The sequence below is a fragment of the Bos indicus x Bos taurus genome, chromosome 14 (genome assembly GCF_003369695.1).
Source record: "Bos indicus x Bos taurus breed Angus x Brahman F1 hybrid chromosome 14, Bos_hybrid_MaternalHap_v2.0, whole genome shotgun sequence".
In the NCBI taxonomy this organism is placed as follows: domain Eukaryota; kingdom Metazoa; phylum Chordata; class Mammalia; order Artiodactyla; family Bovidae; genus Bos; species Bos indicus x Bos taurus.
Genome location: NC_040089.1, coordinates 64,277,731 through 64,408,364, shown reverse-complemented (window position 1 = coordinate 64,408,364; position 130,634 = coordinate 64,277,731). Strand labels below are relative to the sequence as shown.

The following is a 130,634-nucleotide window of genomic DNA, read 5'->3' as shown; positions in this document are numbered from 1 at the left end:
AAGTTATTAGAATTAACAAATGACTTACAAATTTGTAGGATTCAAGATTAATCTACAAAAATCTATTGTATTTCTATACAAGCAACTTTGGAGATATTGCAGGTTTTGTTCCAGACCACTTCAATAAAGTGAGTATCACAATAAAGTGAGTTATATGAATTTTGGGTTTCCCAATGCATATGAAAGTTGTTGCTGTCCAGTTTCTCAGTCATGTCCAGCTCTTTGTGACCCCATGAACTGCAGCACATCAGGCTCCCCTGTCCTCACTATATCCCTGAGTTTGCTCAAAAGTTACATTTATAATATACTGTAGTCTAGTAAGTATGCAGTAGCATTATGTTTAAAAAAGTGTACATATCTTAATTAAAAAATACTTCATCCATATGTAAAATAGATAGCCAATGGGAATTTGCTACATGACTCAGGGAACTCAAACTGGGGCTTGGTAATAACCTAGAGGGGTGGTATGAGGAGGGAGGTGGGGGGAATGTTCAAGTGGGAGGGGACATGTGTATACCTATGGCTGATTCATGTTGATGTCTGGTAGAAACCAGTGCAATACTGTAAAGCAATTATCCTTCAATTAAAAATAAATTAAAAAAATACTTCATTGCAAAAAAAAAAAAATGCTAACCATTATCTGTCGCAAAACTTCAAAGTTGTAAAAACACCATATCTTCAAAGCACAACAAAGCAAAGTGCAATAAAACAAAGTATGTCTATATATTATTAAAGAATAACTAGAAATTGAGATTTAAAAAAAAATCACTCTAAAAAGCACTGTTTAAAGAAATTTTGAAAACTAAATAAATGGACAGATAAAATGTGCTGTTCATGGGTAAAAACAGTCAATATCAAGATACTAATTTCCCCCTAATTGACCTACAGATTCAATGGAATCACAATAAAAATCCCAGCAGACTTTTTGGTGGAAATCTAGAAATTCCATCATAAAAACAGTATCCAGATCACTAGGAAACAATAGATTATATATTAATAACAGCGATTGAGGCAAATTTTAAAAATTAAATAATCTCACAAGAAATTAGGACTGTAAGAAAGCTGAGCACCAAAGAATTGGTGCTTTTGAACTGTGGCGTTGGAGGAGGCTCTTGAGAGACCCTTGGACTGCAAGGAGATCCAACCAGTCCATCCTAAAGGAAATCAGTCCTGAATATTTTTTGGAAGGACTGATGCTGAAGCTGAAACTCCAATACTTTGGCCACCTGATGTGAAGAACTGACTCATTTGAAAAGACTCTGATGCTGGGAAAGCTAGAAGGCGGGAGGAGAAGGGGATGACAGAGGATGAGAGGGTTGGATGGCATCAGTGACTCAAGGGACATGAGGTTGGCGATGGACAGGGAGGCCTGGCGTGCTGCAGTCCATGGGGTTGCAAAGAGCGACATGACTGAGCGACCGAACTGAACTGAAGTATCGTTTAGGAGGAGGGGAAGACCTTACCCATGACTAGAGGCCTGAAATATATACTATTAGACATATTTTAAAATAGAGCTATCATATGGCAAATATATATATATATATATATATATATATGAGTAAAGAATGTATAAGAAGCCTCTGAGTTATCTTTACAACTTTTCTGTAACTTTGAAAATATTCCAGATAAAATTTCAGAAGAAAAATGCACAGCAAGAAAATTTAAAGTCAATAATCAAATACTAGCTTTGGAAAAAAAATGTAATAAAAATATAACTTAATAGCTACAATATGTAATATGTAGCTATTATGATAACTAATATATGTATCTTTATTGCAATAAAGATATCTTTCAAACTGACAATGAGAAAACAACTCAAAAAAAAGGCAAAAAACATTAAAGTCAATTTAGATAACCACAAATTTAATACCCGGAGAAGGCAATGGCACCCCAGTCCAGTACTCTTGCCTGGAAAATCCCATGGATGGAGGAGCCTGGAAGGCTGCAGTCCATGGGGTCGCTGAGGATCAGACACGACTGAGTGACTTCACTTTCACTTTTCACTTTGATGCACTGGAGAAGGAAATGGCAACCCACTCCAGTGTTCTTGTCTGGAGAATCCCAGGGACGGGGGAGCCTGGTGGGCTGCCGTCTATGGGGTCGCACAGAGTCGGACAGGACTGAAGTGAGTTAGCAGCAGCAGCAGCAGCAAATTTAATACCACTATTCCCCTCCCCTAGTAAAAAGAAGGCCACACAAGAAGATGTACAAATTCACTCATAGTCAGGGATATGAAAAACCAAGTAATAGATACTACTTTATACCAAATATCCTTGCAAAACCATGAAGCTCCTAATATCTGTTGTGAAATACAGCACAAAGGGGAGTCATGTATTGTTAGTGGGATTGGAAACTGTGACAGCCTTCTGGGGAAGGCAGTCTGATAATCCTATTAAAATTAAAAATACATATACCTTTAACATAGCTATTTGATTTCTATGAATCCATCTGCATATTCCAAAGTACCAGGAAACAAGGGCTTATAGATGAGGCTGATTTCTTGCAGAGAAACGAGAGACACACAGTGAATACCCATGAATATGAAGCCATCAGAAAGGAGGAGCTGGAGCTTTACCCCTTGACTTGGACTGATTTCTATAAGATACTGAGAAAAATCACAATAATCCATACATATATGTACTATATCAGATTATATAAATGTGGAGAAAGCTATGCTATCACACATAACTTGGTCATTGAAGTGGTGATGTGGAAGGTAATGTGGGAAGAGGGGCAGAGAAGAGAAAGAGAGAGAAAGGAAAAAGGGAAGAAGGGGAAAGAAAATCTTCTGTGCATATTTTATTTCAACTCTTTGGGACCCCATGTAGCCTGCCAGGCTTCTCTGCCCGTGTAATTTTCCAAACAAGAATACCGGAGTGGGTTACCATTTCCTTCTTCAACGGATCTCTCCAACCCAGGGATTGAACCTGAGGATCTTGCATCTTCAGCATTGGCAGGCAGACTCTACCACTAGTGCCACGTGGGAAACCCAAAAACTCTCAATAGCACTTGTCTCTAAAACATCAGTTCACACCTTACCTCTAAAGCAACACTGGTCTCTTTATTTAGCTCAATGTATTGCATTTTTCTTAAACAGAAGAACAAAAGGCCCCTGAAAATAAAAATGTCTGGGCTATACTGACCCTGGAGGCTCAATTGGTAAAGAGTCTGCCTGCAATGCGGGAGACCTGGGTTTGATCCCTGGGTTGGGAAGAGTCCCGGGAGAAGGGAATGGCAACCCACTCCAGTATTCTTGCCTGGAGAATTCCATGGACAGGGGAGCCTGATGGGCTACAGTTCATGGGGTCACAAAGAGTCGGACACGACTAAGTAACTTTTATACAGTTTATACTGACCCTGAGAAAAGATTTTCTAGATGCCATACATCCTGGAATATTTACGAATTAACCTATTTGGTGGGGGTGGTGGTTGTTCAGTTGCTAAACCGTGTCCAACTCTTTGCGACCCCATGGACTGCAGCACAACAGGCTTCCCTGTCTTTCAAAATCTCTCGGAGCTTGCTCAAACTCACGCCCATTGAGTCGGTGATGCCATCCAACCATCGCATCCTGTCACCCCCTTGTCCTCCTGCTCCCAATCTTTCCCAACATCAGGGTCTTTCATAATGAGTCGGCTCTTCTCATCAAGTGGCCAAAGTATTGGAGCTTGAGCTTCAGTATCAGTACTTCCAATGAGTATTTATGGTTGAGTTCCTTTAGCATTGACTGGTTTGATCTCCTTGCAGTCCAAGGGACTCTCAAGAGTGTTCTCCAGCACCACAATTTGAAAGCATCAATTCTTTGGCACTCAGCCTTCTCGATGGCCCAGCTCTCACATCCATGACAAGACTGCTGGAAAAACCATAGCTTTGACTATACAGACCTTTGTTGCCTTGAGAACCCCATGAACCTTTTTGGTTAACCTTGTTAAAAGTGACTGCCACTGTCTTGTTTCAAAATTTACTCTAGTGGTCAACTTCATGAAGTGAGCCACCAGCTCTGAGGTTTCGGTCCACACTCTCAGGCCTTTACTGCTGTTCTGTCCCGTTGTAGCAGCCTCAATGCCCTCTTCATAGATGGAGTACTTACTAAGTACACATAGGAAAAAGTAAAGACAGGATTCTTGCCCTCGAGAGCCTACAGTTTCTTTCTTTTAAAGGTTTCTGTTTCCTTAGTATCCTGAATTCAGAATGTGGAGGCACCTGGTACACATGGGGTTGTGAAATATCTAAGTTTTACCTTCTCCATGCAGGATAAAAGGTAGCAGAAACAGGTGCTCCAATATTATTAAGCAAGAAGTGGGAAGAAAAACAATAAAATCAGGACTATGTTGGCACCAGACAACTGCTAATCTCCATGCTCCAAGATTAGTAAACTCTCAAAGAGGAACGAACATGCCATGCCATGCTGCTGCTGCTGCTGCTGCTAAGTCTCTTCAGTCGTGTCTGACTCTGTGCGACACCATAGATGGCAGCCCACCAGGCTCCCCCGCCCCTGGGATTCTCCAGGCAAGAACACTGGAGTGGGTTGCCATTTCCTTCTCCAATGCATGAAAGTGAAAAGTCAAAGTGAAGTCGCTCAGTCGTGCCTAACTCTTCTCGACCCCATGGACTGCAGCCCACCAGGCTCCTCCATCCATGGGATTTTCCAGGCAAGAGTACTGGAATGGGGTGCCATTGCCTTCTCCAAGGAACTGCTTACTAACCCTAAAAACATACCATGGGTCTCCATGGTATTGAAAAACAACTCAGAAATTCCAGCCAGGTTTAATAGTAATTTCTACCAAACATTCATGGAAGACATAATTTCAGTCTTACATACTCTGATATTGAAGTTTATCCCAGGAGGTTAGTTTAATACTTGGAGTCAAATTTACTATGTTAAAAACATTAAAGGAATAAACCACAATTATATGATAGGTGGCTCTCCCCCAAAATAGCAGCCAATAACATATTTCCCAAGGTAAAAACTCTTGGCAACTAAGAATTTAATAAATTTGATAAATGATATCTATAATATCTATAATAGAGATATCTATATATCTATAAAATATATATCTATATATTTACAAACGTAACTGAAACATAAATATCATAATGGTTGAAATATTGAAGAGGTTCCCTTTGAGATGGCCAGAAAGAGAAATATATGATGTGATGATCAAAGAGAAAGATCTGAATCCTTGTTCTGCCACTTACCAGCTATGTAATTCTGGGCAAAGCATTTAATAACTCTGTATCTCAGTTTCCTCATCTGTAAAATGGGGATAATGAGCATCTCCTTCACAGGGTTGTTCCAAAGAGTAAGGAAGAATATTTTAGAAGTACATAGAAACTGTTTGACACTTTAAAGCACTGTAAAGTGTTTTTCAAATAAAAAAATTCCCAGATGATGATTGTGTCTAAAGAAATCTTAAAGACTTTAGAAATAAAAGAAGCAAAATTATTACATAAAAATTAGCTGTGGTTCTATACGCTACAGAAAGTCAATCCTAAAGGAAATCAGTCCTGGATATCCACTGGAAGGACTGATGCTGAAGCTGAAACTCCAATACTTTGGCCACCTGATGAGAAGAACCAACTCATTGGAAAAGACCCTGATGCTGGGAAAGATTGAAGGCAGGAGGAGAAGGGGATGACAGAGGCTGAGATGGTTGGATGGCATCACCGACGTGACGGACATGAGTTTGAGTAGGCTCTGGGAGTTGGTGATGGAAAGGGAAGCCTGGTGTGCTGCAGTCCATGGCGTTGCAGAGTTGGACATGACTGAGTGACTGAACTGAAACAAACAGAAAATGGTATCTAAAAAAATTAAGTACCCGGGGATAAGATTTAAGAAAAGATGTGAAAGATCTCTAGAGGGATAATTATAGATTCAGTGCAATCCCAAACAAAGCTGGTGGAATGCAACATGCTTATTCTAAAATGTTTACGGAAATGTAAAGTGCTAAAAACAGTCAAGACACTCTCCAAGGAAAACAAGGTGCCTAACATATTTCCAGATATCAAACAAATTCCAACACTGATGTCTAAATTGTCCGTTAACTCACCTGAGGAAAGATTTCTTTCTAGAATGCTCATCCAATAGGTCTGTCTTCATAGTCTGTCCCTCACTTTTTAAAAAATCTTTGCACCAGTGTCACCGAAGACTTCTTTCCAATTTGCCCTGTATAAAATGGCATACCCAATACTTCCAGTCACTTCTCCCCAACCTCGTATTTTCATAACATCCATTATCTGACAATATTTTAATGTGTGTGTATATGTTTACTATTTATGCCACTCTCCTGACTATAAGCTTGCTGAAATCAGAGAATCTGGTTATTTGGTATAATGCTGTATCTCCAGATTTACTTTCTTCATTGAATGAATGAATAAATTGAAGTCACAAACATTCTGACTGGCATAGGAAATGTAGTGACTCAATTTGAACTAAATGTATAAACTGCAAACTCCCCTTCACTATTTATCTGCTAAATGATGGCTACTGAAGTACTATAACTCTCCCCAGATTTAGAATACTATTTTGGGCTTCCAGAAACAACCAATATGTAAATAATGGCTTTATACTTAATTAAGGGAAATAAAAGAAACAAGTCCATTAAAAGAGCCATATAAAACGTAACTCTGAGAATCTTAACTGACTCTAAAATTGGCAAAATGATAGAAGTAGTTTAGGTATTTTGCTCATGTTATGTATGAATGAATAGTTCTGATGGTTTTCAACATGTATCTTATCCTTTGGTAATCTAAGTTTTTTAAAAATTTTCTAATTGAAATATAATCTACATACAATATTATGTTTCAGGTGTACTGTATAGTGATTTGACATTACATACACTACAAAATCATCACTATGATGAACCTAGTAACGACCTCTCTCCATAGTTACTGTAATAGTATTGACCATATTCTTTATGATGTATATTACATCTCTGGGGTTTATTTATTTTACAACTGGAAGTTTGTCTCTCTTAACCCTCATCACCTGTTTTGCCCAAAGCACCCTTCTTCCTCCAAATCTGGCAACCACCCATTTGCTCTCTGTATCGGTCTGTTTTCTTAGTTTTCACATACAAATGAGATCGTATTTGTCTTTGACTTATTTCACTTAATACTCTGTATATCAAGTTGTTGCAAATGGCACAATTTCATTTTTATGGCTAATATTCCATACACACACACAGACATCCAAGCACACACACACACACACACATATATAGGTATCTATACCCAAATATGCATGGACACATGTCCACATATCACCTCTTCTCTATCCATTTTCCTACTAATGGACACTTAGGTTGCTTCCACATCTTGGCTATTGTAAATAATGCTGCTATGAACACAGGGGTGCATACATCTGAAAAGGGTTTTTGGTTTCTTCAAAAATACCCAGAAGTGGAATTGCTGGATCATCTGGTAATTCCATTTCCAATTTTTTGAGGGGCCTCCATACTGTTTTCCATTGCGGTTCTACCAATTTATATTCTCACCAACAGTACAGGAAGGTTCCCTTTTATCCACATCCTTGCCAATACTTGTTTTCTGATAACAACCATTCTGATAGGTGTGAGGTGATATCTCCTTCTGTTTTTAATTTGCATTTCCTTAATTATTAGTGACATTGAGCATCTTTTCTTTTTGGCCATCTGTATGTCTTTTCTGGAAAAATGTTCATCCAGGTCCTCTGCCATTCTTTTAAATGGGATTTTTTATATTGGTAAGAAATCTGACTTGGTATTTGACATTCAGTAGGCTGCCTTTTCACATGGTAGATGATTTCGTTCACTGTGCAAAAGCGAGTGGGTTTGACCTGGGCTCCTTTAGAATTTCTCCCTCTGCTCTGGGACTTGGAGCATGTTGAGATTTTGCATGTGCCCTGTAGGAGCACCCCGTCCCACCCCGCCCCCCAGCTCTCAAAGGTAAGCCCAGTTTTTCAGAAAGGTAAGCTCAGTTTTTCAGAAAGGTAAGCTCAGTTTTTTAGCCAGTTTTTAAATCCCTGACCAGATGTCCTGGGCGCTTATCTTTCCAGTGCAGAACTCCCAGACTAGGAGCCCACCATGGGCTCAGACCCCCCCTCGCTCCTTGGGGAGACCTCTGCGTGTGTGATATTCTTCCCACTTGGGGTCAAGGACTTGGGGGTGTGAGTCTGGACTATACCAGTCTCTCCCCCTCCTATGCATCTTGTTGTGGCTCCTTCTTTGTATCTTTAGCTGTAGAGACTCTTTTCTGCTAGTCTTTAGGTGGTTGCCATAGGTAGTTACTCTGTAAACAGTTGTAATTGTGGTGTACCTGTGGGAGGAGGTGAGCTCGGAGTCTATCTTCTCCATCACCATGACGAACCTTTCCAAAATTTATATTTAACTAGAGAATATGCTATGGAAAATCTTTCATATTTATAAATTAACCTCATTTCTAGCAAAAGAATGAATTGTGTAAATTTAATATAAAAAGCTAATCTGTACATGTAAGAGAATTCAGATAAACTGGTAGCACAGACAATGACCAGTAGGGTATATGATCATAATCAGGGTATTCTCTCACTACGATGTGATCTTCCCCAAAGGCTTTGAAGAAAGCGAAGTATAAAGGGTCTTTAAAAGAGTCTAATGAATTAAGTGAAAAACTGAAAGTATTAGTCACTCAATCGTGTCCCACTCTTTATGACCCCATTGACTGTAGCCCACCAGGGTCCTCTATCCATGGAATTCTCCAGGCAAGAATACTGGAGGTGATGAGTTAAGGCCTGTCTTAATTCTGGAGTATTCTCTCATGCTATGGTAGCCCAAGGTTGAGCTCCACAGGAATCTGATTTGGTCCTTAATTAACCCAAGTTTGAAGGAACTTCTGAAGTCAATTGAAAGGTTTAGACCATTTTTAAAGTGAAACTGAGGTGGTACTGGTTGGGTACAACCAGGAGAGGGGACGGGGTGAGCGGCACACACAGGCCTCCTGACGCAGCACCGCTTTTGCCATATTCCTCCTAAGATCATTTAGCTTTCCATTTAATCTTTAGTTTTTTATGAAATGTCAAGAAGGCAGTCAACATATTCATACATATTACTTTCATGACGTATTAACTGTGTAACAGGAAAACAGAGGTTGTAATACAAAGTGTTTTGCTACAATTATTAGCTTGAATTTAACTGACTGTAGTTTCATAACCTAATGTTGCCAGAGTAGGATCTCTTACAAGTTAAGATCTTTTTACTTTTCAGATGAGGATTTATAATGCTTCTCTCTTCATAATTTAGTAACAGACCTATTTACTTTCCAACCAATCTACTTAAAAAAAAATTAAATTCTGTAGTGAAGAAAGCAGCTTCTTTCTGAAGGAAGGCGGGTCTTTGACATGAAGAAAGGATACTTTCAAACAGTGTTTGTTGAGAACTTCAGCAGATGCCTCTCTCTGGGCTGAGACTAGAATACTGAATCCTCTCAGTGGCTTGCAATATTTATGAACTTACCATACAGCAAATGAATGTTTCTGTTCTTATAAAAACGCCTGTGCACAAACCATACAGCAGCGATACATTAGTATTTACATTTATTTCATGTATGCAGTTTACACACTCACTACTGAACAAAATTGGAATGCAGACAAATATACAAATACCATAATAAGCATGATCAAATAAAATAACTGGCACTAGTGTTATAAGCATATTAATGGGCCTGGTGAGAAAAGTGATGAAAGAAGACTGCAGCCCATGGCATTTTTCCTTTTATCAAAAGAAAACGCTTAGTAGCACCATAATGGTAATACTTAATAGAAACATGTAAGATGGAATATTTTAACTGCTAATCACGGAGGTGAGCCTGTTTTATTTAAGTGAATTATACTGGAAGTTAACAGTATAGGCAATATTTTGGCCAACTTTTGTTTATGTCAGTTGAACATGTTCCATAAACAAAAGCAAAGGAAAATAAAGCCAGCCATACACGGCCCTCCTTAGTACTTGGTACCAACTCTGCGCCATGCTTTGATTTCATGATTGGAGAAGATATGTGCTAAAAACTGAGGTTATTATGTAAAGTTGTTCACTAAAGCCTGAGTGTGTCTTTGGTAGGCTAATACTTTTTCAGCATTGTTACTGTAATTATACTGATGTTTCTCTATCCTGTATTTTTCTACATAATCCAAGGTGACTAAGGAGGACATTATGGAAAACAATACAGCAAAACTCTCAAAACATGTAGGCCCTTAAAATCCAGTCTATTCCCAAGGCACCAAGGATCAACGGGGTGCAAAGTTCCCCTTTGGGAAAGGTGACTTTTTGTAATACTTATAAACTAATGGAATTTTATTTTGCAGCTTCGTATATCTTATTTGGTGCTGTCAGTATACTTAATTACCTACTTTTACACTTGTCTTCTAAGATGGCAACAATATACAAGCTAAATAGAGTACCAGGTATTTCTATTTCAAAGTTGTGCAAAACTGCCACAATCTTGCTCAAGGTGTCTAAGTATCCACATGGTAGCAAATGGGCTGCATTAAGCTGTATATATCCACATTGCATGTGAAGAAGAAATGAAATTTATGCCCAGTTATGAACAGAAATGTTACAAAGAATATCATATACTGAGAATAACCTGCAAGGTTCTTTAAATAGTATCCCTTAGTGGTTTCAATAAAATGTCACTAACCACTTATCCCTAAGCCTCAAGTTCTCTTCATAAGAATGCTGTAGAACTGCATTAGTACTTTATATTGATTATAAATTAAGCCAAATTTCTATCTAAATACACAAGTATGTGCTTCAAGCACTAATTTGTGGCAAACACACAAAACATAATTCTCTTAAGAATTATTGTCCTTACGATAATGCACTTTTAAAGCTTTCATTTCATAGTTTGGTAATTAAGATCCACATGAAACACAATGCTTTGCTGAACATAGAAAACGTATCTGCATTATGATTATGTAACCCGGCCTTTGCTGGCAACTTGAAACTTAAAAAACAGCCATCTGTAGTTCAACCAGCTCCAAACAAGGTTTTTCAAGTGGTAATTATTTTGCAGCATTTATAGGTCTATATATCAGTCTGAATTGCAACTTTTAATTCCATTGTCTGATGTGAGTGGTTGTTATTTGTTTCTTTTAGTGCACTGCCAAAATATAAATCAACACTGGGTTTTATTCCACTGTTACCATGTTCTTCGGCAATATGGTTCAACTGTGGAACTTCTGAACATGAAGCAGTTTGGGTAAGCACAGAAATGCTACACTGATGGGGGGAATTTTCCAGTCGGTCATTTTCTACCTCAGGAAGAATGTTAACAGTAGCAAAGCGGGCGTGATAATCAGTGGAACCATGACTACAAGAAGTTTTCATGCTTTCTAGGTCAGAACAACTAAACTCAGAAAAGTGACTAGAGTGGGAATCTGCTACGGACGGCATACTGTCACTGAGGGACGGAGCCTCAAATTCACTTGAGTTCGTGCTTTGTTGTTCTAACAACTGTGCATCCATGTCCTCTCGGGTCTCGTTTATCTTCATGTTACTCTTTTTCCTCAATTTACCACTTTTTGATTTCTTTCCTGCTGTTGCTTCTTTGGACCACTTGGTGGCGCTGGATTTACCTTCAGGCAAGCCACCGGACGAGCCCCCAGGATGGCTTCGGGTGGCACTGCCATCCTCCACACTGCTGCTTCCACTGTTGTGCCTGAACTTGGATGGCTTTGATTCAATATCTACCTGAACCTCCATACTGTTGCCTTCTCTGGAACAGAAGTGAAACAAATATAAATTTTTGACTTCCTCTTTTTTTATTTTTTATTAAATACAAATGTATCAAAGGGGGAGAGTTTCTGGGTGAAATGTTAAAAGACTGTATAAAAGCATCAGAACAAATTAATGCAGGATACATTCTACTAATGGAAAAAAGCTGCTTGAAATAAGAGAACTGTCTTTATAACAATGCTTCAAATAGGGGAAAAAAGAAAAAACCAAAAGCAACCATGCTCACTTCTTACACTGTTCCAGGTACTACGCTACCTTCTCCATTTTTTTTCCAGAACAGTTGTATTGAGAGAGAATTTGCATATCATAAATCCACCTGTTTAAAGTACACAATTCAGTGGTTTGTAGTATATTCACAGTTGTCCAGTCATCACCATGACCGAACTCAAGAACATTTTCATTGTCCGCCAAAGAAGCCCTGTACCATTAGCAGCCAGTTCCCATTCTCCCTGCCCCTCAACCCCGAGCAACCACTAATCTCCTTTCTGTCTCTATGGATCTGCCTGTTTTGGACATCTCTCACTACTTACATTTTTCAGAGAACCTAACAGAAGAGATAACAATTATTTACCATAATTCTGCTTAATGATAGGGATACAAATTAATCTAAAAATGCTTTTGACTTTACAACAACTTTTTCCTTACTTGTCCAGTGGGATATAGGAATTCAGAATGGATCCTGCCATTGCCTTGGTGCTGGCATTATCACTAACTGTCCCCAAGCTGACTGTGCCAGACTCTCCACTTAGGCTGTACCGTTCTTTCTGTACATCTGCTTGTACTTCCAACCTTAAAGAGAGGGGTATCAGAAAAAGACAAAAATTATACATAGTATCAGCACTACTATGAGAATGCTTATCTTCAAGTAACTGAGTAACAAGAAGCTAATTTAGAGACAACTATAAACATTATTTTTTTCAGCTTCCTTTTATTTGATTATTCAAATTCTACTGCAGTATACTGAAGAGTACCAGTTATCTGAATAAAATGGGAAAATTAGCTGTCTGCCAGGTAAGGTAGTTACAGAGTAACACAAATAGAATAGAAAGGATTTTAGAATGGATGCTTAAACATGCTCCATCATTCTCACTTAGGGTGTGGCACTCTGCTTCCCTGCTGCTGCTGTTGCTAAGTCACTTCAGTCGTGTCCGACTCTGTGCGACCCAAGACAGCAGCCCACCAGGCTCACCCGTCCCTGGGATTCTCCAGGGAAGAACACTGGAGTGGGTTGCCATTTCCTTCTCCAATGCGTTAAAGTGAAAAGTGAAAGTGAAGTCACTCAATTGTGTCCGACTCCTAGCGACCCCACGGACTGCAGCCTACCAGCAAAACACCAAATCTGAATACATTAAAACCCATTCTAAGATCAATGAATCAAAAAATTCTGGGGATCTGTATATTAAAAATGGTTCTAAATTTAACACCTGACTCTTAAAAAAATAATAATATACACCACTGTAACTTAAGAGTTTGTGTTTAAAAGCACAATACCTAAAAATAACTATAACTGATTTATCTTTTAATTCATGTATTTTCCCCTACATTTAAAAAACCCCTAAAGCTAATAAAAGTGAATTAAAGAGGAAATAAGAGAAGATAAAAATGCTTAACTTATCCTACCTATTATCTACATAGCTTTTGGTAAAAGACTTTGTGAGAATTAAATAACCATTAATACAGAAAAGGGCCCAGGCAGACTCTTGGACTCAGCCTGTGCACTCCCGACATCCTGACACCACTTGTCCCCTCAGGCTTCAGCCAGTGTCTCATTTCCCAACATCCAGCTGTGGCTGCCTCCCAAGAGATGTAAGTACAGGCTTAATCACTGCCTTTACAGTGTTCACCAGAGAAGGTCCAGCACTGACTCATAAAATCTGACAAGTGTAGTGAACAAAAAAATGGCATAATGTTATCCCTAAGATTTGGTTTTTACCTCATCAGATCTCCTCATTCACTGTTCACCACTAAATTTCATTTTCTGAAACCTTAAAACTTACTTGAAACCTTATTGTTTTCAACCCTGACACAGTAGGATTATATGTAATCATCGTGCTTTATGTTCAAAATTCTCATCTAATTAGTTTACAGTTAAAGCAAAACAATGCAGTTTTCTTACCTGTTGAAACAGTTTACCATGGCACTTCCTGACAGACTCCCTGTGATACTGGCTCCGGCGAGCGCCATGGTGCTGGCCGTCTCACTTAGGTTGTCCCGGATGGCTCCTATTCGATCCATGTGGCTCCCGCTTGCACTCAAACTGCCAGTCAAACCACCAACACTTCCCTCCCCTATGCTGGGGTTGTGTCTTGCTTCTGCTACTGAAGTTGTGTCTAAATGCAAATATTTCAAAGAAATTAGTGTGATTATTAATTTCCCTCTCCTTAAGAGTCTGTCGTGATTTTCAGATAGGATGCATTTTCATATAAAGTGTAAAACATACACAGGAATAGAAAAGATGTCTGGAGTCAGGGACATATAACTATGGGATAATAGTAAAGGGAAACACCTCACAGCGAAGCTGGATTAAGGACTGGGCCTCAGTTTTAAATGGTCACTACAGGCATATCTTGGAGGAACTGTGGGTCTGGTTGCAGACCATGGTAATAAAGCAAATATCACAATAAAGTGAATCATGAAGTTTTGGTCCTCCTAGAGCATATACAAGTTAAGTTTATACTATACTACAGTCAAGTGTGCAATAGCATTATGTCTAAAAATTGTGTATACCATTGATTTAAAAAATTCTTTATGGCTAAAAATTGCTAACCATCATCTGACAAGTCAGGATTGCCACAAACTTTCTTCAATTTGTAAAAATACGTAATGAGCTACAAAGTGCAATAAAATGAAGTATACCTGCAATTTAGATGAAAATCTAGAAGATTTAAAATTTCTATAAAGAACCTAATTGTTGAAAAATTTAGCTGACTTTGGAGGAAAATTATGTGATGGTTTTCAGTAAGGGTGTCTTGAGGTCAGTAAGAATGGGTCAAAAGTTGACTTCTGAATATATTCCATAGTTCCGATTGTAAGTTATTATGAGGTCTGATACCATTATATTTCAATCTTTCAGTACTTTTTCACATGCTTTATACTGGAGAATTTACCTATTTGCTCTAATATTTGAGCTCCTATTATATAACCCAACTCTGTTTCTAAGTGCTGGGACACAGTGAATCAGAGACAAACATCTTGCCCTCAAAAGACTTATGCTCCAATTGGGGAGAGCAATAAATACAATTACATGGTGACAAATGCTATGAGAAAAAATGAATCAGAATAAAGAGGAGTCAGTAAGGCAGAGAGTGATGAGGAGTGCATGCATCTCTGTGTGTGAGCCTGCATGCCTGTTTGCTGTTTTATATAGTGTAATGAGAGAAGCCCTCTCTGAAAAGGAAGTGAAGGAGTGAGCCATGAAATTATCTGGGGGAAGGGTAATCCAGGCAGAGGAAACTTCAAGTTTAAAAGCCTAGCGGTAGAAGTATGTTTGGCATCTCAGGATCAAGGACAGGAGGTATAAAATAGAGTGACAAGGGAAGAGTTCAAAGATGCAGCTCAGGAAAGACCACAGCTGGACTTATGGGCCATGGTAGCGGCTGTGGATTCCATTCCCTCACCTCTGGTACAGTCAGAAGCACTGAGAGAATTCTGAACATAAGTTAGATCTAACTAATGGATCACATAAAACGCTACTACTATAACACAGGCAAGAAGAGAGTAGTTTGTACTAGTGGAACAGAGATGGTGAGAAATGGTTGAATTATGGCTAAACACTGGAGGAACCAGCAGAATCTGCTGATGAAAAGGGGAGAGTAATCTTAAGTAAAGGTTTTAGCCAGCAATAGCAAGAATAAAGAGACTACTTAATAAGGTAAGGATGACTGAGAGGCCAACAAGTTTTAGAGTGAAGAGTTTGGTTATAGAGAAGTCAAGCTTGCAATTCTTGTTAAGACATTCAAGTGCAGATTAAAGAGAAGAGTTACATGTACAAACTGAAGTTCAGAGGACAGTTCTAGCCTAGATATAAATTTAAGAGTCATCTGTCTATATATATTATTTAATAGAGATTACCTAGGGAGTGAGTATAGATAAATCTGAGAATGAGCCCTGGGAAACTCCAAAATTCAGAGGTTAGGAAAGGAAAATGAATCAGCAAAAAAGACTGAGAAGTGGCCACAAGATAAGAGAAGACAAGTAGAGAAAATGTTTTAAGGAGGGCATGCTCTACCATGTCAAGTATACTGTCAGAGTAAGATGGAAATCAAGAACGGGCCACTATATTTGCTTCATGGAGGTACCTGGTGACTCTGCTTTGGTGGAGTGGTAGAGAGGAAATTTTGGACTGGTAGGGACCAAAATCTAATTGGAGTGAGTCCAAGAGAAAATGGGAGGTAGGAAATAGAACATTATCTTCACACACATGCAGATTACAGATAAACCTCAGCTTACTGCACTTAAAAGATATATATATATACACACTTACAAGTAAAATAAAGAAAGTGAAGTTGCTCAGTTGTGTCTGACTCTTTGCGACCCCATGGACTGTAGCCTACCAGGTTCCTCCGTCCATGGGATTTTCCAGGCAAGAAAACTGGAGTGGGTTGCCATTTCCTTCTCCAGGGGATCTTCCCAACCCAGGCACTGAACCCTGGTCTCTTGCATTGAAGGCAGACGCTTCACTGTCTGAGCCCAGGGAAGTCAAAAAGTAAAAGGTTTGTGGCAACTCTGCTGTGAGCAAGTTGATCAGCGCCATTTCCCCAACATCATTTGCTCACCTGGTGTCTCTTGTCACATTTCAAACTTTTTCATTATTATTGTATTTGTTATGGTGATCAGTGATCAATGATCTCTGATGTTACTACTGTCATTGTTCTGGGGTGCCATGAACTGTGCCGATACATGACACATATATACTAACAACTGATAAATGTGTGTTCTGATAGCTCCACTGACGATGGGCTGTTCCCCCTTCTCTCTCCCTTCTCCTTGGCCTCCCTATTCCCTAAGACACAACAATATTGAAATTAGGTCAATTAAAAACCCTACAATGGCCCCTAAGTTTTTAAGTGAAAAGAACTGCACATCTTTTACTTTAAATCAAAAGCTAGAAGTGATTAAACTTAGTGAGGAATGTTCTTCGAACGTCAGAGCAGGCTGAAAGGCTAGGCCTCTTGTGCCATTTAGCTAAGCTGTGAACACAAAGGAAACAGTCTTGAAGGAAATTAAAAGTCCTACTCCAGTGAACACATGAATGATAAGAAAGCAAAATAGCCTTATCGCCAACATGGAGGAAGTTGTAGGAGTTCGGATAGAAGATCAAACCAGCCACCACATTCCCTTAAGCCAAAGCCTAACCCAGAGCAAGGCCCTGCCTTTAATTCTACAAAGACTGAGCGAGGTGAGGAAGCTGCAGAAGAAAAGTTTGAAGCTAGCAGTGTTGGTTCACAAGGTTTAAGGAAAGAAGCTGTCTCTGTAACATACAAGTGCAAAGTGAAGCAAAAGTTCTGATGTAGAAGCTGCAACAAGTTATCCAGAAGATTTAGCTAAGATACTTAAGGAAGGTGGCTATACTAAATAATAGATTTTTAATACAGAGGAAACATCTCCTATTGCAAGAAAATGCGATCTAGGACTCTCATAGCTAGAGAGAAGTCAATGCCTGGCTTCAAAGCTTCACAGAACAGGCTGACTCTCTTATTAGGGGCTAATGCAGCTGGTGACTTGAAGCTGAAGCTAGTCAGTGCTCATCTACCATTCCAAAAATCCTAGGGCCCTTAGGAATTAGGCTAAATCTACTCTGCTTGTGCTTTATAAATGAAACAACAAAGCCTAAATGACAGCACATCTATTTACAATATAACTTACTGAATATTTTAAGCCCACTATTGAGTCCTACTGCTCAGAAAAAAAAGGATTCCTTTCAAAATATTACTAGCTCACTGGCAATGCATCTGGTGACCCAAAGCTCTGATGGAGATATATGACAAGATTAATGTTTTCATGCCTGCCAACTCAACATCCATTCTGCAGCTCATGGATCAAGGGTTCATTTCAACTTTTAACACTTCATGATTTAAGAAATACATTCTCTAAGGCTATAGATGCCATTCATCAGAAACAACGATTCCTCTGATGAATCTGAATAAAGTAAATTGAAAACCTTCTGGAAAGGATTCACCATTCTAGATGCCATTAAGAACTTTTACAATCTGTGGCAAGTGATCAAAATATCAACATTAGGTGGAGTTGTAAAGAAATAACAAAGAAGTTGATTCCAACCCTTAGGAGTTAGACTTCAATGGAGAAAGTAACTGCAGATGTGGTGGAAACTGCAAGAGAACTATAACTGGGGCCTGAAGATGACTGAATTGCTGCAATCTCATGATAAAACTTTCATGAATGAGTAGTTGTTTCTTATGGATAAGCAAAGAAAGTGGTTTCCTGAGATGGAATCTACTTATGGTGAAGGTGCTATGAAAATTGCTGAAATGACAACAAAGGATGTAAATTATTACATAAACTTAGCTGATGAAGCAGTGGCAGGATTTGAGAGGACTGACTCCAATTCTGAAAGAAGTTTTTCTGTGGGTAAAATGCTATCAAACTGCACTGCATGTGAAATCATTTGGGAAGGGAAGAGGAAGAGGCAATCGCTACAAAGTTTATTGTTATCTTATTTTAAGAAATTGCCTCAGCTACCCCAATCTTCAGCAACCACCACCCTGATTAGTCAGCAACCAGCAACATCAAGGCAGGACCCTACACGGGCAAAGAATATGACTTGCTGAAGGCTCCCATGATGACTGAAATTTTTTTAGCAATAAAGTATATTTAAATTAAGATATATACACATTTTTAGACATAATGCTATTGCACATTTAATAGACTATAGTATAGTCTAAACATAACTTCTATATGCAGTGGGAAACCCCAAAATTCATGTCTTGCTTTAATGTGATGTTTGTTGCAGTGGTCTGGATCAGAACGTGTAACACCTCCAAGGTATGCCTGTACTTCCATGAAACAACTTCTTTAATAAGAACTGTTGGAATTTCTTTAAGAAAAACTTCCACACTTTAAAAAGTGTAACTTATACTCCTACTGGTAGTCTACGATGGCCTTTATATGATCCATTTGTTTAAAAATAATGCCTGTTTCTCTGAATAACATTAGGTTGAAGGTATTTTCTACTCATTGGGTATCTGCATTTATTCTTTTATGAACTGCAGTTCTCTTCTATCCTTTTATTACTGATTTGTAATGCTTTACACAAAATTAAAGATTAAAAGTCTAGACTTTCTAAGATACTAGATTTCTGTTGGAGGTTACAGGTACCCAGAACCATTCCACCCTCTTTCATCTGTGAATCTCTCCTCAGCAGCTCTTCTCTGATATTCTTCTGGGTGAATACTATTAGGACTAGTAAGAGAGCAAAGCATGTTACCTACAGCCTCCCACTTACACTATTACCACTAGTAAGTACATTTTCTTCCTTTGCTGAAAGGACTTACCTACAGCTGTATTTGTTCCACCAACATTTATATCATTTTCATCATCAAACTCAATTCTGACTCCTTTTCCATTGCCTGCTGAGACTCCACAACCTCCACTTCGACAGAGAGAAATTGGAACAACACCATAGACATAAGCTAACATAATAGGAACACCAATACCTAAAAAGGAATTAAATTGGTCATTACAAACCGAAAAATAAATCACAGAAACACACATTTTAGAAAGTTTTCTCAAGAGAAAGTATACAGGAGAAAAGTGTTAGGGTTCTGTAACTCTTGACCAAAGCAGATTCACCCAACTATTAAAGGATGCAAGCAGATTCAAAGCTTCTAGCCCATCAGGTGACACATATGAGGTTATATATATATAATCTTTCATGTGCCAGGGCTCTAAACTTTCTCTTGGTGGGGAACCATTAGTAATTTACCAACTATCCCTACGGCTAGCCTCTTAAGTTTATATTACTTGTAACCAATTTGGTTACTAAATGAGAGGCTTTCTATAGGTTCAGCTTACTGTCCCTAAATAAAAGTAACTCTCTAATCTTTAACAATAAGATGCTCTGGTTTTCAAATTTCTTCCACAAAATTTTAAATAAAATGTGAGGTAATAACTATTTTTAAGTATTTCTTACCTACAGTTACTGCAGCTACAACGGGAGACACGATTACGGACAATGTTACACCACCTGCTATGGCCAAATTCCGTTTGTGCTTTGAAACATCCTTGCCTTCGTATCGATTGTGAATCTTGAATTAAAAATAAAAATGGGGATGATGGATTAAAGAAAAACCATGTTACGTATTTAATTTAAATGAAATAGACCTAGATTTGCTGGAAGTGTAAAGTGATTTATCTTATAACTTCATAGTTAAGTGTCCAAATTCAAGGTAAATATATTATTGTTCTTAAATCATATTATCATTTGCTTTATTAATAATTTGTTTACATAAAACAGTTATTTAATAGGTTTTACTTTGTGTTTATTTTTAAACTGTCTTGAGTAAAAGTAGTCCTTATAATCTTATTCAGGAACAGGATAAATCATGTTTTGAACAAAGACAACATTAAGAACATTATTTTCAACATAGTTAGGAGCTGGATATTTGACCAATAGGATTACTTCTAACAAATGTATCATTCCACAGCCTTCTAAATAAGCATCCCTAAGTAAAAACTGGTTCCTGCAAGAGGTTTACACAGTCTTTGGAAAAAAGACCAAAAAAACCTGACCTTAAAAAGCAGTACTAATAAGTAAATATCACTAAAAAGAATGAATTTTTTCTCAGATTCCTTTTTATGAAGAAAAATATTATCAAATGACTCGAGATCCTGGACTCTTATTTACAGCTCAAAATAAGGGGTCAGATCAGATCAGATCAGTCACTCAGTCGTGTCCTACTCTTTGCGACCCCATGAATTGCAGCACGCCAGGCCTCCCTGTCCATCACCCACTCCCGGAGTTCACAGAGACAAAAAGAACAAATAATCCTGCCAGAGGACAGCAGTCCGATCTATTTGGCATCTCTACAGAGTATAGGTATTACTAAAAAACAGAACTTAGTATCACCATGAAAGTTGCTTGTGAGATATAGGAACTTCAGAAAATAGCTCAGTATCTTTGTTCTTGTGATTTCCAAGGGCTAAAACTAATAAAGTACATTCCCCCCTGTTTCAAGACAGATTCAAAACAGCCTCAAAAGTGTACAGTCTCTAAAGTAAAATACCTGACTTAAAAACAGTTTTACAGATGAAGCAAAACAACATAATCTATCATTATCATGTGGTTATTTTGAAGGCTGTAAAGTACAATGAATCTTGTGGGATGTTTTAAACAGTGAGAAAGCTGGGGTGGGGAGACAGGCAAAGCAGGCATGAACAAGGAACATTTCTATATTCTAGTCAGAATCCTGTTTTCCAGAACGGACTGTATGTTTCAAGGAATGGGCCTCTACACTTCCCGAACAGTCCATACAAGCAGAGATGGCAGTTTCCCAAGGCACCTTTCATTATTCTCCAGTATTCCTTGCCACTCCCATCCCTAGAAAACTTAGCACTGAAGCAGAAAAAAGCCAAAGCTAAAAACTGATGGAACAGATTTGCAAAAGCAGGCAGCTGAGTCTTCCAGAAAATTCCGCATCCTCAAGCACTAATGTTCAATTACAGTGATCATATCATCCTACTAACTTCTGGCTCAATTTTTTCTGTTTTACTATTTTGTGTCACATTTTCTATTTGTTATTGTAAAAAAAAAAAAAGCTCACTTTTAAGTACTTTATCAATTTTATAGGTTTTCCTGGGCTGGTTTGTATCCCTAAACACCACAGAGAACATGATTTCAATGGAAAACTAATGCATCAACTTGCAACCATTTGAGGACACATTTGAAAAAAGGGAACTTGTTACTGCACCTAAGACTGAACAATGAGGTAAATAATCTCTCCTCTATAAATTATTTGTAGGTATGTACAGTACAACAGTCTCTCTTCCCCTTCTACTTCAAAGTATCTGAATAGTTTTGTTTTTAGCAAAACCTTGCTTTGGACAACTCTATAAAAAAATTAAAATCTGTTATTATGTTTGGGACTTTAACAATTAAGTTTAGTTACTTAAAACCTTCTGAAATAAACATTTGGTCTGTAAATATCTCTGTTTGGCCTCAGTTTCAAGCTAATTAAAAAATAACATGTACTATTATTTCTAACTATAAATGTTGAACATTAAAAAAAAAAAAAATCTGGTTGTTCTATGAAAGAGGATCAGCCTTGTCTTGAGTTTTGTTCCAAAAGTCAGAACTAGAATCAAATGAAACAATTTAAAGGAAAATGGATTCTGACTCAACGTAAGAATTTTCAGTACAGCTCCCTGACAGCACGATGGGCTGTTGGTGTTTTCCCCACTACAGAGGTGCCCAAATGGCTAGCTTGAAATTTATCAGGGATCTTACATAAAGAATTTGGGCATCTGGGTTTAAATCCTAGGTCTGCTTCTTCCTGTGTAACTTAAGATAAATTACATAAATTTTTCAAAACTTCAATATTCTAACATACATTGAGGTCAAAATGAGTCAAAGTATATAAAACATCTACCACACAGTTAAAACTCAACAAATGTTAGTTCCCTTTTTAAAAATTCCTGTACTTTGTTCTGCTTGGTGCAGGGTTGGGATTAGATAATTTCTGAAGTTAGTTCTCAATTCTGAGATTCTACTAATTTAGGGAGCAGAAGACTTCTTAACCACTTCATACATTATCCTTTTAACCTTTCAATAAAAAATCATTTGCTTAGCTAATGAAGTATAATTCATTACTCAGGACAGTGGCAAATACTGGGCATTCAGACTTTCACAAAATGATTGTAATCTACAAAACTACGTATTTAGTAATAGCAATAAGAAAAAAAACTTTGAAGTTGGAAATAACTCAGGAATGGATTATTCTTTTGCCTTGAAGGCACAGATTATTTATCTATTAACTTCATAGACCTGAGTGTACAAGGACACACGGATGAGAAAAATGTCAGATGAGTAGACTTTAAAATTTTATGTGAAGTTTATAATGCAAATGTGCTGAAGTGTTCAGATTCAGATAATTTTCAAGTAAGTCTACTTTCATGCAGACATACAAGCTTGTCAAACACTGAAAATGTATTATCTTATGAAAAAATAGTAATTATTTGATATTTAAGATGCTAAAAATGACCTTTCAAAACAAACAAAAAACAAAACAAACACAAAGCAAAACCATTAATCTTAAATCTAAAGATTAAAAATGAGATAATGAATTAACAAGGAGTCAAACACTTTACCTTCCGGCCCACATACACAGGAATGCCAATGATCATGGCAGGGATAGCAATGCCAGCTATTAAGGCAATTCCTACCGGAGCACCAACAAGTGTGCCCAGCTGCCACAATATTTTCTTCTTTCGGCTCCAGGGTTTCTTCCCCCAAAAAGTACATCCTGATGGACTAAAGGAAAAAATTACAATGTAAAGTAACTGCTGCAAAACATCACAGTAACAACTGACTACAGTACATTCAGCAATGACTATAAAAATTCTCAAATTTAGGAATGAGGGGTTTTTCCCCTTTTTTTGAATTCTGGGTTTATTAAAAGCTAAAAAATCAAGGTAAGAACCACCATAAATTATATTAAATGGATACTAATAGCTGGGATTCAGGTTAAACATTCATTCCTTGTCTTCCATTGGCCTCAAAACCTTAGGTTTATCTTTGAAGAGTAAATCGATACAAAATATGTTTGTTTTATCCCTGTATTAAGACACAAAATTATCTGAACATATCATAAACTCACTCTGTGACCTAAATGAGGAAATTTATATATGAGAAAATCAAATGGAAATATTTGTGACCTAGCTAATTAGATATTAAATGCTAACTTTCTAGTTTAACAGAAACAAAGCCAGGAATTTCCTGGAGGCCCAATGGTTAGGACTTGGTGAGTTCACTGACCCAGGTTCAATTCCTGGTCGGGGAACTAGATTCCACAGGCTGTGTGGCATGGCCAAAACAAAACAAAACACAAAGCCAAACAAAAAAAAGAAAAAAATAAATTTCCGTTTCCTATTTTTGACTAGCTATTAATCTCAAATGACTGGCGTAATAATTGGCTTCCTGTTCAATTTAAGTAGCTAGAATAAAATAGATCTCTTTAAGTAATACTAAGGATAATGCTTTTTCAAAAAAAAAAAGTCCTTTGTCTTATAATATAAAATTATATTTAAATATAAGTAGCCCCTTCTATAAGCTTACCTTAGATAATGTAAATCTGAGATTTCTTTCATACACAACCAACAAAACTCACAACCACAGACAGCACATGTCATGTGATTACAGCTCCCATCATTCATCTTTATTATATAAGCAGCACATCGTGGACATGGTTTTATATCATCAGCTATTAGGAAAACAGACACGTTTAGTATATAAAACGTCTAAAAAAAACAATTTCTAGTAGATAACCAACTATATATAGCATTGCCAAAAAATCTTTATGTGTATAGTTTGTTAACTGATAGCTTTAGCCTGCTATTTTCAGTATATAAAGCACTTTTTTTCCCCCTCTCAAGAAAAGGAACACTTTTACATTAAATTTTCAAGTTGTAAACATTTTTCAAACAGCAGGAGAACAATGAGAACAAAGAATAGTAAAATAATAAAAAAAGAAATGAGAACCAAAGGCAGCTCTAGGCAAACTAAAACTCCAGTGGGAATTTCTTGCCTGGGAAATTCCATGGAAAGAGGAGCCTGGCTATGCGGTCACAGAGAGTCAGACATGACTGAGCAACTGAGCACACATGTAAGTAGCTAAAGGCTGTAACAGTAAGGCATGCCAGGATAGCTTTAGCTGATTCTACAGAGGACAGTTTAGGTATATTTGGCTCTTCCCGGAACTGCTTCTGAAACAATACCTACAAATTATTATTAATAATACCTTTGGAGTTCTACCCTAAAATCTTCAAGAAAGGAAATAAAACAAGTGAATCAGTGAACAAGCAAGAAAATCCATGTCCATTATATAAAATATCAAGTGTTGAATTTAAAGTTTATTTAATTTTAAATTCAACTTTAAATATTGAGCAACACTTCTTTTTCTAGTAGCATAAAGTACATGACTCTTTTAAAATATGCTGCTGGTAGGAATATAAATTATTTTCTTAATAAATTTCTGTATTTTCCAAGTTTTTTCCTTTAATAATCAATGAAAACAGTAAATATTTTTCTAAAAATGACTGAAGTTTCAATAAAAAGTGAAAATTCTATGAATGTACGATGGTCAGACTTTTTCTAATTTTTGAGATTTATGATGTATGTTTGCTCGTGTATAGATTTCCAGGCAACTTTAAATTTCTAGCCGAAGACAAAAGTTTCTTAGTGTACTCCCCACCAAGGTATGATTTTTGAATCCCTGATCCTGGAATTGGTAATATCGAGAAATAAAAATTGTATTTTGTAATACATGTAAGTGAAAAGGATCCAAAAAATACTATTTAAAATCTGTAACTGTGTGATATTAGTAAAAAAGAAATAATCTCTAAGGAATATTAGTATTTAAAATAATCGCTAAGCTTTGCATAAAACACCTTTATTTTAAACAACAGTTTTGGACCATCTTCAGCTATCAGTCATATAAATCATCTGTGACACTTCTTTTTTCCTTTCTATTTTTGGACAATAAAATCTTTACAACTCAATACCATTTTCTTCTACAGAAAAAAACGAGTGCTTCTGGGACAGAAATGCTAACACGTAAAACACAATTCAAAAGAGACCAGGGACTGAATATTTATTGCATTTTTGAATTAAAATAACAGGTGTTCTGTATGTGCCAAATATTTTACTAGAAGTTAGCTGTAAATACCTGCTGCTCCAGACTCTTGACTGTAACTAATGGATGAAGAACGTATAGTTCTCAGACGTAAACTCTGAGCCCTCTCCTGTCGAGCAGCATCACAGGTCTGATTGGGGTGCCAAATCTGCTTACAGTGGTAGCAAAACTCTGTTCCACAGCCTTCTCGCCCACAAGTTAATTTTGGACAGCTAGCACATCCAAACGCTATCACAGCATACCTGTTAAGAATAAGAAAAATGATTCAAAATGTAATGCAAAATAAGAGATGTTCATTAAGTAAAAAAATTATCCAATTTAAATGCTATTCTTGAAAAAGTTTTATATTTACGCATGAGCTAACAGTCATAAACTCATGAAACCTATCTTCCCATCAATATAAAAATGGGAAAAAATACACAGTTCACAAAAGACATAGAAATGGCTAAAAAATATTGCTCAAGTTTAACTTTCAACTTTTAACTAAGACACCAAACTGTATATATAGCCTATTCCTAATTTTATAAAAATTCTATTAAATTAGCATTGTTTGAACATAGAAAAGACTAAAAATACATCAAAAATCTCAACAGTAGCTTCCCTGGTATTAGGGTTTTTTCTTCTTTATATACTTATGAGGCCAATTCATACATTTTGTGCATTATCTTGTATTTACGCATAAATTCTCATATTTTTGTTTTTAAGATGCATGGCAGAAATAGTCTTTGGCACCAATTCCTTTCTCAATTCTCAATCAGGAAATGTGTATTTCTTTTTTTTGCTGCAGATAAAAGACTGAGAACAGCAGATTTGTGACTAATATCTCTTCTCTGAGTTACAATTTTTGGCACTTTAAGAATTTCTGACTTAAATAAATTCTGGGCACTCTTTAGATATTTATCCCAGAGAAGTGTAAAGTTACATTTATACAAAAGCCTATACACAAATGTTTACAGCAGCTCTGTAAACTCCAAACTGTATAGCTCCAAACTGGAAACAGCCCAGATGTCTTCAACAGATGATGGTTCAACAATCTATGATACATATATATAATGGGATAGTACTCAAAAACAAAAGTGTTGATACACTTAACAACTTGGATCAATCTCTGGGGTATTATGTTGAATCTAAAAAGTCAATCTCAAAAACTTATATACTTATGATTTCATTTATAAAACATTTTTGAAAGGACAAAATTTGAGAAATGGAAAACAGATCTGTGGTGGCCAGAAGTTAGAAATGGGGTGGGGGCAAGGAGTGGGCAAAAGCAAGGTGGATGTATTTAAAAAGAAGATCTTTCAATATGAGCGATCCTTTTGGGATGGAATTGTTCAATACTTTGACTATGGTGGTGGATACACAAACCTACAGGTGATATGATGATATATAACCAAATACATACACAAAAAGGAGTACAAGTAAAACTAAGGAAATCTAGACAAGAAGAGTGTATCAATATTGATATCCTGGTCGTGATGTTGCTTTATAGCTTTGTAAAATTATACCACTGAGGAAAACTGTTCAAAGGATATACAGAATATCTCTGTATTATTTCTTACAACTACACATAAGTACAATCAATTATCTACAGACCTTTCAATTAAAAAGTGTAGAGTTTGTGGTTCTCTTTGAAAGAAAACAAGTCATCTATGCATAAGAGGCTTTTGTAAATAGCAAACATTTTTGCCTAGAAATTTAGGGGAGTTTTCAGGGCATCTCTTGTTACTGGCAATAAAATTTAAATACTAGCTATAACAGAGATTTTTGTTGAATTTCAAGATAATCTATTAAATTATGCCAAATATTAAGAGTAAGGAAGCTTCTCTAATTTTGGACCTCTTGCCCCCTTAGAATCTCACCTTTAAACTTAAATTTTATATATTAAATTCTAATTTATTTCTGATAGGCCATTTTCTAATTACCATCATCTATCATAAACATGTTCAAACATGAATGAATTAAGGCAGTTTAAATCAGCACAGGGTAATCTAGGAAAATTTTGTTTCCCTGAGCTCTAAGATTTCCCTGAGGACTTATTCATTGCAGTCTCAATAAAAAGAAAACAATTCTTCAAAGACTCTTTATTTTCTCCCAAGTTATAACTTTAATCAGTCTTTCTAACAGTAGTAATTTTGGTGAAAAGAAAATGGTATTCTCTTCTAAATCTCTTCTCTACCCTAATTCTTCTTGAAAAAAGAAGAGAAGAGGAGGGACAGAATGGGGAGACCTGTATGTGTATGGCACAATGGTAAGACCAACTATTTTTTAAAGTCAATCACAATTTACACAAGCAGAACAAAACTTTAGACTATCAGACTCCACTTCTGCCACTTATTACTTGAATTAAGGTTACACATAAACTGCCTACAACTAAGTTTTCCCAAACATCTAATGAAGTGAAATCACTCAGTCGTGTCCGACTCTGCGATCCCATGGACTATAGCCTACCAGATTCCTCCATCCATGGGATTTTCCAGGCAAGAATACTGGAGTGGGTTGCCATTTCCTTCTCCAGGAGATCTTCCCAACCCAGGGATTGAACCCGGGTCTCCTGCATTGTAGGCAGACGTTTTAACGTCTGAGCCACCAGGGAAGTTCTTAAACATCTAGTAGGGATTCACTGAAGTTTGGCCTCCCTGGTGGCTAAATGGTAAAGAATCCGCCTGCAAATGCAGGAGACACCAGTTCGATCCTTGGGTTGGGAAGATTCCTCTAGAGAAGGATATGTCAACCCACACCAGTATTCTGGGAAATTCCCATGGACAGAGGAGCCTGGTGGGCTGTAGGCCATAGGGTCATAAAAGAGTCAGACACGACTTAGTGATTCAACAAACAGACAACAACAAAAGTCTGGCTTAGCCTCAGTATTCAGCCAAAAACAGCTTCAGCTTTGGCCTGACCTTTTAGGAGGCCAAATAAGCAAACGACTGCTTCAGTGACATTTCTAGTACCTCTGCATTTAGAGGATGAGATGGCTGGGGGGCATCACCGACTTGATGGACATAAGTTTGAGCAAGCTTCGGGAACTGGTGATGGACAGGGAAGCCTGGCATGCTGCAGTCCATGGGGTCACAGAGAGTCAGACAGGACTGAGCAACTGAACTGAATGACCACTATCATTTCTACATCAATATAAATAATGTATGTCATTTAAACATTAATATGTGAATATTCATTTTTAAATAAATGCTGAAAGCCTTTCTAAGACAACACAGTAGAAATCTAATTGCTTTAAATGATGAAATTTTACTGGACAACTTAAGTATATAAATGTACACTATGCGGCAAGAAGAAAATGTAAAATATTTAGTGATGATTGTGAAAGCCAAATTTAGATACAAACTTAAGAGCTTTCAAATTATTAAACAGGGAACAGATTTATAGGAAATATGAATGTCAAGATTGCTTTAACTAGATAAATTTAGGAAGAAAATATTCTTTCTGAGCAAACATATAAAACATATGAAGCAGTTTAGCAGAAATTGGGCTAAATCATAATTCTAACCTTTGTAGAGGCCATTCAGTATACCAGTATATCACTAAGCAGACCTTTTAAGAACTGACAATTTCTAACTAGTGATGTAGGCTATCTAGAGATAGCCTTTCAAGAAAAAGCCTTTTTTGGGAATTCTTCACATCATGATGAGGAGAATTAAAAGCAGAATGTCAATTTTGCCATTTCAAAATTTCACAAGTTCCAAAATCTAGCAAAATATCCATAAAAACATGCTATACCAAGGAAAGTGAGGACTCAAAAACATAGTTTCTTCTCAATAATCAAATTTCCAAACAGCTTTAGAAATTCCTTTAAGATGAAAATTTCTTATAGTTTTGAGTCTAGAGACTTAAGTTTGTTGAAAATGACTGCTCATAGATAGTGCTTATCTATTTAGAACATTTAAAAATATGCAGTAATTATCAGGAGAAAACTAACAGCTGACATGTTAGAGTAATAATCAGTCCTAGCATTATGATGTCAAACATTTAATATCTGATTGCTAATTTAAAAAAATTATTTCTTAGAATTTTATATTTATTCTTGTATTCCAGAAGTTCATCCCTTTATTACACTTTGACTGAGACGAGCATTGATTAAACATCTGGCCACTTGACTTTTGTGAAAACGCAGGTTTTGATGTATTTCAAAAATTAGGACATAATAACAAGAAAGAGTTACGGTATTTATATAAAACAACGTGTGTGTGGAGGGAGGGAGGGTAAGAAAGAGAGAAGAGAGAGGTGGGGGGGAGGAAAAGAAAGGAATAGTCACAGCACATCATATGTACTCAAATGTTAGAACGAAAGTACATCAAACTTGTTTCATGATACTCTGCAGTATTCTTTTAAATAGAAAAGCTAAGATATTCCTAGTGCATAGCTAAACATTTAAGTCCCATTCAATCTAAACAAATTACAAAGAAAAACGGGATTACCTCTAATAATACTAACCAAATATTTTAATGACTGTGAATTCTGATAACCATAAAAGTTAGGGTATTTTGTCTAGAAAGTTTTTCGTATGCTAATAATTAGTGTTTACTATGTAAGTGTTCCATCTTCATACATATTCAATCCTAATAGTAACTTAAGCACATTTTATCATTTTATTGTATAATATATCAAGGAATTAAATGTACCAAGCATTCACATATTTTGAAAGCAGAATGATAGGACTCCTGAAGATGATTTTCATTGTGTGGGAGCCCCGCTTTTTTTCCACTAGAAAATAACTCTCAAATTATAATGGAAGCAAATGGTAAAGTATTTGCTTTAAAGAAAATTTCCAATGCTCTAGTGCATTAGGTATTATTTGTGAAAATAACACACTCCACAGTTCATAGAAATAACTGAATAATATTAGTTAACCAACTAAAAGATCTCTAGCTTAAACAGTACCCAAACCATGGTTCAGAAGACAGTTCTATCTCCTTTTATGATTCCTTATTTAACTCAAGTCTTAACTTTCCATCTCTATTTTTCAGCTAAAGGTCTCCAGTTACTTGAAATGCTTAAACCTTTCTACTTGGCAGGGGTGGAGGGATAGGAAGAAAGTGGGGAGGAGGGATAGGAAGAAAGTGGGGAAGAGGGAAAGGAACTGAAACAGAAGAGTTTTTTCAGAAATATTTTCTATTTGTTGGATTACTAAAGGTGATGCATACTAAGAAAGAACTCAGTGGTAAGTTAGGACATATGGCACCCACTCCAGTACTCTTGCCTGGAAAATCCCATGGACGGAGGAGCCTGGTAGGCTGAAGTCCATGGGGTCGCGAAGAGTCGGACATGACTGAGCAACTTCACTTTCACTTTTCACTTTCATGCATTGGAGAAGGAAATGGCAACCCACTCCAGTGTTCTTGCCTGGAGAATCCCAGGGACGGGGGAGCCTGGTGGGCTGCCAACTATTGGACACGACTGAAGTGACTTAGCAGCAGTAGCAGCAGCAAGCAAAATTAAAGTCCTTTTTTTTTTTTTACTATAGAATTTGCTAAGATAATTTTTTCTTTATTTTTTGTTATTTTAATTTTCACAACGTGTGTTGGATTCTGTCATGCAACAATGGAAATTAGCCATAATGATACATATACACCCTCTTTCTTAAGCCTCCCTACCTTACCTCCACCCCATCCTCTAGGTCATCACAGAGCAACCGACTGGGCTTCCAGTGTTATACAGCAATTTCTCCCCAACTATCCCCTTTACACACCATAGTGTATATGTGTTGATGCTACTAACATACCAATCGTGTACATAAATAGTAAATGTTATTTTGTTAATTTATTTGACCAAGACATCTATTTCCTGGGAGTGTTTGACAATACTAGAGGTTCCATAAAAAAGCACCGAGGAAGCAGGAATACCAACTGGGGTTGTATATTCCACCTAGAGCAAATTCTTTATGAAGGGAACAAGAACAAACTATACCTAACATGAAATGTAATCCTAAGAAAGATATAATAATCTTAATAAATGTTTTAATTAAAAAATGAGGGGAAAGAAATTTTTATCCAGGAGTCCAAAGTAAGCACAAAGCCTTAATTAACAAAATCTTTAAAGAACAAAAAAATATAATGAGAAACACTGAAATCAGTTGGTCCAGTTAAGGAGAAAAGTCAGGTTTTACATTCAAATCAAAAAGCTCATGATTCCACTAGCAAGAAGTTATTATTCCGTGGAAAAGGAATGACTTAATTTATGTATTTGAGAGACAGTCTAGACAAAGCGAGGCTCATTTCCTGGTTCCTCCTTTCAGGATCTGCTTTCCTAGATAGGATGCTTTCTGTTCTGCTTTCCTGTACAAGCTGCAGGGAAGGTCTACTGTTGTCGAGAACTGCCCAGACTATTTGCAGAAGTCTGTCTAATTTCAGGGTGGAGTGTTACCAAGCCATTTAGTATGCTTATCTAAAGCTAACTTCTTTAGCTGACTAATTAGTAAGAGAAAGTTGATATGTCTCCTGTGTCTTATATATCAACTCAGTTCTTGTTTCTAAGGCACATGTATTTGTTTCCTCGGGAGAAAATCAAAGTTGGATCTGTTCTCTGTTATAAAATTTCTAAAAGGTTAGCTTACAAAAGCATTTCCAGCATGTCGAAAGTTGGGCAAGTTATGGCTAAAACCCGAAGAGGATGGGAATGAGAGTCATACAGACAGCATAAAATTCTAAAAATACATATTCTTTAGTTCCTAAGCCTATGGTGCAATGCTTTTTTATCCATCATTAACAGTTTCTTCCACCAGAGTAAGTTAGTATTTAGAGCCATTTAAATGTCAGAAAATCCATTCAAAGCTTCACAAACCTGATTACAATTGAGCACATTACTTTAAAATGGTTTATTAACTGTTCCTAAGATATACAATTTATATTAATGCATGTAGTCAGATTTGTTCATTCAATAACTCTTTTTATCGATCATAAGGTGAACCTGTGGTTATAAAGAAAAAATACTTTTATTTTTGTATTTGTCTTTCTGCTCACAAATATTAAACCACTTTTTATATTCTAGTATAATAAATGTTCCTGCATATTCAAAGCTTCCCAGTAAAGTCAGAAGCAGTCACAGGAGATGACATGGATAATGTGTGCTAATAGCAGGGTAGATTTAGCCAACTGAAACAAGTGATGACAGACACCAAAATGCCCATTTTTTGGCCATTTACCTAGACAATGTACAGTCTCCTAGGCAGAAGGTAATCGATATTTTTATCCAAGACAGATTTTATGCTTCTCCTCCTACATGTCCCTCACCACAATTCTTTTCCTCAGCCATGGCCATGGCCAGATTTTTCTCTGAGCTTGTACAGACTGGCATCTTCAAGAAGCAGTCCAGCTAACTTTACCCTGATTAAATCACCACAGAGGTTTGGCCTCCCAGATCCCTTCTCAACAGAGGTTTTCAGAAATACATACTGTCCTTTAAACAAGCTTAATCTTCTCTGGCCCTCAGAAGAGTAGAAAGAATTTTAAGTCAGAAACCCTCAGAGATCTCAAACAGAAACCAGATCAGGTTTTCTTTTCACTCTGAGCTAAGAATTATTTCTCAGTCTGTTAAATAAATCACAGGGTGAAGTAAAATTGGTGTCAGATACAGAAAATGGTCATTTTGATAAGTATGAAATGCAAGAGAAAAGACAAAATTTTACATCTAGCATTTCTGGAAAGAGTCTTTTAAGTATAATGTATTGAATACAATGAAAGGGATTAAAATACTACATGCCTAAGCATGCCTGTAGTCCTAACATATACTATGGGTTAAGCATTGCTATGAATAACTGCCAACAGCCAGATATTTATCAGTATCCCTTGTGCCAGATTTCAGCTATAAATGTAGTTTAAATAAAAAAATTTCCCTCTGTAAGTTCCAAGAGGGAAGAGATTTTCACCTTTTGTTCATTATTAAAAATGCCCAGTTCCTGGCACATAGGTACATTAAATAGTTGAATAACTATCTGATTTAAAATAAAAATAAAACTTCAGAAATGGAGATGAAGAATGATAAGTAAGAGTTATAAAAAGCTTACTGTGTGCTCGGGATTACTCTAGCAATAGTATTAAAACCCTTCTCAATTCTTAAAACAATGTGATATGAGATTCAAAATCAAGTCTGTCCACACTCATGCTAAGTACAACTATAACTTTTAACACTGCACGATCTCATGCAGTATTCCATGTTATCAAAGCATACATATAAATTTTGTCGCAAGGTGACATTTTCCACATAACACAACCAGAAAATCTACAACATAATAAAGTATACAAAATATGCTCTCAACAATCTAGTGTATCAGCATAAATCAAAAACAAATGGAAATAATCTCTGTGGCATTTTCTTTGTCTTTTGTGGGTAAGACTGACAACCACCAAAACCAAAAATTAATTTATAGCCAAATTAATCAAGGCTAATTCTTGTTCAACCTGTGTAACAAATCAAGTAGCTTTCATAATAAAACAATCTATTAAAGTGTTTCTATTAGTTTATATTAGTTTATATCTGAGTTAACATTCATGTCCTCTTCTCGAAAATACTTAAAATACTAAGCCATTTTACTTTTTACCAATGAAGTCTCAACAAGAAAATGTGCAAAATACTTAAAAGTATAAGATTATGAAAAAAATTTAAATTTATGGAGAAATGTCATACCTATCAAAGGATTTATAAAGAATAATAGAATGAATACCCTCTGCATCTACCACACAAGTTAAGAACAGTATCAATAGGGTGATCATTTAATTTGCAAACTAACTGGAACACCTGAAAAAGAAAGGTAATGCTATTAAAATGTACACCAGTACCATAATCATGAATTGGAACTACCTTGGGCAAACCAGAATCGATTGTTACCTTACTTAGCTGTGGCTTGAGAAGTTCCTTGATTATCCCTTGAAGTTCATATCCCTTCTTTTTCATCACAAGAGGTAACCATGAAACTAAATGTATTTTATCCACTTTACTGTTAATGAATATTTTTTGTTTGTTTCTTTGCTATTAAAAACATTCTTAAAGATGTCTCCTAAATAGATGTCTCCTGGCACAAAAGTTAAAGAGTTTCCCTATGGTCTTTAACTAGGAATGGATCTTCTAAGTTATAGGGTAAATGTGTGTTCAACTTTATTAATATAATAGTAGGTGAGCTAACCAATCACCCATATTTTCCTATAGTTAATTTTTTTCCTTTTATTTGTATAACTTACCTCTATAATCTGTTTTGACTTTGATTTATTATATGTTGTGACAATCTAATTTCTTCCCCTCAAATAGCTAATTTTCACAATTCTATATAGTGAATATCAATCCTTTCCTGTTGGTTTGGCATGCTTCCCCTCAAATAAGTTCTTACACAAGCAAAAATCTATGTCAGCCCTACTTACTGTGTTCTTTCAGGCTGCTAGTGTTGATTTATTATCTTCTATGATGACATGCTCCATCAACCCAGCACAAGGGAACACACCTATTTAGTGACCAGAAAGCTTACGCTCTTGGATTAATTCTCTCAGTCTCTCCTGGTCACAGGTTGTTACAGATAAGCATCCTTTTAATTTGTTACATCATTTTCTTTTCAAGTATTAAATGCTTAAAGGAACTTGTGAAGCACAACTTATCCTGGGGTTCCATGAAAGACAGTTAGAAAATCACACTTTCTCCAGATGAAATGCAATATACTTCTCCCTATTTGAACTCCTGCTATAGGGACATTTGCTATAATGACTTGGATAAGCCTTTTTTTTAACCTAAAATTTGCAACTGACTTGAAATCTACTCTACTGAATGTGCACACCTGCACAGTGAAAACTATTCTCCAGGGGTCCATAGGATCAAGAGTGATATAACCGCACCTAAACTGTTCTCTGCTTGTTCAAATTCTTTAAAGGCACTGTTCATTATCTCTATTTTCTTCCCATCTTTCTCTTGAGAATTTAACCCTTCACAGGTCCCAGAGCTTGCTTCTACCATAGACCTGGAAGTACAGCAACTTTGGCCCAGTTTAGATAGTATTTTTAATATATAATTTTGTGATTTATGTTACAGTATGAGCATCCTGCAGTATAGGAGATCATAATACAGATCTGATACTGCATAGTACCTCTGAGTCTTTCACACAGCTAATGAATTCATAAAATGTTAAATAATTAGATAATATTTTTAATGCTTTATGTTACCCAGAAATCCTTGGTGGATAAGTCAAGTGCTAGTGAGACCTGGGAAAACTGGTTGGAATTTGCACAGGCTATAAACATATTATTACTTTCTTATTTAAAATTACAGGATTCATAGACTAGATGCAACATGAAATTTGCTGATCAGTAAGCTTTATAATGAATTTTATTAGTCAGAGTCCTCAAACTGTCACTTGATAAAGTGATTTGATAAATCACATTCCAGTCTTGTCTCTGATGATACCCAAATAATCTTGGAAGTTCTGGGTTTTCCCAAACTCCTAACTATAATCTCTGGCTTACTAACGGAATGCTAAATCTCACCTAGTCTTCACGGCTTTCATTATTCTTGCAAAGCCTATGACTATTTCTTCCTAGTCCTGACAGCCATACTTGGTAAATGCTATTAACAGGGGCTGCTGTTAACGTAATAACCAAAGATACAAGCAAAATTATTTTAAATATTGGGAAAATATTTGTAGTTCACAAACTTGAGGCAAATGAAATATTATATAACCTCCAGATCTTGAGACTAATAAGTACTTACATATTCCTACAGGAAGACATCATACTGCGGCACACATTAAGAGGCCTTTCGAAAGGGTCAGTTAAATTTATACGAATAACTCCCCCACCAAAAGCAAACCAACAAAATGTCTGACCATTTATTATACCAAAGTAAAAATTCTCCAAGTGGATGGGGAAAATCAATATGACTAGATCCTGTGCCCTACCATCTTATCCTTTTCTTCTGAAAATAGCCTATGTGAATATATGATGGAAAGACGATATAAAAATGAACATCTAACACTGTACCTGACACACAGTATATACTCAGTCTATTTTTGCCTACTGAGTGAATTAACTACTTGGCATGTTAAGACTTTTCTTTTAAGTAACAGAAAACTCATATTTTATACACAGAGGAAAAAATTAACTCAAGAAAAATCAAACAAAACCTTCTTACCCACAGTCTGGAGCTGGACACCACCTACAATCAGGATCTGCAACAAGCCACCGTCTAAGCATAAATTCTTCATATTTTTCCATCAAGACATCATCACTTAGTATCAAGCGGATATCATGGGGATTAAACCGTTCAGTACATTCTGGGCAACTGATATTAACTCTACTTTCAGAAATTTCTATCCTTAGATATTGTCGTAAGCAATCCACACAAGATCTATGATGACAAGTCATTATCTCAGGAAATCTGTCTTTAGAATGCCGCAAAAGGCACAAGGGGCACTCTATAAAGTCTCCAACTTGTTTGCTGATGGAAGTTAGCCCATTGTCAGAGGAGGTATTTGTAGAGAAAATGGAGTTCTTATCAGTACACATTTCAGAATGTATACTCTCAATACTTGCAATTCCATCCACCCCGCCATTCAGCTCCCTTGATTTACGTTTGTTATCCTTTTTCCTCCGAAACAGAGAGCCTATTGAAATTCTTCTTTTTTTGGGTGCCTTTTTGACTGAAGGCAAGCTCACAGATGAAGCAGAAGACTGAAGATCTCGATCTGAACCCATCTGCCGATGTAAACTCATGTCTAAAATGCTCATTAGAATTGAGTCAGGGTCTGTGTTTACACACAGCCCTTCATTATATTTAAAGATAAAATCTATTTCTTGTTCTTGCATTCAGATTAAGTCATGATGTTAGAAAATCCTACTTGGTTCCTTCAGAGAATTCTTGAAAGAGTTCAATTTATAGAAGACTTATCACGGATGTTCTGAAAAACAGAAGAAAACAAAACAGCAAGATTATTTAATTGTATTCACCATGTGCATGTCTTTTTAATAAACTTACAAACTCTCTATGAAATGTCAAACAAGTATGTACTTTAATCAACGGTTTTTGGTTTTGATTTTTTTAAATAAGGCCAGTTTATGGTAGTGCTAGTGGTAAAGAATCTGCCTGCCAATGCAGGAGAGATAATGATATGCGTGTTCAAACCCTAGGTCGGGAAGATCCCCTGGAGAGAGCATGGCAACCCACGCCAGTATTTTTGCCTAGAGAATCCTATGGACAGAGGAGCCTGGCGGGCCACAGGCCATAGGGTCGCAAAGAGTCAGACTTAGCACATAGCACGTTAGCAGTGATCAGTCTACAAGAGATATAAAACCAATGCTGATATAACAAAGATATTATTTAATCTTAAGAATCTAATTTGAGTTGACCTTATTATTAAAATCTTGTATAAAACTTCTGATTTTAACATACTCAAACCTCAATGATTCCCACTGCCTTTAGGAGTTTTTTAAAAACTGACTATAAAATGTACATGCAAATATGAAGGGCTAAGAAGAGCTTATACAACTTTGAAGAACAGTGTGTATGTGGAGAGGGAGCAGATTCTCTTACACTGGCAGAAATAATGACTCATTATAAAGTTACAGTGATGAAGAAGACAGTGTGGTACAACACAAAGACGGGTATAAAGACCGATGGGGAACAAAACACAGGCCAGGAAAAAAGTCCCACTGATACCCACGAATCCCTGACTTGCTGTCAAAGGTGACCCTGCTGAGCATTGAGAATGGCCTTGTCAAAAACAAAACAAAAACAACATAGTACTGTTTTACTGGTTACCATCTGAGGAAAGGAACTTAACCTATAGGTAACCCTCTGCATAAAAATCAATTCAGATGGTTAATAGATCTAAATGTGAGAAGTAAAATCATAACACTTCTAGCAGTCGGTAGAAGAGACTATTTCAATGAAAAGATTTCTTAAATGAAACATACTAAAGTACCTGCCATAAAAGACTGTTAACTGCACTACAATAAAATCACAAGATAGTATTAAGGGAGTGGGAGAAGACATTTGCCACATAAAACTAATAAAGGGCCAGTAACCGGAATATATAAAGAATACAGAAATCAAGACAAAGCAGAAAAATAGAAAACGCACTTGAGAGACGCTCACAGGCTCTTCACAAAAGAATGTGAGAAAGTGTTCAACCTCACTTGTTGTAGACATCAAAGCCATAATGAAAGACACTGCACACCTGGCAGGATGGCTAAAATTTCAAAAGACATTTCCAAATGTTAGCAAAGATGTGGACTGCTGATAGGAGTGTAAAACGGCATAACTACTTTGGAAAACTGTTCAACAGTATCTACCAAATTTGGACATACGGAAATTCTATTACTACAATATGTAACAGTATCTATTACATACTGATACTCCTAGATATGAATGCACAAGAGAAATGAATGCATACATGCATCAAAACACTCACATAACACTATTTATGGCAACACTAGTTATAACAAGCCCAAACACTGGACACAACCCATATTTCTATCAACAGTAGAATGGATAAACTGTGGTATATTCATTCCACTCTAGTATACCAGAAAGCAATGAAAATGAACAAAATACTGCTACTCATAAAACAAATATCAATCTCTCATAAAAGGATGTGCGTGTATGTGCTGTGCTTAGTTGCTCAGTTCTGCCAACCCTTTGCAACCCCATGGGCCGTAGCCCACCACGCTCCTCGGTCCATGGGGACTCTCCAGGCAAGAATACCGGAGTGGGTTACCATGCCCTCCTCCAGGGGATCTTCCTGAACCAGGAATCAAACCGGGGCCTCCTGCATTGCAGGCAGATTCTTTACCAGCTGAGCTACCAAGGAAGCCTGTGTGTTGTATAATTCCATTTAAATAAAGTTCAAAAACAGGTAGAGTTAATCTCTAATACATGTCAGAAGTCAGAACTACAGCTACCTTTTGAGAAATGGCACATGTACAGTGGTTACAAAGGTATATTCACTTTGTGATAAATCACTGACCTACACTCATGGTTAATGCGTTTTTCTGGGTGATCTTTATATCAGAATTAAAGGTAAGAAAACCATTTCACTCAGGCAAACTTTATTCATGTCCAACAGTTTATACCTTCCCATCATCTGCTGCATATTTCCTTAATTCTGAGGGAAATACAGTGTAATGGTAGACTCAACTAAAATTTTCTGCGTATTTTCTTCTCTACAGTTATTAATTTCTCTTGCATCTCAAAATGCTTTCTGTACTCCAGGGTTCAATATACGTATCAAAGAACAGACTATCTTGGGGATCCTAAGAATTTATCACTTAAAACATTAAAACCAGTGGTCACCTGGAGAATTTTTCAAACACACTTTTATAAATTTGATACCCACATAATTTATTATCCACGTCAGAACCTAGTAAGAGTGAATGAAGGTGCTATTAAGACTCTTACTCCTTGGAAGGAAAGTTATGACCAACCTAGATAGCATATTCAAAAGCAGAGACATTACTTTGCCAACAAAGGTTCGTCTAGTCAAGGCTATGGTTTTTCCTGTGGTCATGTATGGATGTGAGAGTTGGACTGTGAAGAAGGCTGAGCACCGAAGAATTGATGCTTTTGAACTGTGGTGTTGGAGAAGACTCTTGAGAGTCCCTTGGATTGCAAGGAGATCCAACCAGTCCATTCTGAAGGAGATCAGCCCTGGGATTTCTTTGGAAGGAATGATGCTAAAGCTGAAACTCCAGTACTTTGGCCACCTCATGAGAAGAGATGACTCATTGGAAAAGACTCTGATGCTGGGAGGGATTGGGGGCAAGAGAAGGGGACGACAGAGGATGAGATGGCTGGATGGCATCACTGACTCGATGGACGTGAGTCTGAGTGAACTCTGGGAGTTGGTGATGGACAGGGAGGCCTGGCGTGCTGCAATTCATGGGGTCGCAAAGAGTCGGACACGACTGAGCGAGTGATCTGATCTGATCTGATTAATATTTAAAATAGGATGTGTGTGTGTTAAGCTGTGTCCATCTCTTTGGGACCTCACGGACTGTAGCTCGCCAGGCTCTTCTGTCCATGGAATTCTCCAGACAAGAATAGTGGAGTGGGTGGCCATTCCCTTCTCCAGGGGATCTTCCTGATCAAACCCAGGTCTCCTGCATCATGCACAGGTTCTTTACCATCTGAGCCACCAGGGAAGCTCTTAAAATAGAATAATGGGGACAAACTAGAACATATGGTGATCCCACTTAGGAAGCCTTTCCAAAACAGTGTGCAAATAAACAAATATGCCTTAAAGGAAAATAAAAAAACTTGAATACTAAAAAATTTAATATTTTTATATGGTAAAAAGTATAATAAAATAGGAAGACACGATAAATTAGTAATATATAACAATATTTTACATATAACAATGAACAACTTTCATGAGTATAGAAACAGCTTTTACACATTAGTAAGAAAAAGATGCACAACTCGGTGGTAAAATGAGCAAGGATATAGGAGGAAGAGTTTGGAGAAAAAAATACAAAAATCAGGAAGACAGGAAACAGTGTTCAACACACTGGAAATGAAAATTCAAACAGCAGACACCATCTCTGTACACAACAGGCTAACAAAGGTCGAAAGGGTGGGTGAGTGTGTACTGAAAGAAGCACCTCACAAACTGTTCAGAGGAGAGCAGGCAGCACAACTCTGGGGAACCAATTTAGCTGACTCATTGGAAAAGACCCTGATGCTGGGAAAGATTAAGGGCAGGAGGAAAAGGGGACGACAGAGGATGAGATGGCTGGATGGCATCACCAACTCGATGGACATGAGTTTGGGTGAACTCCGGGAGTTGGTGATGGACAGGGAGGCCTGGCGTGCTGCAGCTAATGCGGTCGCAAAGAGTCGGACACGATTGAGCGACTGAACTGAACTGAACTCGAAATGGAACTGTTCTCTGACCAGCAATCCTACGTGTAAAATCTATCCTTCAGAAATTATAAGGACACAAGTGTGCAAAGAAAGTGTACAAGGAAACTCACTGCAGCCAGGTGACAGAAGGAAATAAAACAAGGCAAACAAACCCCATACAAAACTTGGAAATAAGTGTCCAACAGGGAACTGGTAAAAATAAAAGAATCAACCACAATTTACAGGTAATAATAAGGAATAGATCTCTCTATATAACACTGAATGAGCAATAATAACTGCAAAACAGTAGTATGTATAATATGAAACTATTTGTGGAAAAAAAAAATGCACCCACAGAGGTTTACAGGTACCTACAGAATTTGTGGAAAAATATTAAACCATTAATAGCAGCTACGTTGGGAAGAATAATCTTTAGTATTCACTTTCTGCCTTCTGTGTAAATTACAATTGTATCATGAGCATCTACTACTTACAGGTTAAAAAAAAAACAACCCTAATTTAACCCCACAAACAACAACAAAAAAACATATTCCACTCTAGAATTAACCAATCAAATTGAGAATGTGGTCCAGAACTTGCATATTTTACAAATGTTCTCAGTAATTTAGTTGTACACACTGATCAAGAACCATTAACACTAAAAAGTCTGCTAAACTCCTGCACTTAAAAACAGAATTCTGTATGCTTGGTCTCCAAAACAAGGCTCCTTGTTTTTCATTACTTTAGGTACTAAAAATAAAAGTTCCATTAAAAAAATAGACAAGAAAAACTTCATGAAGGAACACTTCCAAACCCATTCTACGAGGCCACCATCACCCTGATACCAAAACCAGACAAAGACATCACAAAAAAAAGAAAAGTACAGGCCAGTATCACTGATGAACATAGATACAAAAATCCTCAACAAAATTCTTGCCAATAGAACCCAACAACACATTAAAAGGATCATACACCATGACCAAGTGAGGTTTATTCCAGGGATGCAAGGATTCTTCAACATATACAAATCAATCAATGTGATGTAACATATTAACAAATTGAAAGATAAAAATACGATAATCTCAATAGATGCAGAAATGTTCGACAAAGTTCAGCACCCATTTCTGATAAAAACTCTTCAAAAAACGGTCACAGAAGGAACCTACCTCAACATAATAAATAAAGACCATATATGACAAACACATAGCAAACATTTTCAACAATGAAAAACTTAAAACATTTCCTCTAAGATCTAGAACAAGACAAATACCAGATTAATAGTTGCAGGATTAGCTTTTTAAAAATAATATAGTCAGAGTTATTGATAGCTAACTTATTTATCAATAACTTTCAGTAAGTTATTGACAAACTCAACATTCTAAAAACTAAGATCATGGCATCTTGTCCCATCACTTCATGGCAAATAGATGGGGAAACAATGGAAACAGTGACAGATTTTATTTACTTGGGCTCCAAAATCACTGCAGACGGTGACTGCAGCCATGAAATTAAAAGATGCTTGCTCCTTGAATGAAAAGTTATGACAAACCTAGACAGCATATAAAAACCAGAGACATTATTTTACCGACAAAGGTCTGTATAGTTAAAGCTATAGTTTTTGCAGCAGTCATGTATGGATGTGAGAGTCAGATGATAAAGAAAACTGAGCGCCAAAGAATTGATGCTTTTGAATTATGGTACTGAGGAAGACCCTGGAAAGTCCCTTGGACAGTAAGATCAAACAAGTCAATCCTAAAGGAAATTGACCCTGAATATTCATTGGAAGGACTGATGCTGAAGCTGAAGCTCCAATACTTTGGCCACCTGATGCGAAGAGCCAACTCGCTGCAAAAGATCCTAATGCAGGGAAAGATTGAAGGCAAAAGGAGAAGGGGGCAACAGAGGATGAGATGGTTAGATAGCATCACTGACTCAATGAACATGCATTTGCGCAAACTCCAGCAAACAGTGGAGTACAAGGGAGCTAGGCGTGCTGCAGTCCATAGAGTCGGACACGACTTGGCAACTGAACACCAATAAGAAATAGGAATGGTCCACAACTGGTATTTCTACCACGTATGCCAAAGCCTTGTGGACCAAAGATGTAGTGTAAGTGCTGATAACTAGGTACTGACACATCAAAAATAATCTAATTTGGCGTAATGCTGTTTTTTATACTTCATAAAAATTATGGAAGTTAAACATTTCAGGTGAAGTATCTAATCAATAATTACAATATTGTTTTAAGTGAAAATGTGTTGCAGATTTTAAATGCTCAACTTATAAACACAGGATAGATAATGAGCAATTAGAAAGTTAAATCCATACAAAGAGCAGCCTATGTTTGAAAAGCTGTATATATTATTCAGGATCCTGGCCAAAACTCGAAGCATTTTCAAAGAGGTAAGTGAAGTGCTCATTTGCAAAGGTGTGGGTAGGGTTAAAGGAACCAACAGTGATGGCAAAGTACTCAGAAAGCCACTGCCACCCTTTGGAAAAAAGGGGCAGGGAGGGAGCTGTCCAATGGCAGTTGGAAGAATAAACATACAGCGTCTCTCTTCTGGAGATCTCTAATATCCACCAATGCCTCACACTGGCTAAACCCAACGAGAAACCAACCAAGGAAGCCAAGGGAGGCCGTCCTTAGAGTAAGTCAGCTTTCTATGGGGCACAGAGCAAGCAAGGGGAGGATGAGGAGTGGGTCTGGAGCAGCAAATAAAAATATTCAGTCTGGATGTATAAAGAAGAGAATTTGGGAGTCAAGACCTTGTCAGACACTGCTAGTTATAAAAATCTTAGATAATGTCCATTCCTGAGTCTGTGAGCTCCACTAAAAAATCTGTGATCTCCACTTATTTCAAATAGATGTTATGACAAGAAAGTGAAACTGTAACAGGCTAAAATTTGGCCTATCCTAAATGTTAGCTGAAATGAAATATAAGACAAGTTTTATGTTTCTAGTAGTACCTAATACAACTTGTAACTTATAGTAGGTGCCTAAGACACACTGGATAAATCAATCATGATGCACGACACACATACGTGGAAGTAAGGGAACTGAGGATTTGTTCATATCTTTGCTTTTGGCTTGTTACTGCTGTAAGGTTCTTTTTAAGTGATACAACCTTACTACATTCAGCTTTTTAAACTGTAAAAAACCACAAGTGCTACAGGATAGATAAGATCATGTTAAATATCTTGACATTATACAACTTCAAGAACTACAGATTTAAAACATTCAACCAATAAACATCTCCCAACCACCAACGTTTTAGGAGCATCTACTAAGCACCCACATGCCTAAATGATTTAAGACTGATGAAACATTATTTTGCAGAAAGTAGGCTGGGCAAAAAAAAAAAAAGGACAATAAAGAAATTATTTCCCAAGAGAAAATCCCACTCAACTCTGGAATATCTGTTTTTGCCTATTATTCAGCCAAAATTGGGTTTCTTCTATTACTTCTCACAAAAGTAAAAAAACAGAGAAAACCCAATAATTTTGTATTGATAAACACTAAAAGTATCCAGTTTCTGATTCTAATTTCTTTTACTGATGTCTGACACCCAGTTCAGCACCGCTGCTGCTGCTGCTGCTGCTGCTCAGTCGCTTCAGTCGTGTCCGACTCTGTGCAACCCCATAGACGGCAGCCCACCAGGCTCCCCCGTCCCTGGGATTCTCCAGGCAAGAGTACTGGAGTGGGGTGCCATCGCCTTCTCCATCAGCACCTCTAGAACATGGTAATAAAAACAGCATGCCAGAACACTAGCACTGTTGAAGAAAATAGAAAGAGGACTAAGTATAAAGTAGTTTTTGTTTGTTTGAAGTGAGAAGGGAACAGGTACAGAGATTCCCAGCACAGTTTCTATTGATCATTAATTCTGGTCACTACTGAAGCCCAAGCTATTTCATATTTAAGTGAGAGTCAAGAAAGGAGATAAAGAAGTAAGACCTTCTATTTTAGATTCTATTAAAAAACTATTTTATGTTACAAAAGCATAACAGGCCATTAAACTTCTTCAGCAATATATACTCATGTTGAGAGGTTGAGAGAAGATGATGAATAAAAGAAAAAAATTTAATGAATATTTATCTGATATTAAACATGGTTCTCACACGTTTATAAGTCACATTTCACTTTCTGTGAACTAACCACATGTTCATATTCTGCTGCTGGTATGAGGTTTTTTTATATAAAGGAACTCTACTATTATGTGTTAAATATATTAAAAAATTAAAAAAAAAACACCTGCATGGCAATTTTCCAATGTAGAAATGAAACTTTCGTGTGTGTGTGTGTGTGTGTTCAAATTCACATATTTTTCTCTTTATGACTTTTGGATTCTATATTCTTGGAACAATCCTGCTCACTCCAAGATTACATTTTTAAAATGCATTTATATTTCTTTCTGGTACTTTTCTATATTTTGTTTACTGCTTACATCATGTATCCATTTCAATTTATTTTCATGTTACAACTAAGTAGAGATCAAAGTCTGATTTTTTTCTAAATGGCTAGCCAGTTTTCTCAACACCAGTTACTGAATAATTATCTCCTTTCTACCTACCTCTGACCTAATTTGATAAGCTAGTTCTTAGTGTATAAATTTCTTGCTATCTAAGTGGTAGGGACTTCCAAAATACACTCTTGAAGTAAACAACCAAACTGTTTTGTTCCAATTTTTGCTGCCATCTAGGTGGTAGGGACTTCCAAAATACTTGCTGCTATCTACGTGGTAGCGACTCCAAAATACGCTCTTGAAATAAACAACCAAACTGTTTTGTTCCAATTTTTGCTCCCACCAATTGGAAAGGTGCTTATTTCCCTGGATTCTAATCAACATTCTATATTATTTCAATAGCTTTTTCTAAGTCGTGGGGAAAAAAAGTAAGCTACTTTCATTTCTATTTCTTTGGTTACTAAACAAATCGAACATTTGTTCACACTTATAGCCCTCTTTATTTTTTCAATGAATTATCTGTTCATATGCTTTTGACCATTTTTTACACTGGAATATTAATGGTCCTCTTCAATTTTAAAACTTTCATATTTATTTCCTCTTAATATTTGCCCTTTAATTCTGTGATTTTTAAAGTAAAAGGCTTTAAAATGTTTATTTAATCACATCTACCAGTTCTTCTGTAAATTCTTTCATTACTTTATATGCTTACAAAACATTTTCTGGGGATAAAATCTATTTATTGACACATTTACCATTTGTGGTACTTTTTATTCCTTCTTGTGGATCCAAGTTTCATCTGGTGTCTTGATATTATTTCCCTCCAGCCTGAAGAACTTCCTTAAACATTTCGTCATGTTGCAGATTTCCTATCAATGAATTCTCTCAAGTTGTTTATTTGAAAAATGTCCTATTTTACCTTCATTTTCATGAGTATTCTTTTCTGAATATAGAATTTCAGGTTGATAACTTTCTCCTTTCAGAACCTAAAATTGGTCATTCCATTTTCTTCTGATCACCAATCATTTCTGATTAAGTCACCATTCACTGATATTTTAATTCCTCTGTAGTAATGTGTGTGTTTTCTCTTTTGGCTGTATTAACATTTTCTTTCCATCTCTGATGTTCAGCAAGTTTGATCAAAATACACCTAGATGTTATTTTCTCTGTATTTATCATAGTTGGGGTTCATTGAACTTTTTCAATTTCAAGTTGATTTAATTTTTTGGCAATTATTTCTTTACATATTTTTTTTACTCTACTGTCTGTCTCTCTCTCTTCCTGCCAAGGCTCTGTTCATTTTTTGTGCTTTTAATCCATTCTTTGGATTTGCAAATTTTTATTGATCCACCTTCGAGTTCATCAACTTTTTTCTCTGCCTTCTCCAGTCTGTTGCTAAACCCATTCAGTAAAATTTTTACTTCAATTGTATTTTTCAGTTCTAGATTGTCCATTCTTCTATAGTTTCTATTTCTCTGTTGAAATTGCCCACCTATATTCAGTCATCATGATCATGCATCTCCCTTTAGGTCACTGAATATATTACAGTTGCTTTCAAGTCTGTTAATTCTGCTAATTTTAGGGCCCACTATCATTCTGGGGTCAATGGTCGTGACGTTACATCCCATTTTCCCAATTCTTCACATGTCTAGCAGTTGTCTATTACAAACTGGGTATTGTGGATATTATGCGGTAGAGAGATCTTCTCCTAAGAGTGAAAATTTTTAGTATACCCGGCAATTACATCTCTGGCTCATAAAGTCAAACTTGTGGAGGCTTGATTTTATGTTTTAAAATGTGTCTCTGAGCACAAATGTTTTACCAAGCTCTGTTAATTTGGTGGGAATCAAATACCAAATTGTCTCTCCTGACCCGAGTACCAGCTAAAATCTTTAGCCAGCTTTTCCAGTCTAACTGTTATTATTTTCCACTGAGCTCCATGGAATCTCTCTGAATAGTTTAGGGGTCACTAGCATATTTTAGGGGAGTTTTTCATAGATTTAAGGGCTATCCGACTGTAACTCCCTCCTTTCTGGGATTTACCCACTCAATTTCCAGCCATTCTGGCAGTCCCAAACTCTATCCCTTGATACCTTGAGCCAGTAAGACCAGTTTCTGCTTGATTTTCAGCTGTCCTGTGTTGCATTCAGAAAACGAAGATCATGGCATCCGGTCCCATCACTTCATGGGAAATAGATGGGGAAACAGTGGAAACAGTGTCAGACTTTATTTTTCTGGGCTCCAAAATCACTACAGATGGTGACTGCAGCCATGAAATTAAAAGATGCTTACTCCTTGGAAGGAAAGTTATGACCAACCTAGATAGCATATTCAAAAGCAGAGACATTACTTTGCCAACAAAGGTTCGTCTGGTCAAGGCTATGGTTTTTCCTGTGGTCATGTATGGATGTGAGAGTTGGACTGTGAAGAAGGCTGAGCACCGAAGAATTGATGCTTTTGAACTGTGGTGTTGGAGAAGACTTGAGAGTCCCTTGGACCGCAAGGAGATCCAACCAGTCCATTCTGAAGGAGATCAGCCCTGGGATTTCTTTGGAAGGAATGATGCTAAAGCTGAAACTCCAGTACTTTGGCCACCTCATGAGAAGAGTTGACTCACTGGAAAAGACTCTGATGCTGGGAGGAATTGGGGGCAGGAGGAGAAGGGGACGACAGAGGATGAGATGGCTGCATAGCATCACTGACTCGATGGACGTGAGTCTGAGTGAACTCTGGGAGTTGGTGATGGACAGGAAGGCCTGGCGTGCTGCAATTCATGGGGTCGCAAAGAGTTGGACACGACTGAGCGACTGATCTGATCTGATTTGTGTTGCATGATCTTTTCCTCAAGAGGAAAGTTGTATATATTTGAGGCAGGAGAAGCATTTGGCAGTTTTCCAAAGGATACCTTTACCTAAAGATCTAAGATACAATATTCTTGAATCTGTATATGATGCTATTATAGGAAATTTTGGCTCAAGTATACAATTCATTATTCTTTATCAGCATTAATTCATTTATTCTTTCAACAAGTATGTTCAGTGTTTATCTAATGTGCCAAATACTCTTCCGGGTGGTAGACACAGAATAGTGAACAAGAGAGACAAGGCCCCTGTTCTGTGGAACTTTCATTCTAGTGCATCCACACCAAGCACTGAACAAAGACATTTCAGCCTGTGTCTTCCCCAAACAGTAATACTAGACTTTGCAAGGATATAAAGTATAATAAAGTGCTTCCCTTTTTTCATAAGCATGATTTGGAAAGAAAAGATGATTTTATATGAGCATATATGATAGTCCCATAATCTAAACATTTTAGTCCCAAAATCTAAATATTTATCAATATCTATTTAAAGTTTTCTTTCTAAAAGACTGTATATATGTGCTTTTGACAGCATTCTATTTTTCACAATGACAGTAGTTTTTTAGCATCATAAATAGCAGACAATTTAAGTTGTACAAAGAGGGATCATTAGTTATCTGACCAAATTATCTAATACAGAGAAAATTAACTTAGCTAACTGAGCATGACTTCAGAAGCCAATATTGGTGAATAACAGTGGGGGATATCCTCTATACTTAACTAAATTTTTTGACCCTGCTCTTCCTCTAGAATTAAAAAGTTCCTAAGGCAATAGAAAAAGGAAATATTTATCTTCCATAGCATTTCCTATACAGAGTTGCAAACAATAACATATCAAATTTAACTATGCCTAGGTATAATTTAATGTAGTAGCTAACTATAAAAAACAGAATTAATCATCATAAGCCATCCTTTGATCAGACCACAACTGGAAGTAATGTACTAGTAATGATGTATCTGCATACAAGCTAATTTTGGCCCCAAGTAAATAGAGTTTTTGTACATCTGAACAAGTTCATTAAATTCTTTGGTTTTTCACATATGGTTTTCTCTTTACGGTGATACATCAGAAAGTTCATTATAATGAAGTTTCATATTGCTCAAAAAGGTCATTTAAATGTTTAAAGTTATCTTAAGTTATGTCATTCATCTTGCTGGTGTCAAATGTGAAATGTTATATTTTCCTCTAATAAATCTATTCCCCAATATAGCCGGAAATTCAGCCATAGCAGTAATGCAGGCTCTGGGTATCATTCTTGCTGTCCAAATAATATTGAAAAGGCAAACTCTCTTATAAAAACTCTGACTTATTAAACATCTCTTTATACAGTCTGTTAAAGTAAAAATATAATAGGCAGAATAATAATTTTTGGTGAAGGATAAAGATGCTTAAAAACACAGCTTATCCATGGATAGGCTTCATAGAAATCCATGAAATCTCTAAAACTACATACTAAATTATAAATAAAGGTATATTCCACTGACAGAACTCATAGATTTCAACAGATTCTCCAAAGAGTCTAAAGTATAACAAAAGGTTAACCACTACTGCTGAGATAGTGGAGTTTAATTTGCCAGTAAAAGTTAACATCAGATTCTGTAAATTGGGTCTGCTCTCACTAATTTACATTATTAGTACTATATTCATATCTATTCTAATTATTAGCTCAGTTAGAACACACTTCTATTCCTTTAAGATAAGTTGCAGTTCCAAAGAGTTAAGTTTGGGGAAAAGTTTAAAAAAAATAAACCACCTTCATCTATAAGACAAATGTCTCAGATTCATAATGCAAGAATAAATATAAGGTATGTACATGGCCTAGAGTAACCCACATTTAAAAAACAAAATCTAACAAATAAAGGCTGTTGTACATTCAAAGGACTGCTGCTGCTGCTGCTAAGTCGCTTCAGTCTTGTCCGACCCTGTGCGATCCCATAGATGGCAACCCATCAGGCTCCCCCGTCCCTGGGATTCTCCAGGCAAGAACACTGGAGTGGGTTGCCATTTCCTTCTCCAATGCATCAAAGTGAAAAGTATAAGTGAAGTTGCTCAGTCGTGTCTGACTCTTTGAGATCCCATAGACTGCAGCCTACCAGGCTCCTCCATCCATGGGATTTTCCAGGCAAGAGTACTGGAGTGGGGTGCCATTGCCTTCTCCATTCAAAAGACAGCTGTGTATAAAGATATTACAGAGCTATTATGTCATCTTCACTTAAAATGCACTGAAAATTTTTTTAAGTTCATCAATCCTCATAAGGTAAGTCAATAACACTACCTCTATCCTAAGAACCCAGATTTCTTATCTGTATATAATATGCTCGTGTTTCTGAGGACACATTCCAGTAATTAAAAGGCTTTTAGGCTGTATTTCTTTCTAGCACCATTGCTGACTGTTTTTCACTGGCCATCAAACATTTTACTTCTTTGTGCTGTTCCATTTTAAATAGAGATAGTGTTTAAGTAGAGATAGTGTTAGCCTGTTTCATTTTCCTTCCGTTTGCAGCTAGATGCAGTCATGTGTCCAGTTCTGGCCAATGTAACGTGAGGATGATGATGCATGCCACTTCCAGAACTAGTCCCTAAATCATCCTTTCAATCATCCTTTGAGCTCTCTCCCTTTCCTCGAAAGCTGGCTGAATGTAGTGATTCCAGTGGTTGACTCCAAACAGGTCTTTGGGGAGGGCTGAGTCACAAGATGGAAGGAATTGGGATACCTGAGTCACCCACATGGTTCTTTGTGTGAGTGAAAAATTAACTTTTATAGAATTCCACCATAAGATTTGGGGTTTTTTTTGTTTCAGACACAACTATCTTACCCAAGATGAGATAAAATGAGGGAATAACTTAAGAGTAGCTTGGAAGGAAAATTCTGAAAACAAATATAGGGTAATAATAGCTTGTTTTTATTCAGAGAGTAGAGCATGGGACTTTGGAGTCACAAAGTTTGGGTTCAGGTTCAGATTCTGACACTAGCTGTGTGACACTGTGTTAAATTACTAAGACAGTTTACTACACTGTAAAATAGGAATAACAAATAACCTACAGTCCACAGAATTATTACTAGGATTAAATAAAATATGTAAAGAATCTAGCACTAGTATGACATATTAATCACCTGACAAATATTAGCCATTATAAATATTTGAGAAGATGATACAAATGTAACTAAGGCACTTACTGGATAAAGCTATTTAAAAAAAGATTATCATGCTTAAGGTTAGAAATAAAATGAAACAAACTGTTGGCTCTGAAATGGCTTATCTAATGTAATCAGAATACTTAGCCACTTGCAAGTTTGGAATACATCATTACAGAACATGAATTTCTCCAAGATGAATATAGTTTTCACCCTTATGTTTATATAGTTGTAAACCTACAATAAGTGATCTAACATTAAAAATGGAATAAGTAAATTCAAATTAACTACTTTTATACATAGGGGAGGTGGAGGAAGCTCAACAGATGATTAACATAGGCACATCGTTTCCAGCAAGTTTTTTGGAAAGTGAATACTTATCAAGACTCAAATACACTACCTTAGGCTCTACCTCTAGATAATGTCTATGATCTCCTAGAAACATAAACTAAAAGTTCAGAATAAACTATTCCCGTATGCCACAAAACCTCCCCAAAAAGACAGTTTAAACTACTGCAGAAAGAAAAGGCATTATTCATTCCATTTTCCAATAAAAAATATTTAAAACATTTTGACTAGCTCCTTCCAGGAACTATTTAGAAGGGCAAACAACACAGCAATAAGGAAAAGGATGGAAAAGCATACCACAAAATGATGTGTGTGATGGAGTGCCCAGAGACATGAAAAAAAAATTTTTAACAGGTTAAAAAAAGACCAAGCTGTCAAAAAAAAAAAATCTTTTTGACTGGTTAAAATACTCACTGCTATACATCAACAGAAGGGAGATATTAACCTAGTTTGAGATATTAGTCAAGTTTGTGTACTTTTGAATTTCAACTTCCTTATTTGAAAGCTAAAGTGATTGGATAAGGTAATGTCTAAGGTCTCTTAGTTCTGAAAGACTGTGATTCTAATACACAAACACATACACAGCTGTAACACACACACATCATGCGTGCGTAGTCGTCCCCAACTCTTTGCAACGCTATGGACTGTAGCCCGCTGAGCCACGCGATTTCCCAGGCAAGAATACTGGAGTGGGTTGTCATTTCCTTCTCCAGGGGATCTTCCCAACCCAGGGATTGAACCCCCATCTCCACATCTCCTGCACTGGCAGGTGAATTGTTTACCACTGAGCCACCTGGGAAGCCCAATACATACATACGCTAGGGTTAAAAATGGACAATTAATAGTTTCTAAGATAATTTTTATTTCTGTTCTTTTAAAAATATTTCCAAATTCTCTAAAGTGTTGGTATACTCTTTGGTCTTAGTAAATCCAGTGGAATGAACTGCAAACTTAATTTTACCAGTTTCATCATTAATCTAAATAATTCTTAATTTGGACAATTACAAATATTAAGTATTTGGGCTAATTTTGTCCTAACCAATTTTTCTGTAAGTTACTTTAAAAAGTATTGATAACAGCAGTATCCTGCCTCTCCAACTGTGGAAATTGATTTGTCTCTTTCTCCTAAAGAACATGAGGAGTGGGGAAAGCAAAGACCTCTGGTTAGGGTAAATCATTATGTGTGTGTTTGTGTGTGTATTTAATTTTACAACATATGCACATGATGAGGTAGAGCACAGACTGGAAGAGCTATGTGGTAGAAGTCCTAAAAACTATCCTTAAAACTTTCTTCAAATTATAAAGTAATTCTCAGAAGCAATAGTATCTCTTGGGAAAAAAGAGGCACAATAAGCAAAATGTGTCTGTTTTGCTCCAGATACACCACATTTATAGCGCTTCCCTCTAAATATGTCCCCCCAAAATAAAATCAGAACTGAAATACAAATGAAATATTTATTAATTTTATAGGAGAAGAAAACAACTAAGGGAGTATTTTCAAAGAAAGCAGGAGAACCTAGATAAGAATTAAACAACAGGTAAACAATCATAAAGGTTTATCATTATTATGGCTTTCTCATTAAGAATTCAAAAGAAACAAAGTGGGTTTAACTATAATTATACAACCTAGTATTTAATTAGACATATTAGATATTTTAACTATAAATATTTTGCTATAGGAAACATCAACAAACCCCAATTTAAAAATCAGCAATCAAGAGACAGAGGGAATCTCAAATAAGTCATGGAGATTCAAAAAATGAAAAGGCTACAAACTGGAACTATTCCACAAATACTAGTCATGCACAGGTGAATCTGCTAGATACCCACGTGAGTTCCTCAAAACAACCTCATTTGATTGTGGAACCTATACTTCTAGTGACACTAATGTTCCAATCTAATGTTAAACTTTATAAGTGAGAAAACTGTAGTCTAGAGTTACTCAGTTGAATACATCATCACTAGCCATATGAGGCTATTTAAGTTTAAATTAATTTTAAAAAATATTAAACTCCAGTTCCTCAGTTATACTAGTCACATTTCAAACGCTCTATCGCCATATATGCCCTTCCGAGGTTGTGCTAGTGGTAAAGAACTCGCCTACCAGAGACATAAGAGATGCGGGTTCAGTCCCTGGGTTGCAAAGATCCCCAGAACGCGGGCACGGCAACCCAATCCTGTATACCTTCCTGGAGAATCGCATGGACAGAGGAGCCTGGCCAGCTGCAGTCCATAGGGTCGCAGAGAGTCAGACATGACTGAAGCGACGTAGCATGCTCACATAGCTGTATATGGCCACTGGCTACCATACTGGACAGTGCAGATCTAGAATATTTCCATCATTGCAGAGAGTTCTATTATACAGTGCTGGTCTAGCGATTACTTGACTTATCCATACAGCTAATGTGCCAGAACAAACTCTTAGCCCTCTTTCTACTATTTTACTTCCTTGACAAGGCCTTCATTAATCACCTGGTTTCTGACTGATCACGTTGGCCTTTTGTTAAGTTCTGCTTACAAACATCCATTTGCTTCCCACAGATAAATGAATTTTAAACTTTGCATGGAATTCAAAGTCTTCCACAATCTTACCTTAGTCTCTTACCATTCTGTGACATAAAAACACACTCTAGCTAACTGGTCTACTTGTTTTTTGTTGTTTTTTTTTTAATTTTATTTTTAAACTTTACATAATTGTATTAGTTTTGCCAAATATCAAAATGAATCCGCCACAGGTATACATGTGTTCCCCATCCTGAACCCTCCTCCCTCCTCCCTCCCCATACCATCCCTCTGGGTCGTCCCAGTGCACTAGCCCCAAGCATCCAGTATCGTGCATCGAACCTGGACTGGCTGGTCTACTTGTTAAATATGTTAATAAAACATAGTTTCACCTCCATGACACTTCCTATGTCTTTGTCTCTGCCTGAATACACTCCTCTGCCTTCTGTGCTCTGCTTCTCAGGCAGCACAGTGGTAAAGAAGCCCCCTGCCCCCTGCTGATGCAAAATATGCAGGTTCAATTCCTGGGTTGGGAAGATCTCCTGGGGTAGGAAATGGCAACCCAAGGGATTTTCTTGCCTGGAAAATTCCATGGGCAAAGGAGCTTGGCGGGCTACAGTCCATGGGGTCAGCAAAGAATAAGACACAACTGAGCACACACACACCCACACCGCACTGCTCTGCCTATTTAAACTCCTACTACTCTTTGAGGCCCAACTCTTATCTTATGTCCACAAATCATTCTAGATCAGTAATTACAGACAAACTACTAAAAATTATTTCATAGTTTTATATAGAAGTTTATAATTTTCTAAATATGTCACCTAAATATTTTACTGTCATTCTTTGTGAGAAATGTGGGGGGGAAATTAAGCAAAGTAAAGGTAATCAAGAGTGTATGTCAGAGGGGTGCTGATCACAATTTAAAAAATTTTTTTACTTTTGGTTGTGCTGAAATTCCGTTGCTGCATTTGGGCTTTCTCTAGTTGCAGTAAGCAGGAGCTACTCTCTAATTGCAGCATACAGGGTTCTCATTGCAGTGGCTTCTCTGGTTGTGAAGTGTGGGCTCAGGAGCTGTGGCACACAGGTTTGCCCTGAGGCACACAGGATCTTCCTGGAGCAGAGATCAAACCTGTGTCCCCTGCACTGGCAGGCAGATTCTTAACCACTGGACCACCTGGCAAGTGCCACATGACAATTTTTTTAAGGGTGATCAGAACTAACTGAGAAGATGACACTTAAATAAAGACTTGAGGGGAGTTAGCCATGAGGATGGAGAAGGCAGTGGCACCCACTCCAGTACCCGTGCCGCAAAATCCAAGGGCAGAGGAGCCTAGTGGGCTGCAGTCCATGGGGTTGCAAAGAGTCGGACTTGACTGGGCGACTTCACTTTCACTTTTCACTTTCACGCATCGGAGAAGGAAATGGCAACCCACTCCAGTGTTCTTGCCTGGAGAATCCCAGGGACGGGGGAGCCTGGTGGGAGGCCATCTATGGGGTTGCACAGAGTGGGACACAACTGAAGCGACTTAGCAGCAGCAGCCATGAGGAAATCTAGGAAAAGAGCATCCAAGGGAAAGGCAACAGCCACTGCAAAGACTTTAAGGTTGAATGTGCCTGATCTGTTCAAGGAATAGCCCAGAGGCCAGAATGAGGTCTAAGGGAAATGAGCAAGGAATATATGAGACAGGTCAGAATGTTATCAGCTCAGCTTGTGTAGGGCTTCACAGACCACTTTAAGAACTCTAAATTTTATTTCTGAGATGGGAAAACTTAGGAGGCTTAAGGGGCTTCTAAACAAGATAGTTTAGAATCTGGATATTAGTAATTTAAAAGGATAATTCTAGTGTTAAGAATAGAATTCAGTTCAGTTCCTCAGTCAAGTCCGACTCTTTGCGACCCCATGGACTGCAGCACGCCAGGCCTCCCTGTCCATCACCAACTCCCGGAGTTTACTCAAACACATGTCCATTGAGTCGGTGATGCCATCCAACCATCTCATCCTCTGTCGTCCCCTTCTCCACATGCCTTCAATCTTTCCCAGCATCAGGGTCTTTTCAAATGAGTCAGCTCTTTGCATCAGATGGCCAAAGTATTGGAGTTTCAGCTTCAACATCAGTCCTCCCAATGAACATTCAGGACTGATTTCCTTTAGGATAGACTGGTTGGATCTCCTTGCAGTCCAAGGGATTTTCAAGAGTCTTCTCCAACACCAAAGTTCAAAAGCATCAATTCTTTGGCGCTCAGCTTTCTTTATAGTCCAACTCTCACATCCATACATGACTACTGGAAAAACCAAGGCCCTGACTAGATGGACCTTTGTTGGCAAAGTAATGTCTCTGCTTTTTAATATGCTGTCTAGGTTGGTCTGCAAGGATATCCAACCAGTCCATCCTAAAGGAGACCAGTCCTGGGTGTTCACTGGACAGACTGATGCTGAGGCTGAAACTCCGATACTTTGGCCACCTCATGCGAAGAGCTGACTCATTGGGAAAGACCCTGATGGTGGGAGGAATTGGGGACAAGAGGAAAAGGGGACGACAGAGGATGAGATGGCTGGATAGCATCACTGACTCGATGCACATAAGTTTGGGTGAATTCTGGGAGTTGGTGATGGACAGGGAGGCCTGGCGTGCTGTGATTCATGGGGTCGCAAAGAGTCGGACACGACTGAGCAACTGAACTGAACTAGGTTGGTCACAACTTTTCTTCCAAGGAGTAAGTGTCTTTTAATTTCATGGCTGCAGTCACCATCTGCAGTGATTTTGGAGCTTCCCAAAATAAAATCTGCCACTGTTTCCACTGTTTCTTCATCTATTTGCCATGAAGTAATGGGACCGGATGCCATGATCTTTGTTTTCTGAATGTTGAGCTTTAAGCCAAGTTTTTCACTCTCCTCTTTCACTTTCATCAAGAAGCTCTTTAGTTCTTCTTCACTTTCTGCCATAAGGGTGGTGTCATCTGCATATCTGAGGTTATTGCTATGCAGCTTGTGCATCCTTCAGCCCAGTGTTTCTCATGATGTACTCTGCATATAAGTTAAATAAGCAGGGTGACAATATACAGCCTTGACGTACTCCTTTTCCTATTTGCAACCAGTCTGTTGTTCCATGTCCAGTTCTAACTGTTGCTTCCTGACCTGCATATAGGTTTCTCAAGAGGCAGGTCAAGTGGTCTGGTATTTCCATCTCTTTCAGAATTTTCCACAGTCTATTATGATTCACACAATCAAAGGCTTTGGCATAGTCAATAAAGCAGAAAGAATAGAACAAGAAGAGTTAAAGACAGTAACATGCAGAACAGTTTAAAGGCGGCTGCAATACCCTAGGAGAGAGATGATGATGGGCAAAAGGACATGTCTTGAAAGTAGAACTGATAGAACTGACACGGATTCCAAGTGGATTCTGGCCTGATTAACCAGAAGGCTGAAACTGCTGTCCACTGAAATGGAGAAGGCTGTGAAAAGAATAAGTTTTAGGGAGAAGCTAAGAGCAGGGGTTCCCTTTAAATCTTAGGGGAGAATGTGCATCCAAATACCCAAATGACAAGCACAGAATTCAGGAAAAAGTATGGCCTAGAGATAAAATTTTGAGAAAAGTTGTTACCTGGATGGTGTGTAAAATCACAAGTAGGGATGAACTCGCCAAAGCAGTAAATAAAGAAGGGTAAGGACTGAGCCCTGTGGCAGTCCATTCTTAAGCTACAGGGTTTACAGGAGGATCCAGTAAAGGAGACAGGGAAGGTAGAAGGAATCACACCTTCATAAGACAAAACCTGTTGGCCTATTCCATCAGTACTATGTTTTCACCCTTCCACTAAATATAAACTATATCTTAAAAAGTCAAGAGCAAGCCAACAGGGGCAAATCGGCAGGAGGAGTGAAGAATGACATGAGAGACAATAACAATGTATCTTATAGACTATAAACTATTTATTAGGCTTGTTCAGACTTGAGGGTATTAAAACACTTCCTCTGATATTTCTAAGAATGGACTAGCACTCCAAAGGAAGGGCTGTCTAATCTCTGATAGTCACAATAAATGATACAAAATAAAGATAAGCACAGATCTTTTTATTTTTGACTGTTTATCAGTTTCCTGTGACAAATTACCACAAAGCGGGTGACATAAGACAACAGAAATTTATGTTCTCACAGTTCTGGAGGCTAAAAGCCTCAAATCCAGCAGGGTTATAATCCCTTTTGGGGTGGCACAGAATTTGTTCTTCACCTCTTACAGCATCTGGTGATCACAAGTATCCCTTGACTTGGGGCCACATCACTCCAATTTCTCCTTCCACGGTCAAACTATCTCCCTCTCTTTTGTCTTGTCTGTAATTTCCCTCTGCTTTTCCCTTCTAAGGGCAACTTGTCATTGAATTTTGGACCCCTTGGATAGCTTGGACGATCTCCTCATCTCAAGATCCTTAATTACATCTGCAAAGACTTTTTTCAAATAAGGTGTCATTCATGGGTTTGAGAGGTTAGCATGTGAACCTATCTTTTTGAGGGCTACCACATAATCTACTGCATGATTCCAGAAATTATCAGTAAAGTGTGCTATGTTTATGCAAAAAGTTAAGGGATGTTCATCTATAATTTTAATAAATCATTATTTTTAATGAAAGCATATGGCTATCAGGAGATATCTATTCAGTTTGGCTATGTATTTGATTTAGCTATATTTGGCTATGCATAACTGCTTACCAGGTAACCACTGCAACCGCTAGTTTAGATAAAAGAATGAGTCATTGTGCAACACTGTACATATCCTGTGATGACAGAGTCATTTTCCCCATTTATATGCACATAATCAGTCCCCACCCTCTACCTCCAAAGGACTTATTTCATGATTTTAAGGATGCCTATATAAGAAGTGTTGGTTATTCATATAAACAAAAACTGAAGGATAAACTAGTTCAGGCAATATTTAAATAGATAAGAGGTTTAACATTTTGTTCTGGAGTAGACCTAGTCACCTCTCTTGACTCAATGTAAGAGCATTTTGTATCGATTTATCCACTGTAACTTACTCCAGTGTGGGAGGCACCAGGACCTCCACATATAGTAGCCTCATGGGTACTTCTTCCTTCTGTTTTTACACTGAGATCTGCTATGACAAGTTACTAGTAATGAAAAAGTCTCTTTTGTAACAATCTTGTCTGAGTAGTTACATGTTTCAGAGACATGGTGTGTGTGTGTGTGTGTGTATGCAGGCACATGCTCAGCTGCCCAGTCACATCAGGCTCTTTGCAACCCCATGGCCTGTAGCCCGCCAGGCTCCTCTGTCCATGGGATTTTGGAGTAGGTAGCCATTACCTTCTCCAGGGTATCTTCCCAATCCAGGGACTGAACTCACATCTCTTTCATTGGCAGGAGGATTCTTTACTAATTAGCTACCAGGGAACCTTCAAAGACATAATTTATACTAATAAAATCAAACATGATAGCATATTCTCCCTCATTTTATAAACAAGGAAAGTGAGGCAGAGTCACTTTGATAAAGTTGTACGAACTAAAGAAGTCAGGTATTCTGACTTTTCAGTTCAACTCAGTAATTTCAATTCAATGATACATGTGCTTCTGTATTTGGATTCAAAAGACATGTTAGAAAAAGACTATCAAAAAGACTAAGGAATTTCTGTGGAAAGAAACATTTCAAACAAAATATTCCTAGAGCTATGCTGTCTAGTGTAACCACAGAGTGGAGCAAAGACTTAGTATGAATAAAACAATGTAAAGTCATTCATTAATACATGCTGAGATGGTATTTTATATATGTTGTTTAAAATAATACATATTATGAAAATTAATTTCATCTGTTTCCTTTTACTTTTTTAATGTGACTAAAAGAAAATCTTTATGACTCATTATATTTCCATTAGATAGCCCTACTATAGGTATGATATAATTACATTATACATACTTTATTCAGTTAGCAGATACTTAATCCAACATCTATCACTGTCAGGCCTTATGCTAAGTGCTGAGACTTGAAGAATAAACAAAGATAATGGTCTCTACCATCAGAGTTTACATTATCTCTTACCTTCCACTACACACGTCATATGTATTATCTCACTTATGGTAATGCATAAGAATAACAGAACACCATTTGAGAAGCAAATGCCAATACCTGACTTAGAAATTACAAAATATGAATCATCTTACATTTATAGTACTGGTCATCTATTTTTGTGATATATTACTTACGTTATTATGTAAGTATTCAGGGGTCTCCAGAGAGGACAGAGGTTGAAAATGTTAAGTGTACATAATTTTAAGAGGCTGAGTTCAGATTTTTGGACCGAAGACCAAGTTTTAAAGTTTTCTTTCAGCTTCAACAAATCAGGCTGATTTCTGAGGATTTTGTGTCAAAATTCAATGCACAAATTTATTTGAGGACTTAAACAACTCTTTATTGGTTTTGTCCTACTAAAACTTTCACATAAAAAACTATCATATAGAAATTTTTAAAAAATTAACAAGTAGCATTTCTTGAGTACATGACTTTTAAAACAAAATATTAGGTAACATCAACAGGACAAAAATGTATAATGTTTTCTAGGCTAATAACTTTCAAGAAAATGTCACTAATAAACAAAATAATTGTTCAGGTTTTATTGACAGCTACAAAGAGCAAGCAAAAACTACTTTATCAAAAAGTGTTAATTTTTATTAATACTGAAAGTATTACAGATATATGATAGCTATTGAGAAACAAAGTTTCCAAGTTTGAAACACCCAAAATGATTTCACTGATGTTTTTGGTTGAGATCAACCATCACCTGAAACACAGATGTGTTTAGAAAAGGAATACTATCCCTCGGTTTTTAGCTGTGCAGGTGTGGTTATATATAGCTGCTTCAAGGTGATACAAAGCTACATATACAAACTGATACCTCATAACTTAAAAACTAAAAGGCCAAATAAAAATAATAATTACTCTGGACTGGAGAAAAAAAAATTACCTAAGGAAAATTTAGCTGATCTCCATAAGTAAAATAACATTTTGCTTTTAAAAAAGATCAAATCCAAACCTTTAAGCTAAAGTACTTCACACATGATCGTGAGTCCTTTCAGACCATCATTAAACTACTAGTGCTGGTTTGCCACGTACAATGCAAATACAATCAAATATAAAGTCAGCAATGCAACTTTTTTTTTTGGCCTTCAGTACAAAATGGCCTAATTTTTATATGGGCCTTAAATAATACAAGATCATAAAGCTTAGTAAGCAGGAAACCAGCCTGAGTTTGACAATCAATTGTCACTTGTCAGAAACATCAGAAAAACAAATAAGAATTCTCTAAGATTTCCTTTATAACCTGAGTAGAGAAGAAACGGAAGAAGGCAATTCAGATATAAATGCGACAAAATTTATCCCTAGCTTACTTTCTGCCTAGCACCTGACTAAGGATTTTTACATGTTATCACAATATTTGTTCCTTCTTCTCCTTGGAAAATTCAGGAAACTACATTTTCAATCCTCAGTGCCCTCCAAACTGAGGAGGGGTGGGGGAGGGGTGGGCAGGGATGATGAGAAACCAAAGAATTTCTGTGATAAGTGTTAAGTGCTTTAAAATCAGAACCTGCCATAATATACAAGAGATTCTTTCAAATGTTAAGTTTGTCTCAAATTACCTATATTTAATTCCATCTAACAACGCCATGCAAATATCTTTCAATCTGATCCCACTAAAGAGAGGCGACCCCACGTGTCTTAATCAACAACTACAAAAATATTACCTTACAACTTCCTCTATTTCAAATTTGTGATGTGCATTTATTTTCCACTAAAATGCTGAAGTAGCTTTATAAATAGACACTTAGCATCTTCACATATTAAGTAGGAGAAAAACATTGTTTCATTTAATCTAGTAAAAAGGCACCCAAAATTCTATAAATACCATTAAAATTGTAAAAATTCCAATACTGGTCTAAAGACAGTAAAATTGGGCTGTTCTTTATATAAACTCTAATGATCAGGTGAAGCACCATCCAAAAGAAACACCAATATTTCAAATAGCTACTATCTGAAGACTAAAAATTGAGTTGTGTTTCAACTCCTAAGATAATCTTACAGTTTTAAAATATAACCTTACTGGAATCCTCCTGGAAGTCACAGATACTGAAAAACTACTAACCCACTCCCGTATTCTTGCCTGGAGAATCCCCATGGACAGAGGTGCCTGGTGGGCTACAGTCCCTGGGGTCACAAAGAGTCCAACAGGACTGAGCGACTAAGCACACACACTAACATTAGCTGGCCAAATGTAATTTTTCCTCAGAAAGACCCTTTGTTAAGATATTAAAACAGTTCCTGAGGATATATGAAATATAAATTTGTTACATTGTATACAATAATAAAAAGAGAAATAAAGCTAACAAAAAGGGGTTTTGTTGTTGTTGTTATTGCTGTTGCATAATTTGGTTTATTTATTAAGTCCCAAGACTCTAAATCTTTACTATGGAATTGTAAGTAGCAGGCAACGAACGTCTGAAAAGAAATGTTAACAATAGATCATCGCCATTTTCTAAATAGAAATATTTACATTTTGATTCAGTTCTGACAGCTGGGTGTTAAGGAAGCATAAACTGGCAAATACGGTAAAAATGGCTTGACTTATAAACCGAAGTGGAAAGATGCTTATTAAGATGGTCAATGGCAAAACTGAAAATGAAACTTGGGCATACCATCAGACTTCACATAACAAAATGGGTCAAGGAATTCAGTTAAAATAAAAAATACATATGTATAAATAAAAACACAGTCATGTTCTTACCCCACCCCACCCCCCCAAAAAAGGAATGGAAAGGGAAAAATCAGGAACATTTTAAGGCAACCGATCAGAGGAAAGAACTGCTTTATTCCTCCACTGTTTACTAACATTTAACACGAGCATTTGCAGCCAACACCTGGGTTTGAAAACTGCAGCAGCATTTAAACGCTGTCCTTTCTAACGTCCACCCAACAGGACTTTCAGCAACGTTTTGAATAGTAAATATTAACCAGAATAAAGCATCGTTCGTGTATTTCTATCTTCAAGAGCTAATGGGGAAAAAAAATAAGATCTTTTTTTCTCCCATATATAGCCATTCTTTTCACTCTTTTATTTACTGCCCTTGTCGCGAGGTTAATGAACCCTAAACTTATTTTCCTCCCTATTAATGAAAGGGGGTGGGGAACGACAGAGGGGAATTCAAATGATAGGAAAAACTGGAAATTAAAAACAGTGGCATTACTTGCTGGATGAAGACGGAGAAGTCTCTCAAGGTTTAGCATGAAGGAGACAATCCTGGAAGACCCCCTCGTAAGACATACTTTACCCCAAGGCCACACCAGTTTTCGTCGGTTTAATTTCTGCTTTTGCAGGGGGTGGCCGTCCCCCGGATGAACGTTCCCCTGGGCATGCCTCTCTCTTTTCCCCGGGGGGGCCTCCAGCTGCACCGGCTGTGGGGGGTGGGGTGGGGGGCGTTGGCCCCGGCTCCGAATTTTGCAGCGAGGCCCGGAAATCGGTCCCGTTAAGAGCCGATTTCACCCATCAGGAATGCGCTCCGCCCCCGCCACCGCCTCCCCGCCGCTGCCGCCCTCCGCGTCGCCTGCTCCGGGGGGCCGGGGAAGTGCCTGAGGGGAGCGCCGCCTCCGCCCCCGTCACAACACCGCCGGGTCGGCCGCCGTCGCCCCAGACTGCCCGGGCCAGGAGGACAGGGCTCGCGGGGCGGATCCCAAGCCTCGCCTCCCGCCCGCGCGGCCGCCAGCGCCGGGGCCGAGCCAGGGGGACGCGCGGATCCAACGCGAGGCCTGAGCCCCTACTAGCCCGTCACCCTCCCCCGGCGCCGCCTGGGCTCCGCCGCGCAGAGTGCGAGAAGGGGCGCCTCTCCCGTGGGATTTCCGAGTCCATTTCCGTCCCGGGGAGCTGCCGGAGAGCCCCGCGTCGGAAACGGGAACCGCGCCCCTGCCCTCCGGCTCCCCGGTGCAGCCTTCCCCCATTCACCCCACCCCAGACCCGCCCGTACCTTCAACTCCTCGATAGGGCGCAGGGCTGCGGGCGAGCAGGCCCATCTCCCGGCGGCGGCGGCGGCCAGAGGAAACACGGAGGAGGGTTCCTCAGAGCCGCCCAGGCGCCTCTCAGCTGGGGCGGGGGGAACGCAGAGGAGGGGTCCCGACTGCCGCTTTCCCGAACTCCTCCTCCGCAGTTCTGTCTTGACGGCGGTTCCCGGGAATCAGCGCCGCAACTGCCATTCTCTCCCCCGGGCCCCGCTTCCCTCAGCCCCCGCTGTCTCCGCCCCCTCCTCCCACTCCTTCCTCCCGCCCCCTCCCCGCCCAGCCGCGCCTCGCCCCTCCCCGGAGCGCCGCCCGCGTGCCTTGCGTCATGGCGTCACGCCCACCCCGGCCCGTCGCTGGACGCGCGGGGACGCGGGCGTTCGCTGTCCCACGTTCGCCCGGTTAATCTCACGGGAGTGTCCCGCCTGCGGCTCGGGTGGCCGGGAGTGTGGCGCCCCCGCCACCTCCTGCTTGACCTCCGCCCGAGAGCGTCAGCGGCCCTTCCTGCCCCTCAGCCTGTAGGACTTCTCCCGGGCTGTGGGGCAGGTGTCTCAGGACGGGGGGGGTGGGAGGTGCCTAGAAGCCGCTCTCGAGGTGTAGGGAGGTGATGGGCTTGGAGACCTCCCGGTTTTCGGGGTTCCGCACGCCGTTATTCAGTCCTTCTGTTTTCTCGCGGTTCACCTGCTAGAGTGGCAAATCCTAGGGAGAGCAGGGAGGGGGTGCTGCAGCGAGCTGCTTCGCTCTGCTGGAGGAAACGTCCTCTCAGAGTTCCCCCACCTCACCTTCTTTTAATAGAGCGCAGGCACTGCTAAAAGCAGCGCTTTTTAGCCACAATTTAACACCCTGTGTGAGTTCGGAGAATATATACCACTTGCCTCTTTTTTTTTTTTTTCCCCCCACCTCTTTGTAATCACGAAGTAGCTTAAGTATTCAGAATCCATATTTCAGTCCTGTTTGATACCTTCTAAGTGACTTTAATCCACTTTTTCTATCCATCCCGTCCTAAGAGCCAGTCATACCCTCTTTGAATTTTTTAACCTCCACATGACTGGTTATCAGTTCTTCTTAGTTGAATAAACATTCAGGCCTTTCCTTCCTAGCTGATTTCAAGATTCAGTCACTCTTTGGAATACTGAGAAATAGGGATGTGGTTCATGCTGGACAGTGTGTCTTTTTGCCATCTGTTACTTAACTAAATATATCACCCTATCAATCTTTGTTTCAGTGTGCCTAATTAGACACAAAGGAGCAGTCGTCTTTCAGAGCGTACTTGGTATCTTTGGTAACCCAGTAAATGTTTACCAATTACAAAACTAAGCAATCTAAGCAGTTTAGGTCTAAGTATCTTTGACCACAGATCTTGAAGTAATCATGGGTATGTTCGTTTTCATTTATCCGATGTTTTAAAGCTGTTATATATTCCTTTCAGTGCTATTTGAAGGCTGCCAGCAATTTATTAAGTGGAATACTTTAAGCCTATAGGTAGTACAAGAAAAGTAAGTTAAATGGATTTATAGGATTGAAACCGCGGTATCTCAGGGTCTCCGAAGGGCTCTGGTGCTATATAGTTCTTTATGTCTCAGCGCAGAAAAGAGTTGAGAGGCAAAGTGATAGACAAGTGATTTATTAGAATAGAAAACCAATGAGGTTTAGAAGTGGCAGATGAGAAATGCTGTGCCCTGAGAACTTACTGGGCTACTTTTCATAATCAAAGGAAAACTGGGGAGGAGGAGAAGAGCTTCTTTGTCTTTCTTGAGTAGATGCTGTGCTTCCATCATCATCAACTCCTTGTTATTCAGGAGAGTTTTCTTATCCCTACATGATCAAGCTAGGTCCACAATTACTGTTTTTGTGTGTATAGAGAACATGTCCTGGGAATCATTAACTTACTGTGCTCACTGGGCAGTATGTGGGTCTCATGCCACCGTTGTTTGGTTGTTTGGACGCCTGTCTAGTGTTTCTGCTGCATGGTTTTGTTGCTAAGCAAGCCTGCTTGGTTTTGTGGTTCAGCAAACCTGCTTTCTTGAGTAATCATTAACTTACAAGGGTTTCCCATATTTTTTCTACTTACAGTCCCCTAAGTGGGATTAACCATTTAATCACCTACTTTGTCCTTTTACTCTATCCCTGTCAGAATGGTACCCACACATTATATAATTCTTCTTGTAATCATGTCAACATATTGAACAACATTTCAGAACAGATGGGGCATTGGCTTGGAAGGGAGTTTTGAGTATAGAGGCTCTGCAGAGTGGAAATGGTCTTGTGTTCTAATTGTCATAGTTTCCGGAGATGCCTTTTCCTACGTTTCTTGTTGTTTAGTTGCTCAGTCTCCAACTTTTACGATCTCATGGACTGTAGCATGCCAGGCTCCTCTGTCCATGGGATTTGCTGGGCAAGATTATTAGAGTGGGTTGCCATTTCTTCCTCTAGGGGATCTTCCCAACCCAGGGAGCAAACCCATGTCTCCTGCATCTTCTGCATTGCAGGTGGATTCTTTATTGCTGAGCCACCAGGGAAGCCCTGTTCTTCACTAGGAAAGTGTAAATCTATTAAACAATCTATTGAAAAGCTCCACTCAAATCCCCCAAAGCAGTTCAAATTTAGCCTGTCCAAGACATAATTTGTTATCTTTTTCTCAAAACTTGCCTCTATCTTTTACCCAGGACCATGCCAGAAATCTAGGATTCTTCGAGGCACCCTCTTTTTGATCAGTTGCAATTCATAATTAACCACCAAGTCCTGCTTATTGTGTGTTCTAAACAGCCCTGCACTCACACTCTCTTCTATATCCCCTTTCTGCATTTGGAGCAGTGGTTTCAACTTTGGCTGCATGTTAGAATCTCCTGCAGACTTTTTAAAAATCCTGATGTCCAGGATGCATCTACCAATTAAATCAGGAGTACTGAGGATGTCAGTAGTTTTTAAAACTCTCCAGGTGATTCCAATGCAGAACCAAGACTGAAATCCAGTGCTAGGGCTTCATAATTTCTCACTGGATTACTAAAGAAGTGTAATAATTAATTTTTGGCACTCTCCCTTCTTTACCTACTCTCTTCCAATTCATTCAGTATTAATTCAGTAAATACTTTCTGGGTGCCTAGTATATCATGCAGAGGGTTTTGCTATTATAGAAAGTAGGACTATAGCAATGAAAAAGGTCTTGTATCTGTTCTCATGGAACACATATTCTGGGGGCAGATTTGGGGAAGGTAGAATAAATAACAAAAAAGACATAAAAGGAAATAAATTTACCAGCATAATGTAGAAACCAGGGAGCTTGTTACTTCAGTTTGGGATATCAAACTCAAGTCCACTCCTCCGACATTTGAGCTGGTTTCTACAAGATAAGGAGGAAAACAAGGGGTGGGGAAGGCAGAACAGCAGATGCAAAGCTTCTAGCAAGACAAACTTGCCAAGTTCAAGGCAACTAGAGGCTTAAGCAGGCTTCCCTGGTGTCTCAGACAATATAGAATCCTCCCGCAATGCAGGAGATGTGGGTTTGATCCCTGGGTCAGGAAGATACCCTACAGAAGGGAATGACTGGCTACCAACTCCAGTATTCTTACCTGGAGAATCCCATGGGCAGAGGAGCCTGGCGGGCTATGGACCATGGCGTCGCAAAGAGTCGGACACAACTAAGAGACTAACACACCCACACACAGAGGCTAAAGTATAGTGAGAGGGAATAGGATGTAGGTTTAGAGAAGCAAGAACGAGTCAGATTATTAAGACCTTTTAAGGTCATGATAAGAATTCTAAATAGTTGGGGCAGTGTATGATGAAAAACAATAGATTAAGTGGAGTGACCCCCAATTTACCTTTGGAAAAGATCACTGTCCTTGTTTTTGTGGATTAGATTATAACAGAGCTAGAGTGGAAACAGGGAGAGCTCTTAGGAAGCTACTACTAGAATTCAGGAAAGAAGTCATAGTTCTTTGGACCAAGGTGGAGACAAAAAAGGATGGTTTTGGTATTTGTTTTAGAGGAAGAATTGGTAAGACTTGCTTGGAATGGAGTAAAAGTAGGGAATGAGAGAGAGCAGTGAGATAACAATAATAACTACTCTATATTGAATACATATTACATGACAGGCACTGTTTTAAGTGTTTTATAAGTATTAGGCCATTTAATTACAAGAGTCCCAAAAGGTAGGTGCTATTAATATACCATTAACAAATGAGGATTTAAGTCATTAGCCCAAAGTTACATAGCTGATAAATGGCAGAGCTGAAATTTGGACCATGCAGGCTGTCCAGCTCCAGAGCTCCTAACCTTCCCCCACCTCTACGCCAGCCCCCTCCATTGGTGACACAAAGTGAAAATTTCTTTAGCCACACAAAGCTGCTCGCACAAAACCTTTTTCCTTTCTCCCTCGGCTCCTTCTCTGTCTCTCTGACACTTGAGCGTCTACTTTTCTCTGCACTTGCTATCTATTCTGCCTAGAACACCCCCTCCCTTCTCTCCATCTGGCACAATATATCAACCATCACTGGTCCTTACAGGCTAAGCTGAGCACATCTTCTCTGGCTCCACAGCAACCCTTACATCTATAACTTTCTGTGTAAAGCACTCATTATTATTTGTAGGTCTTTTCCACTAAACTCTGAAGTCAGGTCTTTTCCACTGAACTCTGAAGTCAGAAAGTAGCTTATTTCCTGACACATAAGGAAGAGAGGAAGGAAGCAATCAAGGATGCCTAGCCATGCACACATGGCATGCCTTCCCTGGGCAGTGGGAGATACAAACACGGTTAAAGCATTGTCCCTGCTTTCGGGAAGCTTGTAAACTTGGCAAGGAAACAGACACATAGAAAATCGCTCTTAATACAAGGACCCAAAGAGTGATAAAAGCATGTAGGAGCACTGGACAGGACATTGGAGGGAAGAAGCTCAGCTTTAGCATCGTTTTACTGGGAAAAAAATGCAACCAGGAAGGGGATCCTGGGCGCTTTGTTCTCCATCATCATTTAATATGGCTTGGGGAGGCAGTCTTGGGACCTCACCCAGGAAGACTTGGAGATTCTTAGTTGACACAGTTGATTCACTGGAATATGCCACTTCCTGCCTCCTCACTCTCACCTGTCCTTTTGTGAATACATATATTGATTCCCAAATTGGTTCAGTTTCTTCCTGGTAGGGTCACAGAAATGTCTTCTTAGACAGTTCCCTTCTTTTATTCATCAATGAGGTTTTAGAGCCTTGGTTCTAGCTGCTTACCGAACGTCTATGACCCACCATGTGGGGCCCAGTGTGTAAGGCTGTGAAGAGAGTGCCAGGAACATAGACCACACTGTGCACACTGCCCTGTAGATGTGCTTCACAGTAGCCCTGCTAACGTACCCACCATCAAACGGTGAAAATAGTACCTACTCCACTGTGTTGTTCTCTAAGAGTCCCTTGGACTGCAAGGAGATCCAGCCAGTCCATCCTAAAGGAAATCAGTCCTGAATATTCATTGGAAGGACTCATGCTGAAGCTGAAAGTCCAATACCTTGGCCACCTGATGTGAAGAACTGACTCCTTGGAAAGCACCCTGATGCTGGGAAAGATTGAAGGCGGGAGGAGAAGGGGACAACAGAGGATGAGATGGTTGGATGGCGTCACCAACTTGATGGACATGAGTTTGAGAAAACTCCGGGAGTTGGTGATGGACAGGGAGGCCTGGCATGCTGCAGTCCATGGGATCACAAAGAGTCAGACATGACTGAGTGACTGAACCGAACTAAAATGAACTGAACCCCACTGTGTTGTTCTCAGGATTAAATGAGTAAATGCAGATACAGTACTTGGGCTTGGCACACAGTAAATCATCAGTAAGTGTTAGCTACTATTACTAGGTAAGGGGAAACTCACTAGAGTGGGAGATATTCCAGTTACGATTTTAAAACTGAGGTCATCTGTGTCCCAGGTTGGGTGGTTCTCTTAATTGTTAGGACCATATAGAGAATCCAGAAAGAGAGGGCCTTTTCTCTTCCAAGCTGAGAACCTAGGCCTCTCACTGGGAAAGTCCTTCAGGTGGCTGAAGGCTGAGTGGTTGTGATCCACCTGTCCCACTGCTCTGCCTCTTACGCCTGACCTTGCACAGGGGAACTGGCACTGTATTGTCCCCAGATCCCACCCAAGATACCCTTCCTTGTGGGAAGGCTAGACTCCCCAAAGGACTGTTCAATGTTTTTGTGGTGGTATTTCTCAAAGTCTCTGATGGTCAGAACCATCATTGCTAGAATCATCTGGGATGCTTACTAAGCTAGATTCCTGGGGGATCCTGGAATCTACTTCTTAACAAGCTCCCCAGATAATTCATATCACATGTTTGAGAACTATAGCTTACATGCTTCAGCCATCATGACAACATTCCAACTTCAAGCAGTTTTCTTCTGGTAGATCTCTTGTTGGGCCCTTCAGAAAGGACTGTATCTCTTTCCTTTTCGTGGTATCTCTTCAGTTACCTGAAACCTGATTCATTCTCCCTCCTACGCATTATCCAAATATGCCATTTCCTTTAACCTTTACTTGTTGGAGACTGAATTCTCAGGTCACCATCATCCATTGCTTACTTCAGTCTTTCTTGATTATCTTCCCCATTTGGCTGACTCTTAAGCAAGCTGACTGCGTGCTGGTGACCTGGACCATAATCCCTGAGTCCTCTATGACTCAAGCTGGTTAGACTCCATGTTGGACAGAATTAGTTTGGCTGACTAGGTCCATAGTGGTGGGCTGCAATGGGAGCAGGATGTCAGTGGATGATAGACGAGGACTTAGTGTAACTGTATATCCCAGTTGGCTCAGGACACTCCTGGCTGCTACCTGTGTGTGAGCTTCATTAATAGTACCACCTTTCACTCTTGAAGGGTTCTGGGTTAGGCAATGAATTATACGATCATCTTGGTGATAAGCCTCATGTCAAGACCATCGCTTGCATTGCTCTAGCCCCTGAATTGTGCCTAGACTACCAGCTTCCTACCTTCCCATCCTCCAGTCCCATGCCATAGTTCCTTTTCTTCCCTCCAATTACTTAATGAACTTACTTTGGTATCATGCTTTGGGCCTATATTAAGGGATTTATAAGAAAGCACCATGAAATTTGTTGCTATATTTACACTTACTGACAATCTCTGGAAAATGTTTTTCTTCAGTTTTAGCACCTGGAATAGTCATGTTTCCCTTGTTTATTATACCCATTTGTTATGTCTTCTGGATATCCAGTTGTGGGAACTGAAAGTATTTTGCTTGGCTGTGAGGAAGCTTGGAGCCATGTATGTGGCATCCTTCCAGTCTGTGTTTGAACAGGATACACTTTACATACTTAACTCACTTCTGATTTAAATCCTCTGTTTCCACTTCTTCACTGAATTTGGATCTAATTTTTCTGGTGTTATGTGTACCTGTAACCCAGCTTTTATCCTTTTTGAAACAAGGCAGGTATAAAAAGAAAAAATGTGTATGAACATATGCCCACAAACTGGTACTGATTGCTAGTTATATAACTGGAAGGAATTATTTGCAAATGTACACAAAGAATGTTTTTCTCACTTACAAAATATAATGTTAACAAGTGAATGGCACTTTAAGTAATGTTGAGTATAGCATTCTTCAACTACATTATTATCTAGAAAGTGAAAAGATACCAAACAAAAGCAAACAAGAGACTAGATTAGTTTTCAAGCTGAAATATTTTTAGCTATGACCCAGAACCTTATACCAAATAATGTAATGAAGAACGCTCACTGAGGAAACCATGTGGCCTAATTAGACAGCGATCAGGAGTGTTTTCCTTCACAGTGAAACCCTGCGCTCTGAGAGATGAAGAAAGGGAGAGGAGGAGGGGAGCTCAGGAAATCAGATTTGGGGATGTACAGTCCAGGTAATAATGATGACCGTAAGGAGGAGTCTGTGATCAGAAGCATGTAGCTTGTAACAGTCCCCAGACAACTGTTCTTTTTATTGGCCTTGATAATATTGCAGGGGTCTTGGGGGCTGGATCTTTGTGGTTTGCAGCTAATATAAAACCACATAAAGAAATTCACCTTAATGAAATGACTGAAGAATATGTTTTATAACTAGTTTAGTTTAGAGGTTGCGCTGAATTGATATGACTCAAAGCTAGCTGTTCTATGGATGGTATACTGAGTCACTTTTGAATTAACTGGGCATCTAATTAAATCTGCTTCTGAAAAATGTGTTATAGAGGTAATGTTCTATATGGTGATCCCTGCCTTTTTCCAGCATGAATATACCTATTTATGTTTTTTAAGATGAAATTTTTGAATGTTTAAAAATTGGAGTATAATTGCTTTACAGGGTTGTGTTAGTTTCTGCTGTACAACAACAGCTATATGTATACATATATCCCCTCCGTCTTGAGTGTTCCTCCTGCCCCTAACCTACCCATCTAGGTAATGACAGAGCACTGAGCTGAGCTCCCTGTGTCATACAGCAGCATCACACTAGCTATCTATCTGCTGGAATTATTTTTAAAATACAAAGAATTTTCAGAAAATAAGGTAACAAACTCATGTAGCTCCTGATAGAACAAATGTTACCATTTCCTCACATTTGTATCATTTTCTAAAGCAAAAGGAATGAGACACTATAGAGTTGAACTCTACTTTGTACCAACCCCTCACCCAAGGTAACTGTTATCCTGAAAGTTCTACTTTTCTGGTTCACATTCTTTATCCTTTTACTACAAAAATGCTTACTTCCAAATAACATATTTTGTTTTTTTCTTCCAAATGTAAGTTTTACTAAACAGATTTTTAACATAAATGGTATGTAAATTCATATCATTCTATAGCCTTTCTTTTCCTAAACAACATTGTTTTTAAGATCTATCCATGTTAATACATGAAAATCTGGTTTATTCATTTTAACTGCTATATAAATGAGCATTCTCTTACATATCTCTTTTTGCATGTGTGCAAGAGTTTCTCTGGGGTATATTAAGTATAAGCAGAATTACTGAAGATGCTTTTTTAAAAGTTTGAAAGTACTGTAACTCATCTTGTGGCCCCCGCCTCCATTTTGATTATATTTGTAGGTATTAATGGGTGAAAAAATACACATGTGCACTTGGATTCTCAGAGTCCTTCCAGCAAAAGGTCTAAAATTACTAGTACAGGCAGATAAATGCTCATGATCAAGGTTCCATTATATCTGTTTCCTCATTTCATAAACAGGGCAATGAATATCTCCTTAGAGTTTCTGGGAGCATTAAATGAAATAAAGCACTGTGCCTGGCACTTACTAATAGCTCAGTAAATATTCAGTTCAGTTCAGTCACTCAGTCATGTCCGACTCCTTGCTATCCCATGGACTGCAGCACACCAGGCCTCCCTGTCCATCACCAACTCCCAGAGCTTACTCAAACTCATGTCCATAGAGTCGGTGATGCCATCCAACCATCCCATTGTCTGTCGTCCCCTTCTCCTCCCACCTTCAATCTTTCCCAGCATCAGGGTTTTTTCCAGTGAGTCAGTTCTTCGCATCAGGTGGCCAAAGTATTGGAGTTTCAGCTTCAGCATGAGTCCTTCCAATGAATATTCAGGACTGATTTCCTTAAGGATGGACTGGTTAGATTTCCTTGTAGTCCAAGGGTCTTCTTCAACACTACAGTTCAAAAGCATCAATTCTTTGGCGCTCAGCTTTCTTTATAGTCTTATTTATAGTCTTTATAGTATTATTAATTATTTTAAGATGAGTGGATATTGGATTCAGTGGCTTTTATTTGAAGATAGTCTTTGTCACAGTCAAGTAGATTTGTAAGGAAGAAAGAAAATTTTATTACTCCCTGTAACACCATTTGGGGAAGTTTTAAGTTTTTCTTTTCCTTTCAAATTGGGCTTAGTATTTTTGGCAGAAAGTAAGAAGATACCAAACATTTACGCAGGGAGAAAGCACTGGGGAGAGGGAACCAAGGCTGAACTCAGCCTTGCTGGGAATAGACAGCTGTTTTGCAGGTGCCGTCTCTCACCCTTTTCTGCCATCCATGCTGCTCAATGGAATTGTCACCGCAGCTCCACGTATGCTCGCCAGGAAACTCGTCAGCAATTACCAAAAACAATTCTGTTTCTGGTATGGTCCAATTTTAAAAATCCCATCCACCTTTGCCAGGGGAATCCCATCAGAAATATGTTAGCAGAGGACATATTTAAACAGTTATTTCCTAGCAAATGTGGCTAGACTCCAAAATGGCTAATTGAAAATCTATGGGATGTAAAAAGATGGAAAAGAGATGACATGTCATACCTTGAATGCATCAGCTGATATTTAGGGCTAAAGGGGAGAATTAAACTTTGTTAACTTGCTGAAATTCATACTTGGGAGTTTGCAAAAAAATAAAATAATAATGGCAAGTTTGGAGCTAAAGAGACTGTGCCAGGCCGGCATTCCTGTCAATGATCAAAGAGAATAAGATTTTAAACTAGTTGGATAACTAAGCAAGGGAGAAAAATATCTGTAGTCTCAGGGCCAGAGATCTGTATTCAATTTCAAACTGTTTCTAAGGGGTTTTATATCCTGTGATAAAAGCAAAAATTTTAAACAATATATCTCAAGGACGTGAAGGGAAAACAATTGCTACAGTGCTGTGATTTTGAGATGGCTTTGTTCAAATAAAAATTGACACACACTTAAGTTGTATTATAATTTGCTTTTTACCAAGAACATGAGGGAGCCCAATACAGATTTTGTACAATGTTGGTTCCACACTTCACACAAGCTCTTTTAAATGATCTTCTCTGTGATTCAGCGTTGACTAGAAGAGAAATAATTTCATAGCAAGCACTTTGGAATTTAGAAAGAATACTTGAGACATACTATTTTTGGAAGTATAAATTTGCAGTACCATCAAATTTAAAGACTTGTATGACTAAAGTAGATGATCAATTGCAAAGAGGTATTTATTTTGTCTCCATCTTAATATTTACTGATTTATAGACCCAACAGAAAAACAAGTGTAGAGTTTTTGTTTTCCTTTTAAATGAACAATGGATTCCCTTGAAACACTACATTTTTAAGATTTAGGAAATCTGGAGGAGAATGGAAGTTCCTTTCATTCTCTTCTCCCACCTCACTCCTATCTAACAATGAGTCATTGTTTCTTTTAATTAGGCTTCTAATGTACCTTTGCATTGATATTCCATAAGTGAAGAATTTCCAACCTGAGATTCCTAAGTATATGAGTATATATATTTGCAAAACCAAAAAGAGAGAGACATGAACAAAATTGAAAACAAACAAAATTAAAAGAAACATAATATTTCAAGGAAGAGACGATAAAATTAATTCCAAAGATTCATCTTTTAAATAGAAAGTCCTAGAAAGGAAAATATGTTTGATACTGAAGGCAGAGAAATTAAACAACTGATGGGTTTGAGCAAAGGGTTTGATTCTGGGGCCTTCCAAAGAGGCAAATACACAATAATTTTGGATTTTTACTTTCTATATGGTACCTGCCAATTTGTCCCTCTGATCAGTCTTTGATCCTGGTGAAATGGTATCATTTCTAGGCCTTTTCCTTTAGTAAGTGGGCTCTGAACAAGATGCCTATACCTAGAAATTTTGTTCTGGTACTCTGCCCTCAGTAGCTTCACACATCCAGCCTGTCCCTTGGGTCTTCAACTTCAGTATCTACTTGCTCTTGGTCCCATCCTACCACACAGAAGATAGAACAGAACTCAATGAACTGACAGATTTTCCAATTACAGCTGTCAACCACAATATTGCAGAAAATATCTCAGAAGGTTTATGATGGAATGTTTATATGTGGAACCATTCACCTCAGAGTGGGACTTGAACCCACGTGCCAGACTCAAATCCAGTCAAAACCCACAGCCTTCTAACTGAGATCACACACCTCATTTCAGGACTTAATGAAGCTCAGGTTCTTGATGTCTTGTTGCAGAAAGAATTCAGTGAGAGACAAAGTGACAGGTAAGAAGTGGATTTATTTAGAGAGAAACACACTCCACCGACAGGATGTAGACCATCTCAGAAGATGAGAGTGGCCTCGAAATGTGGTGTAGTTAGCTTTTATGGGCTGGGTAACTTCATAGGCTGATGACGGAGAGAATTATTTCAACTATTTTGGGGAAGGGGTGGAGATGTCCAGGAATTGGGCCACCGCCCACTTTTTTGTCTTGATGGTTAGCCCTGGAACTGTCATGGTGCCTGTGGGTGTGTCGTTTAGCTTGCTGATGTGTTACTGAGGCTCAAGGTCTGGTAGAAGTCTGCCATCTTGGACTCATTTGATCCTAAATCAGTTTATGTCATGTCCTCCAGCTATGTCATTCTTTCAAAGGTGTCCTGCCCCCTTCCCTACTGTTTGTATTATTTGTATTATTAAATACAATATTCTATAAAATATTGTTTAATATTTATATTATTAAACACACATCCAAATTTTATATACATTGATAGACACATGAAATATGAATAGCTCATAATTTTAATAGACATAACAGATGCCAATGATGTCCTCCTTTCTCTCCTCCCTTTTTTATTCATTTACTTTAACAAACTGGGCTACAAGAATTTGGGCTATATGACACAATTCTTGTCTGAATATTCACAGGATTTAAAGTAAAAATTTGAGTTGGACCCTTAGCCTGTTACAAAGCTATATGTTATGAAGAGTCTCTTTGCCTAAAGAATGCAGAAGTATTTGTAATCTCATGACCTTGGCAATCTATTGCTGCTTTCAGTCTCTCTGTCGGCCTTTGACCCCATTTCCAGCCTGGCCTTCAGAGCCTTCACACACACACTGGGTCCTCTTATCCTCTCTCCATTTCACTCTCTTGGTCACACCAGTTCCTGTCTGCTTTTCTGTTCTTGCTTCTGAACTTCAGAGAAATGCAGATTCGATTCAAATGCATACCACCCAACCTCAGTTTAGCAACCCCTGTATTCATTTTTGGTTGATTCCTAACATAACTTTTTCCAGCATGCCCCACTCTTCTAACTGCCTAATGCCCACACTCTTTTATTCATTTCATTCAACGAAAGCTAACTGAGACTCAGTAATGTGCCACTCACTGTGCTAAGCGGCAGGCAATACAGGAGGGAGCAGAGCAGATTTTAGTCTAGGGAGGGGAAAAGGTAGCTTCCCGCCCTCCTTGCTCTACTGCAAACATCCAGGCCTTGAGTGAACCATTAACCCTCTCACCTTCCCTTTCTCTGTGCTCTCTCTCTGCCTCTTAGTCAAGTCTTTTTTACCTTCCCTCCTCTCTCAGGAAAAGAGCCAGTCTACATCCTTTCCCATGAATTCTTGATTTTATTCCCTTCTTCCCTCATCCAAGACCTTACTCTCTGTCATTCTCAATTGTTTTTACTCTGAAATAAACGATATTTCTCTTAAATCCTTTAAACAGTCTGTATTAAACAAAAATGCTGACTACTTTTGCTAATATCTTCAAACTCAGGGTTGGCAGAGTTTCTCTGAATGCTATCTCGTGTTTTACTTCTTTCTTTTGAAACTTGTGTTCTGTCCCAAGATAATCAGCATAGGAGCCAGGGGACTGACATTCTTGGATCTGGTCGAAAGTTTCTGGTGAATAGTTCCTCAGCAGATATGCCAGCGCTTCTTCTTGTTAAATGGTTCTGTTTGGATTCTCTTCCAGGTACTTTCTATTTCATCCTGAAAAAGTCCCACACATCAAAGCTTGGTTTTTCAGTTTTTAATCTTAGACTGGCTAGCAAATCTAAAGAAAAAATATTCTAATTTTGTGATCTACTAATTTTGGATTGGTAAGGAAGATTGTTTCAGTATCTAGGAATTAGAAATTTTCCTGTTAGCTTTAGTAATTACTTCTTATACACTATTTACTGCACTGATTCATGAAAACCTCTCTCCTATAGATGATGTCATCCATTAGTACTTTATTGTGGTCATAACCTGGAAAATCCTGAGTGTATGGTCCCTCAATTCCAGGGCCTTATTTTTCAGAAAGGTGTTAAAAACTTCCCCTTAGGAAAACATCTGGTTCCCCTTTTAAAAATAAGACGAAAAAGGCATCACACAAAACAAGTTTAGAAAGGTGATGAGAGCATCACTGATGGTTTTGCTTTACCATTGCTCTTCAAGCCAGCATTTCTTCTTCAGGGACACAGAATATGTGAGCCAGAAGCACAAATATATCTTTATTGCTGTTGATACAATCTGACAATGAGCTATGATAGAGACCTGTGGGAAAACGGAAATAAATCCCAGCAAACAGGTAGGCCCTTCAAATGTCTGAAGTGTGGGTCCTACACTGTAGTGAGAGTTTGAGACTTCAGACCTTCTTCTATAAGGGTGACTGCGTTGGGTCTTGAATGCATGCATTACAAGAGACAGGATGAAAGGGCAGCTGGTATCTAGTCCTGACACAAGGTACCCGCCTTCTCTTCTTTGGGTCAGAGAAGAAACTCCATTTTGTGACCACACCCTCAGTGTCACATTTTTTTTAGTTATCATACTTGGCACTTTCCCAGAGGCTCAAGTACTTAACATTTCCTGGTGCAGAAGCAGGCTCAAGCTGTTAGAAGGGCAGAATTGGGGCTAAGAGAGCGGTGAAGTGTGAAAGGCGCTCAGTAGTGTCTGACTCCTTGCAATCCCATGAACAATATATGGATACAGTCCATGGAATTCTCCAGGCAAGAATACTGGAGTGGGTAGCCTTTCCCTTCTCCAGGGGATCTTCCCGACCCAGGAATTGAACCCAGGTCTCTCACATTGCAAGTGGATTCTTTACCAGCTGAGTGAGAAAGCGGTGGAGGTGAATTAAAGCAGATGAGCTAGCCTCCATCCGGGAGAGGTCAGCGGTCAAAATCTTCATGTCTTAGGGACAAGGTGAATGTTAGATCACTTTGGAGTGTCTGTATGCAAAGGGTCTATACCGGGGCACCTGGGGTGATGTATAGGAGAAAGTTTCTAGATATTAGCATCTTAAGACAATAAGTCGCGTGCAAATATTAGATCAAGGAGGCCTTTCCAAATTCTGGAGCAGATGTATTTCTCCTTGAAAAGAGTCTTTTATGAATCAGATAAGGGATTCAAAAGGGAATCAGGAAGGCTTTAGTTCCAGTAAGGATTGGGGTGAGGCCAGGGGGCATCTAGGAATCAGGAATCAAAGGCTCCTTAGACAGTTTGGCTCTGGGGTAATGGTTAGTTAGGGCTCTGAGAATTCTGCTTTAAAGCACAGGCCAGATGTGAATAATTATAAATCCTTCTGGAGCTGACCTAGATGCTACTGTTTCATTGGCCATGTGGGAGAGAGGGTCAGCTTACTGGGATCAGTGTCTGCTCATCTAGAACAGCTGGCACAAAGCTGGCGGTGACTGATCTGAAACACAGGTCAAAGCTCATCATCTGATGCACACACACACACAAGCTATGAGTTAGAAAGACTGCCCACTTATTAATGATGTAACATATGACCAAAGCATCAGCAAAGAATAAAAGCCAGATTATTTAGGAATCAAGTATGAGAGCTGACCCATGAGTAAGCCAAAAGACCAGTTGGGTGAACTGAATGCCAGAGGGTTCTTCTATTGCAGCAAGATCTATAGGCCTCATACCATCTGGTTATAAAGTATCGCATTTTGGCAGGGAAATAACAGGATGGAGTCTAAAGAAACAACAAGAGATTGAAAAGAAAAAATTAGGAAGCTCCATTCTTCTGGCTAAAAAAAAAAAAAAAAAAATACTGCTTGCATAGTTATAAAAGGCCTGACTTGGCAACCATTCATGAGAAAAAAGACCTGGGGATTTCATTTGTAACAAGCTCAAAATGGGTGAGTTTGAATAGTGTTGCAAAAAAAAAGCCAATGAAATCTTAGGTTGTATTAACAAAGTATAGTGTCCAGATAAAGAGAGGCAATAAAGATAAAGAGAGACACATATAAATCATCATCAATCCAGTGAAAGACAATTAGGCTGTAGAAAAAGCTGGAAACCATGTTGCCTGATATGTGGTCAAAAGAACTAGTTGTGCTTGGCTGAAAGAGAAAAGACTGGGGTAGGAATGTGTCTCCCAATGATTAAAGGACTGTCCAGTGAAAAGAGTAGCCTTGAGGTTCATTAATCAGCGGGCAAACTGAAAACTAAATTTTAGCTCAAAGAAAAGCAGACACTTTAAAGAATCAAATCTGATGAAAACAAAATTGAATCCTTTCCACAATCATGAACCATCCATTATGAGTATGTTCAAGTAGAGTTCAAATGGTCTTGTAAGGAAGGGATCCTAATTTATGTGTAGAAGCTCCCAGAAGAGAAGTAAGGGAGCTGCCTTGGGCAGCCTCCATGATCCTTCCCAGCCCTTGGAATCCATAATTAGTTACCTACCATGAATACTTCCATCTGAACACTATCCCTTCCCATTTCTTCCAGAGTTTTCTCCCATAATTTCCCCCACCACATCTAGGATCTTGACTTTTCCCTCTCTCCAAAGATTTTTTCCAATTTTTATTTCTAAAGAATGGAACAATATTCATTTGATTTTTTGTTTTTGCCTAGAGTGGAATGGCCACCTGATGTGAAGAACTGACTCCTTGGAAAAGATCCTGATGCTGGGAAAAATTAAAGGCAGGAGGAGAAGGGGACAACAGAGGATGAGTTGGTTGGATGGCATCACCCATGCGATGGACGTGAGTTTGAGCAAGCTCCAGGAGTTGGTGAAGGACAGGGAAGCCTGGAATGCTGCAATCCATGGGATCATAGAGTCGGACATGACTGAGCAACTGAACTGAACTGAAGAATGGAGTGCTATTATTGATTTTACTTATTTAACATCTTTGTATTTGGAAACAGCATCCTGATTTCTTTGGAGGAGTTACCCCTCCCTCACTCTTAGTTCATAACATTAGAGCAGTGTTAACCCTTTAGTTCAGTTCAGTCACTCAGTCATGTCCAACTCTTTGCAACCCCACGGACTGCAGCACGCCAGGCTTCCCTGTCCATCACCAACTCCCGGAGCTTACTCAAACTCATGTCCATCGAGTTGGTGATGCCATCCAACCACCTCATCCTCTGTTGTCCCCTTCTTCTCCTGCCTTCAATCTTTCCCAGCATCAGGGTCTTCTCCAATGAGTCAGTTCTTTGCGTCAGGTGGCCAAAGTATTGGAGCTTCAGCTTCAGCATCAGTCCTTCCAATGAACATTCAGGACTGATTTCCTTTAGGACTGACTGGTTTGATCTCCTTAGGGGTGATCATATGACACTTGCCTGGTCTACTAGTATTTTGAACAGGATTATTTCAGGGATGGGTGAGTGATTCAAGCTGTCCAATAAATATCATTTCTAAGATTTTTAGTAGAATTCTTAGGAACTACTAGGGCCACTTACTTGTTAATTATAAAATTGGAGCTGTCAGAAGCCAGCATGTGTCAAGAGTCTACAAGAGAATGAAGCTAGCACAGAAATGTAGGGGTGGGGTGGGGGGGGGGGGGCGGAGTAGAGAACGAGAAAGAATATCCTGATGATATTGTCAAATCTCTGGACTTTCCAGTTACACAAGCCAATAAATTCCTGCTTTGGTTTAGATCTCTGTTTCTTGAAGCCAAAGTAGTCTGAACAACATGTCTGGGCTTTCAGTTTCTTTCTGACTTCTCTCATTCATTCTTTTCCCTCCACTGCGCAGTGTCTAGGACCCATGGCAATCTGGCCCCACCCACACCTCCAGCTTCCTCTCCATAGCTTTGACCCTGCTATAGACAAGAGCACTGGTATGGAAGGGGCAGGCTGGCTTTGGGCCACTCCTTCTGAAGTCTGATTCCCTTGCAACATTTTTGCAAGTTACCTTCTTTACACTCATAAATGCTTTTGTCTCTGAGTCTTTTTTTTACATGGATCTCTCTGATTCTGTCTATGGCTGCTTCAGTTTTCTATTCTTTAGAATCTTTTAGTCATCTAAGACACGTTTACAAAGCACCTACCATCTGGGCTAGATGGTGGTGATTCAACAGGGAAGTCAACATTGACAGCCACTATGAACTTGGGCTTACCATCCAGGGAGACTAACAGTACAGCTTTATTCAGATCACAACCTGGAGAGAATCCAAGCAGCTGCCCTTTTGAACCTTGATTTTACAAAATGTACAAAACCCATCATCATCCTCTTAACAGTCACATTTTCCCATTGTAGATATAGAACATACAGTTCAAAAGGAACAAAAGGATAAAGGGAAAATTCTCGGCCTCTGGCAGTTCCCTCATTTGCATATACAAGCAAATGAACACCTATGCTCCTCACCCCTTTTACAGAGTGGTAGTCTTTGTATCTTACTTTTTTTAAACAGTATATCCTGGAGAAATGCTATATCAGTACCCACAAAGGCACATTGTTCTTTTTAATGGATGCATAATATTCAACTGTACAAATACATCATGCACATCATGTATTACCTCTTGATGAAAGTGAAAGTGGAGAGTGAAAAAGTTGGCTTAAAGCTCAACATGCAGAAAACTAAGATCATTGCATCTGGTCCCATCACTTCATGGGAAATAGATGGGGGAACAGTGGAAACAGTGTCAGACTTTATTTTTGGGGGCTCCAAAATCACTGCAGATGGTGACTGTAGCCATGAAATTAAAAGACGCTTACTCCTTGGAAGGAAAGTTATGACCAACCTAGATAGCATATTCAAAAGCAGAGACATTACTTTGCCAACAAAGGTCCGTCTAGTCAAGGCTATGGTTTTTCCAGTAGTCATGTATGGATGTGAGAGTTGGACTGTGAAGAAAGCTGAGCGCTGAAGAATTGATGCTTTTGAACTGTGGTGTTGGAGAAGACTCTTGAGAGTCCCTTGGACTGCAAGGAGATCCAACCAGTCCATTCTAAAGGAGATCAGCCCTGGGTGTTCTTTGGAAGGAATGATGCTAAAGCTGAAACTCCAGTACTTTGGCCACCTCATGTGAAGAGCTGACTCATTGGAAAAGGCTCTGATGCTGGGAGGGATTGGGGGCAGGAGGAGAAGGGGACGACAGAGGATGAGATGGCTGGATGGCATCACTGACTCGATGGATGTGAGTCTGAGTGACTCTGGGAGTTGGAGATGGACAGGGAGGCCTGGCGTGCTGCAATTCATGGGGTTACAAAGGGTCAGACACGACTGAGCGACTGAACTGAACTGAACATATCTTAGGTTCTTTCCAATATTATGCTCCTACAACCAAATTTGCAATGATGATTTGGGTTTTATATTATTTCATGCATATTGTGAATCATCTGTAGGATAAATTCCAAAAGCGGAATTGTTGGGTCAAAGGACATGTCTCTTTTCCACATTGAAATCTATTGTCCAATTATCCCCCAAAGTGATCACATAAATTAGCAGTATATTAACAGTGGAAGAGTGCCTGTTGTCTAATATCCTCCATGACAAAGTCTGTTTATTAAACATTTTGGCCTTTGCAAATCTAAGTGAAAATGCAATCTCATTTTCATTCTAACTTGCATATTTTATTGTTAGGAAAGCTGGGTATCAGTTTGTGTTTAAAATCCACTTGTATTTCCTTTTCTAGAGCCATTTGTCATGTCCTTGCCCATTCTTCTGTTAGACTGTTGACCTATTGATTGGTATAAGCTCTTTGTATTTTTTGAAAGCAGACTGTTTTCTGCCATGTGTTGGATTTCTTTTTCTAGTTTGTTATCTAATCTTTCATCTTGTTTATTTATTTATTTGCTTTCTCTTATTTATATTTGACCAAGAACATTGAAACTTCACTCTTTTTCATCCTTAGGTATTTTGCTAATTCTAAAATTTGTTCCTTCTTACTGTTTCTAGATGGGAAAAGAGAAGGGACAAGCCATTCATATAAGCAGTTAATAGGCACATAAAAAGTTCAACTTCGCAAATTAAAAATACAAGTTAGATTTCATTTTTTTTACTCTAGCAAATTAGGAAAGATAATTAGAGTAAAAAATAGCATTGCTCTACTCTGTTGGCAGGAGTGCAAATTAGTTCAATACTTGGAAAAGCAAATTCTCAGCAAGTAAAAAAAATTTATTTTATTTTATTCATTAATGTCTTCTAGGAATTTGTCTTATGGATCTAACCACCAGGATGGACAGAATAATACATAGAGATATACTTCTACATAGCACTTTTTTTTTTTTGGCTGCATAGCACTTTTTTAACAGGGGAAGAATTGAAAAAAAAAAAAAAACTGAAATCTATTGCCCTACAGATAAATCACAGTACATCCATATTAATAGAGGCAACACAGCTACAATAATAAAAGTTTAAAGCTATTAATGATATAGAAAATTCTCACACATATTATATTAAAGATGGGATACAAAATTGCTTAGACAGTGAGATCACAACCACATAAAAGTATGTGAAAAACTGGAAAGAAATGCCAGAGAAGTTGTTACTTGTGTTTAGAGAGATTATGCATTTTTTCTCTTTACTTTTCTGTGATTTCTCAAATTATATAATGTGCATGTATTATATAATCTGACAAAGGTCAAAATAAGCACACACTGTAAAGCTATTATTAGGATTTACTCTTCATCAGTTTCTGTTATGGCCAATAGGCCTTCTGTTTTTGTTTTTTTATTTTTAATTTCCCACATTAGGATTACTGTAACCATCAATATTACTTAGTCTTGCTATCTCTGGTCTCCTCCAATATTCTGTCTGATTACTCAAAAACATTGCCTATCATTACTGAAGACCCCATTCCTGTTGGGACTGCATTCCTATTGCATAACATTTAAATTACTCAGCCTAGTACACCAGCCCTCCATAATTTGGCCTCACTCAGCTTGAGTCATCCAAGTGTATTTCCTACTACTCCCCAGGATATCCTGCACCTTCAATACAGTGGTCTCGTCACTGTTTGTGTTACCTCATGCCCTTTCTTTGACTTGTTCCTTCTGTTCTCTGTTCTGGCAACTGCCTTCCCCAGGCTCCCTTTATGCCAAGGTCTTATTCACTCTCATGAGGTTTTTTTCTCCTCCACGTTGACCTTCCCCTCAACCTTGGCTGAACTCTCAGAGCATGTCCCTTCAATCACAGCCACAAAGTATTTAATGCCTTGCAGTTCTGTGACTCTTTCTTTCTTTCACTGGCTGCACAGGGTCTCAGTTGTGGCACACGAATCTTCGATCTTCGTTGTGGCATGAGAGATCTTTAAGTGTGAACTCTTAGTTGCAGCATGTGGGATCCAATTCCCCAATCAGGGATCAAACCCATGCCCCCTGAATCGGAAGCATGGAGTCTTAGCCACTGAACTAACAGGGAAGTCCCTCGACCATTTCTTGAGTGCTAATAAAGACTTCCCAGCTGTGTCGAAAGCTCTGAGAAGGCAGTCAGTGCTAATCACAATCTTCTTGCCTCCTTTCCCTTTGTTTCCACACAGTGCTCAGCAGAGGGTTAAGGCCCGGCCAACTCCTGAGGAGGCTGCAATGATGAGCAGGTCACTGGGCAATGTTTTTCCTCCTTTCCTCTGTTCTTGCCCAGAAGGCTGTCTTCTGAGGAGGGCTTACCCAATGGCAGAAGCCAATCAGAAGAAGTCCTAGAGGTAAGATGGTTGGATGGCATCACCGACTTGATGGACATGAGTTTGAGTAAGCTCTGGGAGTTGGTGATGGACAGGGAAGACTGGCGTGCTGCAGTCCATGGGGTCGCAAAGAGTCAGACATGACTGAGTGACTGAACTGAACTGAACTGGTGGGGTTCCAACCCTAGCTACACTTTAGAAGGATTTGAGGAGCTGTAAAAATATGGCTGAGAAGGCTTCCTGGTGGTACAGTGGATAAGAGTCCCCCTGACAATGCAGGGAACATGGGTTCAATCCCTGGTCTGGAAAGATTCTGCAAGCTTGGGAACAACTAAGCCCTGCACCGCAATTGCTTAACTCTGAGTGCTCTAGGGTGCATGTTCTGCAACAAAAGACGCCACTGCAATGAGGAACCCATGCCCCACAAAGAACAGTAGCTTCCACTCGCTGCAACTAGAGAAAGCCTGCACAGAGCAAGGAATAAATAAATTCCAGTGCAGCCAAAAGTAAATAAGTAAAAAACCAAATATGGCTGCTTTCCCTCTTCCATCCCCTCCCCCAGCCCTGAGGATTAGAATTTAATTGGTCTAAGGTGGGACTAGCATTGATTTCTTTTCTAAAGCTCTCATGGTTGTGTTGAGTTCTACTTCTTTCAGGCCTCAGTCCTTTTGGCGTGCACCAATTCAGCACTTTCCTGTCTTATTTCCAGGCAGGAAGTCATCCTAGAACTGGCCAGAGACTCCAAAGAGACTGACTTTGGATAAATCCTTTGGCATCAGCGCTAGCCTTTGTTGTTTTTCAAAGGTGTTTACTTTCAAATTGTCAGCTGTCTGACTGGAGCCTGCTCTTAAGGGTGCCTTGCCTGGGTTGCCTTTCCGTCTAGGCACCAAGATAAGCTAATAGTGCTAGTCTGGATAGCAGACCAGCAATAGGGTTAAAATAAGCTCAGAACCACCCACCTTCCAAAAAAAAAAAAAACACTGTTGTTATAGAGTATAGTAAGTCAATTGAAGCAGTTTGTTTCGTGTGGAAATACAATACATAATTCGTGTGACAGAGCTAGAACGCAATGCCAAATAGAATACATATGTACAAAGAGAAAAATCTCAACTATTGTAAAAATCCTACTAATGTATCAATATATACTTCCTTTATTTATGTGATAGTAACAAGATAACAGCAGCAGTAATTAATTAATTTTGAACACCAACTATCCACCAGGTACACACACTAAAGGTTTTATTTGGATTATTTTGTTTAATCTCACAATTCTACAAGACAGATACTTTTATTACCCTCATTTTAGAGATGAGGCAATTGAGGAACTGAATTACTAAAGAATTTGCTAGCTGGGAAATGGCAGAGCCAGGATTAGAAAACTTTCCGAAGCTTTTGTTCTTAACTTTGTGGGACTAATTCTTATTTCAATGAAAAATAAGGTTGTTTTTTTTTTTTTTTCTCTTTTTTAAACCATCCAAGGTTTCTCAAATATCTGAATACACATTAAATACCTTCCGTTATTTTTACTTTCATGATTTTCCATGGAAATGCTTCCAAAATGTACTATACACATCACTTGATTCCTTAGCTAGAGGACACTGAACGCAATTTAACCTTTTCTTAAAGACTCCAAGCTACAGGACTTCCTTGTAGTTCAGATGGTAAAGAATTTACCTGCAATGCAGGACACCTGGGTTCAGTTCCTGGGTCAGGAAGATCCTCTGGAGAAGGAAATGGCAACTCACTCCAGTATTCTTGCCTGGAGAATCCCATGGACACAGGAACCCAGCAGCCTACAGTCTGCAGGGTCGCAAAGAGTCAGACATGACTGAGCGACTAATACTACTACTAAAGACTCCATGTGAGGGTCATAGACTCTGTCTAAGGAAGCTAGATGGAACCCTATTTCTCTCAGGCTTTTTAAGGTTTCCAGAGTTAGGTCACTCATACCCACTGGGCCGGACAATTACTGCAGCCACTTTTCCCTCAGCCCCAATACAGGTATCTGCTCATGGACCCTGCTGAGGTGTCAGCCCCAGACAGCTGTGCTCTGTTCTCTGCAGGCCTTGCAACTCTTCAGTCACTGCTGATGAAAGGGCACAACTCCCGTCCTAAAGCAGCCATGCTCTAGGCTGGCGAGCATCTACAAAATGAACCGATGGGAAAAGTTTAGCGAAAACTGGAGATTGTGGTTCAGGTTTCTACCTCTGGGGGATTTGAGCTGGGAATTACTGGGTAGTAGTGGGAGCTAAAAAGATGTACAGAGGGAGCCGATGGGGTAGAATAAGCCAAAGTTCCGAAGAAGCAAATGTGATGCTAAGCTGTGAGATAGAAAAGAGGAAGAGAACAGAAGTCACCCACTCCGACACCTTCAGCAGGAGGGGGACGGGCTATGCAAATGAGGGGAGAGGGCGTGGCGAAGGTAGCCGGGCTTGACAAAGATCTGGGTGACTGCCTAGTTCATGCCCCACCCTAGGACCTTTGAATTCTAAACGTGAAGCCTCCACGCCGGCCAAACAGAATGAGTCTGCAGGTCGCCATAGGTCAAGAGCTGGCAGTGTACAAATTCCAAAGAGGGGTTGAGAAAGTGGACTGGAGGAAAGCAGAGAAGCTGCGAGCCACTGCCAAGCGCAGCCAGAGGGGAGAACTGAGGCCGTAGATAATTGATCACAGAGGTGACGATGTGCGAACTCCGATGCTGAAGTCCTGGGGTAACCTTGGATTCTCCACGGAGTCTTGGTTCCAGTCTTCCTGAGGTCTGGCTTCGCTGCAGCGCCTGTTCTTCCAAAGGCTTGGTGATTTGGCCTTTGGTAGTTCCCACGAGGCCTGTAGGGTTGAGATTCTTGTTTTCTTCATTCCTTACAACTCCTTCCCCTAATATTAGATGTAACTTGAGCTGTTCCTCGGAACTAGAAGGGCCTGACGAAAACACGCTACACGCCCCAGATTGCTTTTTTAATTTTTTCTTCTTCTTTGGAATTATTGTTCTCCTATTTATAGTTTTTCTATTTCCTCCTTTGCTGCCGTCAACTGTCACTTTTTATTGCCCTAGTGTGCTTGCTTTTACTGGCCATTCTCTCTTGGTTATTAAGGCTACTGGTAGACTTGGAGGTGAGATTTGGATTGGTGGGATTAAAAGAAATTTAAAGTAAACATACAATTAAAGAAGGGTGAGTGTTATAGTAAGTGAATTATCTTAATAAAGCTGCTATAAGAAATTAAATAAGCAATCAAAGACTCTTGGTGTCCTGTAAGCTTTAGTCCATAGTATTTTAGAAATGTAATTTGACTGTTCAAGTGCCTTTCTTGTTTATCTTTTGACTTTGGGCTCTAGTCCAATCAGTGAAGGCTTAGTAAAGTGTCCCTTGATTCTCAGAAACCAAAACACACTGGAGACAGCACAAGAAAGGAAACGAGATTTATTTTAAGACATTATTCAGAACCCAGCTGAAGGAAGCATGGTCAGAGATCGCTCTCTCTCTCATTCTCCCCTCCTTCTAGCTACTTGGTTCCCTAACGTCCCTTCATCATTGTTTCACAGCTGTTCCATCTTCCTTTCTGCAGCTGAATTATTCTGCTTCTCTGTGAAGTTTTTAGTTTCTTTTCCTTCATAACACTGGCTTTGGGCTGCCATGCTGTCGATTTTGGCAACAATTCTTCATGACCTCGAGTCTTCAGTGCCAGCACCCTCCAATTCAGCCTTTCCATCTCTGAAAATATGATTGACTCACTTTGGGCCAAGAATCTGTCCCTGGCCAAATTAAGTGGTCAGAGAGCAGGGCAGGATGGCTCCTCTTCACAGAAGGCTCTTCTAATCTGCAGGCAACAGGGGAAAGTGACTGGCATTTTAGCCTGAGCACAATTTATATATTTCAAAACTCTGATAGGTGATGTGTTATTACATATTTACATTCCTCCTTCTTTGTTATTCTCCATTCAGTGCTTAGAGTCCTGTGAATAATAAACAAATTATTTATTAATGATGATGTTACCTATCAGAATGTCCCTGTAGCTCAAATGGTAAAGAACCTGCTTGTGATGCAGGAGACCAGGGTTCAATCCCTGGGTTGGGAAGTTCCTCTGAAGAAGGGAATGGCAATCCACTCCAGTATTCTTGCCTGGAGAATTCCATGGACAGAGAAGCCTGGCGGGCTACAGACTGTGGGGTCGCAAAGAATCGGACACAGCTGAGTGACTTAACACACAACACACATATTACCTATCACCATCTGGAGTTGGATGATCTAGCCTAGTTAAGAGTCACTATCTTGGTTTTCCTGCATGTATAAACACAAAATACATTAAAGGCAATTCTTTCCTTCAGTGCTTTCCTGTCATCTGTTATGATCCTAGTACTCTTTGTAAAACTTTAGTTCATGCTAAACCAAACATAATGAAAATTTAACTTTTAACAACATAGCTAAAATTATTATTGTTGATGTTTCAGTGAAAAACCACTTTAAACTCCACACTGCATCCACATGGACATGTTTTCCTGACCCAAAAGTAGGGATGATTTGACAGTTTGACTAAAATCACTACTTTTGAAACCATGTTTCCTTCTTTTCACAAAAGTATGAAGTGATTGCGAGTCAGTCATGGGTGGAAGAGTTTATTATTAGTTTTTCAAAAGATGCCAAGTGTTGCAGGAAATTTTTCTCTTAGACCAAGATGAGAACAATTTCATTTTAAAAACAATCAAATGCAAATTAAACGTTCCTCCAGTTTTAGTCTAGCATTTGAAATGCTACTAAATAGGTTTCAAACATTTTCTTATGCATGACTGAACTTAACACTCAAAATAACATTCTGAGGTTGGTAGTATCATTTTGCAACTGGAAAACAGGCTCAGGGAGGTTAGAGGACTTGTCCAAAATCACAGTACATTGTGCTCCAGATACGGACTGGTCATTTTACTCCAAATCTTGTGGGTTTTGAATGGCACTTTGCTCTTCCTTTATTTTCTCCCTAAGAATTTGGGGGGAGGGAGTTGGCATCAGTTAAGTGCTATTTCTGGGTTTCCCTGGTGGCTCAGTTGGTAAAGAATCTGCCTGCAACGCAGGAGACCCAAGTTTGATCCCTAGGTGGGGAAGATCCCCTGAAGAGGAAATGGCAACCCATTTTAGTATTCTTGCCTGGGAAATCCCACGGATAGAGGAGCCTGGTAGGGTTGCAAGAGTTGGACATGACTTAGCGACTAAGCCACCACCAAGTGCTATATCTAAGTGTTTCAAAATCCACTAATTCTCCATATAATGCAGATTTCTTTTTCTAATTAAGGCCTACGAACTTGATGACATAACAAAGTACCACCTAATTACTTATGATAAATGAAGCAATAGACTGAAGATTAATACCACCTATGACAATGTTTGATCCTGTCCCTCACAGTTGAAATCACATATGCTATTTCATTCAGTGAATCCTTTTCTAACCCTTTCTAATTTTGTCAGAGATGTAACCCTAATTCTTGAGATTAAAATAAAATATAATTCTCTAATGAAACCATTCTTAGAAGGAATAACTCTCAGTGCTATCGCAAGAAAAAATTAGTCCCAAGTGAGACTGTGACTATGTGGTTACGATATTAGCCTACTTAAAAGTAGAAAGGTTTTCAAGGAGATATACCCTTTTGCTATTTACGTTTACTCTTTCTTTCTTTTTTTTTTTTTTTTCTTTTTTGGCTGATCTTGGTCTTCGTTGCTGCTCAAGGGCTTTCTTTAGTTGTAATGAGGCAGGGCTACCTTTTGTCACAGTGCTCAGGCTTCTCATTGAGGTGGCTTCTCTTGTTGCAGAGGACAGGCTCTAGGCACGTGGGCTTCATGAGTTTCAGAGCATGGACTCAGCAGTTGTGGCACAGGGGCTTAGCTGCCCTGTGGCATGTAGGATCTTCCCAGACCAGGGATCAAACCCATGTCCCATGCATTGACAGGCAGATTCTTAACCACTGGACCACCAGGGAAATCCTTATATTTAAACTAATCCTACTAACTACCCGAAGTGTTATTCAATTATTAGGGTAGGCAAAACTTAGCAAACCTTGCTTAGCAGTTCAAGTTACTTAGCAGTTCAAATTGTTTAGTCCCTAAGTCACGTCCGACTCTTTGCCCCTTGGACTGTATAGCCTTCCAGGCTACTCTGTCGATGGGATTTCCCAGGCAAGAATACTGGAGTTGGTTGCCATTCCCTTCTCCGGGGGATAGATATAGGAAAATAATGCAAAAATTTAGCTTTTTTTTCTTTTGGCTGCACTGGGTTTTCGCTGCTGCATGAAGGTTTTCTCTAGTTGCAGCGAGTCGGGGTACACTTCATTGTGGTGCACGGGCTTCTCATTGCGGTGACTTCTCTTGTTGCAGGGCACGGGCTCTGGAGTTTGGGTTCAGTAGTTGTTGCATATGGGCTAGTGGGCTCCAGGGCATGTGGAATCTTCTCAGACCAGGGATGGAACTCGTATCCCCTGCATTGGCAGGCGGATTCCCAACCACTGGGCAACCAGGGAAGTCCCAGCAATTTAGCTTTTAAAAATGGTCTGTGATTCAGATTTTTCGTGAATTTAGATTTGTTTTTCCTTCTACTAAGTCTAAAATGAGCAAAATCTTGTGGTGTTAATTATTATCCAAAGGCAGATATTAGATTGGAATTTAGGTCCTCTGGGTGCACTGTTCACTAAATTTTATTGGTTAATACAACATTCAGTGCTTATAACAAGATTCTCAAGACTGTGCCAGGCAGAGGAATTCTAATAGATATGGTCTAAAGAGCACAAATAAGGAATAATCCACATGGAAAAAAATACTAAGAAACTGCCAACACGTAAGTTATTTCTATTTCTAATTCTTACTTCTTTATGTTGACTGTATTCCTATTCTCTTTGGTTAAAGGCACTTAGGATCACTTTGGGAAGAAAAATCACTGAGACATTTAGGAACATCTTAGGGGAAAGGGAAGCAAGTGTGATTGATAGAAAAAAATGAAAGCGTGAGAGTTGCAGTTCAGGACAGAGAGGAAGAGTCAGAGACAAACATTGAGGAACAGCAGCGTTAGACTTCTGTTAAAAGTAAAAGGATCAAGGTGGGTGTTAGGAAGAAATGAGAAAAGTTATTTAAAGAAGACCACGAGATTTGAGAACTGTGAATATAAAGAGAAGTAGATAGTCCCCTTTTCATGTATGAGTTCGCGAAAATGTGAATTAGAGTACGCTGCACGAATGCTAATTAATAGAATTATATATTTGAAGGGAGGATTTTATTTCTGTGTGTGTGTATATAATCTTTGATAATATGGCTCTATCATTTTACTCATATTCTCAATTTTGCATTTTTCCATCACAACTTGATAAAAATTAATCACTTGAAGTCTAAAAAGCATCAGAGGAGAATGAAGATTTGCTCCTTTCTGTCATAACTATACTAAGTTTATAAGACTAACACTTCTTATTCTTATCATCAATACTTTTATCTATATTTTATACTCTTTTAATAAAATAAAGGTAAAATACAGTGAACTGTTACATTTGTCCAAACAGTGTAAGGCAGACTGTGGCCTACCAGCCCACTTCCTTTTTCAACCTCAAATGTTCATTTAGCTGAAACACAGAGGATCCAAGTTCCACACATGGAGGAAACTTAGAAGCATCAGCCAATATATGACTGTGAATTGAAGTCAGGAAAGTCAAGTACATGGAAGACCTAACGTGGAAAGTATTTTTTCAGAAATATTTGCAACGTATTCAGATGTATATTAATGAGAAAAACAAGAGGTTAGGTAGAAGTATCTTTTTTTTTTTTTAGATAAAGGGAAAAGACAGTAGAAATTTAGCTGTCCTGAGAAGGTGAATGTTTTAGTAAAGGTTCAAAGGATTTTATGCATTTTGGTCATAATCTCCATCAGGGTAATTAGCACTTGCCTTGAACTTGGGGAAGTCCTGAGTGACCCCAGCCAAGTACTTTCCCTTCAGTGGGCTTCATTTTCCACACCTGATAAATAGGGAAATTATTCCTTACTGCATTGATGTAAAGATCTCTAGGAAAAATACCTGAAGCACTAGTGCAGTGACTGTCACTTGGGTACTTAACGGTAGTGAGTTTTTGTTTGATGGCTATTCTAAAGAATAATAACTTCTGATTCTCATAGACCACTCTTCACTGTTGTCATAGTTAGCAGAAGCCTACTCCATCTGGCGTTAGGGAGAAAACCACACCCACAGCAGCAGCAATCACACCATGGCTTAGACCTCCCAAGGCTGGCTAGGGGTAGTGTTTTACAAAGACAGGAATCCTGTGGTGACTTCTGGCAGCCATTTTACAATTTGTGAGAGTAACGGAGACGAGAGCAGAGACATTGGCCCAGATTCCTGATATTATTGTGCCATTTATTTAACTACTCACAGAGATGCCTAGTTCTAGATTTTTTGTTATGTCCCGTTATTGAAAGTCATTTGAGGGGGTAGATTTTACTTTTAACCAAATACACCCTAATGGCTATATAGAATATATAATTTGATCCCATAAACAAAACGCACAGAATAATCATTGGATTTGAAGTTTGCTCTTCAACTTCATCCCTAGTTCCTGCAGCCTTTCCTTCTTGCCCTAATCCATCAATCCCTCATGGACTCTTTTTCCATCTAAACTTCTCGCTCATTTCTCAGTGAACTCACCCTTTTTACACTGCCGAGTCCCTCTTGTGCTGGCCTTCATTGTTTGTACACTGTTGATTTGAGCAATGGAAGTAAGGAAAGTTGCCCAACTGTGCAACTGAAACAGCTACAATTTCAAGGTTTCCAGACTCACCTGGGTCCCAACACCATTTAACTTGATTTTCATTTGTTACTAGTTACTACTCTTTCCATTCTCCTTAGCATCTGTTCCAGATCTATTCTCCAACCTATTTTACACCCCTGTCTACCTCCTTTCATCAGATAATTTTGTGTCCCTTTGGAGGCCAGAAGTGTGAGACCATATAACTTCCCACCATCTCAAATACAAATTTTGTTTTAATTTTGTTTTCTGCTTTAGCATCAAGATAATCAGGAGAAAATGGTTCATATAAAACTTTGTTGCTTGTTCACAATTGTTTCTTAATATTCCTGACAGAACTTAAAAGCTTTTGCACAGCAAAGGAAATCAAACAAAACAAAAAAAACAATCCAAAGAATGGGAGAAAATATTGCAAATGAAGCAATTGACAAGGGATTAATCACCAAAATATACAAATAACTAATGTAGCTCAATATCAGAAAAACAAAGAACCGAATCAAAAAATGGTCAGACAATCTAACTAGACATTTCTCCAAAGAAGACATACAGATGGTCCAAAAGCACATGAAAATATGCTCAACTCAAATGTGTTATTAATGTAAATAAAACTATAATGAGGTATCACTTCACACCAGTCAGAATGGCCATCATCAAAAAGTCTACAAACAATAAATTCTGGAGAGGGTGTGGAGAAAAGGGAATCTTCCTACACTGTTGGCGGGAACATAAATCGTACAACTACTATGAAGAACAGTATGGAAGTTCCTTAAAAAACTAAAAATAGAACTGCCATATGACCTAGTAATCGCACTCTTGGGCATATATCCAGAGAAAACCATACTTCAGAAAGATACACATATCCCAATGTTCATTGCAGCACTATTTACAATAGCTAAGACATGAAGGCAACCTACATGTCCATCAACAGAGGAGTGGATAAAGAATGGAATATTACTGTGCCATTAAAAGAATGAAATAATGCCATTTGCAGCAATATGGATGGACCTAGAGATTATCATAGTAAGTGAAGTAAGACTGAGAAAGACAAGTATCATATGCTACCACTTATATGTGGAATATAAAAAATATACAAATGAACCTATTTACAAAACAAATAGATTTACAGACGTAGAAAACAAACTTATGGTTAGCAAAGGGGAAAGGAAGGGGAGATAAATTAGGAAGCTGGGATTAACATATATACATTATTATATACAAAATAGATAATCAACAAAGACCTACTGAATAGACCAGGGAACTCTACTCAATACTCTGTAATAATCTAGAAGGGAAAAGAATCTGAAAAAGAACAGATATATGTGCATGTATAATTAAATCACTTTATTGTATACCTGAAACTAATACAATGTTGTACATCAAATTTACTCCAATATAAAATAAATAAGTAAAAATTTAAAAATTAAACTAACCCAAACCCCCACAAACCAATAAATTTTGTTTTAATTTCTTTCTTTTCTGTTTTAGAGGAGAAGGAATTCATTTTTGTCTTCATAAACTCCTTTCCCAATCTCCTTCTACCTTTTTTGCAATCTTGTTATATTACTTAACTTCCAACAACCCCCTTCTCCAAATATGTTCAAATTTCCTCTCTTCTGGTTTCTTTCTTGAATTCAGATCAAAATGCAGAATAGGAAGATCCTGAGTTCACCTCCTCCCATGGACACACCAAAACTACAACTACATATAGAACAACTTTTTAAGAATGACCGGGAGTAAGCCAAACAGATATTCTACAACTAAAAATATAAAGAAAAAGCCACCATGAGATGGGTGGGAGGAGCAGAGATGTAGCCTAGTTAGAACCCATACTCCTAGTGTGGCAACTCCAAAATGGGAATGCTATCTCAACTATGGAGGTCCACCCTGAGGAGTGAGGGATTTGAGCACCACACTAGGCTCCCCAGCCCAGGGAACCTGCAGCAAGAATACGAGCCTGCATAATGTCTGGCTTTGAAAACCGGCGGGGCTTAAATCTGGGAGAGTTGAAGGGCTGGGTGAAACTGAGACTCTACCTCTTGAAGGGCACACACACAAACTCACCTGCTTCAAGTCCCAAGACAGAGGCAATAGCTTGAAAAGCATCTGTGTCATATGAGACAATCCACCAGTTAATATTAAGGAAGATACCAGAGGGATAGGGATCTGCTGGAACTTTCTTTGGGGGGTAGAAGCACTGGCAGGTGCTGCTCCTTTTTTTAAACTTTCCTTCCATCTAGCTAGTTTGGCAGGCACCATTTCAGTCACTCTTAACCAACCTAGCTAATGCTGTGCACCCCATCCCAGTGTTCCCCTGAGGACCTGTCCTGCCCAAACTGCCACCCTGCTGACCCCTCCAACATGACTCTCACCCTGCCTCACCTGATGGGCATCCCTAGCTGGCATCAGTGCCCCTCCAAAGTGGCTCCCACCCTGGGAGATGAGCCCCACTTCACCTGGTGGGCGGCCTTGGCTGACACTGGCAACCTCCCAAAGTGTCTCCTGCCTCAGCCCTGTACACTAGCATGCTCACAAAAGTTGAGGCTGGGCCTCACAGCCAGTCACACTGGGGGCCAGCCCCACCTACCAGTCCACATGCAGGATAGCAGCTGTGGCCCAAACACAACAGAAAGGCTCACACAGCCTATACAGGGGACATGCGCCAGTGGTCTCCACAGGACACCTTCTACATAAGGCCAACTCTTTCCAGTCTGGGAGATATAGATGATATACATGATACTTAGAAAAAAAAATAAATGCAGAGAGTTAGGCAAAATTAGGAAACAAAGAAATATCTTCCAAAAACAAAGAACAAGATAAAACTCTAGAAAAATAACTAAATGAAACAAAGATAAGCAGATAAAGATATCAGATAAATTTACCAGATAAAGGTATCAAATTAATAGCCATAAAAATGTTCATCAAACTCAAGAGAAGAATGGATAAACTCAGAACTTCAACAAAGAGATTGAATATATAAAAAAATCAGACTTGAAGAATACAGTAACTGAAATGAAAAATACATGAGAAGGAGTCAACAACATGCTAGAGGCTGGAAAAGAATGGATCAGAGATCTATAAGATAGGGTAGAGGGAATCACCTAACTGGAACAGCAAAAAGAAAGAAGAATTTTAAAAAGGAGGATAATTTAAGGGACCCCTGGGACAACATCAAGCATATTAATATTCTCATCAAGAAAGGGACAGAAACCCTATTTGAATAAATAATAGATAAAAACTTCTTTAACCTGGTGAAGGTGAGACATTCTAAGTCATGGAAACAGAGTCTCAAAAAAGAGGAAGCCAAAGAAACCCACACCAAGACACATTATAATTAAAATGTTAGATATGGAGAATCTTAAAATCTGCAAACTTACATGCAAGAGAACCCCCATAAGGTTGTAAGCTGATTTCTCAGCAGAAACTTTACAGGCCAGAAGGAACTGGTATGATATATTCAAAGCAATGAAAGGAAAAAACTTACAACTCTACCCAGCAAGGTTATCATTCAGGATTGAAGGAAAGATAAAGAGTTTCCCTGACAAGCAAAAGCTAAAGGAATTAATCATCACTAAACTAGCCTTACAGAAAATTTTAAAGACACTTCTTTAAATGAAAAAGAAAAGGCCACAAATAGATACAAGAAAATTATGAAAGAAAAAAATCTCATTGGTAAAGACAAATGAATAGTAAAAGTAGTGGATTTACCAACCACCTGTAAAGCCAGTAGAAAGGTTAAAATATAAAAGCAGTAAAATCATATATACCTAAAATAACTGTTACATGAAATAAAAAGATGTAAAATATGATGTCAAAAAACATAAAATGAAGGGAGTAAACACGTACTGCTTTTAGAGTGTGCTTGAACTTAAGTGACCATCCAATTAAAATAGACTGCTATGTACATAGATTGTTAAATATGAACCTTATGGTAACCACAAACCAAGAAACTATGGTAGACAGACACACACAAAAAAGAAAAGGATCCAAGCATTACACGAAAGAAAGTCGTCAAATCACAAGGGAAGACAAGAAGAGAAGAAGAAAGGAGCAAGGAAGAACTACCAAAACAACCAGAAAACAATGAACAAAATGGCAGTACGTACACACCTATCAATAATTACTTTAAATGTAAATAGAAAAAAATGCTCCAATCGAAAGACATAAATATGGTGGCTGAATAGATTAAACAAAAGAAAACAAAACATGTCTCGTATGTTTGCTACCTAAAAGAGACTCACTTCAGATCTAGAGACAGACAGACTGAATGTTGAGGGAAGGAAAACAATATTTCATGCAAATAGGAACTAAAAGAAAGCTGGGGTAGCAATACTTATATCAGACAAAATAGACTTTAAAATAAAGTCTGTAACAAAAAAAAAAAAAAAAAGAAGGGCATTGCATAATGATAGAGGGATCAATCCAACAAGTTGATATAATGCTTATAAGTATCAATGCACCCTATATAGGAACAACTAAATATTAAAGGGAGATATTGGTGTAATACAATAATGGTAGAGGACTTTTACACCTCACTTACATCAACGAATAGCTCATCCAGACAGAAAATCAAAAAGGAAACATTGGCCTTATGCGACACCTTAGATTAGATGACATTAATAGATATAGATATATATAAAAGGTTCCACTTCCAAACGGCAGAACACACATTTTCTTCAAGTACACATGGAACATTCTTCAGGACAGATCACATGTTAGGTCACAAAATAAGTCTTAATAAATTTAAGAAGAATTGAAGTCATATCAAGCATCTTTTTTGACCACAACAGTCTGAAACCAGAAGTCAGTCACAGGAAGAAAACTGGAAAAACAGAAACACGTGGAGATTAAACGACATGCTAGTAAACAACGATAGGCCAACGAATGAGTTGAAGAGGGCATGAAAAATACCTTGAGACATATTAAATGGAAATACAATATTCTAAAACCTTTCAGTGTAGCAAAAACAGTTTTAAGAGAGATGTTTATAGCAATACAGGCTGACCTCAGGAAATAAGAAAAATCTCAAATAAACAATCTAACCTTACAGCTGAAGGAAGTAGAAAAAGAACAAAGTGCAAAGTTAGTAGAAGGAAGGAAATAACAAAGATCAGAGTGGAAATAAATGAAATTGAGACTAAAATAACAATAGAAAAGACCAATGAAACTAATAGCTGGTTCTTTGATAAGATAAACAAAATGAATGTCTTTAGTCAAACTCACAAACAAAAAGACAGGGTCCAAATAAATACAATCAGAAATGAAAGAGAAATTACAACTGATACCACAGAAATACAAATGATAAGAAACTATTACAAATATTTATATACTAACACACTGGACAATCTAGAATAAATGAATAAATTCCAGGAAACATACAATCTTCCAATGCTAAACAGGAATAAATATTAGAAAATCTGAATAGATCAATCGCTACTAATGAAATTGAACACACAATCAAAACGCTCCCAACAAAGTAAAGTCCAGACCAAATAAATTCCACAGGTGAATGTCACAAAACACTTAAAGGCAAGTTAATACCTATCCTTCTCAAACTATTCCAAAAGGTAGAAACACTTGCAAAATCATCCTACAAGTCCAATAGGATAACAAAACCAGATAAAGACACTAAAACTAAGGAAGAGAAAAAGGAAAATTAAAGGCCAATATACCTTATGAAACCCACTCCAGCGTTCTTGGAGAATCCCAGGGACGGGGGAGCCTGGTGGGCTGCCATCTATGGGGTCGCACAGAGTCGGACATGACTGAAGCGACTTAGCAGCAGCAGCAGCATACCTTATGAACACAGATGAAAAATCCTCAACAAAATATTAACAAACCAAATTCAATAATAAGTAAAAGGATCATACACTGTGATCAATTTAGATTTATTTCGGGGATGCAAAGATAGTTCAATATTCACAAATCAGTCAATGGAATACACCACATTAACAAAATGGAAGATAAAAATCATAGAATCTTGTCAATAGATGAAGGAAAAGCATTTGACAAAATTCAGTAACCATTTCTGATAAAAACTCAACAAAGTGAACAGAATGAGAACATACCTCACCATAACAAAAGACCATATATCACAAGTCCTCAGTTAACACTATACTAAACAGTGAAAGGTGGAAAGTTTTTCCTCTTTCATCAGGTAGAAGACAGGGTCCCCACTCTCACCACTCTTATTCAGCATAGTACTAGAAGTCCTGACCAGAACAAGCAGGCAAAGAAAATAAGTCAAAGACATCTAAATTGGAAAAGAAAAAGCAAAACTGTCTTTGTTTGTAGATGATATAATCTTATATATAAGAAAACCCTAAAGACTCCACCAAAAAACAAACCAAAAAAAAACTATTAGACCTAATGAATGAATTCAGTAAAGTTTCGGGATACAAAATTTACACAGAGAAATCAGTTGCATTTCTATACTACACTAACAATAAACTCTCTGAAAAAGAAATAAACAATTCCATATACAGTTGTATCAAAAATAATAAAATACTTAGGAATAAATTTAACCAAAAAGATGAGATCTGTACATGGAAGACTATCAGTTTGATGAAAGAAATGGAAAAAGACACAAATAATTGGGAAAGTATCTCATGTGCGTGGTTTAGAAGAATTAATATTGTAAAAATGTTCACACTAACCAAAGCTATCCATAGATTTAATGGAACCGCTAACAAAATTCCAATGGCATTTTCCACAAAAATATTAAAAACAATACTAAAATTTGTATGGAACCATAGAAGACTTAATAGACCAAAGCTGGCCTGAGCAAGAAGAACACAGCTGGAGGAATTTTACACTTCCTGATTTCAAACTATACTGCAAACCAATAGTAATCATGGCCATACTGGCACAAAAATAGACTCATAGATCAACAGAACATACTGAGAGCCCAGAAATAAACCTGTACACATATGATCAACTAACATTTGACAAGACAGCCAGGAATATTCAATGGGGAAAGGATAGTCTCTTCAATAAATGGTGTTGGGAAAACAGGACAACCATATTCAGAAGGATGAAATTGAATTGTATCTTATATTACTCACAAAAATTAACTCAAAGTGGATTAAAAACTTAAACACAAAGCCTCCAACCATAAAACTCCTAGAAGAAAGCATAGGGCAATAACTTCTTGATAATGATCACAGCAAAAAGCTTCTAAATATGACACCAAAATTTGCACAAACTGGAAGCAAAAATTAATAAATGGGACTATATTAAACTAAAAAGCTCCCACACAGCAAAAGAAACGATCAGCAAAATGAAGAGGTAACTTACTGAATGGGAGAAAATACTTGCAAATCATGTATCTGATTAAGAGATTAATTTCCAAAATATAGAAAGAACTCATAACATTCAATAATAAAGCAAATAAAAACACAAACAATTCAATTAAAATATGGATGAGGGGCTGAAAAGACATCTTCCCAAAGAAGACATACAAATGGTCAACAGACACATGAAGAGGTGCTCAACAACACTAAACCAGGGAAATACCAATCAAAACCCCAGTAAGATATTTCCTCATACCTGTCAGAATGACTAGTATCAAAAAGACAACAAATAACAAGCATTGATGAGAATTAGGAAAAAAAGGAATCTTCATGCACTTTTAGTAGGGTTTAAATTGCTGTGGCCTCGGTGTATGCAAATATTTACAGCATTTTAATTTATAATTGCCTCAAACTGGAAGTAATCCAATATTCATCAACTAAGAAATAGATGGGACAAATTGTGGTATATCTTTACAATGGACCAATAACAGGAATAAAGAGGAATGAAGTACTAAAGCATGACGTGAGCCAGATATGAAAGGATCCTGATTTACTTGATATTCTGATTAAGTCAAAGTTAGTGGGACAGTAATCAGATCAGTAGTTCCTAAGGACTAGGGGTCGGGAGAGGGGACACAAGACAACTTTTTGAGGCGATGGAAATACTCTATACTATGACTGATACATGCTTGTATATTATTTGTCAAAACACATAGAGCTGTACACCTAATACAATAAACCTGAAAAAAAAATCATACCCTAAAAAACCCAAAACTACTCCTTTACCATGCTTCCTACCTTATTTATTTACTTATTTACCTGATTGTGAGGTTTCTTAGGGAAGGGACTTTTTCTATGTAGTTTGCATTCAGCTAATATTTATTCACTGTTTGCTATGTGCCAACATCCATTAACTGCAGGAGAACTGAAGTGAACCAGTTTATCTCTGCTCTCAATATATTGTCCTAGCGTTAGTTATAACCCGCTTCTACTCCTTTTCTAGCAAGCTTCACAGAAAGGGCATCTAAACTTCAAGCTCATATTTCTGAAAGATTCAACTACCAGGTACATATCTAGCTAGAAACTTTTGCTCATCTATAACAGAGATCCTCCCAAATAGTGGCTTAAACAAGACAGAAGTTTGGACATAGCCAGTCCAGGGCTAGTTGGAAGCTTCATGGTATCAACTGGGACCTGAATTTCTTTCTGCTCTGGCATCCTCTGTTTGAGGATTTTACTTGCAAGACACAAGGTGGTTTAAGCTGGCTGACAGGCCTCCAGCTATCATGTTTGTGTTGCAGGCATCGGGAAGGACAATGGAGGAAGACGAACACCTACCACCCTCTACCCCCGACGCCCGTGCTTAAGGAGACTTCTGGAAGTCCCACAGAGCCGTTCTGTGAGAATTTAGTCACAAAACCACAGCTACATACCACATATACATATATACTTCATATTCATATATATAGATTTCAGGCAGCACTATGTCTAGTTTAAAAAAGGAGGCTTTGGAAAAATGACCATTTGGCAACCAACATGGTGAAAATAGATCTGGACAAGAATAATCAGAGAGTCTAAATCCAGGGAGGGACATTTGCTGCACAGCGGAGCATTTATATGCTCATAAAGTATTTCCCCACAGATGGCTTATTGGTCACAAAGGGAGGTAGTAACTGTACAACGGAGTAACCAGACGACACCCTGACCGGGTGATCAAGACGAATAACAACCAACGAGGAGCAGGCGGACATCATGTGGCCTCCAGATGTGACTCTGTGAAGGCCATGACATTGTACTCATGCTAGTCCAGCTGGAAATGCATGGCTTGACTCTAACCACGAGCAAACATCAGACAAACCCAAACCAAGGAACCGTCCATAAAAGTACGGACCTTTTCAAAACTGCCAGTGTTACGAAAGGTAAGGAAAGGTGATAAATGTTTCCAAGATTAAAGGAGACTAAAGAGACAGTAACCAAATACAATAGGTGATCCTGGACTGGTTCCTGGGCTGGAGGAAAGCAAAATGCTCTAAAGGACATGATTGAGACATTTGACTAACCTGGTAGAGATACTGACATCAGAGAGAGAAAGAGCAAGATCTGAGGACTAGTCTTGAATCTATTTCCCCCTTTCTATCCTCAGAGGCATTGTCTTAGTTCAGTTTCTCAGCGGGTACCCCTATCCACTCAGCCTATCTCCTGAATCTTCCATGTAATATCACAAAGTCCACTGTCTTTCCCTTCCAGTCTGTCCTCCACATTGTCATCAGGGTGACTTTTTTAAAGCAGAAATCTGATTATGCCAAATTCCCTTGGTCCGTTTGGATTGCTGTAACAAAAATACCATAAGCTGGTTGGCTTTTGACTAACAAACATTTCTCATCATTTTGGAGGCTGGGAAGTCTAAGATCATAGCACTGGCAGATTTGCTATCTGGTAAGTGGCTCAGATGGTAAAGAATCTGCCTGCAATGCGGGAGACCTGGGTTCAATTCCTGGGTTGGGAAGATCCCCTGGAGAAGGGAAAGGCTACCCACTCCAGTATTCTTGCCTGGGAAATCCCATGGACAGAGGAGCCTGATGGGCCACAGTCCACGGGGTCACAAAGAGTCGGAAAAGACTGAGCGACTAACGCTTTCACTTTCAAGAGCTCATTGTCTCATTTTTTAATTTCTCGGTAGTCTCTGACTCTTTGTGACTCCAGGGACTATAGCCGGCCAGGCTCCTCTGTCCAAGAAATTCTCCAGGCAAGAATACTGGAGTGGGTTGCCATGCCCTCCTCCAGGGGATCTTCCTGACCTTGCATCTCCTGCTTTGGCGGGCGGATTCTTAACCACTGCATCACCTGGGAAGCCCAATTGTCTCTTTAAGGGCTGCCTTTTCCCTGTAACCTCACATAGAGGAAGTGGCAAGAGTGTTTTCTTGGCTTCTTTTGTAAGGGCACTGATCCTATTTATGGAGACTCAAACGACAGTGGCCTGATTATCTCCCAAAGGCTCCACCTCCATCATGTTGGGGGTTGGCACTTCAATCCATGGATTTGGAGAGGGCACAACAATTCAATCCCTGGCACTCCTGATGAGAGACCATCTGTGGCCTGATCCTAGCCACTTAACCATCATTCTCTACATGAACTCAGAGTTCCCTGTGGGGCATTTCCTGCACTCCCGTCACAAATGGTTTCTGTTCTTGAATGTTCCCTCCACTTTTCATGACATAATGCTGTGCATGAGATAATAAGGATAAGCAGGGGAGGTAATAAGCCAGCAAGATAAGGCGATATTTTAAAGCTTTTACCTAATTTGAAATACAGGCTGGACTATCATGTGAAATGCTCCCATTAAACATTTTTAAAGGAATTAATTTTTCAGAGAAATAAGTAAGTGTCTACTGTTTGTGCCAACTCAAAGGGAAGGGCAAATGAAGATGGGCTTGTTGGCTGACTTCCACCTTAGAATTTCCTGTGAGGCTATTAGATGCTGCCAGCTAAGGATCTCATTATCTTAGTCAGACTTATTCTGTCAACAGCCCTTTTTCTCTGTCACAGCTGGTACCGAGAGCCATATGTCATAAAACTCCCTCTACTCCCGAAGTTTGGAACTTTTGCTGGAACGAAAATGCATCACTGTTGTTGAATCAAGTGACTTATGGAGTTCCCCAAAGAACTGTCCTTTATGTCTTATAGTTTTGTAGTGAAAACTCATGGCTTTTCTTACCCATGTGACTTTCCCCCCATTTCCCATCTGTTTACTCCCTATAATTTTTCCAAAATGTTATTCCATCAATCTGTTCAGTAAAAAAAGCTTGCTTACCTCATTTGCTCTCAGGAATAAAAAAGCATCACAAGAATTGCATTTAGTGATGAGTTGATACCATTCTGTTTCTCTGGACTTGTCAGATAAGATCACCAGCAAATAAACACTTAGCTAGAATACAAGACAGAAGATCCAGTTATTATATATTAATGTCTATTCCATGGATCTCTATCTGTACCCAAACTCACATTTTTAAGGTATTAGTTTTAACCGTTGTCAAGCATCCCCTTGAAAGTCAAGTCTGTAATAATATAATGAACAGCGAGAGAGGATTGAGAGTATAATTGTTGACTGCTTGAATGAAGATTATTCATTCTGCACCATGTATTCTGTTAAGTGGAATTCTAATTTGTGACTGAGCAGCATGTTCATTTCCATATAGGAGAGATGGTCTACAGAGCTCTTAATAGCTTTGTATTTCAAAGGGATGCTGCTATATCATTTTATATCTAATCTATGAACTTGGCATGTCTATTTCTACTTTGCTCTATGAATTTAAAAAGTCACTTACCTCATATTCTTGGAGTAAGTGAAGTAATAGATTATTTGTGACAGCAGCAATTTCTAAGCTATGGATCCATTTAATATAAGTTATTAGACTCTAAAATCATCCAAGATTTACAATTAAATTCCAGGAAATTGATGGAGAAAATCTGAGTTACTGTCTTACCTTTCCAGAGAATATTACTGTTTCATCAATGTCCATGTAAGTTTCCAAAGAATTGCCAAAAATCTTACATGTTTAACACTCTTATATGCAATAGATTAGTGATAACTATTTTAATGGAACAGATAATAACTTCTCTATTCACCTCACAGGCTTATGAGAATCTTAAGAAATAATTTATAGGAAAAAATATAGAGAAGGGTTACTCTATTATTAAGTATATTTTATTAAAAATAACAATTTCTTAAGTTTCAGATATGATCAGTGAAACATAACTCTTGAGAAATCACCTAATATTATTTTGTAATAAAAAATAGACATATATTCTGCTCACAAACCAGAAAGAACAGCCTGGTCTCATTATTTATTGCCTGTGAAATCAACAGTGCTTGGAAACCTGTCTTGGGGTTAGGGTCCCAGGGCCTGTACTTGACTTGAATCATGCCTCCCCCTCTCCCTTATTGAAAATATCAACAGAAGTATCTTTTACTAAAAGCTTCACTCCCCCCACCCCATTCTCTAAAACAAGTCCACAGCCACGACAGCCTCCGGCAGGGGTGAAGTCCCAAGTCCAGGATAGCTGTGCTGGTTGTTTAAGGCTGGCATCCATTCTGATTGATCAGAAGCTGTCCTAGACATCCTGTGAGGTAGATGTCATTTATTATTATCATCATCATCTCTATTTTAAAATTAGGAAACTGAGAGGTTAAATAACATTCCTAGGGTCATATGGTTAATAAGTGGCTAGGGCCAGTATTTGAACTCAGACAGGCTGTCTTGTGACTCAGCTGGTGAAGAATCTGCCTGCAATGCGGGAGACCTGGGTTCCATCCTTGGGTTGGGAAGATTCCCCTTGAGAAGGGAAGGCTATCCACTTCAGTATCCTGGCCTGGAGAATTCCATGGACTGTATAGTCTATGGGGTTGCAAAGAGTCGGACACGACTGAGTGACTTTCACTTTCACTTCTCAGTCTGTCTCCAGGATCTGTGCTCTTAACCTTGACACTATTGATAAGCAGCTGCGTGCAAGGGTCTGTAGAAAAGGAGTCATATCTGGGATGTGTAGGGGAATCAGATGCATGGAGAGGGTACAAAAGGGAGGTGGCAGATCACAGAGGTGACTCTATCTGCCCTACCCCTAGAAAATGGCTGGATGGAACATCTGTAACTAAATATTTTACATTCAAGGAGCATTTGAACTGAATGGGAATTTGAGATAAAAGACAAATGCCTTCCTTTTACAGATGAAGAAAATGCAGTACCAAAAATACCTAGTTGCCTACGGTAACATGGCTCCTTCATTCAATTTAATCATTTAATCAGTCAAATACTGTGCTAGGTGCCCGAGAAATAAAGATAGCAGGTACCCTTGCCTTCAAGAAAGTTATACTTTCGTCAGAAAACCATGTACGAAAAACGAAAATTATGAAACAGCAAAAATACTATAAAAGAGACATAAGTGAAGTGTATGAGAACTCAGAGACTTTCCTTGGGGGTCTTTCCTTGAAGGCTTCCCAAAGGAGGCAGCCTTTGAGCTGAGTACTGAAAGATGTGTAGGAGTTTCCCACGTGGAGAATGAAAAGACGTGTATTCCAGGCAGTCCAGGCAATTGGTGCTAGACTGCAAACCCTGCATCCTCACTCAGTCCAGCCCTCGGCCTTCCATACTACCAGGGAAAGAAGTCCCCAGCCTTGGAAAGCATTCTTGACAGGACTGTTTCTAGATCACAGGAGAATACACGCCAGAAAAACACACACAATCGGTGGTAACTGAAGATTTCAAATCATTTGTCCTCTCCTAATCCAACATTTTCACATCTCTTACTAATGCTTTCATTATACCTTGTAACTATATGTAAATTACATATAGAAGATATTTTATCTGCTTTCTCCTTATTTTGAAATGGCAGAGAGATAATTTAACACTTCCATCTAAGAACCATCATTTATTTTGTTTTCTTCTTAGGATCTTATTTCTCTTCGGAGAGTAAGACCGGTCCCAGCTTTCAGCATTCAGTCTTCCTGCTCTTGAATAGCTGCAAAAATGTCTGTAAAATCCATAGACTTTGTTATTTTTTCATTAAATGATATTTTCTTCCAAGTATTTTTTTCCCTGCAAATTAAAGTAGTAACTATATTGGTTAGCTGTGTTCAGAGTATATGTGCTAAGGTTATGTGCTGGGTTTCCCTGGTGGCTCAGTGGTAAAGAATATGCCTGTCAATGCGGGAGACACAGATCCATTTCCTGGTCTAGGAAGATCCCACATGCCCCGGAGCAACTAAGTCCTTGCACCACAACCATTGAGTCTGTGCTCTAGAGCCTGGGAGCTGCGACTACTGAACCTACGTGCCACAAGTGTTGAAGCCCACACGCCCTAGAGTCCACGCTCCACAGCAAGCGAAGCCGCCGTGATGAGAAGCCACCGCGACTAGAGCGTAGGCTGCACTTGCTGCAACTAGAGAAAAGCCTGCACGGCCGTGAAGACCCAGCACAGCCAAAAATAAACACATAAATAAATTAGTTTTAAAAACAATTACATACTGAACAAGGGCTCCTGGAAAGAGGATGTATTGGGAGTAAAGTCCATCTTGAGACTTCTCAGCCTCAAGAAATGGAAGACCTTTCTGGTTATTCAAACATGGACTTGGTCTTCTGTGGAAAGTTAGGAGGATTTAGAATGCACAGTTCAACTTCGGGGTTTTGAAAGGATAATGATGCAGGGCTGGGTTCTAATCACACCATCAGATTAGCTGTGACCCCTATGGTAGACTAGGACTTGAATTCAGTCTGACTCCAGAACCCTTGCTTATGACCATCAACATGGGGTGACCCCACTGTACAACTCTGCTTTTAATAAAAAACGTACAAGTCCCATCATAGCACTGGGGCCTGAAGTTCCTGTGCCTGCAGTCTGTCACCCCCTGCAATATCCCCTCACCCCAAGACCCCACCAAGTAAAGAACCCTCCTTCTCTGGCAATCTAGGGTAATTCATTAAGGTAGGGGGAGGCGGGTGGAAGTGTTCACACTTGCCAGTTGGCAGCGTCCAGCTTGCTGCTTCTCTTCTGGTCCTGCTCCCTTCATCAGTGTTAACTGTCTGGGAATGTACTTGAAGGGGCCTCACTATGTTTCTTTTAATTTAAAAAATTTTTAATACCAGAAACATTTTGAATTAGGGTATAGCCAATGAACAATGCTGTGATAGTTTCAGGTGAACAGGAAGGGACTCAGCCGTGTACACATATACATTTATCCCTTCTCCTCTATTCCCCCCAAGCCCCCATCCAGGCTGGCACATAACACTGAGCAGAGTTCCATGTGCTATACAATAGGTTTTTTTTGGTTATCCATTTTAAATATAGCAGTCGGTACATGACCTTCCCAAAGTGAAGGGGCCTCACTATTGCCATAGGCAATGGTGTCCATCCAAAAAGTGTTATAGCAAGCAGCAGATACTTAGATAGCACTCACCATGTTCCGGGCACTGTTCTAAGGGCTTACATAACACTCCTTTGATACTTTAAGCAGACCTGTGAAGACGACAGTCTACTATCCCTCCATTTTATGCACTAGAAAGCTGAGGTACTGAAAGATTAAGTAACTTGCCCAATAAGGTAATAATGAAGCTGATCTGACTGCAGTGCCCATCATCTTAAGCCTGTTACTGTACTAATGTCCCAAGACCCACTCCTGATGCTTCTAACAGTTGAGGTGAAAGAAAGGCTCTGGGTTCCTTTTAGGAGTGATAAGAAGAGCCTGCTCTCACCTGGGGCTACACTCTCAACTCCAGGGAACCACCCGTGCTCAGATTATCTCAAACCCTTTAACATGAACAGTTATTTGGTTTTCTCGAGTAAATGTTTCCTAAAGAATATCCATAAGCATGGGCGATGGTTGTACACATGGGTAGTAAAATAATGCTAAAATTCTCCAAGCCAGGCTTCAACAGTACATGAACCGTGAACTTCCAGATGTTCCAGCTGGATTTAGAAAAGGCAGAGGAACCAGAGATCGATCAAATTGCAAACATCCGCTGGATCATTGAAAAAGCAAGAGAGTTCCAGAAAAACATCTATTTCTGCTTTATTGACTATGCCAAAGCCTTTGACTGTGTGGGTCACAATAAACTGTGGGAAATTCTTAAAGAGATGGGAATACCAAACCACCTGACCTGCCTTTTGAGAAATCTGTATACAGGTTGGGAAGCAACAGTTAGAACTGGACATGGAACAACAAACTGGTTCCAAATAGGAAAAGGAGTACGTCAAGGCTGTATATTGTCACCCTGCTTATTTAAACTTATATACAGAGTACATCATGAGAAACGCAGGGCTGGAGGAAGCACAAGCTGGAATCAAGATTGCTGGGAGAAATATCAATAACCTCAGATATGAAGATGACACCACTCTTATGGCAGAAAGTGAAGAAGAACTAAAGAGCCTCTTGATGAAAGTGAAAGAGGAAAGTGAAAAAGTTGGCTTAAAGCTCACCATTCAGAAAACTAAGATCATGGTATCTGGGCCCATCACTTCATGGCAAATAGATGGAGAAACAGTGAAAACAGTGACAGACTTTGCTTTTGGGGCTCCAAAATCACTGCAGATGGTGACTGCAGACATGAAATTGGAAGGTGCTTGCTCCTTGGAAGAAAAGCTATGACCAACCTAGACAGCATATTAAAAAGCAGAGGCATTACTTTGCCAACAAAGTTCTGTCCAGTCAAAGCTATAGTTTTTCCAGTGGTCATGTATGGATGTGAGAGCTGGACTATAAAAAAGGCTGAGCACCAAAGAATTGATGCTTTTGAACTGTGGCGTTGGAGAAGACTCTTGAGAGTCCCTTGGACGGCAAGGAGATCCAACCAGTCCATCCTTAAGGAAATTAGTCCTGAATACTCATTGGAAGGACTGATGCTGAAGCTGAAACTCCAATACTTTGGCCACCTGATGCAAAGAACTGACTCATCTGAGAAGACCCTGATGCTGGGAAAGATTGAAGATGGGAGGAAAAGGGGATGACAGAGGATGAAATGGTTGGATGGCATCACTGGCTCAATGGACATGGGCTTGAGTAAAGTCTTGGAGTTGATGATGGACAGGGAGGCCTGGCATCCTGTAGTTCATGGGGTTGCAAACAGTTAGACACAACTGAGTGACTGAACTGAAATGAATGGGTCAGTTTCTTACAGAGGAAGGTTGAAAGCAGACACAAATCTGTAATGATGCACCTACTTACTGCATACAAATTATTTTATGTTCATTTCCTCATTTCCCCCCTTTGCCAAAAAATATTTCGTGAGCACCTATTCTGTATTCAGGGATGTGGTGGTAAGTCAAACAGTCCAGCTTGCTGCCTTTGAACGTCATATTCTTACAGAGAGCAGTTTAGCTACTCGGAATCATGCCGCAACCATTTCCATATGAGAAGAGGTTCTACACTCCACATTCGAATAATGAATCGGCCCCATGTGGCTGTCCCCTGTGCAGTCCCACAGGGGCCTGTACTTAGAAGAAGGGTTTGTTTTAATGCTCTGCTGTCACTATTTTGGAATTTTTCGAATTAATGAACGATGGTCCTGGACTTTCAGTTTGCACTGGGCCCTGCACATTATATAGCCTGCCCTGATTGGCTCCTGTAGATCTCCTTGTTCATAAGACTTAAAACTGCCTGCAGTTTTAATGGCTGTTTTTCCATTCACATTTCAGAAATCTCTGTGCCAAGTTTTAATCAAAAATCAAACTCAGTGTCCCAAGATGATGGCCCCTGGGCTACTTCCTCCTTCCCCTTCTCACTCCAAGAACCACTGTGCGTTTGTTGTACATCACTTGGTTTCTGTAACTCTGACAACAAAAACTGGTTGAAAACATGAACTTGCACCAGATTATTGACTAATAAGAAAATAAGGTTACACTTAAGGAATTGCACCTCAGCCCAAACCTCTGACTTGATCTCTTTTTGGCTCCCCACTTGCAATCCACTTATTTTTCCTTCCTCCCATGTCTTAGATTGTGATGAGAGCAGTGAGCTCTTTGTCCTTTGGGGACCAAATGGGACCAAGGGGATGTGGCAGAACTGGGAAAAAGGAATCCCTGTGATCCTGCTTTTGGCTAGATTGTAATGTAGGCACTTGGACTCTAGATTCTTCCATGAAACTTGCTCTTCCTCACTGTTTATGATCCATTTGCTCTTTTTTTCTTAAAACTTGCTCTGTGGGAAAGAAGAAAAGAAATACAATCAAATTTTTTTTATCAAAATGCAAATGACTAGTTAATAAGATTTAATGTGTATCTCTTCTCACGATGTTTCAATTTTAACATAGTGCAAAACCTGTCTGACCATGCTCAAGGCTGAAGAGCTGATAGGATAATTCGACTTCAGTCAGGAGGACCCAGGGATGTGTGGGGAGGAGTGGGGAGATGAGAGAGGAAAAAGGAGAACTCTTCCCACCGCTCCTGACTCTCATCTAGGAGTAGTCCTGAAAGATCATTCCTTGCCCTGAATAAAATGGAATTGCTCTCAGCTTTTGAACATGGAGGCTATAGACCAGGTAGAAAAGGTAAACTGAAAACGAGGTCAAAGAAATAAGTGAATGTTTCCCATGGTAACTGGGGCATAAACATCTTTGTGAATTAGTATGGAAGGAGATCCATCCTGCTGGTGCCCCAGTTAACCTGCTTGTGATTGTCTGTCCTGACTCAGGCTGTTCTCCAAGTGGAAGAAAGTCTATCCAGGGACTTTTCTGATTCCTGATTGTCTATCCTCCTTCCCTACGAGCCTCCTTTGTTGTTGGCAGATAAACTATGTCTCAGTGTTGCTGTTGATATTTCGGCAGCTATGCCTACAATTCTGAATAAAAATCTAGCACAAAGGAATTGACAGTGATGGATCAATAGTCCAAAAATACACATTAGAGACACAGGCATCTTCAGGTAATTCAACAGTGTCAGATTGCTGGACAGAGTTCCTGGGAGCAAATGAACTGGAGTATCGTGACATTTTGTTGTTGTTACGAAAGTTTAGGTGAAAGGCAGCTGTAATGAGAGACTCTAAAAAAGAGGGGGCAAATGTCTTGGGGCTGAATTTATTCATTAAGCTTGGAGAGATCCTCTGGGAGAAGAGCTGGAGGGAGAGAAGGAAGCAGTAGATGGTCTGTGGGCCAAAATTTCTCCTTCAGGAGAAGTGTAACAGGGTGCACATGGTTTAGTAATCAAGAGGGGCTAAAAGTTATATGATTTACCTTTTAGGGTTACAAAATGGGGGGCAAATGTTAAAATGTGGATAGCATCAAACGACATATTCAAAATGACCCTGTCAAACCCTCATGCATTCTTTGGGGGCGTCTGAAGTTCTGGTTCTTGAATAGAACTACGGGCATGTTCCTTCTCTCTTGGGCAGAAGACGGGGGTTTGATGGCAGCAGGGACACCTGGAAGGTGTTCCAGAATTACAACAGAGCAGATGGGTGGGTTGTATATGGCGGAAAAAAGAAACGCTTCACTGGGGTTGGTGTGTTCACTAGGCAGGGACACTGAGGTGGGCGGCCGGCTATGAATTTTATGGGGGACACTGGGTCCCTAGACACCTAGCAGTAAAACAGACCCCATCTGTAAGACCTGGACTCTGGAGCCCCACTTGGAAGTAGGAGTCAATTTGGATTGAGTAGAAGTTTACAAAGGCTTCCCTGGTGACTCAGATGGTAAAGAATCCGTCTGCAATGCGGGAAACCTGGGTTCCATCCCTGGGTTGGGAAGATCCCCTGGAGGAAGGCAAGCCAACCCACTCTAGTATTCTTGCCTGGAGAATCTCCATGGACAGAGGAGCCTGGTGGGCTATAGAACAGGGGGTCGCAAAGAGTCAGACACAACTGAGTGACTAAGCACAGCACAGCACAAAAATTTACAAAACTGGAAAACCTTTGCATGAATACCTGGGGGAGAATCATCATCCCCAGTCTGCTGATACGAAAACCACATATTATATAATGTTTTAGTCTCTCTTTTTACTCTCAATCATCATAATAAATTCAAATCTAGCACCTAAGACAATGGATAAAAGCATACTTAGTGGAAATTTGTCACCTAGAAGATTTTTTTCTCAGAAATTTTAAAATCCAGTATGTAATTAACCCAAGTCACAAATCAAAAGTGTACTTCCCCCTTTTGTCAATAAGGACAGCCCACTGTGGGGATGCAGATGCAGAACTCTGCCCAGGAAGCAATTAGGACATGCCCAAGATATTTGGAAAGAACTGCCAGAATCAAGGGATTAAACTCCACATGAGGGATAAGGGAGAGAAAGAAAGAAGAGTCAGTACGGGGGAGAACAAGTAAGTTCTGATTTAGATGTGACAAGATCAAGGGATTGGTAGGCCATCCATTTTAAAGTATCTGGCAGGCATGGAAGGCTATCAGGACTGACGCTATGAATGGGGGTCACTTGCTTAGACACTGGTCACTGAAGCCATGGTGGATGAGGCCGTGCGGTGAGAGTGGGCAGGCTACGAGGTGAATGGCCATCAGGACATGGAAGACTGCCACAGACTCGAGGTGGAAGGAGAAAAAAAACGCAGACGAAGACTTCAGAAGGTGAATCTGAGAAGTCCAAGAAAAAGCACCCTGTTGTCATGTCTCTGAGGTGGAGAAAGAGAAATTGACCGAAAGCATTAAGTGACCAGTAGATGGGCAAGGAAGAAAGTTCTCAGACTTGGCCAGTTAAGTTCATGGCTGCCTTGGCAGGGTACAGCTGCATGAGAACGGAAGGCCGATTGAGGGTTGAGGCAGGTGACCGCAGTGAAGATCAGCCATGATCGTCTTTTGCAAAGTTTGATTTTAAATTCTAGTGCCAATCGGCAAGGATTAAAGGTCCGAGTCATCAACGTGGAATCAGGTTTAAAAGATGCTGTGGACTTTTTGAATGGCAGTAAGAGGTTCGTCAACATTTCTGGAGACCTCTGTCATTTTCCAAGCACTTTCTTATAGCGGCCCCTTATTTCATGCTCTCAAGAAGCCTCTGAAAGCATTTTCATTTTAAAGATGAGGACATTAGATCCAAAAAGCTGTCACAGCTGATTTTTGGCAGATCTGGGACTCAAAACCTGTCTCCTTGTCTCTATGTTCTAAGACGTCATTTTAATTCACAGTTAACGAGAAGTACATTAAACGACAAACTAGCGTTCTGGACTTCAGCGTTCCTCTTTTTGGCCGAAGTTGAGTGGGGTATGTGGTTGTGTGTTGGGGATAAATGTTCCATGTTTGTTTGGGTGAGGAGGATGAGTCAAAAGTCGGCTGGATCAGCACGGCTCAGCAATGTGAGACAAAGTGCATTTACTTTCTCTTGCTGTGATGTGTAGCTAGCAGAGCTGCTCTTGGCAGCACAGGTCTTTTCGTAGGTTAACTCGAATTTATTACCAGTTGTGCGCCAGAGTCCAGAGGGCTTGAGGATACAACAACCCAGCAAGCCTCTATCTATCTAGTTCCAGGACAGAGAGTGTAACAGAGTTATCATATAAATGTGCACGTTCGCCATGGTAGTTGCCAAACTGCTTAGAAGAAATGCCATTTAAAGGTTGCTTTTGAAATGTTTGGCACATAGTTTTTGTTCTAAATGAGAGGATTTTGGTTGAACAAAATTATCAAATAAATGAATGAGAAAGATAACTAGTGATGAATTCCTGGAATTAAGTGAGTTCAGTGGTAAGTTGAAGAAGAAAAAGCACAGAACGTGCATATGTGTACGTGTTGAGGGTGGTGCTGGGGAGATGGGGCTTAGTAGAAAAATGAAGACTTCTCCATGGATCTGGGCAGCTTGGACCAAGGCTCAGAGGTGGTGAAGGGTAGAACAGATGTCGGAAGGCATCAGAAATGCATCTCGCTGGAGATGAAGCCTGGGGTTTTGGATAAGAGAGATCTGGAAAAAAGCAATGGAAGAAGCTCAATCAGTAAGTAGCTTGTTGCCATATTTTCTTCTTTTCCATGTCCTTGAGAGAAGCTCACAGGCATACTGCTCTTGTTTATAATGTGAATTCTAACCAGGTACACCTCCAAGCCAGCTAGCCCTCTTCTGATGCACTGTCCTGGTAGTCTATGACACCTTGGCACAGGGTGAAAGTGATAATCTGTCCTTGTATGTAGGAAACTTTTAGGATAAGCAGCACCATCAATCTCTGAAAAGACTATACTTCATGCAGCCTATAAGGCACAAAACATTAGGTGTGTGACTCTTAGTCGAGCAGGACGCTTGAACTTAATTTTAAAACAAAAGAGCAAAGAGATGTCACCATTACTATAAAGCATGAACTGTTACTACCTTATTCTTTTGTGTCCCATTTAACAGATGATATGCCTTTAATTTTGTGAAGACAAAAAAAAAAAAAAGCTATTGAAATCTTCCTCCATTTCTCCTTTAGACTTCAATTTTCCCCACTAAATTAGCTAACTAAATAGAAGCAAAGGAAGAAGGTCCTTTTTTTTCTTCACATGATGAAATTCTAATGGCAGTTACACATCAGTGGTTATTGAAGATATTTATATTTTATCTTGATGCTAAATCTCTTTGTTTAGGCTACTAAATGTTTACAAGATGTGTAATTTATCATCTTCTCTGATTGCATCATTTTTCTTGATAAAAATTTAACTGGGCATACGGCAGAATGACAAACATCTATCAGCCCGGGAGGAAGGGGTTTTTGTCTGTAATGACTTGCTCTATTTTATAACCTCTCATATTTTGTCAAACCAGGCTTTGACTGTAGGCTGATTATTCTTGATTATATTATTTAGTCCTGCCAAATATACAGCTATATGGAGTTAAATATTAATTTCCTCTTACCCCGCAGTTCTTTGTTAGAATATATAGTAGTATTTGAATTGGATTCCAAACAACTGTGTTCTAGTAATGGACTCCATATATTCCAGAAAGCAGCATGGCGTAGTATGTATGGTGGTAAAATCATACATGGTGAGTTGGTTAAGAAATAGGGCTCTGGATTTAGATGGCCCGAGTTCTGACGCCAGTTCTGCCATTTACTACTGTGTGATATGAAGCGAGCCACAGTTTATCTGTGGGGGCTAAGAGTGCTTACCTTACAGGGTAATTGCAAGGATCAGATGAATTAATACATGGAGAATACTTAGAAAAATTCTGGTCCTTAATAAGCACTCAATACATATAAACCGTTATTGAAAAACCTAGTTTTACTTAATTGTGGCAGATCTACTACTTATGATTCTCTGAATATTTTTTTAGTAACATCTTTATGAGATACAAATCAATTCATGTACCATAAAATTCACCCTTTCTCTCATTTGGTGCTGTATCTGCAGGAACTGCTATTCATCATTGTCTTTACGTTTGGGCAGCTTTAAGCATAAGCTTTGCCATCAGGGAAGGAGGGAGTCATCTCAGTGGTACTGTGAAGAAGCTTCCCTGTTAGCCAAGAGAAGGATAATGCTTTGCTGACTTGAATATGCAAACATTTTCTTGCTTCCCTTTCATTGTCTCATTTTTGAGGATCCAATAGTTTTCTTGTTTGAGTCTAGAAAAGTACTGGTTTTAGAAAGTTTTGAAGTGAGATGTACAGAGAAGCCCATTTGACCAACCTGACTTAAGCAGAACCACTGTAATTGAGTTCAGATATGCCAAAAGGCTAAAAGTTTATGTCTTGCCTGCCTTCCAAAAAGCCTCTGCTGATGCAAATCAAGCTGTTCTTTCCATACAGCATTCATTTTTAGCTGGCCTAAAAAATTTTCCCTCCTCTGCTTCTTATAAATGTGGTTTCCAGTTATTCTGTGGTGATGCTCCAGTACTCGCTTGAATCCTTGCTAAACCCTCTGCTGTTTAAGATTGAGCACAGAATTTTCTTATTAGAATTAATATTTACCAAGGGTATAGTAGATGTTGAGTACTGAAAAAGGCACTTTGCAGACACTATCTCTGTTATTTACAACAACTGTGCAAAGGTGACATTATTGTTCCCGTTTTTCTGATAAGGAAGCTGCAGTTCCAAAATTCACTTGCCCAAGATAACTCAGCTTCAATGGGATGGACCTAGGATTCAAATCGATCTCTTTCACCCTCCATCTCTATCACACTCTTTCTGCTGAATTCTGATTCCTTACTTTATTCTACTACCGCAGTTTTTCTGTTTCCTTAACAGTTACTTTTCTGCCACTTTTATGCATCTCAAGCAAGATTTTTCCAATTCTTTAAGGATTGTGCTAAAAGCAGTCAGAGGCTGGTAAAAATGCTACATCTGTATCCCATAACAAAGACCATGTTGTCAAGATTCACGTCTTATTGCCTGTCATCTGTTATACTTTGAAACAAATTTGCAAGAAAACTCAGCCAGGTCTGAGGCTATTATTATTTTAATCTCTGCAGAAGATATACAACTGCCCAAACTGATTAAATTAAAATGTAATTTAGATTCAGAAAGTTGCATGTCTGAAGGAATAGAATGTACAATTTCCATATATGAGTTCTTAAGATTCTAGCTGTTCAAGGTACATTAGAGTGTCTGCAGCTATATGCGACCGAATTGTCTTTGTTCCCCAAAACAGGGAAGATTTATTCATTTCGGCATTAACTAATCTCGACCAAATATTCATTGCCCACTCAAATTTGTGTAACTTTTCAAAGAATTGAGTTACAAATGCCTTTTGTTTAGCCATGGAGGACATCGACTGAGTCTAATGTTAATAGTTTCCTCACGCAGTTACATTTAACAAGATACACAGTCCATTAGGCTCTTGTTTTAGGCCTTGAGCATAAAACGAAAAATTTTCAGCAATTAGTTTGGCAAAATTTTTGGCTCTTGAGATCCCTGAGGCAACCAATTAAGAATCAGTAATGACTGATGAGGTCATTTTCATTGTGTTCGTTCTAAACTCACCGCGCCAAGCCTCTCCTTCAGCAGTTTTCAGCTATTTCAATCTTCTTTTTAGGTTGCACAGTGCTTTCCAAAGAATGATCAGGAGGAAGTTAGTCCCCAGAAGGGTTCTGCAATAAGAAAGTTTCACCATCAAATAAGCTGGGGACATACTGCATTATATAGATTTTTGGGGGGATAGTTACAATATGTATAAGCAAAATGAAGGCTCTGAGAGGTTCTATAAACAAATGTTTTTATTTGCTTTAATCTAATTTTTCTGAGGGCTTCGCACATAGCTCAGTAGTAAAGAATTGGCCTGCCAATGAAGGAGACAAGGGTTCAGTCCCTGGGGCAGGAAGATATCTAGGAGAAGGAAATGGCAACCCACTCCAGTACTGTTGCCTGGAAAATCCCTTAGATGGAGGAGCCTGGCGGGCTATACAGTTCATGGGGTTGCACAAGAGTCAGATTCGACTTAGTGACTAAACAACAATTTTTCTGATATTTGTTGAACCAAAGACTACCCCTTTTGCCCTCCCCTCTGCAACACCCATTTAATCTCACAGTGAATTAGTCATCTTTTGTAAAACACAGACATTGGTTATTGCAAGGTCAAGGGGACAGATGACTCCTTTAACCTTTCCTGTGATGAGACAATTGGAAAGTTTGGAGGATGCAAATTCAGGCTTCAAGTGAGACGCATGGCAGAGTGCCTGACTCGGAGTCATTTTCTAAATGTTCACTGAATGAATAATTCCTTCTTTGGGAAAATGAACCTTACTTTTCAGATCAGGTTTAGATTTACAGAAAAGTTGTGAAGCCGGCACACAGAGCCCCCATAGACTCTGCACAGTTTTCTTCTGTATTAGCAGCTTCTGTTACTGTGATAGATTTGTCACCACCATTCAATATTAATATGCTATTAATCAAAGTTCATACTTTAATTGAATTTCTTTTGTTTTTACCCAATATCCTGTTTCCGTTCCAGGACCCCATCCATGACACGGTGATACATTTAGTTGTTGTGGCTTCTTAAGCTTCTCACGGCTGTGACAGTTTCTCGGACTAGCTTGTTGGTTTTTTTTTTGTTTTTTTTTTGTGACCTTGGCAGTTTGGAGAAGTGCTGATTAGAAAGGGTTTAATTTTCCTCTTCCCCCTTTTGCTATCTAATTGGTAGACATCAACCACTGGGGTGCCTGTTACAGGTTTTGCATAAACTTGTGAACAAACGCTGCTAAATGGGAGATGAAGGACCTCTGGGTCGGGAGAGCCAGAACACGAGCACACGCTGAATGGACCAGGGCATGGACAATGTTGCGAGCAGTGTGCTCGTCTTTTTGCTTGTATTGCCTTCTTTAAAAATAATTTTTATTGAGGTACAGTTGATTCATGATGCTGTGTTAGTTTCAGATATACTGCAAAGTGAATTAGTTTATATATATACTCTGATTCTTTTCCCGTATGGGCCATTACAGAGTATTGAGTGGTGTTCCCTATGCTATACAGTTGGTGCTTATTAGTTATCTATTTTATATACAGTAATAAGTATGTGTCAATCCCAAACTTCCAATGTATCCCTCCTTCCCTGCTTACTCCCTGGTAACTGGTGTTTTCTACACCTCTATTTCTGTTTTGTAGATAGGTTCATGTGTACCATTTTTTACATTCCACATTAAGTGATATCATATGATATTTGCCTTTCTTTGTCTGAGTTACTTCACTCATCATGACAACTTCTAGGTCTGTCTTGTTGCTGCAAATGGTATTATTCTATTCTTTTTAATGGCTGAATAACGTTCTATATGTACCACTCTTTCTTCATCCGTTCGTCTGTTGGTGGACATTTAGGTTGCTTCCGTGTCCTGGGTATGGTAACTAGTGCTGCGGTAAACACTGGAGCGCATGTATCTTCCTGCTTGTACTGCTTTGCTTTTCTGCTTTCTCTTTTTTATCTTCTTTTATTACTAGCAAGTTCCTTGAAGGTGAGAAAATGAGACTTTTTTGGCTTTCCACATCCCTCAGTGAATTCTATTTAGAGTAAATCTCTCTTCTGTATCAAGTACATACTTGCAAAAAAACAAAGCCCGCTGGGACTCGACTTTGGCAAACACTTGTGCTTTTAGAGTCTTTATCTCTGGTCTTTGTCTTACAAAGTAGACATGCCTTGCTATACTTATTCTGCTTTTTACCAATCCCTGTGTGTATGCTTGGGCTTTCCAGGTGGCACTACTGGTAAGGAACCCACCTGTCACTATAGGAAGATGTAAGAGACCTGGGTTCGATTCCTGGGTTGGGAAGATCCCCTGGAGGAGGGCACAGAAACCCACTCCAGTATTCTTGCCTGGAGAATCCCATTGACAGAGGAGCCTGATGGGCTACAGTTCATAGCATCGCAAAGAGTCGGACATGACTGAAGCGGCTTAGCATGCATGCACGCACATGTCTATGTCTAGAAATCTTGCCATGAGTTCTGTAGGCTCCAGGGATGAAACCAGATCTTCTTTTGTGTTACTATCACTGGGGTTTTTCTTTCTATCAATAAAATAAGAATTATGTTAATCAAGTGAATGTGTAGACTTTTTAATCCCTATTTTTAAAATGAACATCCTTGCCTTATTACTCCTTATAGACTTTTCCTGTTGATTATTATAATCTAACATTAAGGTTTTACTGCAGAAGTTGCTACTATTTCTTTGTGGGATTCAATGACTTCTGGTAGAGATACCTGAGTCCTTAGCTCATTTGCTGCAACAGCAAAATTTTACTAGGAGTTTTGAGTTTGTCTTTGTCAGCTGGTCAGTTCCTTAGTTGAATAAATACCAGATTATGTCAACAACAGTCTCTCAATTAATCATTTTCTCTAACTGATGTTATTGCCTCTTGCTGCCATCTTTTCAAAACTTGTTGAAGAAGAGATCATAGGATTGTGTCAATTGCAGAGAAAGTAGGGGAATTTACACCCATCTGTTAACCCTTCCCCTTTCCCTGGCTTTTTATGGATTTTCTCGTTTGGAACATATTTCTTATAAATCTGCTTACCCTTCCACTGCCCCCACTTCCCCTTCTTTATCTCTCTTTCTCTTTCTCATTTACATCTACCTTCTTTTTCTCCCCTCTGCGCTGAGCTCAGGTGTGATTCTGTCCAGTAAAATTAAAGTGTGAAGAGTGGTGTGCACTCTGTAAAGTTCTCAGGGAGTATTTGCAGTTTGTTAACGGGAAGGATTTCTGACCTGAGGCTGTATGGGGGATCGGGTGGAGACGGGAAAGGGGATGAGGTTTGGTAGGGTATTTCTGCTGCTGTTTGCTTATACCAGAGATGGGTAAACTTTTTTGAAAAAAAAAAAAAAAGGGAGCCAGATAGGAATATTTTAGGCTTTAGGGTACATACAGTCTTTGTTGCAACTACTCACCTCTGCTGTTGTAACAAGAAAACAGCTGTAGACAAAATGTAAGCAAATGAGCACGGCTGTGTCCAATAAAACTTTATGGACATTGAAGTTCAAACTTTATGTGATTTTCATAAAAGGATATTCTTTTAATCTTTTTTTCTCTTTTTAAAAAATTTTTCTGGCTGTGCCCGTGTGCCATGTGGGATCTTAGTTCCCCGCCCAGGGATTGAACCTACACCTCCTGTACTGGAAGTGTAGAATCTTAAACACTGGATCCCCAGGGAAATCCCCAAATTGTATCCTCTTAAAAAATGTTTTCAACCATTTAAAAATGTAAAAACCTTTGTCATTTAGTGGCCAAAAACAGAGGGAGGGATAAATTTGTCCTACAGATTCTAATTTGTCAACCCCTGGCTTATGTCAAGATTCCAAGATCCCCCTTATACTAGTCAACCAAACCAACCAACAACCAATCAATCACCAAATAAGCAAACAGCAACCAAACCATGCAACTGGGTTAAAGGAGGTAAGGGAAGATGTCTTATGGAGGAGCAAGCCATATGAGTAAGTTAGGGCGAGGGTGTTGCAGGCAGGGAGACTGAGCTGACCTGATGCCCTGTGCTTGCTAAAGCCAGAGGACAGGGTCAGCCAGGCCACCGATGCAGTGACATCAGCATTCTCCAGCATCTTCAGATTAAAGACAGCTACCATATACACACAGCACTCATAGGGCCCTGAGCCCTCTACTTGAAACTTCTGATGGACTCTTCACTCCCATGCAGGAGGTGTGGTTATCCCTCTGTAAGAGACACAGAGCTGTGGAACACCTTGCCAGAGTCACACAGGCGGTGACAGAGCCAGGATTCAAACCCTGGCCCGGTGGACCTGCAGCCTCCTTCCTTCCCTGACTCCATGCTGCCTCACCTAGGAGAGATCACAGAAAATCAAGGCAGTCTCTATGACTTCATCCTGCCAGAGCTTCCTCAAAGCAAAATAAGAGACAGCTTCTAAACACTCGCCCATGCTGGCTAGGATCAGCAAATGCTCTGAGCTGCTGACTTCCTCCATCTGCCACTTTAAGGGAGGAGGCAAAGAGATGTGACGGGAAAGAAGACCTAAGCTGGACTCCTGGTGCCACTGTTAGCTTCCTGAGCCCCGGTTTGCCTTATCTGAAAGGTGGGGAGTAAGAGAAACTGCATAGCAGGCTTGTAGGACTTTAATGAGACGATGCATGCAACCCACGGGCACAGCGCTTGTCACAGAGTAGGCACTAACTACATCAAGGCTGGGACTCTTGAAGCAGTCATTGTGTGCTCTTTCACTCCATAAGCATCTATGACATGCACCAGGTAAGCACTGGGATGGACAGATGAGTCAGATAGTTCCTGCCTCCAAGGAGCTGACAGTTGGTAGAACAACAGGCATATCAACAAATAAGCTTGACCACGTGCCTCAGGAATATGTGGGGCCCGAGTGAGAGCACAGAGGTAGGAGTATTTCCAAGTGAACAGGTGGAGGGGCACAGAATAGCCTTCAGAGAGGAGCTGGCAGAGTTTACATCCAGGCAACTCAAGCTGGCTGGTCCCATGCAATTCCTATGGCTGATCTCTACCAACAAAAATCTCGTCTCATGGAAACGATAAAAAAAAAAAACCCCACTTTTTCCTAAAAGCATTTAAGAAAATCTATGCAAATTTTTGAAAGCAAAACAGGAAGTCAATTAGCGGCAAAGAAAACATTCCTTCCTTCTCAAGTCTCTTGTGCTTGGAAGTTTCCTGCCAGGATGTTGACCAGAGAGAAACAGCCTGACCAAGAGTCATTTGTTCCTTTAAAAGAAGTTTCTTTAAACAGAAGCTGATTTCATTTTTTCCCCCCACATTCTCTGTGGCCTTGGGAAACACCTTCCTCAAAAATAGAAATATCCAAAAGAGATTGGGAGAAACGAATCCTTCTGGGTCTCAACTCTCCGTATGTGACATTGGCATACTGCCTTGGAGTCTGCAGAGCTTTTATATAGGCACATTATAGTGGGATGGGGCCAGGAGTTTGAGTTTGAATTCTGTCTGCACCATTTAATAGTGACCTTGGGGCTGTTGGGGGAAATAATAAGCTGACACACATAAGGTGATGACCAGGGTACCTGGCTCAAGAAATGTTAACACTTCATTATCATTTTGTCTCCCTTAGAATCCATCTGTTACAGCTCATGAGGCTAAGCACCGTCTTTTCCATTCCCCATGTAGTTCTGCACTCCCAGTTTCTCTGCCATCTTCTTAGTCCAACAGGTAACATTCTCCCTACCTGAACCTTCTTACCGCTATTTCTTTCCTGTGACCAGGTCTCACCTTCCAGCTCCATCTGTCTGACTGCTATTCATCCTTTGCATCTCAGCTCAAACTGCTTGCCCAAGGAAGACTCCCCTCCCCACCCCACCCTCAACCTCCCAGCCTAGGTTAGGTGCCCTGGCGAATGTGCCCATAAGTCCCAGAGGTTTTTCACTGTGACAATGTCACATTTACAGTTATTCACATCCAATTTCAAAGTAGAGCATAAGCTATGAGAGGCTGCTTACTCCAGGCATCTAGCTTGGTACCTGGAGTATAAATTGTATGCTACAGATTACCTGTTGACTGGGTAGAAGGCAGGCAGGTATTATTACCTCTCACAGAGGAAGAAACCAAGAAGCCAGAGAGTATAAAAGCAGACTCACGATCACACAGCTAGGCATCTCAGGAGCCAAGACTTGAATCCTAGCTTTCTGACTTGAAACCCAGCAGTGCTTCCAGGAGAGAGCCCCAAAGTCTTGTTCTAGAGTACCTGGACTCTCATTCATTTACTCTAAAAATGTGCAGAAATGTCAAAGGCTTGCTGTAATGCCACAGAAGTACTGGGGAGCTGGGCTTCTCTTTTGGTGAAAACCCTCTCTTTTTGGTCCCAAGCAGGGTCCTTTCTCAGCCCTTCCATTCTGACTGATAACACAAGTCCCAAGAATGGCTCTTGCTTACCTCTTCTTCCCAGGGTTCTGATGACTCTTCACCGTGAGCCCCTGTTTTGGCTTAGACTGACCTTCAGAATAGTGTCGAGGGATGAATCCCACCCCTCAGTTTCACCCTCTGCTGTTTTAGAGACAAGCATACAATGTCATTTTTATTTTTAAAGGCCACCACCCTGGTGGTTCAGACAGTAAAGAATCTACCTGCAATGTGGGAGACTGGGTTCGATCCATGGATCGAAAAGATTCCCTGGAAAAGGGAATGGCTACCCATTCCAGTATTCTTGCCTAGAAAATTCCATGGACAGAGGCTACACAGTCCATGGGGTCACAAAGGGTCAGACACGACTGAACCACTAACACTTTCACTGCACAGTAGAAATAGAGTTATATACATACATATATACACATACCCAAAGACAACTGCTGGTAAAACAAAAAACAAACTTCAAGAAATCTCAAAAGTCTCCAGGAGTAATTGTCCCTGACTTTCTCCCTTTCCTGTCTGTTGTCATTTGAGGGGACTATCCTGGATGCCCCCACCCCACCCACACGCTTAGTGGCTGATGGGGGAAGGCCAGGATCAGGCACGGTGCCTCCCAAGACTAAGTGCACAGAGGAAGATTTTGTAACGGAACTCAAAATAGGAAAGAAGAGAGACATTTAAAAAGTATAATAAAGTCCCAAATTAGGTTAACAGGGAGGACAGATAGACCTAGTGGGTGCTAACTGCAGAGATTAACCAGAAGATGATACTTTAGGAGTGCCCCCTGTGAAGAGGGGACCACAGGTGGAGATGGCCTAGCTAGAGAAATTGTAACACTGACGCCTTGATGGACTTCCTTCTCCCCAGAGAAGAGCTACAGATACTTCCTCCAGATCAAAGATAAGGAGTAAAGCCCAGGAAGGGTGGGGGAAGGGGAAAGGAAATACAGCCTTTCATGGATCTTTATTTTCATAACTTCCATCCCATCCTCTCAACTTAATTTTCTTGGGACATCTGGTACACCCTATTCCATCACTCTTTTATTCTTGACGGTGGACCTTCTTTTACATACCAGGTTACCATGCAAGATACCTGAATAATTCTGTCTGTGTGAAACAATAGGAGTCAATCCATTGGTTCAAGTGCCCTAGATCCAAGTTTCATTTTGTTTCAAAGCAACAAGCAAGTCCCTTCTCTCCGAAATCCCTCCTGTAGCATATAAGAAAAGTCAAATTAGGCCTATCTGACACAAAATTATTGAAGTTAGAACTAGACATGGAACAACAGACTGGTTCCAAATAGGAAAAGGAGTACGTCAAGGCTGTATATTGTCACCCTGTTGATTTAACTTATATGCAGAGTACATCATGAGAAATGCTGGACTGAAAGAAACACAAGCTGGAATCAAGATTGCTAGGAGAAATATCAATAACCTCAGATATGCAGATGACACCACCCTTATGGCAGAAAGTGAAGAGGAACTCAAAAGCCTCTTAATGAAAGTGAAAGTGGAGAGTGAAAAAGTTGGCTTAAAGCTCAACATTCAGAAAACAAAGATCATGGCATCCGGTCCCATCAATTCATAGGAAATAGATGGGGAAACAGTGGAAACAGTGTCAGACTTTATTTTTCTGGGCTCCAAAATCACTGCACATGGTGACTGCAGCCATGAAATTAAAAGACGCTTACTCCTTGGAGGGAAAGTTATGACCAACTTAGATAGCATATTCAAAAGCAGAGACATTACTTTGCCAACAAAGGTTCATCTAGTCAAGGCTATGGTTTTTCCTGTGGTCATGTATAGATGTGAGAGTTGGACTGTGAAGAAGGCTGAGCGCCGAAGAATTGATGCTTTTGAACTGTGGTGTTGGAGAAGACTCTTGAGAGTCCCTTGGACTGCAAGGAGATCCAACCAGTCCATTCTGAAGGAGATCAGTCCTGGGATTTCTTTGGAAGGAATGATGCTAAAGCTGAAACTCCAGTACTTTGGCCACCTCATGTGAAGAGTTGACTCATTGGAAAAGGCTCTGATGCTGGGAGGGATTGGGGGCAGGAGGAGAAGGGGACGACAGAGGATGAGATGGCTGGATGGCATCACTGACTCGATGGACGTGAGTCTGAGTGAACTCCGGGAGTTGGTGATGGACAGGGAGGCCTGGCGTGCTGCGATTCACGAGGTCGCAAAGAGTCGGACACGACTGAGCGACTGATCTGATCTGATCTGATCTGAAGGACAGAGGAGTGAGGGAGCTACACTCTTTCCCCTGATCGATGTTCGTCTGAATGTCTTTTGTCAGCTTGAACAGTAGGGTCACCTGGTGTAGCCCCCACCCCTGAAAAACCCGGCTCTATCCATGTGGACCAGTGATTGAAGGAGTGTTAAGTACACAACAACAAAGGAGGAAGCTAAACACCTTTCCTGTCAAGAGCAGAAACTATGCCTTAATCTTCTTTATATCCCCACAGCCTAGTGTGGGGCTTGGCATGAGACAATGCATCAATAAAGGTTTGCTGAATTGAAGAAAACTTTGGAAATAAGGAGACCTGGGAGCACTGTGATTCAGTGCAAGTTGAATGACAGCTGGCAATGGCCTTTAGGAACAGAAGAGAAGGAAAAACAACAGATTAGGAGAATGGATTGGAAGTGTGTGTTCACAAAAGGAGAAAGTGAGTTTTGGGAATTTATGGGAGCAGGAAATCAGGGAAGGACCACCACTTTCAATATCCAAGGCCATAAGCAGAGTAGTCTGACCTGAATGTGTGGACATGACTCTTCTTCCTGAGCCGCAGAATAGATGAGGTAAAGGACTGTTGGTTTGGCTGGGTAGAAGAATGTAATTAGTAAGGAAATCTGATATAAGCTATACATTTTGAACTGCAAAAATCTCTATCAGAGTATTTTAAGTCATGAGACTATGTACTTCTGGGGATGTTAAACCACCAAGTGTGTTTTAATCAGATGAGACATCATCAAAGAAGGATATCAAGAACGATGGAGAAAGCTATGTTAGAAACAGTGTGGTCTTTGGAAAAGAAAGTCTTTGACAAATTGCAAAGACAATGAAATGAATAAGGGGAGAAGATGAAGAAAAATTTTAACAGGGTGAATGAGAGATGATAGAACAGAATTTTAATTTTTATACTAGTGATGATTAGTTTGACTGCAAGTATCAGAAGACCCCCAAAGAGGGGCTGACACAAAATATGAGATTATTTTTGTCTCAAGTGACAGTCCGGTTCGGCCATCCACGGCCAGTGTGGAAGGCTCTTCAAAGTCCTCAAGGCCCCAGGCACTTCTTAGCCGCCCACTCTGTCATCCCCTAGAGCAGTCAACCTCCTCAAGGTCCAGGATGGCCACATCTGGGTCCTGGCAGAGGGACTGGAGAAAAGAACACAAACAGCAGATACTGGGTGTCTTTGTAAGGAAGACTTCCAGGTGCTGCCACATGGTACCTCTGCCCCCATCTCACCGGTCAGAACTTAGCCACAGGGCCACATCTAACAAGGGAAGCTGGGAAATAGGTGTGTTGTCTGAGTACCCATATCTCCAGCTGAAAAACCAGGGGTTCTGTTCCTGAAGGAGATTTAAAAAAAAATTGGATACAGGGGCTTCTCTGGTTTTCTCTGCCATAGTGTCATAAAAATGATCGTGTTTTTTAAAAAGCATGGCTAAGAGGCTATAACTACATAATAGCACAAAATTATTCTCTAGATCTTAATGAAAAGAACGTTCAAAGTGAAGATTCCATCCTAGAATATTATCTTAATGCTGATTAACCTTGAGACATAATAATCCCTTCACTCTTGGGTTTGACTCCAGGGCCAAGGCTATCTAAAGCAACGAGAGCATTGGTTCTTCCAGGTCTTCATGACCCTGACGTTAACTCTCTCTCGGAGTTGTTTTCAAAAGGAAAGTAAATCCATTATCATCAGTACCTTGTTAAATTCAGTGAACTGTAAACCAACAATGTGAGCCTCAAGGAAACTCTGTCCTCACTCAGAAACACAGCTCTGCAGTAATCACCACCCTGCGCTCCTCTGGCTCCGCAGGCCAGCAGTCGACTCCCTCCGTTCACTTCCCGCCAGCAGTCGACTCCCTCTGTTCATTTCCCGTTGCAGACCCTCCCCGTGCACCTCTCCCTTCTGCTTTCCACCTCAGCCACCGACGCCTGAAGAATCTCCCGAGGGCACCGCGGACCGCAGGGAACTGTGCTCGCATGCGACTAACACACGGTGCTCGAGCGCCCACTACCTGGACACAAGGCCAGGGCCTGGCCTCCCAGATCCCTGAAAAGCTTCCTTACCCTACTAATCCAACCAGGGTTTCCTCTGAGATATTGCTATTGCACCTCGTACTTGGGTGTGCGTGTGTTCAGTCATGTCTGACTCTTTGCGAGCCCATGGACTGTAGTCCATCAGGCTCCTCTGTCCATGAAATTCTCCAGGCAAGAATACTGGAGCAGGTTGCCATTTTCTTCTCCAGGGGATCTTCCTGACCCAGGGATTGAACCCTGAATTGGCAGACGGATTCTTTACCACTGCATCACCTGGAAAGACCCCCCTGGTACTTGCGGAAAAGGTGTCAAAGGTAT

General features: G+C 39.3%; 1 protein-coding gene and 1 long non-coding RNA gene across 3 annotated transcripts in view; one reads left to right on the top strand and one right to left on the bottom strand.

Moving 5' to 3' along the window:
* Window positions 1-9,531: 9,531 nt before the first annotated feature.
* RNF19A (ring finger protein 19A, RBR E3 ubiquitin protein ligase) lies at window positions 9,532-65,026 on the bottom strand. 2 transcript variants are annotated; one of them, XM_027561433.1, is made up of 10 exons: window positions 64,764-65,026; window positions 36,732-37,497; window positions 25,647-25,855; window positions 24,038-24,182; window positions 23,071-23,233; window positions 19,898-20,012; window positions 19,260-19,421; window positions 13,865-14,078; window positions 12,394-12,537; window positions 9,532-11,728 (listed from the first exon to the last, which is right to left on the bottom strand). In XM_027561433.1, exons 2-10 carry the CDS (start codon window positions 37,403-37,405, stop codon window positions 11,038-11,040), a joined length of 2,517 nt encoding a protein of 838 aa, XP_027417234.1. In that variant the 5' UTR covers window positions 37,406-37,497; window positions 64,764-65,026; the 3' UTR covers window positions 9,532-11,037. The 2 variants fall into 2 exon arrangements, with proteins under 2 accessions (XP_027417234.1, XP_027417235.1); XM_027561434.1 differs by lacking the exon at window positions 64,764-65,026 and adding an exon at window positions 63,990-64,296 and having other exon boundaries at window positions 9,542-11,728.
* A 65,492-nt stretch (window positions 65,027-130,518) lies between these two features.
* Window positions 130,519-130,634, top strand: part of LOC113904373 — a 15,331-nt gene continuing 15,215 nt past the window's right edge. The window contains exon 1 of the long non-coding RNA XR_003514497.1: window positions 130,519-130,630. This is a non-coding gene — a long non-coding RNA (uncharacterized LOC113904373). The remainder of the gene's footprint in view (window positions 130,631-130,634) is intronic.

Excerpts from the sequence above, each read along its gene's own strand:
- RNF19A (XM_027561433.1), bottom strand. The coding sequence starts at position 37,405 with ATGCAAGAACAAGAAATAGATTTTATCTTTAAATATAATGAAGGGCTG. Across the intron at positions 14,079-19,259 it reads TGGAACAAATACAGCTGTAG|ACACAACTTCAGTAGCAGAA; the intron begins GTAAGTCCTTTC and ends ATTTGCATTTAG. Across the intron at positions 11,729-12,393 it reads TCCTATATCCCACTGGACAA|AGAAGGCAACAGTATGGAGG; the intron begins GTAAGGAAAAAG and ends CTTCTGTTCCAG.